Source organism: Mus musculus, chromosome 6 (genome assembly GCF_000001635.26).
Source record: "Mus musculus strain C57BL/6J chromosome 6, GRCm38.p6 C57BL/6J".
Lineage (NCBI taxonomy): Eukaryota > Metazoa > Chordata > Mammalia > Rodentia > Muridae > Mus > Mus musculus.
This window is the reverse complement of record NC_000072.6, coordinates 18,788,882-18,933,060: the sequence shown is the minus strand read 5'-3', so window position 1 is coordinate 18,933,060 and position 144,179 is coordinate 18,788,882. Positions and strand designations below refer to the sequence as shown.

At 39.0% G+C, this 144,179-nt stretch overlaps 2 protein-coding genes and 1 pseudogene across 6 annotated transcripts; all 3 read right to left on the bottom strand.

Moving 5' to 3' along the window:
* Positions 1-53,471: 53,471 nt before the first annotated feature.
* Ankrd7 (ankyrin repeat domain 7) lies at positions 53,472-77,219 on the bottom strand. 5 transcript variants are annotated; one of them, XM_006505191.4, is made up of 6 exons: positions 70,588-77,219; positions 64,965-65,079; positions 64,644-64,820; positions 63,722-63,828; positions 63,030-63,167; positions 53,472-53,720 (listed from the first exon to the last, which is right to left on the bottom strand). In XM_006505191.4, exons 1-6 carry the CDS (start codon positions 70,659-70,661, stop codon positions 53,660-53,662), a joined length of 672 nt encoding a protein of 223 aa, XP_006505254.1. In that variant the 5' UTR covers positions 70,662-77,219; the 3' UTR covers positions 53,472-53,659. The 5 variants fall into 5 exon arrangements, 4 of the variants coding, with proteins under 4 accessions (XP_006505254.1, NP_001161229.1, NP_083478.2 ...); NM_001167757.1 differs by lacking the exon at positions 70,588-77,219 and adding an exon at positions 66,334-66,743 and having other exon boundaries at positions 53,475-53,720; NM_029202.2 differs by lacking the exon at positions 70,588-77,219 and adding an exon at positions 66,334-66,743 and having other exon boundaries at positions 53,475-53,720; positions 64,644-64,817.
* A 1,789-nt stretch (positions 77,220-79,008) lies between these two features.
* Lsm8 (LSM8 homolog, U6 small nuclear RNA associated) lies at positions 79,009-84,426 on the bottom strand. The gene is made up of 4 exons (NM_133939.1): positions 84,298-84,426; positions 83,395-83,435; positions 81,298-81,425; positions 79,009-79,460 (listed from the first exon to the last, which is right to left on the bottom strand). Exons 1-4 carry the CDS (start codon positions 84,326-84,328, stop codon positions 79,370-79,372), a joined length of 291 nt encoding a protein of 96 aa, NP_598700.1. The 5' UTR covers positions 84,329-84,426; the 3' UTR covers positions 79,009-79,369.
* Positions 107,483-108,547, bottom strand: Gm5874 (predicted gene 5874; annotated as a pseudogene).

Below are 144,179 nucleotides of genomic sequence, written 5' to 3'. Positions count from 1 at the left end.
GACTACTTAGCAGAAACTCTAAGGGTCAAGAGTCCATGAGCTGAATTATTTATAGCCATGAAAGAAAGTATCTGTCAACCATCATTACTATTTGTACAACCCTTATCCTTTAAAATCAAGAAAGAAACAAAGTCAGTCCTTGACATTCAGAAACAAACAAACAAACAAACAAACAAAAACAAAAATCTATGACCACTTAGTCAGCTTTACAGAAGATAGAATAATAACACAGACATCAAAAGTAAAGAGATGTCAACAATCATGAGCACTTGAAAAAATAAATATTCATATATGTAAGCAAGTCACACAGTAAACCATTATTAATTCAGTAAACAAACAAAACTCTAAGCTGAAGAAAGACGAATCATATAAACCTTCTCATTCTCAGTATAATTAGTCTCGTTCTTCAATTAGAAGACACAGACCAGCTGGATGAATAAACTATTTTAATCCATCATGATCCAAATATTTGCTGTCTTTAAGAAACTCTTCTCCATGGCAAAAGTATACAGAGACTAATAGTAGGAGGGTGGGAAACAGAATCTCACTGCCAGCTGCAGCAGCTAGATTGATATGTGACAAAGCAGACTTAAAGCCAAAATTACTCAAAAGGTGTTAAGTGGGTCACTGCATATTAACAGTGAAACAATGAAACACAAAGTTACCATGACCATAAGTATTTGCATCCTGAATGCAAATGTGTCAAGAAATACCACTACAAATAAAGGGAAACAATACTCCCCAAATTAAATACTTCTAAAATATACCTAAGGACAAAAAGGAACTCTACAATTGAACTATGAAACATCCAGGAGAGAGTTTGAAAACAGTACTTTAAAATGAAAAGATATACTATGCATATAATTTGACAGAATTAATATTATGAAAGTTGACGTAAATTTTATACAATTAACATACACTAATAAATAGGGGAGATAGCCTATAATAATTCCAAGTAATCACTATATCATATTCAAAGTAAAATTTTCAAGTAGAATAATTTAATGGGTGTTTTTAAAAGTCTAGGAACTTCTCTGTCTAATAAAGTAGCTGCTAATAGTATGTGGCTTTTGCATGCAAATAAAAGGAAGACCGTTTGAAAATTAATTTCCCTGTTCATGCTAGCCACACCAATCCAAATGTAGAAAGAATATTTCTATCATCACAGGAAATTCTACTATAGTCCCGGAGCAGAAGTAGCCTGAGAATGTATTGACAAAAATATCCTATTCTTTCAAGTAAATCTATAAATTAATTTAAAAAATTGCTTAATTTTGGATATTTATTCAGAAATTAGAAAATGTTATATTTTATTTAGAAAAATATATAAATAAAAATTCAAATTCAAAAGTACTAAATTCAAAATTGACCTCTACATTTTTTTATCATTTATTGAAGAGCTCAGGATGAAAACTTTTTAAAGAAATTTGTTACTTTCCAGTAGTTGTATTTATTCCATCTATTGTGTTGTGCATGTGTATGTGGACGTGCATATGTGCATCCTGCAGCATAGAGATTAGAAAACCCATTACAGAGGTCAATCCTCTTCTTTACCAAGTGGGTTCCAGAGACTGAGGACAGGTCATCATTCTTTATGGAAAATGCCTTTATCCAGCAAGCCATCACTGGTCCCTAAAGTTCCCAGGACTTTCAAGACATTTTAACTGCAATTTTATTTATAAAAAATATCCTTCTAACCATGCATACCTGACAAGAGGTATTGTCCTGTTCAGAGTAAGTAAAACAAACTACAAGGGAAAATTTATAATTATTTTCAGGAATAACAACTCGTTTTCTGGGATTCTCTTTGTAACGTAAATCCTCCTTTATTTCTTTGTTTTTCAGTTTTAGGTGCGAGAATTTGAACCCAGGGAATGAACCAGCAGGAAAGTGCTCTATAACAGGGTTAATCCCTACCTTCATCCCTCTTTTATATGGCAATTTTCTCAAAAAACAAAGCCCCCCCAAAAAACTAATTAAGACAAACTATACATACATGCATAAACACACACACATGCACATACATATATGTATGTGTTTATATATCCATCCCTTGGAAAGCTTCATTGGGATATTCAATAATCATATATCATCTTGTACTTTCTGTTAATTCAAATAGGATTGAACGAAAATATTCATTTGAACTCTGTATAAAAATGCAACTATTAATCAGATTGATTTCCCCAACGAAAAGTAATTTTCCACGTTATTTTCAGCAAGTAGAGTTCTAAATCTAGTTCAATCTTCCCAAGATAATATATTTTATGAACTTTTAGAAGGTTTAAAGCATTTCCTAAACTAGATATAACTATTTACACATGTAGTCCATCTATCTATTGAAGGAAATCTTACCGATTTTCTACCAAGAATTGCATTAGAAATTAAAGAGTGCACATGTCTCCATTTTTTTTAATTAGGTATTTTCATCATTTCCGTTTCCAATGCTATCCCAAAAGTCCCCTATGCCCTCCCCCACCCCACTCACATTTTTATATTCTGTTTCATTTCAGTGCAAAAAAGGAAAAAAGAAAAGAAGAAGAAGCTTTTTAGGAACAACACAAACTAACGAGTTTTACTGTAGTAGCAGAAACTGGAGAGACATTATACCAGCTGACCATGGTGAAGAATGTAGGGTGTATCGTGCTAATGGAGAAATAAAGCCATTTTTTCAGGTATGAAAAGCCAGATATGGCATCCCACTTGACTGGTGGATATATTTTTCTTTCTTTTTAAACACTCTTCGGTTTTTGTTCATTTTGTTTTGTCTATTCCAGATGTGAGTTTTAACAAAGCTATACTATTTTTTTTCCAATTTAGGGTGATAGTTATAGCCAAAAAATATTATGAGGTTTTAGTGTGTGATTATAGAGCAAAGGCTGGCTGTTGCTGATCGCAAACATTAGGACAAACAATGTGTGTTATTCAAAGTCTGCAGGTGGATTCTAAAGTCTTTATATATATATATATAATTGCTCATATTTTCTAAATTCAATTATCTCAAACAACAAAAATTTTCATAGAAGTATTCATTATGCTACTTATTTTTATCTATTATTTGTTTCAATTATGAGTTCTCTCATGTGTGTGTCCATGTGTATGTGCATATGTGTGGGCACATACATGTATATGTGGAGAAGAGACACTGATGTCAGCTATTTTTCTCTAGCAGAGTTCACCTTGTGTTTTGAGACAGTCACTCACTGAATCTTCAGCTCATCAGTTTGGCTTATTTGACTGCCAGTGAACTCCAGGAACCTGCCTGTCTCTGCCTTCCCAGCACTGGTGTTAGAAAGCTCTTTATGTGGATTCCAGGGCTCTGATCTCTGCTTCTCATGTGTGTGTTTCAGGCACCTTAATGACTGACCAATCTCTCAGCTCCCTGAACAATAATAAAATGTATAACATAAACTATGGTACATCATCAAAAATAGTCAATTGTCTATTATGCATACACATTTAGAGAGGAGTTTCTTTGGTTTGTCTATTCCTTTTAGGCTTTTGTTAGTAATAATATTTCCAACTATAAAATCATTATAGTAGCATTTAATGTAGTTTTATATGAACTGTTTTCCAGTCTTATAAACAGTTCCTTATAGTCAGTAACCCTAATTAGGAAAGTTCAAATCCTAGTAGCATGGAACGCCATAGATCACCAGGGAACTCTTTCTTCTCAGGATCCTAATGATTCTCTGTACCTTATTATTTTTATAGGTTTTATAAACATATATCTCATTATAAGTACCTAGCCTCCTCAACATTTCTAAAACACACTGTTTTCATGTGGTCCAAATATGGCTTATAATTTAAAGACATTATATAGCTTCATGTAGAAATGCTTAACATCATACTTCTGGGGAATGCCTGACTAAACTATCGGGTTTTTTTCAAAGATTTATTTATTTATATCTTTATAATCAACCTTAAATTTATGAGATTTTTTTTTAAATGTTCACATTTAACAATGGTCACAATTTCTCTTGATTTTTTTATTGGCTATTTATTTCTTTTACATTTCCAATGCTATCCCAAAAGTCCCCCACATGCTCCCCCACCCACTCCCCCACCCACCCACCCACCCACTCCCACTTCGTGGCCCTGGCATTCCCCTGTACTAAGGCATATAAAGTTTGCACGACCAATGGGCCTCTCTTTCCACCGATGGCCTACTAGGCCATCTTCTGATTCATATGCAGCTAGAGACACGAGCTCCCGGGGGGATATTGGTTAGTTCATATTATTGTTCCACCTATAGGATTGCAGATCCCTTCAGCTCCTTGGGTACTTTCTCTAGCTCCTCGATTGGGGGCCCTGTGATCCATCCAATAGCTGACTGTGAGCATCCACTTCTCTGTTTGCCAGGCCCCAGCATAGTCTCAAAAGAGACAGCCATATCTGGGTCCTTTCAGCAAAATCTTGCTAGTGTATGCAATGGTGTCAGCATTTGGAAGCTGATTATGGGATGGATCCCCAGATATGGCAGTCTCTAGGTGGTCCATTCTTTCATCACAGCTCCAAACTTTGTCTCTGTAACTCCTTCCATGGGTGTTTTGTTCCCAATTCTAAGAAGGGGCAAAGTGTCCACACTATGGTCTTCGTTCTTCTTGAGTTTCATGCGTTTAGCAAATTGTATCTTATATCTTGGGTATTCTAAGTTTCTGGGCTAATATCCACTTATCGGTGAGTACATATTGTGAGAGTTATTTTGTGATTGAGTTACCTCACTCAGGATGATGCCCTCCAGGTCCATCCATTTGCCTAGGAATTTCATAAATTCATTCTTTTTGATAGCTAAGTAGTACTCCGTTGTGTAAATGTACCATATTGTCTGTATCCATTCCTCTGTTGAGGGGCATCTTGGTTCTTTCCAGCTTCTGGCTATTATAAATAAGGCTGCTATGAACATAGTGGAGCATATGTCCTTCTTACCAGTTGGAACATCTTCTGGATATATGCCCAGGAGAGGTATTGCGGGATCCTCCAGTAGTACTATGTCTAATTTTCTGAGGAACCGCCAGACTGATTTCCAGAGTGGTTGAACAAGCTTGCAATCCCACCAACAATGGTATTATTATAAATAAGTACACTGTGGCTGACTTCAAACGCACCAGAAGAGGGTGTCTGATCTCATTATGGATGGTTGTGAGCCACCATGTGGTTGCTGGGAATTGAACTCAGGACCTTCGTAAGAGCAGTCAGTGCTCTTACCTACTGAGTCATTTCTCCAGCCCCCTGACTAAACTATCTTAAACATTCAAATTGTTACACAGAACCAGTTAGAGCAAAGAAATATTAATTACTCAATTAATTAACTCACTAACAAATGAACAAACAAGATGCTATGAGTCTAATTTTCAGACTAACATAATCCTGAGTTCTAAATAGCTCTGGGTATACAGAGAAATATCTGTTGTCGGTCACTTGTGGAGTTCTTTTTTAAAGTCAAAATATATCACCCTCTAACCTGTTATCTGAAATGTATTCAATCACCTGAAAAATAGGGCTTCTTTTGACATTTCACTTTCTTCTATTTAAAATTAAATAAAGTTAAACTCTCTCTGTACTATGGAGATACATGAGCAATGATGCAAGTTCAGGATGGGGATGGGAGAAAGTAGTAGAATATATTCAAGGCCTTTCACCGTCTAGTCCCAATGTAACTCCTAATTACTTTCCATTAGTGCCCATTCTGTCCTATAATAGATGGTGATTTCTTCACTCAAAGAAGCCCATTGCTGTGTTTTAAATACCTTGTCCTCTAAGTACTTTTATATACCTGTCTCTTCATCTGTAAGACAATAAGCCTGACTGGTTTGTTGAGAGAATTGCTTGGCATAATAATACACACAAATATATGCAGTATATACAAATCGGTGGTGGGAATGAAGAAGTACCTCCTTAAGGCAAAGTATAATCTCTACCACTTTAGAGTTGTTGGTTTAATTTATATTGCTCTGTAGTGCCTTGAGTGTTCATAAAACTTTCACTATTACCATAATAGAAAAAAAAAATCTTCTTGGATATCTTGATTTTAATGGAGTAACTAGTCCCATTCCACAGGGCCAGATACTTCCTTGTTCTTGAGTTTAAAAATCATCAACACAGACTTTATGTGAATTATTACAAAATATAATCCTCTAGCACGAGCCCATAACATCAACACTTGAAAGTGGAGGCAGACTTGGTAAGGAGTTACAGCCTGCAGAAACTACAGAGTGAGCTCAGAGCCACCCTGGGATCCATGAGACTGTCTCAAACAGCAAAAGTTAAATTTAAATAATGGAAATTAATCCACACGAACTTCTATAATAGGCTTTGGCATCCTAGGGGGTTATAAATGATATTTCAGATATCTCATTAATATTCAAGGAAAGCATGCTGATTGGTTTCCTTCGTGGTATGTAAAAGCCAACTCATTTTGGTGTGAGAAGCATTAAGCATTGGAGACTGCAGGAGGCAAGTCAAAGTTTCCTCCAAGGGAGTCTCTCTGGGGAAACAAATTATTCTTTTAGGTGGCTGCTGTTGTTTGATTTTTTTTTTATATTCAATTTGTCCTCAAAGCAATTTCCCCTTGATTCACTCTTTCCAGTCCTTTCCTGCACTCCTCCCAGAGTCCCTACTACTACCACCACCATCCCTCTCTCCCAGACCCACTCCTCCTCCTTTTACCTTGAGAAAAGTACAGGCTTTCCAGAAATATCCACTAAACGTGGCACATCAAGATACAATAAGACTAGGCACAAACCATCATAGCAACCCAGTAGGAAGAAAAAAGTCATAAGAACAGATGAAAGAGTCAAATACATCCCACCCTTCCACTGTTAGGATTCCCACCAAATACCAAGATAACAACCATAACATGTGTGTACGCAGAGCACTTAGTGGAGACCCATGCATGCTTCATGCTCTGTGAACCCCAGTGAAACCATTAGTTTATACCTCCTGGTATCCTTGACCCCTTGGATTTCCACAATTCTTCCTCCTCTCTTCTGTGGAGTCCCCCAAGCTCCAAGGGGAGGAGCCTGATGGAGATCTCCAATATAGACAGTGTCTCCACCTGATATTTAACTGTGGATATCTACATCTGCTCCCATCAATTGGCAGAAGGCATTCTGATGATGATTGGGACAGGCACCAATCTATGACTATATAAGAATATCATTAAAAATCATTTTATTGATTTTTTTTCCTATCATAGGTCTGCAGTTCTTGGCCTTCCATGCTTGGGCTTCCTCTTGTAGCTTCGACTTCAAATTAGATTAACCTTGGCTTGCCACGCCCACAAGTTCTCCTAGACCATTGTCCCAGCACTTATTGAAGGCAGGGCAGATTGTAAGTAAAAGGTTTTATACCTGGGTTAGTGTCCCTGTCTCACCACTGGAAGCCTTTCCTAGTTGCAGAAAATGGCTAGCTCAGGCTCAAGTCCTCCATTATTAGCAGCCCTTGCTAGGGTCACCCTTGTAGAATTCTGGGAGTTTCTATTGCACTAGATTTCTACCTCTCCCCCTCTCTCTCTCTCCCCCTCTCCCTCCCTTCTCTCTCCCCCTCTCCTTCTCCCTCTCCTTTTCTCTCTCTCTCTCCCTTTCCCTCTCCCTCTCTCTCTCCCTCTCTCTCTCCCTATCTCTCTTTTTTCCTCTCTCTTTCTCACACACCAGCACCACCACCACCTCCTACCACCACCACCACCACCAATGCCCTCCAACTCTGGTCACCTCTCCACATACTCCCTTAGATGCATGACCAGCAAGGAATGGTCAACAGAAATCAAACTCAACATCTTTGAAAGTTCCTTTTCTCACAATTAATATTATGTCAGGACTTTTTTATTTTATCATATTATTTTTATTTATATATTTAATTCTCTTTTTATATTACCATAATGGTCCTTTGCATATATAGCTTCCAGTATAATGTTTGTATGAGATCCATGAATATACAAACAAATGGGTCTTTGTTTCTTTTGCCTTCTATTGAGCCCTTTTGTTTATTTGTTTGTTTTGCTCAATTCCAATGAAGTAGTTTTTTTTTTATAATACTATATTATTTTTATTATTATCCCTTAGATACAGGTTTGTTTTCCAGTAAGAAACAGAAAGGGTTATATCTGGATGGGAGATGAAATGTGGAGGAACTAGGAATAAAGAGTGGGAAAACCATACTCAAAATATATATTATATGAGAAAAAATCTATTTTGAATAAGAAGGGGGCAGAAAAGGTAGGGATCTGTGTTTATGAAATACAAAATACAATCTTATCATAAAACCACAGAGGAGAAGAAAATACATAAAAGGTGAAATTAATGGATACATATAGAAGTTTAAATGTCACATACACCCCAGGATATTTTTCCACCCAAATGCCCCACTTCTCTGTCACATGGCTTTATTATTAAACTAAAATCATTATAAACTTGACTTAGGATCTCAAGTGTCATCCCTCTGTATCATCAGAGCCTCACTGTGAAGAGGCTGAAGTGCCACATAGAGCTGTTAAAAAGAAATTCTCAGTGCATACATTCATTAAAATTGAACATAGTCTAATGAAATACTTATCAGCATGAATCATATCCCTTTTATTGTTTATTTTTAACATCTTATAATGAATAAGGATTCTACATCCAATGAATTACTAATCCACTCATAACACAGTGTTGAGCACTTAATAAACACAAGTAATGAAGTCAGTGGACAGTGTAAACTCTTTCCCTAAGGGATATCATAGTCAATGATAGGAGCTAATTAATTATTATTTGAATATTTTAGGAGAGAAGAGTACCTGTATTTGACCTCCAAAAATATTAGGTTGAGTATAACTTACTACATTTACTTTAAAGTTGAATGTTAATTGACATGAAATTAAAGGCAAAATGTAAAAGATGAAAGAAAATCGAATGCACAAGACATTGAGCTCATTGAGCTTTTTATATTTTACTTATTTTTTGGTAGACAATGTGGCAAGGGATTATGAGATGATTGAAACTATGAGTTATAGTATTGAAAAGGAATTGCTTAACTCATAACAAAGGGACCAACAAAACATGATAATTGAAAAACTTTCTTAATAAGTTGGGAATGGAACTTATTAAGTGGAACAATTATTCTTGAGTTTGGGTGAGTCTCTGTGCATGGAATTACAATCTGGTAATAATTTCCAGTCAACTGAGGTCAGCAGTTGACCGTGAGTAGAGGCAGGAGCTCTGTGCTGCCCCGACTTGTGACTTATTTTGATTGATGTGCTCTACTACACCTTTTGTAGTTTCAGCACAAGAAAGTCCAGTTTTACCGTTCAAAGATCTTTTCTAGACCAGGCTTGCCTTTCTAATCTCTTAGCCATGGCCTCCACAGTGACTATATATTGGTAGGTATTATAGGTCTTACTTATGGAAATCTGGACATGGGTGTCCTGGGATAGTTTTGAATATGACTGGACATATTTGGAGATGCCATAATGGCAGTTTGCATAGCTGTACAAGTGGGATCTTCTGTATGACTCTGCTGTCTGTATAGGTTTGGTTTGGTTTGGTTTGGTTTGGTTTGGTTTGGTTTGGTTTGGTTTGGTTTGGTTTGGTTTTTTGTCCACACTGCAGACATTTAGTTCCTACGAAAACATTTCAGGGAAAAAAATTCCAACCACAACTTTAGAGAGTCAGCTTTCAGTCCATCTAGAGGTACTGGTCTTATACACACTTGGTTGCTTCTCAACTTTCTAATATCCAGTTGCTCCAGAAGCAACCCATAAAATCCAACCATTCATCTGGCAACTCTAGATTCTGTCAGGCAACACGTGTTTCCTCTAGTAAATTTTGAATTCACCTACTCATTTTCCTTTATAATCTATGTCTTAGATTAAAAGTGAACCATTACTACCTGTAACTTTCCATATAACTCCTGTAAACTTGAAAATTAACAAACAAAATTTTGTTTTGTCTGAAAGGACACATCAAATGTTTAAGGAAAAACCTGACTTAGAAGAACAGAGTCTTGGTGCATGGGATTCAGTCCTGTGTGCACATACGTCCCTCCCTTGGCAAACAGGTGATGGAGAACTTGGAAAGAGTGAGAAACCAGTTAACCTCACTCAGTGGGGTTTTCAGCTTCCAACAGTATTTCTTGCTGGAGAATCTTCATTGGGGATGATCTATCAGCTTCTCTTCAAATTCAGGACTCATCTGTGTGGCCTTCTTTTGATCCAGAAAGTAAAGATAATTAGCATATCCTAATTTGACCAAAATAAGGTGATCAAAGAAATAAAAATTGCAATCCCTGCTTGTCAAAAAATGAAAGACTGTAATGATTGGTAATTAGAACAAAAGACACAATAATTATTTCCCTTCATTTGGAACCACGAACAAAAGATTCTAATGATGAGAGTCTGCAGGGGTTTTGTTTTGTTTTGTTTTGTTTTGTTTTGTTTTGTTTTGTTTTGTTTTGTTTTGTTTTGTTTTGTTTTTTCTTGACATGAAACTGCAGGTCAAGGAGCTTCTCATGGAGATGGTAAAGCATGGCTTTGTAACAGGGAAGAAGAAACGAGGCTTAACGGAGCAGTACTTAGCCAAGACATAAAGCAGTCACTCTCAGCCATTAATGTGAGAAAAATTAAACAAAACTCTGTTCTAAGAGTACAGGCAGAAATAACCTCAGATGCTTGTGTAACTAAAAAAAATTACATGCAAAGTAATTTTAATGTTCTTTTTATTCCTACCAGTACCAAAAACATGTGATTAAGGAATGAGTGCAGCTTGTTCTATGCCTAAAATGCTTGTTAAGCTGTAATTATGGCTGTTCACTAATTTGAGGAAAACCTTACTAATTCCTCCTTAGGTTAAAAAAATCTCTATTGGAAGATTATAAATTTAATTACTCCAATTACAAAATAATTTCTTATAAATTAATCTCTAAATGACAGAAATATATGAAAGAAGCATACTAATATATCTAACCTAAAAAATAAACAGAAAATTAAAAGGATTTGTAAACTTACACTGATGAACTGCAGAGAATAGTACAAGTTATGCTTTCGTTCAAATGACATAGTCTTTACCAATGTTTTTCTAGGTGTTGTGGACTGAAGCAGGTTTTTTTTTTCCCTAGACTACTGAAAAAATAAAACATAATTTTAACTCTGATTGTTACAACACTTCCTAATATTCTTTCCCCAACCAGGGATTTGCCAAATCTAAAAAGCTGACTATCAGACAGAAGAGAACATTAGCTTACATAAAAACCAACCTTCTGAAATTCAACATAGTAAAATTATACGTTAGAACGACACACTTTCCAAGATCCCATGTGTCCATTTCCACCTTCCTAGTCTTTCACTTTATATCTGAAAGTGAAGTCAATCTTCCTCTCATTTCCCAGTAGGAGAGTCTACATTCTACCAGGAGTGGAGGAGCCAGGCTTCAAAGTAGAAAAGGCTACACCATGCGTGGAAAGATGGTTCAGCTCACACAAGCCCCGCAATGCAAGCATGGGTACCTAAGTTCCAACCTCAGCACCCATGAAAGAAAGCCAGGTATTGAAGCACAGACCTGTAATCCCAGCCTGGAAGAAATAGAGACAGGAAGATCCCTGAAGATTGCTGGCCAATGAGTCTAGCTGAATTGTGAGCATCAAGTTCTGTGAGAGAGACCCTGTCTACCTTGAACCTACATGTGTATGTACTAGTACATCCACACACTCATGTATACATGTGTGAACACATGCATACACATATACAAAAGGCCACATCTATGTTTTTCAAAGTAATAATAAAAATAATTTACAGCATGTAGCAGGCCAAAGAAACCAATTTTTCTTAAAAGAGAAAAATTAAGTAAAACTACACAAGTAAGATCTAAAAATGTGAGAAAATTTTATTCACTTGGAACTCAGTAGGTTTTAAAATTGTACTTTGAAATCTTTTTCTTCTCCCTGCCTTCTATCTCATTACATTCATAAATTATATTATATAGATTCTTACTGTAGAAGCCTTTTAGCTGTTCCCCTTGTCTTTGATATTTCCTTCTATCCTCCACAGTGCAGACAAGATCAAAAATTCAAACAAAACTGGGCTTCATATTTCACTGCATTCCCACTTGAGTCTGCATTTGTGGTCTTCTTTGGCTTCTGCATTATATTATAGAGCCAAGCAATCAAATCCAAGACATCACAGCTGTGGCCCTGGATCTCTAGCCCAGCTGAAGTACCAAATCTGAGGGCATCCACATTCCACCATTCAATGTACCTTTCTCAGAAACATTGGGTTCTCTTGTGGATTCAGAACTCTAAGTTCTAGTCCTACAAAATGGGATTTTTTTAAACTCTTCAAGACTGCCTCACACAGTGGTGATAGTGTACCTAATTTTACCCTTTATAGGCATTCTTATGACAGCATTTTATCAAAATTAAAGTGGAAGTGGTATTCAATAAGATACCATTTGTGACCATTTGAGGGTCTTATCACCTTCCACCTGAACTACTTTCAATATTCATTTGGAAATGTTTGAAGGCAAATAGTTTCCTGTGTACTTTCTGTACTTTGTTTATTAGATCATTGACTTACTTAGCTGTTCACTTCTTGTAGAATATTTTTGCCATTAGCCAATAGGACAAACTATCCCCATACTTTCCAAAAGCATGTATCATTAATTTTCTCCTTCAGAAATCTCCAGTCTAAACCTTTAGGGGAAGGTGTCACTCCTAATCATATTTCCTCTTAGAAAAATTTAGATTTACCAAATTGTGATAATCTTAGAAAATAGTATGAAATCTGACATGCAAAATTGTGTCAAGACTTCAGGAAAAACACAATTAACTTTATCTTAGATAGAATCTGGATAGTAAGTTAAAGTTAAAATAAAACATTGAGATTCATCTAAGTATTGCTCGGGATAAATTATTGAACACAGAAAAGGGAATACTTTTGGCTAATGCACCATTTATGTTAAACTAAAAGAGAGAGAACAGGTACTAGAAAAGAGAGGCACATTGACTTACAGAGATGAGTGGGCCCCCGGCTGCTTCTCTTGCAACTGCTGACCAGCCAGTACATCAGTGATTTCTGTTGCTATGGTTATCTTTCCTATCTCTGCAAGGCAGAAGAACATACCTATGGGCCTATTTGTAGTCATCCACAATCCTAATACAGAATTCTCCATGAACACAGAAAGTAGATGTAGCCCTCATATTCCATACTCAGTAATAAGACAGATAGCCAAACACTGCTGCTGAAACCTTTCCTGATATGCAATCATTTAAAGTAGCTGGGAATGTTATTTTAGATTTCTACTGATGATTCCATGAGCCTCCCTTCTCAAGAACAATGTATACATTTTAACACATAGAGAAATCACTAATAGAATAGACCTAGCAAATTATTAGACAAAATATAATAATAAAAACATATGTACTAGGAAAGGCAGCAAAGAAGAGAAAAAAAGAAAGAATAGATTGCTACAAAAATAAGTACTGATAGACTTAAAGACAAATATTACTTTAATTTCACTGTAAAAAGGAATTGATGAAGTACTCTAAATAAAAAACAAGAAATTTCCTGAACAATGATTAAGAAAGAAATTAAGAAACAATTGTTTTTAATCATAGATTTAAGTAAAACTGAAAGATCTATAACCGAGGTGGCTGAGAGGAAAATTCTTGAGTATGAGTGTTTACCCTGAAAAATCAGAGCAGCCTCAAATAAATAATACAGGGAAGCACTCAAGGTCTTAGAGAACCAAGGACAAGACAACCAACAAGGAAGCAAATTACAAGACATAGTAAAGATCAAGACAGAAACTAAGGAAATGGAGCCCAAAAGAACAATAAGTACAAAATCAAGTTGGATCTTAAACAGAAAAGGGATAGCAAGGCCCTGCCCTGTGCAGTATAACCAAAAAGAATGAAGAGAAAGGACTCAAGTGAATAAAACCAGAGATGAGAGGGGAGAGGTTACAACAAATTCCAATGAAATTCAGAGAATCATTATTGATTACTTTGAAAACATATTACCAAACCTGCATAATTCATGAGAAATTGATACATTCCTATATACATATGACCTATACAGTTAAAAAAACAACAATTTAGCCAGACTCAAAATAATCAATGGCACAGAAATAGTAATGAAAATCTTCTAAGAAGTAATATTCTGAGGCCAGATTGATTTATCGCTGAATACCACCAAATCTTTAAAGAAGAATTCAAAGGTCAACAAAATTATCATAAACCAGAAAGGAAGACACGACCAAACTTACTATATAAAGCCACTGCAGCTTGATAGCAAAACTAGATTAGGATACACAAAAAAAGGAAAAACAAGTTGTAGAAAAACATAGATTAAACTAAACAGCAAAATTCTCAATAAAATAACTTTAAAACTAAAGTCAAGAACACATTGCTATCATCATCATGACCAAGATAGTTTTATTCCAGGGATGTAAAGGAGATAAATATGTATAAACATTTAAGTGTAATACAGTATAAAAACAGACTCAAGGGAGGGAAAATCTCTTAATCATCTTAATAGGAACAGAAAAAGCCTTTAATATGGTGCAACATCCCTTAACAATAAATAGGCACCTGAAGACACTTACCTGTGAGCAACAGAATTTCAAAGATACTTAAGCAGGACACAAGGTTTGCTCTTTGACAGCTGCCTTCTCATCAAGTAGCAGTCCCAAGGATACCATGCTTTGGAGAACTATCTCCGTAATTACATCAGACTATCTGAACTTAAAAGATACTAACATTCTCCTTAACATAACTCCTAGGACTTTGTATTTGGACAAGAAATACCTAATAACAAATAATTGAATTACCTATATTTTCTATAAAGCGTATCTATGATTAGATTTATCATTGAAGATTTGGGTTTCTCTCATGCAAAAATTTTATGGCAAAATAAAAATATTAAACTCATCAGTACTACAAGAGGTTTAAGTATCTGAGTATCTAAAGACTTTTTGCCAGGCCATTACATAGTTTAATCTTATATACCTACTCAGCTTACTGCATGATAACTTTAAAGGCCGCAGCAGACTTATAGTGACTTTCAGCAAAATAAAAGCTGTCTCTTGTGAGACTATGCCAGTGTCTGGCAAATACAGAAGTGGATGCTCACAGTCAGCTATTGGATGGAACACAGGGTTCCCAATGGAGGCTCTAGAGAAAGCACCCAAGGAGCTAAAGGGGTCTGCAACCGTATAGGTGGAAAAACAATATGAACTAGCAAGTACCCCGCAGAACTCGTGTCTCTAGCTGCATATGTAGCAGAAGATGGCCTAGTCGGCCATCATTGGGAAGAGAGAACCCTTGGTCTTGCAAACTTTATATGCATGGGGGAACGCCAGGGCCAAGAAGTGGGAGTGAGTGGGTAGGGGAGCAGGGCAGGGGGAGGGTATAGGGGACTTTCAGAATAGCATTTGAAATGTAAATGAAGAAAATATCTAATAAAAAATTTGAAAAAAAGTTGTTTACAGTTTATTTATTTTGTGTGAACTTGTATGTGAACACATGTATAAAGGTGAGAGGACATTGTTCACGAATCTCTTCTCTCTTTCCACATGTAGGTTTCAAGGGTGAAATTCAAGTCGTCATGCTTACTAGCCAATCACTCTTACCCAAAAAGCCATCTCATTGGCTCAAGGCTATTTTAAACTAAGTAGTGTGTAGACAATAACACTGATATAATGAAGAAATCTTCAACAGTTGATTGGAAAACTACTCTTTTAAAATTAAAATTTCAAGTTAGAATACAAAGTAATGGGATTCATCGTGAGAGTTTCATACATATTCATCATGTTTTGTTCTCATTTATTTCCACTTTTAAACTCCCAAAACAAACAAACAAACAAAAGCCACTCAGAACCAACATTTTAAAAAGAAAGCAACTAAACTATCAGATTCAGAATTGAGGAACTTTAAAAAAAAATATTTTGCTCATTTACTATAGAATCCATATGCCTTCCCAATGAGAAATCGCTCCATACACTTACAGGTTATTAAAAGAAAAGAAATAATGCATGTCCAGCTCTGGCTAGTGCTCGAAGTGAAGCCAATCACAAATGGAAGATTTTACTAACTTATAGGTATCATAGGCTTATGTATGTATTCCAACATATGTTCATCCTTGTCTCTTTTACGTCCAGCTTCCACTTTACACTTTGGAAAATTTAAATAGACAAAAACTGCAAATCTGGCCACCTGGGCAGATCTACACAGCAGACACGTTGTCAGAATTATGTATTAAGTACACCAGTATTTTCAATAGTTGTTACCCAGGGTCATCCTGACCACCAGGTAGAATTATACTTTTCCTAACAAGAGCACAGGGAGAGTTAATGGTGGACCAGGACTTGGTAATAGTCCCAACACTGTTCTATTCCCCTTGAGCTGCCTCTTCGCAGCATGTTCTTTGATATGAGGCCGAGCCAATTGGCTGATTGTAAATCAGGGATGTCTCCTTTTGTTATGAGAATGGAGCATAATCTTGATGGATAAACATTAGCAGAGATTTTCTCAGAAGCCCTAAACTCCAATTATGCTACAAAATTTTCTTTCTTATGGTTTCTAAAAACTCTGGTTAGCACGCACTTATCTTCCAGTCATATTAGAGGCAGCACTCATTAGCTGAATTCTACAGTGTGTAACTTAGATTTTCCTGAGCAAGTTTATTAGTAAATTCTTTGTAGCATCAATTTTATTGCTTCAAGTGCATCCCATTCATTGTAAGAATTTAAGACTGACACAGTGATTGCTCACAACTCTAGTGAATGAGATTACATGAAAACACTCGCTCCGAGTCTTGTCATCCCCATCACCACCATCAATTATAACTCATTACACGGACTCTAAAGGGAGAGCCCAGAGCTGTACGCCAACACAGCTGGGAAACATTGGGCTGATTTGGCATGCAGAACACAGATCTCATTTCTGCTGCCTTCCATGTGAAGGGCTTTTATAGCAAGATGTAATGTAATAGATGTACTTAACAGAGTCATAAAGAAGGCTTAGATTGGGAGTTTGCTTATCTTTTGGAATGAAGCCCCTTGGGAAATAAAAATGTGCTCTTTTATAGTATGCCTTTTAGAAATTTCTTTAGAATGAATAGGTTATTTTTATTAGCAAATTAAGTGTGTTAGATATAAAGTTTATTGTCTTTAAACACAGGAAAATCTGTTTGGGTACATCTTTTAAAATATTGGCTTTTGAAGAAATGTGACTTGCTGACATCTAAGCTCATTACTTCAAAATGCTGATATTTTAAATTTTAAAACTTTATTTTGATTTACATTAAAACTTTCAAATGTCCACCTTTCCAAACTAATTTTTAAAACCTATTAATTCATTTGAAATTGTTCCCTGATGCCATTTGAACAATAATTTTGCATATAAAAATGTATTCGCATAAAACACCTACATGAGCAACTAAGTGTGTAATAATTTCTATTTAACCTAACATATTCCCCCTTAAGAAATTCTACCTCAAGATCCATGGAACTAAAAAGAAATTGCTACATTATACTTCCTCATTGTATAGAATTCCACTAGTGCCTTTTCTCGCTATTGAATGAGTCTGTATAAACAGGAGAAAACAAAAACAGAATCTTTACTATGTGTTAACATGAGCATAGTAGCAGTACTTGTTTTACTATATTATCACATCATCTTATTTTTGAATACTTTTCTGCCAGAGTTGGTTTTCTACTCCCTTGGTACAACTGGTACCATGTAAAGACGGTGGTTTTTGATGACTGGAGAAAGACAATATTCACTGGAAGGCAGTGAGCCTTGGCTGAGAATGCCACTGGAGAAGACCAGTGCACAGGGCACTCTCCCAAAGGAAGGAATCAGCCATCCTGAGATACACATGGTGTTGCAGTTAAGAAACTTTGTTCTAGAGTGAGAAAAGTCTTTAGAAATAACCTCTTCTGTATTGTGTTGAAGTGTCACCTGTCAATAAAAAAAAAAAAAAAAAAAAAAGATGGGACATCCAGCTGGAAGAGAGGAACTCTGGGAGATAGTCAGGGGCAGTAAATATTCCCTCCAGGACTCTGAGGAAGTCAAGAATATGAAACTTATTAGAGGAAACTATCCATGCAGCAGACATGTTTAAATGTATAGCAGAATATATATATATAGGTAGGTTAATATAAGTTACAAACTAGTGGAGGAACAAACCTAGCTTATGATCCAAAGCACTGTTAATAAAATATAGCCTCTGGTCATAATTAAGGAACTGGGATACAGGTAAAAAAGTTCACTGTTTAAAAAGTCAAATGCCAAAGACCATCTAATTCATTATTTATAAGCAATGAGACAATTAATAAAGTGCTGATATAAACAACAAACAACACCCTTGGTGTTGGAAACTGAAATAAACCTTCCCAGAGCGTAGGATCTGTAGGCTTCCCAACAATACACAACAATAAGTTAAGCTTTATATTAAAAACAATGTTAGAATACTTCATTGAAAGACAGAATGTTCCAGCGAGAACACTAAAGAGGTTGCCACTGCTTAGGTCCAAATTAGACGTGCACTTTTCTCACAAAAGGAAATCAGAAGTTGCTTCGTGAGACTTTCAGAGTTTGGGCCCAAAAGCACTGAGGAGGTAGGTGTAGGTAACACAGACATAGGCCAGGTTTGACTTCTTCACTCATTGAAAACTAAAAGCCTTTCTCTGGCCCACAAACCTCTTATGGATCACGACTAAGTCTAAAAGGATGGAGAAAAGGAAACAGGTAAAGGGATGCTACTAAGATGCATTAGGATGCTAAGATGCATTGGGCTGGGTGTTTTGCTATGAAGGCTGTGACAGTTTCTATTATACTTTTAATTTCAGATAAACAATCTAATTTGCTTCCCAAATGCAAGTGAAGAATGAGAAAATCCAAAGAACATGCAAATGAAACATGCAAGGACCATACGTGAGGATCAGAGAGCAATGGAGAAGGGGAGTGACTGCAAGTTAAGAAGGGAGGAGCCTGAGCAAATTAAAAGATGAGTTAGAGGCTGCTGTGTGATTAACCAAATTCTGCACCCAGTCTACACAGCAGACAGTACAAAAACAGTTCAACATTTTAAATGCACTAATTTAATTACAATTTTTGGATCCTCGTTGTCCACACTGATAGAAAAAATTAAACCAATTCCTCTTGGAATCTCTCACTGCCTCATCAAGGTTGCCCATGAATATAGCTAACTCCTTGGTTAAACTCTGAATCCAGCCAATCACTCAATCTTTTCTTCTATCCTTTGTTCATTTGAGACACGAAAATATTTATGGAGATAACAGCCCTAGTTTAAGGAGCCGACTACCTTGCTGTAATACCAATTTAAAAACAAAACAAAAGAACCATTCCAACAGCCCAAACCCATCCACCGTCTTTCCAATCTCTGAGAGCTTTTCCTGTATCATAGCATTCAATAGCTTTATCCTTCTTATATATCCCCTTCAAATGGTTTGGGGTATTTTTTGTCAAAGAAAACAATATTTGAGTTCAGGCCCTTTTGCTTTCCACATTCCCCTAATGCCTGGGAAAGATGTGACCAAACCTAATAGCTTACTTATGCTGAGAGCAAAGGACATGTTAGAGAAGGCACGTACATAATATTTTCAGAGATTTTCATTTACATTTTGTTTGTTTATAAACATACTGAATATGTTTAACATGTGGCTATATCTCAGTGTGTGGGCTCCACCAGGTGGTAAGTACAGATATCATCACACTATCCAACTCTCAGTGCACAAGTTACTCATATGCTAAACTGTGGGATACCCAGATTCTATGACTTAGTCTCAAATTCTGTGTGTAATTTTGCTGTCTCTTAGTAGGAATGGTTGACCTCCAGAGAGACAAATTCGTGATTTACTGACGACTGTCGTCTTTGGTGTCACAGAAGGAACTCTTCCCAAATAACACTGGAAATTCGCTACTTCATTGTTGACAAAATCAGCACTACCTTTTAAATCACTAAAGTTATGGCTCCTAAATAGGAAACGTACAGGACTTCTTTGGAAAAAAGATTAGGGAAACAAGTCTTCTGTAGACTATCCAAGAGATGGAAAGGGGATTTCTTTGTTTCTGATAATAAAAATTACAGGTTTGTTTTTTTTTTAAACTGGTCACCCCAGTAACAAAGTTGGGATCTCAAAACCAGTGAAGAAGTATTTTCCTGACTGGGCCACCTACTTTCTCTGACTATGCAGTGGCCAGCAGCACTTTAACACTGTCCTACCAAGGTTTTCAAGGTATCAGGGTGAGTGGAAAGTAGAATTTCTCTGAATCTATTGTACAGCTTTATCTATTCTTCTCTGCTATATTATGCCCGGTTGCCACATTGACAGACCATTTCTCCTTATCCCTGTAAATTATCACTTCAAGTAGCAGGTCCATATCCATGAAACTGTTAGAGTCCCTCAGACCACAGAGGTCAAAGACCTTTTCGGCCAAGGCTTCCTGGCTACCATGGACTTTAAGAGATGCAAATGGGTGTTTTCAAATTGAAGAAGCCAAGTTAAGAGCATCTAGTATCTACTATAAATCTGTAACCCATAAACTGCTGAGCCATGGCTCACTACGTACTAGCTTAAAGAACCTCTTCAAATATTGCAAAATGGAAATGCCTTACAGCTAAGACTGTATTTGGAAACCGTACTAGAAAAAAAAAATCATGTAAAGATATTGCAGAAGTCTATTGTAATACAATTTTTTTTCTGAGTGTTCTGTTTCCTTTTGTTCATCCACCCTAACGAATCCATTTCAGCCCGGTTTTGCCCTGATTGATGTCCTACAAGTATGAGAACTGTGGGTTTCACTTTCCCAAACAGTTCTTATATGTATTGAGCCAGCCCAGGGCATCACCATATATCAATAACAGAGAAATGGGTGTGGACTACCCTCTTTGTCTTCGAGCATTCCTTGAGCGTCTTTTCCAATATGTTTGTATAGTTCTCATTCCACCCTTCATTTAAGGAATCCATCTATCACTGCACTGGTAAAGTATCTAGGTATGGCTAGTCCTTAGTTCTTCAGTCTCCTCATCTGTTTATTTTCTATAACTCTCTACATTCAGATCTTCATTGAATACTCTTCCATGATTTTTTTTTTCCTTTCCAGGACTCAGATGGTTATAAGGGGCATACTACATATTACATATCCCACATGTGCACTTAATTTCTGCACTCATAAAACAACTTAGGTTCTTCAAGCTGGAGTAATAGATGAAATTCACCTTAAAAGCCCCTATCAAAGAAGAGCCTACAGAAAAAGAAACAGCTCACTGCTACCCTCTGCCATTACAGTAGCTATAATTTAGCATTTAAAGGACCAGTTTCCACATTACTAAGATTAATAGGACACATGACTTACAAGATCTCTTAAAACTTTCCACAATATAAAACACTCAGCAATGCCAATACCATTAAACTAACCTTAGCTGTAGATCACTTAGCCTTAACAATCATTCCTTCAGCTGATGTGTCTGTCATATCGCTGTGTTATTTGTGATGTATTACAGGACTGAGATTCGTTAGACAGTTTATAGCGCGGACAAGTTATGCTGGGCTGGCAGTTTTGCCAAGCAAAAAGAAATATTACATGAAGACCGCATTTGTACTTTAAACAAAAAGCCATGCATATTTTCCTCTTACTTAAATTTGCTCACGGAACCATTTTCCACACATAAATGAGCAGTAAAAGTGTTTGGAATATGCTACTCTATTCTTATCCAGTGCAAACAAAATGAGAACCGTGTTTTCATAAATAAAATGCAGCAGACCATGCCCTGGCCCTCCTTTTCCCGTGAGTGCAATGTATGGTAGTATAAGTCAGCTAACACTGGGCAGGGAAATTGAATATTGATGGAATTTACTGTCACTTTAGAGATGGAGGGCTTTAGCATAGAATACAAAAGCCATGCCTGCTCAGTAGGTTTAATTTTATCTGATCATTTAATTATAAATATAGTAATCATAAGTATAGACCAAATGAAAGGAAATATAGGAGCCTATATGCTGAATATTTCTCAGCCATGTTCTCCCCAGCACATAGTTTATAATTAGTCACCAAGGAGTTATACAAGGCCCTTCATACAGAATTCAAATTTAAAATAATTTAATTTACCATATTTATTTAAAAATATGGGTAATTATTTGGCCAGTTTTAAATGTTTTGTTAACTTATGGAAGTCATTAAAGTGAGATAAAAAGAAAAAATGTTGAAGTAATTCTAAGGCTACTTAATAAATGATTATGTTAGCTCCACTGCTCTGAGGAATTCCGCCCTCAGTTACTCATTTCAAGTGTAAGACTTTAGCACAAACATCGTCTTCATCACTTGGAACTGGTATCTATAGACTTTTTTCACTTGTGTATGAGTATGTGTTGTATGCGTGTGAGTGATACATACACGTGTCAGATGTATATATTATGAAACATGCACAAGCAGAGAGCACCTCAAGTGTACTGCTCCACTTTATTCCCTTCAGACAATGTCTCTCCACCAACCTGGAGCTAGCTGGTATTATTTGTATATACAATCTGCTAAATTCACTGAGTACTGCTCTTATGGGCCCATGTCCAGGGCTGACCAATTGAGTTTAGATAGCCCATGCAGGGGCCCACTTGTCCCTAGAGGGAATAATTCTCCTTTTCTCAGCAGCTACCAACCACCTAATAATAATAATAATAATAATAATAATAATAATAATAATAATAATAAATAATGTTCCTTACCTAAGGGTAGGATCTCATAGTATCTCCTTGTTTACATTGGCACATCAACTGAGGGCAACATACTTATCTTGTTCAGGGAACCATATTATTAATACTTCACATGTGTATTTTTTCTGTTGTGTCTAGTGGAGACCATCTAGCAGCCAGCACCCTAGTCTTCTGGCTCTTAACAACATTTCTGACCCTCTTTCCAAGAGATTGCATTGTAGATGTAGCATTTGGAGTTGGGTGCCCCATGGTCTTTTAAGTTCTGCTTGTTTTTCTCTGTGACAGTTTCCATCTGTTGTACAAAGTAACTTCTCCCATGAAGGATGTGGACTGCATTTATCTGTGCACAGATGATTAATAAGGTTACATATTACATTAGTTTAGAATAATAGTAGTAGTGGCTTCTCCTCTGGTAACTATAACCTTTCCAGCCACTGTTTGTTGGCTGGGTTTTCAGTACCAAGTATGAATTGCACCCATCAAGTGGGCCACAAATCCAGTAGCTGTTGGTCACCCCCAAGGTTAAAGTAAACTATTGTGTGATTGGGGTATCTTGCCAAGCCAGTCATCATTGTTGCTTACAGGCTTGATATCTGAGTAGGATTACCAATTGTTCCCTCTGTTGACAGCTTGCATAGCACCTTCTGATCCTATGACAGCGATTTTTCAGGGACTTGGCTTCCGGAGTAGTTCCATCTGTAATCCTCCAAATTCTGTGCCTGAAGTATGTGGTCTCTTCATTGCTGCTGTCTTACCTTCAAGTTCTAGAAAAAAACCGAGGGCAATAGCAATAGCTTATACTATTGGGGAGACAGACATGAGGGGAGCTCCCCTTTGCCAAGCACTGGGATTCTTGTAAAATAGTGCAAAGGAGCCCCTTTACCCCAATAGCATAACTTTATATGTGTGTGTGAATGTATGTACATACATCTACAAATATATTCACATGCACACCCACATACTGGATCTTAAGTAACCTTCTAAAATAATGTTTTCTTGTGGATCTTTGAGACATCTTCAGTGATATTATCTCATCTCTTGGATTTACTTCGCTCCCCCATTTGCTAGTTATAGTCTCTTCCCAATTTTTCCACTACTCCTTTTTGGTCTCTCTTATTATTGCCCTCCCTAGAATTCCTTTCCCTTTCCACTTTTCTGGTTTCTGTAGTCTCTTAAGATTATGTGCTAAAATCTAAAGAATCAGAGCTAGGTGCACAAATAAGAGAGAAGATGCACTATAGCTCTTTCTGGGTCTGGGTTACTTCACCCAGTACAATAGTTTCCCGTTCCATTCTTTACCAGGAAATTTTATGGTTTCGTTTTTCTTGACACCTGAATAGTATTCAATAGTACATAGTGTACCCATTTTCATTATCCATTCTTCAGCTGAAGGACATTTAGGTCGTTTCCATTTTCTACCTGCTGTGGATAAAGCAGCAATCATCATGACTAAGTAAACGTGGAGTAGGATATATAGTCCTTTGGGCATATGCTCAGAAGTGATAAAGCTGGATTGTATAGTAGCTCTTTAGTGTTTTGAGATTTCTCCATTATTACTGGCTGTACCAGTTTGCAATGCCACATTCTTGCTAGTACTATTTTTTCAGATGTTTTCTTGATCTTAGTCATTGTGACAAAGGTCAGATAAAATCTCAGAGTAGTTTTAAATGGTTTTTCTCTAATTGCTAAAAGTATTGCATACTTTAAAATATATTTCTTATTTCTGTTTTATTTATTGAGATCAATATCAAAATTTTAAATTGGGTTGTTTCTTTGACTCTTTGGGATATTTTGTAAATTTTGTATATTTTGGATTTCTTGTCAGAATCTTTATGGAGTACGCACTCCAAGATCAATTAGAGTGGAAGAAACCAAACACATGACAGTTTCTGAAAGACCTTGGTATTAGGTCCAGTTTGCATTCTCATCTTAGGCTCTAAAACCACAAGGTTGGACAAGCCAGCAAGTGAGATTGATCAGGTTGCTAAGTGCATTGGCCTGTTGCTTCAGCTGTTTGTCTGGGTTATTATGTTCCAGTTAGCAGGAGAAGCCATGTAGGACAATAAGCAATGCAACCAGTGCTTGAAGTGAATCATTAAGTGAATCAACAAATCAGCATCTAATAATTGATCTTTCTTACCTATTGTATTTCATGTTATTAATCTATCAAATGTACAACTGGCCAAGTGTCTTGTGCTCTATGCGGGCTTCCTCTTTACTCTGATGTTTGTTTCTCCTACTGCACAAGAACACGTTAGTCTCATAGGAGACCTCCCTGAGAAAATGGAATTCTATATAGAAAATCCTTTCCTTTATAAGGTGAATGAATGAATTTAATTCACATAATTTTTCTTAGTAAACACTTTCTTTCACAATTTCATACATGTATACTATGTTTTCTGGTTCTTCTCTCCCAATTTTCTACCATGTCACTCCTTCATCTGCCATCCCACACACAATAAATCTTTCTCTTAATTGTAGGTTTTGGTTTTGATTAGTCTCCCACAGAGTCTAATCAGAGTCATCTGAGGGATCCAGAGGTTTTAACTATCAGAACCAGGCAGAAACACCACTGAATACTATGTTCAAGCCTCTCCAAGAATCTCTTCGCTTATCACAGTTATGTAGTGAGTGGTAGGGTGCAGTAAGCCCCTTGCCCTCCTCACCTGACTATTGGAAGCCCTGACTTTGGTGAGCCCAGTTTCAGGTAGCAGGATGTTGTATCTTATGTTGGTGCAGCTAAACAGCTTGTAAAGTGGCATTAATAAACTTACATTGTTATGTGTTTCAAAGCATAACAAGATCTTTGTGTTAAACTTCAGAAAATTGTATATTCCTTTAGATAATTAATACAGCAAGGTAAACTATAACAAATACTATTTAAATTAAATTTTTGATTAGTTTGAAACATTCATTTCCTAATACAGGCATATGAATCATCAGTTTATTTGTGAAACTTAGATGCCACCTACTGTCTACAGAAATAAATGCATGATTTTCCAGAGGTGCTTTACTAGCAACCTGCTTGTCTCCAGACAAAGATGCACAGTGTCTGCACAAATGAAGCTTAGCTTTCCAATGACAAAAAGTACTTAGCAATTTCAAGGCCATAAAACTCTAAGTGATAATATTTAAAGGTCATTAATTTATGACGGGGTAAACTATTCCTTGATACTCACACCCGCTCTAGTAGTTTTTGTAAGTGTGGGGCTGGGGAGATGTCTAAGAGGATCAAGCACTTGCTGCACAAGTGTGAAGGATGGAGGCCAAATCTGAAGATCCTACAGAAAGCCCAGCGTAGTAGTCCACGTTCCACGCCTGTTAACCCCAGTACATCTGTGGGGTCGTAAGAGACAGGCAGGAGATTCCCGAAGCTCACGTACCACCCTGTCTTATGATAAAAGGCTCAGACCAATATTCAGTGTTATTCTCCAACTTCCACAAGCACCCAGTGAGACAAATACACCCTCACTCACATACACACATACATATAAATAACGCATACACACTCATCCACACACAAGCAAATAAAGTGTTATAGGTTTTAGTTACATTTGTGTTCTGTCAGTTAACATACTCAGCAAAAAATCATAGAGATGTTTTTCTTCTTTTCCCTAATTCTATTAAAAATCCAGATATTGAAATTGACGTAATCAAGAAATAGAAATTTTTCATCATAAGAAATCCTTTAAAGTTCTTTTTTATAGACATTTTCAGTCTCTTCCATCTGCCAGATTTTTAATCTATCAACCACTAACCTGTTCTCTACTTCTGCATTTGTCTTTCCATGAGCAGAATGGGACATACAGTATTTGAGCTTTTGAGACTTGGTAGTTTTCACCAAGCCTAAATCTACAGAAATTCACCCAGATGATGGTTTATTTTTTTTTCTTTCCATTTTTTATTAGAAATTTAGCTCATTTACATTTCCAATGCTATACCAAAAGTCCCCCATACCCACCCACCCCCACTCCCCTACCCGCCCACTCCCCCTTTTTGGCCCTGGCGTTCCCCTGTTCTGGGGCATATAAAGTTTGTGTGTCCAATGGGCCTCTCTTTCCAGTGATGGCTGATTAGGCCATCTTTTGATACATATGCAGCTAGAGTCAAGAGCTCCGGGGTACTGGTTAGTTCATAATGTTAATCCACCTATAGGGTTGCAGATCCCTTTAGCTCCTTGGGTACTTTCTCTAGCTCCTCCATTGGGAGCCCTGTGATCCATCCATTAGCTGACTGTGGGCATCCACTTCTGTGTTTGCTAGGCCCCGGCATAGTCTCACAAGAGACAGCTACATCTGGGTCCTTTCGATAAAATCTTGCTAGTGTATGCAATGGTGTCAGCGTTTGGATGCTGATTATGGGGTGGATCCCTGGATAAGGCAGTCTCTACATGGTCCATCCTTTCATCTCAGCTCCAAACTTTGTCTCTGTAACTCCTTCCAAGGGTGTTTTGTTCCCACTTCAAAGGAGGGGCATAGTGTCCACACTTCAGTCTTCATTTTTCTTGAGTTTCATGTGTTTAGGAAATTGTATCTTATATCTTGGGTATCCTAGGTTTTGGGCTAATATCCACTTATCAGTAAGTACATATTGTGTGAGTTCCTTTGTGAATGTGTTACCTCACTCAGGATGATGCCCTCCAGGTCCATCCATTTGGCTAGGAATTTCATTAATTCATTCTTTTTAATAGCTGAGTAGTACTCCATTGTGTAGATGTACCATATTTTCTGTATCCATTCCTCTGTTGAGGGGCATCTGGGTTCTTTCCAGCTTCTGGCTATTATAAATAAGGCTGCTATGAACATAGTGGAGCATGTGTCCTTCTTACCAGTTGGGGCATCTTCTGGATATATGCCCAGGAGAGGTATTGCTGGATCCTCCAGTAGTACTATGTCCAATTTTCTGAGGAACCGCCAGACGGATTTCCAGAGTGGTTGTACAAGCCTGCAATCCCACCAACAATGGAGGAGTGTTCCTCTTTCTCCACATCCTCGCCAGCATCTGCTGTCACCTGAATTTTTGATCTTAGCCATTCTGACTGGTGTGAGGTGGAATCTCAGGGTTGTTTTGATTTGCATTTCCCTGATGATTAAGGATGTTGAACATTTTTTCAGGTGCTTCTCTGCCATTCGGTATTCCTCAGGTGAGAATTCTTTGTTCAGTTCTGAGCCCCATTTTTTAATGGGGTTATTTGATTTTCTGAAGTCCACCTTCTTGAGTTCTTTATATATGTTGGATATTAGTCCCCTATCTGATTTAGGATAGGTAAAGATCCTTTCCCAATCTGTTGGTGGTCTCTTTGTCTTATTGACGGTGTCTTTTGCCTTGCAGAAACTTTGGAGTTTCATTAGGTCCCATTTGTCAATTCTCGATCTTACAGCACAAGCCATTGCTGTTCTGTTCAGGAATTTTTCCCCTGTGCCCATATCTTCAAGGCTTTTCCCCACTTTCTCCTCTATAAGTTTCAGTGTCTCTGGTTTTATGTGAAGTTCCTTGATCCATTTAGATTTGACCTTAGTACATGGAGATAAGTATGGATCGATTCGCATTCTTCTACACGATAACAACCAGTTGTGCCAGCACCAATTGTTGAAAATGCTGTCTTTCTTCCACTGGATGGTTTTAGCTCCCTTGTCGAAGATCAAGTGACCATAGGTGTGTGGGTTCATCTCTGGGTCTTCAATTCTATTCCATTGGTCTACTTGTCTGTCTCTATACCAGTACCATGCAGTTTTTACCACAATTGCTCTGTAGTAAAGCTTTAGGTCAGGCATGGTGATTCCACCAGAGGTTCTTTTATCCTTGAGAAGAGGTTTTGCTATCCTAGGTTTTTTGTTATTCCAGATGAATTTGCAAATTGCTCCTTCTAATTCGTTGAAGAATTGAGTTGGAATTTTGATGGGGATTGCATTGAATCTGTAGATTGCTTTTGGCAAGATAGCCATTTTTACAATGTTGATCCTGCCAATCCATGAGCATGGGAGATCTTTCCATCTTCTGAGATCTTCTTTAATTTCTTTCTTCAGAGACTTGAAGTTTTTATCATACAGATCTTTCACTTCCTTAGTTAGAGTCACTCCGAGATATTTTATATTATTTGTGACTATTGAGAAGGGTGTTGTTTCCCTATTTCTTTCTCAGCCTGTTTATTCTTTGTGTAGAGAAAGGCCATTGACTTGTTTGAGTTAATTTTATATCCAGCTACTTCACCGAAGCTGTTTATCAGGTTTAGGAGTTCTCTGGTGGAATTTTTAGGGTCACTTATATATACTATCATATCATCTGCAAAAAGTGATATTTTGACTTCCTCCTTTCCAATTTGTATCCCCTTGATCTCCTTTTGTTGTCGAATTGCTCTGGCTAATACTTCAAGTACTATGTTGAAAAGGTAGGGAGAAAGTGGGCAGCCTTGTCTAGTCCCTGATTTTAGTGGGATTGCTTCCAGCTTCTCTCAATTTACTTTGATGTTGGCTACTGGTTTGCTGTAGATTGCTTTTATCATGTTTAGGTATGGGCCTTGAATTCCTGATCTTTCCAGAACTTTTATCATGAATGGGTGTTGGATCTTGTCAAATGCTTTTTCTGCATCTAACGAGATGATCATGTGGTTTTTGTCTTTGAGTTTGTTTATATAGTGGATTACGTTGATGGATGTTCGTATATTAAACCATCCCTGCATCCCTGGAATGAAACCTACTTGGTCAGGATGGATGATTGCTTTAATGTGTTCTTGGATTCGGTTAGCGAGAATTTTGAGGAATTTTGCATCGATATTCATAAGAGAAATTGGTCTGAAGTTCTCTATCTTTGTTGGATCTTTCTGTGGTTTAGGTATCAGAGTAATAGTGGCTTCATAAAATGAGTTGGGTAGAGTACTTTCTACTTCTATCTTGTGAAAAAGTTTGTGCAGAACTGGAATTAGATCTTCTTTGAAGGTCTGATAGAACTCTGCACTAAACCCGTCTGGTCCTGGGCTTTTTTTGGCTGGGAGACTATTTATAACTGCTTCTATTTCTTTAGGGGATATGGGACTGTTTAGAAGGTCAACTTGATCCTGATTCAACTTTGGTACCTGGTATCTGTCCAGAAATTTGTTCATTTCGTCCAGGTTTTCCAGTTTTGTTGAGTATAGCCTTTTGTAGAAGGATCTGATGGTGTTTTGGATTTCTTCAGGATCTGTTGTTATGTCTCCCTTTTCAGTTCTGATTTTGTTAATTAGGATTTTGTCTCTGTGCCCTCTAGTGAGTCTAGCTAAGGGTTTATCTATCTTGTTGATTTTCTCAAAAAACCAACTCCTCGTTTGGTTAATTCTTTGAATAGTTCTTCTTGTTTCCACTTGGTTGATTTCACCCCTGAGTTTGATTATTTCCTGCCGTCTACTCCTCTTGGGTGAATTTGCTTCCTTTTTTTCTAGAGCTTTTAGATGTGTTGTCAAGCTGCTAGTATGTGCTCTCTCCCGTTTCTTCATGGAGGCACTCAGAGCTATGAGTTTCCCTCTTAGAAATGCTTTCATTGTGTCCCAAAGGTTTGGGTACGTTGTGGCTTCATTTTCATTAAACTCTAAAAAGTCTTTAATTTCTTTCTTTATTCCTTCCTTGACCAAGGTATCATTGAGAAGAGTGTTGTTCAGTTTCCACGTGAGTGTTGGCTTTCTGTTATTTTTTTTGTTATTGAAGATCAGCCTTAGTGCATGGTGATCTGATAGGATACATGGGACAATTTCAATATTTTTGAATCTGTTGAGGCCTGTTTTGTGACCTATTATGTGGTCAATTTTGGAGAAGGTACCATGAGGTGCTGAGAAGAAGGTATATCCTTTTGTTTTAGGATAAAATGTTCTGTAGATATCTGTCAGATCCATGTGTTTCATCACTTCTGTTAGTTTCAGTGTGTCCCTGTTTAGTTTCTGTTTCCATGATCTGTCCATTGGTGAAAGTGGTGTGTTGAAGTCTCCCACTATTATTGTGTGAGGTGCAATGTGTGCTTTGAGCTTTACTAAAGTTTCTTTAATGAATGTGGCTGCCCTTGTATTTGGAGCATAGATATTCAGAATTGAGAGTTCCTCTTGGAGGATTTTACCTTTGATGAGAACGAAGTGCCCCTCCTTGTCTTTTTTGATGACTTTGGGTTGGAAGTCAATCTTATCAGATATTAGGATGGCTACTCCAGCTTGTTTCTTCATACCATTTGCTTGGAAAATTGTTTTCCAGCCTTTTATTCTGAAGTAGTGTCTATCTTTTTCTCTGAGATGTGTCTCCTGTAAACAGCAAAATGTTGGGTCTTGTTTGTGTAGCCAGTTTGTTAGTCTATGTCTTTTTATTGGGGAGTTGAGACCATTGATGTTAAGAGATATTAAGGAAAAGTAATTGTTGCTTCCTGTTATTTTTGTTGTTAAAGTTGGCATTCTGTTCTTGTGGCTGTCTTCTTTTATGTTTGTTGAGGGATTACCTTCTTGTTTTTTCTAGGGCATTGTTCCCGTTCTTGTATTGGTTTTTTTCTGTTATTAACCTTTGAAGGGCTGGATTCGTGGAGAGATAATATGTGAATTTGGTTTTGTCGTGGAATACTTTGGTTTCTCCATCTATGGTAATTGAGAGTTTGGCTGGGTATAGTAGCCTGGGCTGGAATTTGTGTTCTCTTAGTGTCTGTATAACATCTGTCCAGGCTCTTCTGGCTTTCATAGTCTCTGGTGAAAAATCTGGTGTAATTCTGATAGGCTTGCCTTTGTATGTTACTTGACCTTTTTCCCTTACTGCTTTTAGTATTCTATCTTTATTTAGTGCATTTGTTGTTCTGATTATTATGTGTCGGGAGGAATTTCTTTTCTGGTCCAGTCTATTTGGAGTTCTGTAGGCTTCTTGTATGTTCATAGGTATCTCTTTCTTTATATTTGGGAAGTTTTCTTCAATAATTTTGTTGAAGATGTTTGCTGGTCTTTTGAGTTGAAAATCTTCATTCTCATCCACTCCTATTATCCGTAGGTTTGGTCTTCTCATTGTGTCCTGGATTTCCTGGATATTTTGAGTTAGGATCTTTTTGCATTTTCCATTTTCTTTGATTGTTGTGCCGATGTTCTTTATGGAATCTTCTGCACCTGAGATTCTCTCTTCCATCTCTTGTATTCTGTTGCTGATGCTTAAATCTATGGTTCCAGATTTCTTTCCTAGGGTTTCTATCTCCAGTGTTGCCTCACTTTGAGTTTTCTTTATTGTTTCTACTTCCCTTTTTAGGTCTAGTATGGTTTTGTTCATTTCCATCACCTGTTTGTATGTTTTTTCCTCTTTTTCTGTAAGGACTTCTACCTGTTTGATTGTGTTTTCTTGTTTTTCTTTAAGGACTTGTAACTCTTTAGCAGTGTTCTCCTGTATTTCTTTAAGTGATTTATTAAAGTCCTTCTTGATGTCCTCTACCATCATCCTGAGATATGCTTTTAAATCTAGGTCTAGGTTTTCGGGTGTGTTGGGGTGCCCTGGACTGGGCAAAGTGGGTGTGCTGGGTTCTGATGATGGTGAGTGGTCTTGGTTCCTATTAGTAGAATTCCTACGTTTACCTTTCGCCATCTGGTAATCTCTGGAGTTCGTAGTTATAGTTGACTCTGTTTAGAGATTGTTCTTCTGGTGATTCTGTTACTGTCTCTCAGCAGACCTGGGAGACAGATTCTCTCCTCTGAGTTTCAGTGCTCAGAGCACTCTCTGCTGGCAAGCTCTCTTACAGGGAAGGTGCGCAGATATCTTGTTTTTGGACCTCCTCCTGGTCGAAGAAGAAGGCCCAAAACAGGGCCTCTCTCAGAAGCTGTGTTGCTTTGGCAGTTCCCAGAAGCTGTCAGCTTCTGTGGTGCAGACTCTCACCTGTGCAGACTAAATTCCTAAGTTCGAGGGAGTCCTGGAACCAAGATGGCGACCGCTGCTCCTGAGGCTGAGGCCGCCTCCCGAGCCAGGCGGACACCTGTCCTCTGGTCCGGACGGTGGCCAGCTGTCTGCGGCCCGCCAAGGGTGCTGCCTCAGCGGCTCTGTGCTTCTGCCTGTCCCAGAAGCTGTCCGGTTCTCTGGCGCACCCTCTAACCTGTTCAGACTAATTTCCTAGGTCCCGTGGAGTCCCGGAACCCAGATGGCGACCGCTGCTGCTGAGGCTGAGGCCGCCTCCCAAGCCAGGGGGACACCTGTCCTCTGGTCCGGATGGTGGCCGGTTGTCTGCGGCCCGCCCAGGCTGCTGCCTCAGCGGCTCTGTGCTTCCGCCCGTCCCAGAAGCTGTCCGGTTCTCTGGCGCACCCTCTAACCTGTTCAGACTAATTTCCTAAGTTCTGCTGAGTCCCGGAACCAAGATGGCGACCGCTGCTGCTGAGGCTGAGGCCGCCTCCCAAGCCAGGCGGACACCTGTCCTCTGGTCCGGATGGTGGCCGGTTGTCTGCGGCCCGCCCAGGCTGCTGCCTCAGCGGCTCTGTGCTTCCGCCCGTCCCAGAAGCTGTCCGGTTCTCTCAGATGATGGTTTATATGAGTCATTAATTCTGATTCATTACTGATCAATATTCTGCATTATGCATATACTTTATTTTATCAATTGAAGTCCATCTGGGCCGTTTCCATCATGGGGTTATTAGAAATGAAGCTTCTTGTACACAAGTATCCAGATTTCTCTGTGAACATTAAAGAGTCCATGGTTATAACAAGGTCAATGTTTATTAAGAAAGATTTCAGTAAAGATTGAAGCATGGGCATTAGGAGAGAGGTCAGATTACAGTAGAGTTGATGTCTTCCAACAGTTCTACCATGTCAGACCACATGTGGTGGTTTGATTATTAGTGGCCCCCATAGGCTCATAGATTTGAGTGCTTGGTCATTAGGGAGTGGAGCTACTTGACATGGATGAGGAGTTTTAGCCTAGTTGGAGGAAGTGTAACCCTGAAGATAGGATTTGAGGTTTCACATGGTCAAGAAAGACCCTGTGTCTCAGTCTTCCTGCTGCTTCCAATCCATATAGAGAACTCTCAGCAACTTCTCTGGCACCATATTTTTCTCTGTGCTACCTTACCTCCTGCCATAATGATAATGAACTAACCTCTTATCTGTAAGCCAGCCGCAATTAAATGTTTTCCTTTATAAGAGTTGCCGTGGTCATACATGGTCACGGTGTCTCTTCACAGCAATAGAAATCATAACAAAGACACCACCTTACTGAAAGGCAGACAATGATGGGTCAGTGGGGAGGGGGCATACTATGACCAGAACTGCTTAGATGTGCATTTCCTTAGCCCTCTATTTAAACTTTTCTCTGTTCTCAGGATATGGAAGATGGACTTGAAGCATTAGTTCAGAGCTCTTTGTCCCTCTTGCCTATATAACCACATTGAATAAATCTGTTACTGCTTCCTACAATCAGAAAAGAAATAGAGTTGCATTTTAAGTGTTATAACCACTGCAATAGATAAATGGCTATATTTATAGATACATAGGTAAATTACAGATAGATGTAGATCATATAGATATTATTGATTAGATACCGATATAGAAATATATGTGTTCTTTTCATCTTTGGAGTTTGGTGTTAAAGGTCAGCCTGTTTGAATTTCTCTAGAGTAAGTTCCCAGTGTAATTGTTCATTTGCTTGGTAGTTAGATTCCCAATTCAATAACAGTAATTAATTAATTTGGCTTCCTAAATTGTATAAATTCTTGTGAGATAATTCTAGCATATTGAATGTATAGCTATGGTATATTTGTTTTTCTTTAGAGTAAATTAGAGTAAATAAGAGATTGCCAATCAGAAAGTGAAAGGGGGTTGAATAATTATTCTGTGAATTATGTCGTTTTACATTGTCATCGGCAATACATGACAGAGCTTTAACATTGCATTCCACTAAGAGGATTATTTTATAGCCTTTTTTCTTTATTTCAAATGAGATTTTTGTCTTCTCCTTTTTGTTAAAAATAACTGTTTCACAAGTCACAGCTCATGCTGGTGAAGATGTGTAGCAAGAGGAACACTTCTCCATTGCTGATAGGATTGAAAATGTGTACAGTCACTATGGAAATCAATATGGCAGCTACTCAGAAAATTGGCACTCAATCTACTTCAAGTTCTATCTATACCAATTCTGGGCATATGCCTAAATGATGTTTCATCTTTCCACAAAGACAGTTGTTCAACCATGTACATAGCAGCTTTATTTATGATATCCAGAAACCGAAAACAACCTGCATGTCTTTCAACCAAAGAATGATAAGGAAGGTGTGGTACATTTAAACAATGGAGTATTATGAAGCTGTTAAAAATGACAGCATGAAATTTGCAGGAAAATAGAAAGAACTAGGAAAAAAATCATATTGAATGTGATAACCCAGACCCAGAGACAAACATGGTATGTACTCACTTATAAGTGAGTAAGAGCTATTAAATAAATGATAATCATACTACAATCCACAGACACAGAGAAGCTAAGTAGCAAGGAGGGCTCCAGAGAGCGTACATTAATCTCCCTCAGAACGGGAAGTAGAATAGACTCTTCAGGTACACTGGGGGCATGTGGAGATGGGAGCAGGAGGGGTCACATGGAGGGAGAGGGATGAAAGGAGATGATATGGGAAGAAACAACTGAATTGGAGGTTATTGATGGGGGGGGCTAATGTGAAAACCTAGAACAGTAGAAACTCCCTGGTATCTATGAGGGTGACCCTAGTGAGGGCTCCAAGTAATGGAGGATACAGGGCATGAACAGTTCATTTTCTTTAACTAGGCAAAGCTTCCAGTGGTGGGACTAAGACACCAACCCAGCAACAAAACCTTCAAGCTACAATCTGTCCTGCCTGCCAGATGGACTGTAGCAAGGATGCAAAAGAACTTGTAGGAGTTGCCAACCAATGACTGCTCTAGTTTGAGACCCATGCCAGGAAAGGCAGCCCATGCCTCAAAAGTGACCAGGAACCAGAGGCTGGATAGCCCAGAGATCTAGGGTATAACTAAGCACAACTGGCCAAAAACATAAGTAAATCATTGTTTTAAATGATTCCTAATGATTTCCTTATATACTCATAGATCAGTGCCTAGCCTAGCCATCATCAGAGAGTCTTTCTTCAGCAGATGATGGTAGCAGATGCAGAGACCCACAGCTAAATATTAGGAAGAGAGTGAGTCCAGGTTGGAGGTCCCTCCCCTCAAAGTTTAGGGAACCTCACAGAAAAGGGGAAGGAGAAATTGTGTGACATAGGGCGGTTGTGGACACCACAAGAGTACTGTCAGCTGAATCAACTAAGCAGGGATCATGGGGGTGCACATAGAAGCCTGCATGGGTCTGTGACAGGTTATCTGCACATGTGTTATAATTGCTGCCTTACCAATTTTTTATAATTCCTGGTAGTGAGAGTGAGGTTGTCTCTGACTCCTTTGCCTACCCTTGAGATTCCTCTGCTTCTACTGGGTTCCCTTGCTCAGCTTTTGTGTAAAATTTGTGCCTGATCTTACTGTATCTTGTGCTATGTTGTGTATGTCACTGGGAGGTCTGCTCTTTTCTGAGGGGGACAGGGAAGGTGGAGAGAACTGGGAGGAGTGGACGGAGGCAAAGTGGCAGTCAGAATGTACTGTATGAAAGAAAAAAAATTTTGAAGATAAAAATAAAAATGACTGCTTCGCATCCACATCCATCCTTGTATATAATTGTAGCTTGTTTTTTTTCTTTCAAAAGTTGCTTCACTCTCTAAAGTAACGTTCTTCATTCCCAGGATATCTTCTGCCTTAGGACACATAAAGACATAATACAAATAGTATTTATGATCTCTAAACTTGAACAGATGTCTATTTATGATATTATTTACAAGTGATTTTGGTGCCCATGGCTTTGGTGGTACACAAGTATGATTTTATCACAACAAATGTAGATAGAAAAATAACCACAAATACATATTTGCACTATATCTCTTCAGAAAATATATCTCTTATTATAATGATCTAATTAGCAATTCTAGATAATATCAAAAAGAAAGAATTATTGTAGGGCTGAAAAATAGCTGGTAGGTAAGCATGCTTTGCAAGCATAGGGGCCTGAGTTTTAATCCAAGCACCACATAGAAATACAAGCAGTGTTACACAGGTACCTGTAAGGCCCTAAAGTGCTCACAACGAAGACAGGGAGATAGGTAGAGCTTAGTATAGTCATCAGTCTGGCTTCACATTCAATAAGATTGCATTCCTGTTTCAAAGGAATAAGCTGAAAGGCTGCAGAGTGTTAACAGAACACCAGATGTGTGGCCTCTGAACACACAAACATATGCATGTGCACACATGTGAGTATATATACCACCACATCCATAAATACACATTCAATAAATTATTTCTTTTCTCTTTTATAAGGTATTCCTTAAACTATCAACATAATTAGTCAATTGAAAGTGATGGAAAATGTTGCCTTTCATGGTTTTAAATCTTATTTCTCATTCACTATGAGTATCTCTAGTGAAGGAGTAACCAAGAAAAATATCCTTAGCACACATACATATCTTTGATTCTATGCATACCAAGATGAGGGCAGTATATAAATTATTAAGATATACTATATTTTCTTTTATATTTTATTTTACAAGCTTCAGTGGTTAAAAGCAAGCATTTACTTATATACATCCTTTATATCCACCACATGTTGGTCTGATGTTTCATTCCACATCCTGCATACGAAGTCCAAAGTCAAAACCAATGACACGGCCAAGTCTAATATCAACTCTCTTGTTACTTAGTTGTTGAATCTTTGACAAAGAGACAGAAAGGATAAAAATCTTCCAGTTAATTAAAACTCAAATACTTTTTAAAAATCCTGTGAGGTAACAAAGAGGAAGGCTGACATGAATATAATTGAAATGAGAATTTATAAATATGTATGGGCTTCAATTATCTAAGACATCAAAGACATCCTTAATAATACTTTCTAAACTTTAGGTCATGGAATGCCAGGTGTGGTGTGGCATTCCTTGACTATAGTCCCAGAACGTCGAAGGGAAGAGAATAGAGGTTGAAGCCAGGCTAGACTATATGTCGAATTCCAAACCAACCTTAATTGCATAGCAAGATACTGTCTGGAAAAATAAAGTGAGTGAGAAAACATATAATCTTTGTTATTCAAAGTCAAGGCAGAAATTGTATGCAAGGAAACAATAATATATTTTACTTCTATAAAAATCTCAGCTGGAACTTTTTAAAAAATTATTTTTTTAAGTGTATGGTGTTTTCCTGCAAATACATTTTCACTCGCCTACCTGGTGCCTGGAAGAGGCCAGGATCCCCTTAAACTATAGCTGCAAACAGTTGAGAGCTGCCATGTGGATCCTGGAAATGGGTGCCCTTAACTGCTGAGCCATCTCTCTAGCCCTCATTTGTAACTTTCAAAATTGCATTATAAAAATATTTAAATACTTTATTTAAAAATCTAAGTAATTCAAAAACCATTTCTCTTAACTTCTTTTTTCAATGCTTGAGATAAACCCAGGCTTTATGGAAGCAAGACAAAAACTACACCTTAAGGAAGACATCTAGCTCTCCCCCAAAGTGCAAGCAAGGGTGAGACTAGCCACATTCTGCACCCTATTGTCTTGGAAAGCTAAATCATAGTGTTAAGGCACAGTTCCTGGGCAGCCAGGCGATCACAAGAAATAACAACTGCATGGCTAAACTTTGTTTGATGGCATAGATGTGTTAAATACATTTTGAAACCATGCTATTTGTAATCTATGGTTTTTGTTTTTGTCTTGTTTTGTTTTCAGGACATAGGTCCACTGTAAATAAAGGAGAAAACAAAGCCAGTTAGTTTTCAATCTCAGGTCTTAAATCATCACATGACTACGTATTTTATGGTTTATCTATGACAAAGTTTTGTGTCTCTAATGTCAGTCTATAAGGAATTATCAAAACAGAAATGGTTTTAATCCTACAAATCTGACTTTGCACACACTGGCACAGGATATCCCTGACTACTTTCAATCTCTATCACTATGTCTTCTGCAGAGACCACTGCTCTACACATGAAGCAGCATTTGGCTTGTCCACTAGATGGCAAACAGTTATTCAGGGAAGTATATTTTTAAACAAATTTCCTTTTCAATTATGTTATAAAGAAAATATAGATTTTTTAATAAATAAAACAAGATAAAAATAAAACACTCTAATGCACCTGAAATCTTTCCCCAGGAAGACAATTTACACATTACTGTCACCTTACAATGTTCATGAACCAGAAACTTGCTAAGAGAAAGCCAGGGGAAGAAAGAGTGGAAATAGGATGGGAGGAAAGGTGAAAGGTAAAAGAGATTTTTCTTGGATTGTCTCAGCAGAAATAAAGAACAAAAGCAAAGGTTTAACAGACAGTCTGAGTACAACTGCCCAAGCTAAGCATGAGAAGTGTGAACAACCACAGCAAACTACACTTCACTCCCCACAAATGAGCATAATGAATAAACAAAGATGTAAATTAGCATGCAAAAAATGATTACTGTAAACACAATTTAGAAAACACACAAGAAAGAGAGGCAGATGTTTCTCAAATTAATCCTACTACTGAATAAGCACACAAGATCAAGGGTCAAAGAATACAATTCCTCAAAACCAGAATTATAAACAAAATTAGAAAGACAAGACATGGTTAAACAACCTAGCCAGGAGCCAAAACTTATACAATTATAGAGTTTATAAAAGATAGAAATAGCAGGGTTTAGACAACACATTCCAGAACATTGACTCAACAGCACAGAGAAGGGGCTCTGCTGCATAGTAATAAACACAGAAGCAAAGAAAAAATAAGAATAAATTACAGAAAATATGCAAATACAAGAAAAAGTGTTCCAGAGACATGTGTCACTGAAGAAAGTAATCCAATAGCTACATGGAGAGCTTTCTTCTAGAATAACCCTATGTAATTGATGGAAGAGTTAAACCTGTGGGTTAAAGATGCCCACACTCTGTCCTTCAAAGTAAATGCTAATGGTACTTCGCAAAGAATGAAATCCGCAAAGACAACACTCTACCAAAAATACTACAAAATGCTATTTGACCTACTTAATTCATTATCTCAGAAGATATTAAATTATGGCAAATGAGTGCATGAGTGTAATTTCTGTGCTGTGCCCCATTTGTGGATTCAGAAAGACTGTAAGAAAAGCAGAGTACAGCACCAGAGACTACAACAAAGATCCAATCACAAGGCACAATCAAACTCAAGTTCAAAGACTTCCTACCAAACAAAGCCATCATTCATCAAAAGCATCCACTAGAAAGCAAAGACTGAAGACTCACAACAATAAAAGCTATCAAGGCCAGGATAAAACAGAATGCAATACATTAGTAAAGCATATCAAAGAACATAAAGGTCCTATTATTAATATTAGTGCTATAATTTATATGGCTATGTTGTAGATAAGCAGGAGAATATCACAAGGCAAAACCATATATAAGTGTCTCATGAGCAAGGTTAGATTTCACAGTTAATTCAGTAAAATATAATTATTTGTACTAACAACTTTTCTCTAAGTTTGGCATTACCTCAAAGTTGTAGTGCTTTAACTGGCAAATGGTTCTCCCTTGTGGACTCCTTTTGGTGGTTGTAACCTCCTTGCGGTGGTTTGAATGAGAATGATTCAATTTATTTGGATGCCTGGTCCTTGGTTGATTGAACTGTTTGGGAGGTGTGACTGGTGGAGGAGGTAAGTCACCTGAGTCTGGCTTAGAGATTTAAAAAGATTGAGACCATCCCCAGTGTTCTCACCTATGTATCTATCTAGCTATAAAGCTAGCTAGCTCTTGTCTATCTAGCTGTCTAGGTACCACTAGCTAGCTAGCTATCTTGCTCCTACTTTTGGATAATAATGTGAGCTCTCAACTGCTTCTGCTACTATAGTTTTAGTTAACCATCACAGGCTCTAGCTCTCTAAATCCATATAAACCCAATTAAATGTTTGCTGTAATAAATTGCCTTGATCATGGTATTTTTGTCATAGCAATATAAGCCCTACCTAATACCCTTGCATTGTAGACCAAATAATGCTTCCTCAAATATATCCACAAGCCTCGTGTTGTTTTTCCTGGTATAAGGGAATTAATGGTATGATTAAACAAAGAGTCATTGGACTCTGTGTAATCCACATGGATCTAATATTAGTACAGCCTCTTATAAGTGAAGGAGAGCCAGATTAGGTCAGTCCACAAAAGCTCAGGTTACAGTGATGCTAATTTTTAGGTCAAAAGCCAAGAACTATGGGAAGCATTAAACATTGTTCAGAGTTTTCCTAGGAAGACATGAACAAATGTCTGCCTACCAGTGAAAGATAAGGTACCTACCAAGGGAAAAAGAAAAAAGAAAAAATGATGACCTGAGTCCAGGCTGGTAAACAAATGGATTTACTGAACTTATTTGCTGGAGAGTTGACAAGTGGTCACTTAGGGAAGCATCAGAGACTCAAAGGCAATTGTACCACCACAAAGTCCATACCAGTGTGAGTGATGACTCATGGAAGCTGCATCCTTGTGGCAGCAAACCCAACTGCAAGCAGCTCCACCAGAGGGGCTGCAAGATTATTTGTGATGTTCAAAACCACTCTATTTGTGGTATTTTGTTACAGGAACCAGGCAAACTTCCTAGTAATGTGACTCTTTAAGAAAGGATTATCAGGACTGAAGAGATGGCTCAGAGATTAGGAAAACTGGCTGCTCTTCCAGAGGTTGTGAGTTCAATTTCCAGCCACCACATGATGTGCTACACCCACTCCAGTAGTGACTTTCGTGACAGGACTAGAAACCTGGATGTAGTCCTGAGGCGAAAAGTTCACAGAAATTAGTTCCCTGGAACCGTGGCATCCCGTATAATGAATGCTCCAAACTTGTCCTTGCAAGTGGATCTGTGTGGTTTCTTTCAGTATTGTTTTGTTATAGGTCCCTCCAAGCAATGACTTGCCAAATGCCTAAGCAAAATCGAACTTTTCTTCCTGGCCTTCACCAATACCCTAGGTAGTTCTTGAGCCGACTCTGGGCTTGGAATTCAGTAAGAATGTTACCTATTCAGTAACATTCAGAATTGCCACTAGTATTGCAAGAGAGATAGTGAAAGAAATCAGGTATTACTATCTACTACATAGAGTTAGAAATCTCAAGGCAAGCTTAGCAAAGTAATTTTAGAATTCTTATTATAGTTATGTATGGCAGACTACATTACTTATTAGTAGAAAGTCCCCCCACACAATCACTGAGAATAAAAGCCGAGCCAATCACATATACAGGAATTGACAATGGTTTAGGAAGTAGATTAGTAGAGGAGGAACTAGAATATTGCATTATTCATGAAAAGGTTAGCTAGAACAGAATTCCCTAATTAGAGCTATGGCTTGGGCATGAAAGCCCTTGCCCAAGGAGTGTAAGGACCTCACACATGGCTTCTAAAAATATGGCTAACCTTAGATAGAGCTGACTTTGTCTCAGTTGTTTTATTGCCCAGTTCCTGCCAGTCTTTATGTTTGCATTCCTCTGTTTTGTGGAAGAGTCATTAAGCATCAGGTAACCTCATTATACCTTGCCGATGTGTCACCTAACTTCCCTATTTTCATCTGTATTAAAAGTTTGATGCTCACCTTATTTATAATAGCCAGAAGCTGGAAAGAACCCAGATGCCCCTCAACAGAGGAATGGATACAGAAAATATGGTACATTTATGCAATGGAGTACTGCTCAGCTATTAAAAAGAATGAATTTATGAAATTTCTAGGCAAATGGATGGGCCTGGAGGGCATCATCCTGAGTGAGGTAACCCAATTACAAAGGAACTCACACAATATGTACTCACTGATAAGTGAATATTAGCCCAGAAACTTAGGATACCCAAGATATAAGATACAATTTGCTAAACACATGAAACTCAAGAAGAACAAAGACCATAGTTTGGACACTTTGCCTCTTCTTAGAATTGGGAAGAAAACACCCATGGAAGGAGTTACAGAAACAAAGTTTGGAGCTGTGTCAAAAGGATGGACCATCTAGAGCGTGCCATATCCAGGGTTCCATCCCATAATCAGCTTCCAAATGCTGACACCATTGCATATACTAGCAAGAATTTGCTGAAAGGACCCAGATAGAGCTGTCTCTTGTGAGACTATGCCGGGGCCTAGCAAACACTTAAGTGGATGCTCACAGTCAGCTATTGGATGGATCACAGGGCCCCCAATGGAGGAGCTAGAGAACGTACCCAAGGAGCTAAAGGGATCTGCAACCCTATAGGTGCAACAACATTATGAACTAACCAGTACCCTAGCTCTTGACTCTAGCTGCATATGTATCAAAAGATGGCCTAGTCGGCCATCAATGGAAAGAGAGGCCCATTGGACTTGCAAACTGTATATGCCCCAGTACAGGGGAACACCAGGGCCAAAAAGTGGGAGTGGGTGGGTAGGGGAGTGGGGGGAGGGTATGGGGGACTTTTGGGATAGCATTGGAAATGTAAATGAGGAAAATACCTAATAAAAATATTAAAATAATAATAATAATAAAAAAGTTTAATGCTCAATTTGAGAAAGTACATTCAGAATACACACTCTCTCTGTGTCCATGTCTGTTTGTCACCTGTGCCAACTCCTTGCTTGCCTGTAACCAGAACCCCTGATTTCTTCCAGGGGTTGAGGGAGGCAGACGGAGGGCAGTCTCCAGCAATGATGTTTCAAAACTGTCTATAATGCGAGCTGGTGCGCTTTTTTGCCATGCAGGCATACATGCAGGCAGAATGCTGTATACATAATAAATAAATCTTTTAAAAAGTAAAAGGTTATCAGTACTACTTTTTTTTTTAATTGACACATCGCATAAGAAGCATTTACTTCCCTGAAAGGACAGCAGAATAAAAGCTAGGATATAACACACATTGTAGATATTTATTACATAACGCATATGTTATATAACAGATTATGGAAGTTTCTTCCCCTGGTGCCTGTTAAAAGTATCTTTTATGAGGAAGAGCTATGTGGTAGAAATGACAAGCACTTGCAAGTTGTGTTGGCAAGGAAATAGCAGCTCTGTTTCATGGTAAAGTATATGGATGAGAAGGCAGGACTGGGCTCCTGTGGGACAGATGCATGAAGCGAAGTGCATGTCTGCAATCCAGGAGTGGAAGAAAATTTATCTCTCTGGGTATTGTGTGAATGATGTGCCACATGCTCTGACTCCTCCAGGTTCCTGAATTAGCCAGCTTGCTGTGACAGCAATAAACAATCCCAAAGTCTCAATGAGTAAAAAGCTTCCACTTCTTGCTTGTGAGTAACACACATGGTGCTGGCCATGGCACAGCTGCATTCCTGAACTGAGGTCTGAACCACGTGCATCTTTATGCTGAGCCCCATGCTGAAAAGTCCGAAGTGTGCTGTTCTTAGGAGATGATGAGCAAGGAAACCACGGGCTTCAGGAAACCTGCACGTCCACTCATACTACTTCAGGTTACAGCAAATCACAAGCAGAGAGAGAGCAAGTATTTGCTGAACCACATACAACATTTATTCACAAAACTTTATACTCGAGAAAGAGCAAACCTAGTACTGTGTGAATTTTGGAGAGAGCCAGTGAAGTGAGTTTTTGCTTTAAACCCACAGAGGACTTAAAATGATGAGCTCTGTAAATAAAACAGCAAAGGAAAAGAAAATGGGTTATAAGTTCATTTCAACTCAAAGAGAAGCCAAAACTTTTATGAGGAGTATTCCACTGGCAGGCCACACTGACAGGCCTTGTGGATAATTTGATTTTCATTTACTTTCATACATCTTTAAATGGGACAAGAATTTCAGGAAAGTTAAGTTTTTTCTCCCTAGACTCCTATATTTTGTATCCTAGGACATTAATTCTGAACTGTATCAATTGAGGAGGTGAAAGGAGGATTCTGAATAGATTATGCTGGTAGAACACATGACTAACAATGCAAATGAGGACAACCTACCTTCAAGTTATATGTCTCAACAAACTGAAGTGCCTTAGTTTGCATTTCTCTTGCTGTAACCACATGACCAAAAAGCAAGTAATGGAGGAAAAGGGTTTATTGGTCTTATACCTTCTTATCCATGTTCAGCATCAAAGAAGTCAGGACAGGAACCTGGTAGCAGGCACAGGCCATGAAAGAATTCTGCTAACTAGCTTGCTCAGTTCATAAGTATAGATGTCTCAGCTGGTCTTCAGTATACACTGGAATCCTAAAACAGTAGACTTTAATGTCAATTAAGGGACAGATGTGCTACCTGGGTGAAGGCAAGCAGGCAAAGGAGAAAAGCTTCCTTCTCCCACACCCTTATATAGGCTTACAACAGACAGTGTGGTCCAGATAGCCAGGCGTCGTGGCGCACACCTTTAATCCCAGCACTTGGGAGGCAGAGGCAGGCGGATTTCTGAGTTCCAGGCCAGCCTGGTCTACAGAGTGAGTTTCAGGACAGCCAAGACTACACAGAGAAACCCTGTCTCGAAGAAAAAAAAAGTGAGCCTTTTCCAATTTGAAGATCTGAATGAAAGGCATATCTCCTTAACTCAGAGATCCAAATTAGAAGGGGATCTTCTTATATATAAAATCAAGCAAAATAGCTATTATCCCCTTCTTACTTTGCTCCACTTTTGAGTTTTAGGTCAGATGTAGCCAAGTTAACAGCCAATAACACTCATCAGAGGAGGGACTAATTTATGCGTAGAGTTAAGACAACTTAGACAGGTTTCAGTGAGGTAAACAAAAGAAGCCAGTCTAGTAGCTGTAGTAGTGTGATCAAGCTGGACAGAGCTGCCACTAGCTCACAGAATACCTTTAAAATCAGAAAATTGGACCTTTCTTCCTTTCACAGACCTGAGCCAAGGCTTGTGTTTTGTCCAGCCCTAACTGATCTCTCCAAGAAAAGGCTATAAATGTGCACTAATTGTACATGCACTGGTTAGGGAGGGAAAGAGGGAGAGTGTGTTTAGGAAGTATATTCTGAAAGCTGTGCTATGCATGTGGGAGTGGAAAAGTAGACTATTCAAATCGTCTCTGATTATGGTTTCGTTAAATAGTCATTTTTAGGCTTTGGAGAGGAAACTGTGTTCCATTTTAGATACTACCAGTCACATCAAAATAACAAAAAAATTTACTCAATATTTAGCAGTGGTCTAAGAATTTTTTTTCTTTTTTTTTCCATTTCTTATTAGGTATTTAGCTCATTTACATTTCCAATACTATACCAAAAGTCCCCCATACCCACCCACCCCCACTCCCCTACCCACCCACTCCCCCTTTTTGGCACTGGCGTTCCCCTGTACTGGGGCATATAAAGTTTGCTTGTACAATGGGCCTCTCTTTCCAGTGATGGCCGACTAGGCCATCTTTTGATACATATGCAGCTAGAGTCAAGAGCTCTGGGGTACTGGTTAGTTCATAATGTTGTTCCACCTATAGGGTTGCAGATCCCTTTAGCTCCGTGGGTACTTTCTCTAGCTCCTCCATTGGGAGCCCTGTGATCCATCCATTAGCTGACTGTGAGCATCCACTTCTGTGTTTGCTAGGCCCCGGCATAGTCTCACAAGAGACAGCTACATCTGGGTCCTTTCAATAAAATCTTGCTAGTGTATGCAATGTTGTCAGCGTTTGGATGCTGATTATGGGGTGGATCCCTGCATATGACAGTCTCTACATGGTCCATCCTTTCATCTCAGCTCCAAACTTTGTCTCTGTAACTCCTTCCATGGGTGTTTTGTTCCCAATTCTAAGGAGGGGCATAGTGTCCACACTTCAGTCTTCATTCTTCTTGAGTTTCATGTGTTTAGCAAATTATATCTTATATCTTGGGTATCCTAGGTTTGGGGCTAATATCCAATTAGCAGTGAGTACATATTGTGTGAGTTCCTTTGTGAATGTGTTACCTCACTCAGGATGATGCCCTCCAGGTCCATCCATTTGGCTAGGAATTTCATAAATTCATTCTTTTTAATAGCTGAGTAGTACTCCATTGTGTAAATGTACCACATTTTCTGTATCCATTCCTCTGTTGAGGGGCATCTGGGTTCTTTCCAGCTTCTGGCTATTATAAATAAGGCTGCTATGAACATAGTGGAGCATGTGTCCTTCTTACCAGTTGGGGCATCTTCTGGATATATGCCCAGGAGAGGTAATGCTGGATCCTCCAGTAGTACTATGTCCAATTTTCTGAGCAACCGCCAGACGGATTTCCAGAGTGGTTGTACAAGCCTGCAATCCCACCAACAATGGAGGAGTGTTCCTCTTTCTCCACATCCACGCCAGCATCTGCTGTCACCTGAATTTTTGATCTTAGCCATTCTGACTGGTGTGAGGTGGAATCTCAGGGTTGTTTTGATTTCCATTTCCCTGATGATTAAGGATGTTGAACATTTTTTCAGGTGCTTCTCTGCCATTCGGTATTCCTCAGGTGAGAATTCTTTGTTCAGTTCTGAGCCCCATTTATTAATGGGGTTATTTGATTTTCTGAAGTCCACCTTCTTGAGTTCTTTATATATGTTGGATATTAGTCCCCTATCTGATTTAGGATAGGTAAAGATCCTTTCCCAATCTGTTGGTGGTCTTTTTGTCTTATTGACGGTGTCTTTTGCCTTGCAGAAACTTTGGAGTTTCATTAGGTCCCATTTGTCGATTCTCTACCTCACAGCACAGCCATTGCTGTTCTGTTCAGGAACTTTTCCCCTCTGCCCATATCTTCAAGGCTTTTCCCCACTTTCTCCTCTATAAGTTTCAGTGTCTCTGGTTTTATGTGAAGTTCCTTGATCCACTTAGATTTGACCTTAGTACATGGAGATAAGTATGGATCGATTCACATTCTTCTACAAGATAACAACCAGTTGTGCCAGCACCAATTGTTGAAAATGCTGTCTTTCTTCCACTGGATGGTTTTAGCTCCCTTGTCGAAGATCAAGTGACCATAGGTGTGTGGGTTCATCTCTGGGTCTTCAATTCTATTCCATTGGTCTACTTGTCTGTCTCTATACCAGTACCATGCAGTTTTTACCACAATTGCTCTGTAGTAAAGCTTTAGGTCAGGCATGGTGATTCCACCAGAGGTTCTTTTATCCTTGAGAAGAGGTTTTGCTATCCTAGGTTTTTTGTTATTCCAGATGAATTTGCAAATTGCTCCTTCTAATTCGTTGAAGAATTGAGTTGGAATTTTGATGGGGATTGCATTGAATCTGCAGATTGCTTTTGGCAAGAGAGCCATTTTTACAATGTTGATCCTGCCAATCCATGAGCATGGGAGATTTTTCCATCTTCTGAGATCTTCTTTAATTTCTTTCTTCAGAGATTTGAAGTTTTTATCATACAGATCTTTCACTTCCTTAGTTAGAGTCACGCCAAGATATTTTATATTATTTGTGGCTATTGAGAAGGGTGTTGTTTCCCTAATTTCTTTCTCAGCCTGTTTATTCTTTGTATAGAGAAAGGCCATTGACTTGTTTGAGTTTATTTTATATCCAGCTACTTCACCGAAGCTGTTTATCAGGTTTAGGAGTTCTCTGGTAGAATTTTTAGGGTCACTTATATATACTATCATATCATCTGCAAAAAGTGATATTTGACTTCCTGTTTTCCAATTTGTATCCCCTTTATCTCCTTTTGTTGTCGAATTGCTCTGGCTAATACTTCAAGTACTATGTTCAAAAGGTAGGGAGAATGTGGGCAGCCTTGTCTAGTCCCTGATTTTAGTGGGATTGCTTCCAGCTTCTCTCCATTTACTTTGATGTTGGCTACTGGTTTGCTGTAAATTGCTTTTATCATGTTTAGGTATGAGCCTTGAATTCCTGATCTTTCCAAAACTTTTATCATGAATGGGTGTTGGATCTTGTCAAATGCTTTTTCTGCATCTAACGAGATGATCATGTGGTTTTTGTCTTTGAGTTTGTTTATATAATGGATTACATTGATGGATTTTCGTATATTAAACCATCCCTGCATCCCTGGAATAAAACCTACTTGGTCAGGATGGATGATTGCTTTAATGTGTTCTTGGATTCGGTTAGCAAGAATTTTATTGAGGATTTTTGCATCGATATTCATAAGAGAAATTGGTCTGAAGTTCTCTATCTTTGTTGGGTCTTTCTGTGGTTTAGGTATCAGAGTAATAGTGGCTTCATAAAATGAGTTGGGTAGAGTACCTTCTACTTCTATTTTGTGAAATAGTTTGTGCAGAACTGGAATTAGATCTTCTTTGAAGGTCTGATAGAACTCTGCACTAAACCCGTCTGATCCTGGGCTTTTTTGGCTGGGAGACTATTAATAATTGCTTCTATTTCTTTAGGTGATATGGGACTGTTTAGAAGGTCAACTTGATCCTGATTCAACTTTGGTACCTGGTATCTGTCCAGAAATTTGTCCATTTCGTCCAGGTTTTCCAGTTTTGTTGAGTATAGCCTTTTGTAGAAGGATCTGATGGTGTTTTGGATTTCTTCAGGATTTGTTGTTATGTCTCCCTTTTCATTTCTGATTTTGTTAATTAGGATTTTGTCCCTGTGCCCTTTAGTGAGTCTAGCTAAGGGTTTATCTATCTTGTTGATTTTCTCAAAGAACCAACTCCTCCTTTGGTTAATTCTTTGAATAGTTCTTCTTGTTTCCACTTGGTTGATTTCACCCCTGAGTTTGATTATTTCCTGCCGTCTACTCCTCTTGGGTGAATTTGCTTCCTTTTTTTCTAGAGCTTTTAGATGTGTTGTCAAGCTGCTAGTATGTGCTCTCTCCCGTTTCTTCTTGGAGGCACTCAGAGCTATGAGTTTCCCTCTTAGAAATGCTTTCATTGTGTCCCATAGGTTTGGGTACATTGTGGCTTCATTTTCATTAAACTCAAAAAAGTCTTTAATTTCTTTCTTTATTCCTTCCTTGGCCAAGGTATCATTGAGAAGAGTGTTGTTCATTTTCCACGTGAATGTTGGCTTTCCATTATTTATGTTGTTATTGAAGATCAGTCTTAGGCCATGGTGGTCTGATAGGATACATGGGACAATTTCAATATTTTTGTATCTGTTGAGGCCTGTTTTGTGACCAATTATATGGTCAATTTTGGAGAAGGTACCATGAGGTGCTGAGAAGAAGGTATATCCTTTTGTTTTAGGATAAAATGTTCTGTAGATATCTATCAGGTCCATTTGTTTCATAACTTCTGTTAGTTTCACTGTGTCCCTGTTTAGTTTCTGTTTCCACGATCTGTCCATTGATGAAAGTGGTGTGTTGAAGTCTCCCACTATTATTGTGTGAGGTGCAATGTGTGCTTTGAGATTTACTAAAGTGTCTTTAATGAATGTGGCTGCCCTTGCATTTGGAGCGTAGATATTCAGAATTGAGAGTTCCTCTTGTAGGATTTTACCTTTGATGAGTATGAAGTGTCCCTCCTTGTCTTTTTTGATAACTTTGGGTTGGAAGTCGATTTTATCCGATATTAAAATGGCTACTCCAGCTTGTTTCTTCAGACCATTTGCTTGGAAAATTGTTTTCCAGCCTTTCACTCTGACGTAGTGTCTGTCTTTTTCCCTGAGATGGGTTTCCTGTAAGCAGCAGAATGTTGGGTCCTGTTTGTGTAGCCTGTTTGTTAGTCTATGTCTTTTTATTGGGGAATTGAGTCCATTGATATTAAGAGATATTAAGGAAAAGTAATTGTTGCTTCCTTTTATTTTTGTTGTTAGAGTTGGCATTCTGTTCTTGCGGCTGTCTTCTTCTTGGTTTGTTGAGGGATTACTTTCTTGCTTGTTCTAGGGCGTGATTTCCATCCTTATATTGCTTCTTTTTTTTTCCATTTTTTATTAGGTATTTAGCTCATTTACATTTCCAATGCTATACCAAAAGTCCCCCATACCCACCCACCCCCACTCCCCTACCCGCCCACTCCCCCTTTTTGGCCCTTGCCTTCCCCTGTACTGGGGCATATAAAGTTTGCGTGTCCAATGGGCCTCTCTTTCCAGTGATGGCCGACTACTATACCCGGCCAAACTCAAACTCTTTTGAGTTTGGCCGGGTATAGTAGCCTGGGCTGGCATTTGTGTTCTCTTAGTGTCTGTATAACATCTGTCCAGGCTCTTCTGGCTTTCATAGTCTCTGGTGAAAAGTCTGGTGTAATTCTGATAGGCCTTCCTTTATATGTTACTTGACCTTTCTCCCTTACTGCATTTAATATTCTATCTTTATTTAGTGCATTTGTTGTTCTGATTATTATGTGTCGGGATGAATTTCTTTTCTGGTCCAGTCTATTTGGAGTTCTGTAGGCTTCTTGTATGATCATGGGCATCTCTTTCTTTATGTTTGGGAAGTTTTCTTCTATTATTTTGTTGAAGATATTAGCTGGCCCTTTAAGTTGAAAATCTTCATTCTCATCAATTCCTATTATTCGTAGGTTTGGTCTTCTCATTGTGTCCTGGATTTCCTGGATGTTTTGAGTTAGGATCCTTTTGCATTTTGTATTTTCTTTGAGTGTTGTGTCGATGTTCTCTATGGAATCTTCTGCACCTGAGATTCTCTCTTCCATTTCTTGTATTCTGTTGCTGATGCTCACATCTATCGTTCCAGATCTCTTTCCTAGGGTTTCTATCTCCAGCGTTGCCTTGCTTTGGGTTTTCTTTATTGTGTCTACTTCCCTTTTTAGTTCTAGTATGGTTTTGTTCATTTCCATTACCTGTTTGGATGTGTTTTTCTGTTTTTCTTTAATAACTTCTACCTGTTTGGTTGTGTTTTCCTGCTTTTCTTTAAGGGCCTGTAACTCTTTAGCAGTGCTCTCCTGTAATTCTTTAAGTGACTTATGAAAGTCCTTCTTGATGTCCTCTATCATCATCATGAGAAATGTTTTTAAATCTGGGTCTAGATTTTCAGTTGTGTTGGGGTGCCCAGGACTAGGTGGGGTGGGAGTGCTGCGTTCTGATGATGGTGAGTGGTCTTGATTTCTGTTAGTAGGATTCTTACGTTTGCCTTTCGCCATCTGGTAATCTCTGAAGCTAGCTGTTATAGTTGTCTCTGTTAAGAGCTTGTTCTTCAGGTGACTCTGTTAGCCTCTATAAGCAGACCTGGGAGGGTAGCACTCTCCTTAGTTTCAGTGGGCAGAGTATTCTCTGCAGGCAAGCTCTCTTCTTGCAGGGAAGGTACCCAGATATCTGGTGTTCAAACCAGACTCCTGGCAGAAGTTGTGTCCCACTCACCAGAGGTCTTAGGATCCCGTGTGGAATCCTGTGTGGGCCCTCGGGTGTCGGGCAACTCTGCTGGCAAGGTAGCCCGGGGCTCGAGTGTGGTCTAAGAATTTAAACACACAGAGGATTCATAAAATGTGCAGAGAAGTGTTAAAACAATGCAGACGCTGAACAGATAATTAAATTCAGGCCAGGTGTCCTAGCATCCTACCTGCACATTTTGCATTCCCCAGAAGCAAAAATTCAATGATTCTTTTCTATCACACATAACTGTTATGTCCCGTGTCAAAATTCCACATCTTCAGGATGCAACTCAAATCTCTTCTTACAAGCTAATGACAACCTAACAGCAATGCACACTAAGGACTTCTCCATGCTGGCCCTTCCATCATGAATTAATCTTTATAATTGAGACTGTTTAGGCTGCAAGAGCCAGAGAAGCTCCTCCTCCTCCTTCAAAGCTCATCAGAATTTTCCTTTCAGCTTCCTTTAGCTGCTGTGCCTTCCGAGCTTTTGTTAATGAGTTTATCACTCTTTCTTCTTTCGATGGCAGAGGCACAGCACACATACACAATTGGTAAAGACTCTAGAAGACACTGACACATTGGACACAAAGAATACCAGGAACCTCCTGCTTTTCTCTTTTTTCACCGCCGATGGTAGAAAATATAGAATGGTGATCTCAGTCCCAACAACACTGTTGCTTTGCATCAGCCTAGTGTTTGTCAGGACGCCGTTTTATGTGTTGGCTATTTAGCATAATTCTTCTCTGGTCTTGACATCCAAGAACATCTCCCAACATTGATTAATATCTTCTGGGCAGGGGCTGGGTTGGAGGAGGGCCAAGATGTGCTTTCAGTTAGGAACCACAGACTGAAACCACACTGAAAATTAAATATCAATTACCTTAAAGCCGAGATCTGTCAGGTGGTCTTTCTCCCTTCTGGTATATCGGTGACACCCAGAACAACGTATTGAGTTAGTGATCTAAATGCAAATAGTAAAAACTCTTCTTTTGAATGTAGCTTTACTCTCTCATTCTGCTTCACTATAGGCCCAGAAACAGTGCAGCCAATTAGCATGACTGAACTCACTGACCCAGAGGTTGGGGAGGAAGAATAAGCCATTTCCCCTTTCAGTTGTTTCTATGGGGTATTTTGTCACATCAGTCAAAAACAGAGTAGAGCAGTCACCTGTTAGCAGCATGATTTCTCTATGCACTTTTTATTTTCTATACTGTAGATGAAGTGGGGGCACAAAACATGATTAATGGCAAAGACAGAATATTTCTGGGACTTATTCCTTTATCTAACTAATAAGTCTATATATACATATATACACAGAGAGAGACATTTGTATGTGTGTGTATGTGTGTGTTCTATGTTTATAGGCCTAAATATCTGTATGTGGTTTTGAAAATAAATACCAAAATCACTTTTGCACATACAGGTAAATTCAGTTCCTCAATTGTTCCTTAATTTTTAATTTCACATGATGACTTGTTTATATTAATTACCAACAGTATTTATCCAAGGTATCTATCTAATAAACTTAATATTTTATGGTATTTTATATCTACCCAACCTTCTATATAAATGCAAAAGTTTGCTGCTTATAACAATTCAAGAGACCAGAGACCATAGAATTTTACCATAGAATTTTTAATTTTTAGTACATAAGTTGTCAGAAAATGTTAATGAAGATCTTTAAAATGATTTACAATTTCAAAGCAGAGGTAAATTTTAATTCCATATTTAAATATTGCTTTGGAAGAAAAAGGATGTATGCTTTGTAGGAAGAAAATATAAAATAACAAGAAAAACTGCTCAGTCAGTAAGCTGTTTGCTCTGTTTTCTTCTTGTTCTCATTATTGGCAGTTATATGGTGATACCTATAAAAGAGAGTACACATAAACTATTACATTCGTACAAATTCTATTCATATCATTGAATGTAACCTCTGTCCAGTATTTCCCTTTACTTTTCCCTTTCAAGACTCCCTGTTAACAGGCACCATTTTATTTCATGTGGTCCCACTCTCTGCCACCCCTGTGGAAAATATGTTTCTAAAAGTCACTCGGAGCCTCCCATCACCGTATCCTAGCATACAGCTCCTGTGGGCATTCCTGCTCTACTAGAAGCCATATCAATTCCCAGAACTCCAGAAACCCATAGGTCAGGTAGATAGCCAGAACCCCAATAGGCCCCATACTGGACCAGAGGACTCACTGGCCATCAGAAATGTAGCCCACTAAAATCAGAAGACCAGGGAAGAAACAAAAACCAAGGAAGGGGGGAGACACATATCTAACAAAGACAAACTCAGAAATCAACACCAAAACCTATAATTACTCCAAACCTAGATACTAGAGACCAGCATAAGAACTCAATAAAAAACTTCCTAGACAATATGGTAACACCAGAGTCCAGCTACCCTACTATAGCAAGCCCTGGATATTACAACAGAGCAGAAGTACAGGAAAAAATGACCTTAAACCCAATTTCAAGAAGATGAGAGATGTCCTTAAAGAGGAAATAAATAAATCCCTAATAGGAAGCCAAGAAAAAAAAACTAGCAAGCAGGCAAAGGGATTAAATAAAACTGTTAAAACCTTGAAAATGGAAATGAAATCATTAAGGAAAACACAAACTGGGGGAACCTGGCAAATGGAAAATCTAGGTAAACAAATAGGAACTACATATGCAGGCATCACCAAAAGAATACAAGAAATGAAAGTGACATGTCTTTCTGAAACAAAACATCAAAGAAATCTGGGACACTATGAAAAGAACAAACCTAAAAATAATAGGAAGAGAAGAAGAAGAGAAGAAGGAAGAAGAGGAGAGGAGGAAGGAGGAGGATAAGGGGAGGATAAGGAGGAGGAGTAGGAAGAGGAGGAGGAGGAAGAGCTCAAAGACTCAGAAAATATTTTCAATAAAAATATTTCTAACCTATAGAAGGACATGCCTACACAGGTACAAGAAGCCTACTGAATACCAAATAGATTGGATCAGAAAAGAAAGTTCCCTATCACATAAAAATTAAAACACTAATTATACAGAAAAAAGAAAGAATATTAAACACTTCAAAAGAAATTATAGAATTATGCCCAGCTTCTCAACAGTGACTCTAAAAGCTAGAAGGAACTGGACAGATATCCTATAGACTCAAAAACATGAAATAAACTCACATCAGCAAAAACAAAAGAAGGAAAATATACAAACACACACAAGATACACACACACATACATATTGCCAACAGCAACAAGAACAAAATAAGAGGAATTAGCAATCATTGGTTACTGATATCTCTAAATGTCAGGGGGTTCAATTTTCCAATAAAAGGACAGAGACTATCAGAATTGATGTGAAAATAGGATCCATCTTTCTACTGCATACAAGAAACAAACCTCAAAGGTAGACATTACCACAGAGTAAAGATTTTTCCAAGCAAATTGACATAAGAAGCAGTCTGATGTAGCCATTTTCATTTCTAACAAAATAGACATCAAATCAAAAGAGAAATACTAGGGATAACAGACATTATGAATCAAATAGATCTAACAGATATCTACAGAATACTTCACTCAAACAGAAAAGAATATGCCTTCTTCTCAGTACCTCACAGAACTTTCTCCAAAATTGACTACATATTCAATTGCAAAGCAAGTCTGAATATATAAGATAAAATTGAGATAATCTCTGAAGTATCAGAATACCATGGATTAAAGCTGGCTTTCAACTACAGAAACAACAGAAAGCCTACAAACTCATGGAAACTGAACAACTTTTTACTGAATGGAAATAATTGGGTACAGAAAGAAATGAAGGGGAAAAAAAGGATTCCTAGAATTCAATAAAAATTAGTGTACAACATACTCAAACTTATGGGACACGATAAAGGGGCTGCTGAGAGAAAAGTTTATAGCACCAATTACAAACCTAAAAAAGTGGAGAGATCTTAATAGCACACCTAAAATCTCTAGAACCAAAAGAAACAGTGTCATTCAAGAGGAGTTCATTGCAGGAAATAATCAAATTGTGACTAAGACCAATAAATTAGAAACAAAGAGAACACTCCAAAGAATCAATGAAACAAAGTTTTGTTCTCTGGGGAAATCAGCAATATAGACAAACTCTTTTTTTTTTTCTTCTTCTTCTTCTTTCTTAGGATGATGACTTCTTTTTTTTTTTTCTTTTTTTTTTTATTACGTATTTTCAATTACATTTCCAATGCTATCCCAAAAGTCCCCCACACACACTCCCCTACCCACCCAAACTGTGTTTGCTAGGCCCCGGCCTAGTCTCACAAGGGACAGCTATATCACCTTCCTTGCAACAAAGGCTTGCTAGTGTATGCAATGGTGTCATCGCTTGGAGGCTAATTATGGGATGGAACCCTGGATATGGCAGTCTCTAGATGGTCCATCCTTTCGTCTCAGCTCCAAATTTTGTCTCTGTAACTCCTTCCATGGGTGATTATTTCCAATTCTAAGAATGAGCAAAGTGTCCACACTTTGGTCTTCGTTCTTCTTCAGTTTCATATGTTTTACATATTGTACCTTATATCTCGCTATACTAAGTTTCTGGGTTAATATCCACTTATCAGTGATTACATTTCATTTGAGTTCTTTTGTGATTGGGTTACCTCACTCAGGATGATGCCCTCCAGGTCCAACCATTTGCCTAGGAATTTCGTGAATTCATTTTTAATAGCTGAGTAGTACTCCATTGTGTAAATGTACCACATTTTTTGTATCCATTCCTCTGTTGAGGGACATCTTGGTTCTTTCCAGCTTCTGCCTATTATAAATAAGGCTGCTATGAACATAGTGGAGCATGTGTCCTTCTTACCGGTTGGGACATCTTCTAGATATATGCCCAGGAGAGGTATTGCGGGATCCTCCGGTAGTACTATGTCCAATTTTCTGAGGAACCTCCAGACTGATTTCCAGAGTGGTTGTACAAGCTTGCAATCCCACCAACAATGGAGGAGTGTTCCTCTTTCTCCACATCCTCGCCAGCATCTGCTGTCACCTGAATTTTTGATCTTAGCCATTCTGACTGGTGGAGATGGAATCTCAGGGTTGTTTTGATTTGCATTTCTCTGATGATTAAGGATGTTGAACATTTTTTCAGGTGTTTCTCAGCCTTTCGGTATTCCTCGGGTGAGAATTCTTTGTTCAGCTCTGAGCCCCATCTTTTAAGGGGGCTATTTGATTTTCTGGAGTCCACCCTCTTGAGTTCTTTATATATATTGGATATTAGTCCCCTATCTGATTTAAGATAGGTAAAGATCCTTTCCCAATCTGTTGGTGGTCTTTTTGTCTTATTGACGGTTATAGACAAACTCTTATCCAAACTAAAAGACAGAGAGGCAATATCCAAAATAACAAAATCAGAAAAGGGGTGGGGGGAGGTGGAACATAACAAAAGACACTGAGGAAATTTTTTTAAAAAGAAAAATCACTAAGTCTTACTTCAAAAAACTATACTCCATAAAATTAGAAAACTCTGAAAGAAATGAAGAATTTTCTTGATAGATACCATTTACCAAAGTTAGATCAAGATCAGATAAACAATATAAATAGACCTATAACCTCTAAGAAAATAGAATCAGCCACTAAAAATCTCACATCCCAAAAAATCTGAGGAACATCATGGTTTTAGTGCAGAGTTCTGCCAAATTTAAAAGAAGACTAAATGTCAATCCTCCTCAAATTATTCCACAAAATTAGAAACAGGGGGAACATTGCAAAATTCATTTTCTAAGGCCACAGTCACCCACCCAGATACCCAAACCACACTAAGAGTTAACAACAAAAAAGAGAATTACAATTTTTCCTCATGAATATTGATGCAAAAATACTCAATAAAATACTTGCAAACTAAATCCAAGAGCACAACAATATCATCTACCATGATTAAGTAGACTTCCTTCCAGAAATTTAGGTATGGTTCAACAGATAAAACTCAGCCAATATAATCCACAATATAAACAAACAGGAAGAAATAACCAAATGATCATTGCAGAAGATGGTGAAAAAGCCTTTGATAAAAATCCAACACACCTTCATGGTGAAAATCTTGGAGAGATAAGACATAAAAGTAACACATTTAAGCATAATAAAGGCAACTTACAGCAAGCCTTTAGCTAACATCAAATTAATGGAGAGAAACCCAAAACAATTCCATTAAAATTAGGAATAAGAAGAGGTTATCTACTCTCTGTATATTTATTCAATCTAGATATAGCAACAAGACAACTAAAGGTGATCAACGAGATACAAATTGGAAAGGAAGAAGTCAAGTATCATTTACAGATGATATGACTGTACAAATAAGTGACCCCAAGAATTCTACCAGGGAAATCCTACAACTGATAAACACTTTTAGTGAAGTGGATAGATACAACATTAACTCAAAAAAAAATCAGTAGCGCTCCTACATACAAATGATAAACCAGATGAGAAAGAAATGAGGAAAACATCACCCTTCACAGTAGCCACAAATAATATAAAGTATTTTGGGGGAGCTCTAAACAAGCAAATAAAAGACTTGTATGATAATAAATATCAAGACTTTGAAGAAAGAAATTGAAGAATATATCAGAAGATGGAAAGATCTTCTATGCTCCTGGATTGGTAGGGTTAACATATTAAAATTGGCCATCCTACCAAAAGCAATTTACAGAGTGTGTAATTCCCATCAAAATTTCAACGCAATTTTTATAGACATTGCAAAGACAAATCTCAACTTCATAAGGAAAAAAAAAAACGCAGGAAAACTAATACAATCCTGTACAATGAAGTATCACCATCCTTGATTTCAAACTATACCACAGATCTATAGTTATCAGCATAAAAACAGACAGGTTGGCCAACTGAATAAAATCAAAGACCCAGACATAAATATATATACCTATGGATACCTGACTTTAGATTAACAAACCAGGAATACACAATGGAAAAAAGAAAGAAAGCATCTTTACCAAATGGTGCTGATCTAACTGGATGACTGAATTTAGATTATTGCAAATAGATTCATATCTATCACCCTACATAAAATTCACATTCAAATAGATCAAAGACCTCAACATAAAGCCAGATACATTGACCCTGATAGAAGAGAAGATAGGGAACAACCTTGAATTAATTGGTACAAGAGACAAGTTCCCAAACAAATCACTGATAGCATGGACCATAAGAACATCAATCTATAAATGGAACCTCATGAACCTGAGAATCTTCTGTAAGGCAAAAGGACAAACTGGTAGATTAAAGAATTAGAAGAGATTTTCATCAATCTCGCAGACCAATAGAGAGCTTATATCTAAAGCATATAAAGAATTCAAGAAACTAGACACCAACAAACCAAATAATCCAATTTATAAAATGGGGTGCAGATTTCAACACAGGACTCACAAATAGCTATGAAATATTATCACTTAAAAGAAATACTCAGCATCTTTATTCATCAGGAAACTGCACATCAAAACAACTCTGAGATTCTATTTTACATATGTCAAAATGGTTAAGATATAAACACAAGAGACAGCTCATGCTGGCTAGAATGGGGAGCAAGGGGTACACTCCTCCATTGATGGTGAGAGTGTGATTTTGTACAGCCACTATGGAAATCAATATGGCGGCTAATCATCCACTCTTTGGCATGTACCCAAAGGACACTCCATCCTACTGCAAGGACACTTGCTCAGCTATGTTCTTTACAACATTATTCATAGTATCCAGAAACTGTAAACAACCTAGAAGTCCCGCAACTGTAGAATCGACAAAGAAAATGTGGTATATTTACACAATTTTTTATATTTACACAATTTACATATTTTAACTAAGATGTTAAAAAACAATGACATCATCAAATTTGCAGGCAAATTTGCAGGAAATGGGAAACATCATCCTGAGTGAGGGAACGCAGATCCAGAAAGACAAACATGGTATGTACTCATTTATTGGGCAGTAGCTGTTAATTAAAGGACAATCATCATACAGACCCAGAGAAACTTAGGGATGGGGAAATGACACATTGATCTCCCTGGGAAAGAGAAATAGAGTAGATTTTGTGGGTGGGTGGAGATGGGAACAGAAGGGATCAGGTAGGAATGGGAGAGATAAAGAGAGATAGTACTAGCAGAGGTGACTGTAATGGTAAAAACCTAATGAAGTTAGAACTCTCTGGCATATACGAAAATGATTCTAGGGAAGTCCCCTAGCAATAGGGGGTGTAAAGCCTGAACCAGCCATCTTGTATAACAAGGCAAGTCTCCTAGCAGTGGGACTGAGATATGAACCTAGCCACAAAACCTTCGACCTCAAATCTGTCCTGCCTATAAAATATGCTGGAGGATCCTTTGGGTATATGCCCAAGAGTTTATAGCTGGGCCTTGAGATAGATTGATTCCCAGTTTTCTGAGGAACTGTCATATTGACTTTGAGGGATTGAATGCCTGAGACTGCATAGATGGCCAGGAACCAGAGGCATAACAGCCCAGATACCAAGGATAGAAGCAAACATGTACTGTTTAAAAAGCAAGTCAATGATGCTTTCTAATGATGTTCTGCTATACTCGTGGATCCACTGCCATAGCACCAGTGCCCATTTATCATCAGACTGGTATCATCCAACAACTGAAGGGAACAAAGCATATCAAAAAACTAAGCCACGCCTGGGGTTCAGAATATCAGAATGACAGATCTAGGAGCCAGAGGAGTCAAGCACACCATGAGAACGTGGCCCACAGAATCAACTAAGCAGACCTCACAGGGGCTCACAGAAATTGAATCAACAAACATGGATAACATCTTTGTTTGGGTCTGAGATAGGTTCTCTACATATACCTTATGGTAGTGTGTTCTTCTGGGATTCCTAATGGTGGGAGCTGTGACTGTCTCTGATTCTTTTCCCTGATTTTGGTACCCCCTTTTTCCTACTGGGTGGCCACACCCAGCTCTGCTATGAGGGTTTACACCCAGTTTTATTGTGCCTTTCTAGGCCGTGTTCGGTTAATATCTTTGGGAGGGCTAGGCTGCTTTTTGGGGGATTGTTTTGTTTTGTTTTGTTTAAAGGGAAACAGAGAAGCTGATATGAAGGAGAGAAGAAGTAGGAGGAATGACTGGACGGAGTGAAGAAGGGGTTAACTCTGGTCCAGTAGTAATCTGTGAGAAGAATAAAAGTTAAAAATGTAAGTCATTCAGAATGTAGAGGGGAAGGGTGCCTGTGTGTGGTTGGTGGGTTCCTTTGCTTGGACTGCCATAACAAAGCATCAGCCATGTGGCTTAAACAGGAGGTTTTGCTTTGGTTTGTTTGTTCTGGTTTGTTTGTCTGTTCTAGTTGAAAGCTAGAAGGTCAAGATTAAACTATCCTGCTGAGAGGCAAGAAAAATTCTGTCCTCTGACTTCCCTTGTGTATGTTTGTCCTATTGTTGAGTCTTCTTTTTTTTTAATTTTCTTTTAATTTATTTTTTTTATTACATATTTTCCTCAATTACATTTCCAATGCTTTCCCAAAAGTCCCCCATACCCTCCCCCCCACTTCCCTACCCATTCATTCCCATTTTTTTTTGGCCCTGGCGTTCCCCTGTACTGGGGCATATACAGTTTGTGTGTCCAATGGGCCTCTCTTTCCAGTGATGGCCGACTAGGCCATCTTTTGATACATATGCAGCTAGAGTCAAGAGCTCTGGGGTACTGGTTAGTTCATAATGTTGTTCCACCTATAGGGTTGCAGATCCCTTTAGTTCCTTGGGTACTTTCTCTAGCTCCTCCATTGGGAGCCCTGTGATCCATCCATTAGCTGACTGTGAGCATCCACTTCTGTGTTTGCTAGGCCCCGGCATAGTCTCACAAGAGACAGCTACATCTGGGTCCTTTCGATAAAATCTTGCTAGTGGATGCAATGGTGTCAGCATTTGGAAGCTGATTATGGGGTGAATCCCTGGATATGGCAGTCTCTACATGGTCCATCCTTTCGTCTCAGCTCCAAACTTTGTCTCTGTAACTCCTTCCATGGGTGTTTTGTTCCCAATTCTAAGGAGGGGCATAGTGTCCACACTTCAGTCTTCATTCTTCTTGAGTTTCATGTGTTTAGTAAATTGTATCATATATCTTTCAAATAGCTTGTTTCCTGGGTACCATCTTCCTTTGTATTGCACTTTGTATCTTAGCCTCTTTTTTTATGTAAAGACTCGAGATTGGATTAAGGCCTGGTCTAGTGGCTTTATTTTACCATAATCACCCATTTAAAGGCCTGAGTTCCAAATAATTATACATTAACATGAGGAAAAAATGAGATTGAGGCTTTAATGTACAGAACAACCTATAGTCTAGCACTGGGAAAGATGTGCAGGGAGGATCACAAACCCAAAAGCAGCTTGGACTATGCAGAGAGTTTGTGATTATCCTGAACTACAGAGGGAGAGGTAGAGAGAGGTGGGGAAGGGAGAAGGAGAAAGAAAGGGAGAGAGGAGAGGGAGAGAGGAGAGAGGGGATGAAGGAAAGAAAAGGATAGAAAAAAGGAACACAGAAAATAGGAGAAGAAGGATAGGAAAGTAGAGATCAAGAATAGTGAAAAAAGCATGTATAATTTAAAATTTCCTCTAAAACAAATAACAATTAAAATATTGTGTATTAGTTTATAGCTATAGCTAATGAATTAGCTATACATTAAATTTCAGTGTATTGTATCTTATTTTATAATTAGCTACTAGAAATCAGAATGCATGTTTATACATGGAAATCTTTGTCTTATAAGTATAATGAGAATATTTTTCAAAATTCTGAAATATCTAATCGAGATATGTAGTAAATAGTAAAATGGTAATGATAAATACTCATAACATACATTCTGTAAATTATTAAAGATCATAATAATGAAAGAGATGAGAAGATCCATCATCTGTTCTTCTGCTCTACCAATTAAATATGAATGGTCACCAGGAAATTGTCCTGGCATACATGACATTACCACACGCCACTGCAGTGCCTAATGTCACTCGTCTAACAGAGAACTCTGAAACTGACTCTATAACCAAAGATGATGAAGGATCTCTGGGAATTCCAGTGTTTATGCTTATATACGCCCCCCTTTTTATTTGCCTATAAAAGTTGTTTTGGAGAACTCACTCTGTGTATCTCAAAATCATATTTCATATAGTTATTAAAAGTCCTAAAGTCTCACTTACATAGTAAAGCCATTAAATGAAGCATATTCCTCAGCTGTAAATCCATAAATATCTTTGTGGGCTAGGTCCGTATCTTGCTGAAGAAGAAGTTTTACAGAACTTGTTGGTTCAACAATCAGAGCAATCATGATGGCTGTTCTGGAGCAAGACATTCACAAATTTATTCTTCTCAACTTATTATTCAAATATAGGTCCTCCTCTATCCCTAAGAAGGAAGTCATCGAGAAAATGGAAAACATTGTGCTGGCTGCTCAAAACTGCACAGCAATGACAGACCAAAGGAAGACACCTAAACACACAAAGTCACTTGGAAGCAGATGATTCAGTGCTTTTCAAACCCTGCCTCCTGGAAGCCTCCTGCTTTCAAGAGGTCTCAAAATTCCATAGGCGGGACTGTTGGGCACCCTAGTTCTTCTCTCCCATTAACTACAACACTGGCTCCTATGCAAGATTTGAAAGTTATTATAAATGATGATAATAACTTACAGCTACCCAAATAATTAAGCAGTTTGATTTTATAGATCGAAAAAAAAAAGGAACATTTGAGAAGTATAGGTAATTTGCCCTAAATCATACCAGGTGGTTAAAATATCACAGATGTATAATTAATGAATATATTCATATTTATATATTATTATTAATAAGCTGTAATTACATGACATCCTATTTAGTATTATTTATTATACCTATACCTGTGGTTTTTATCTGATGCATTTACATCTGCTCCTTTCTTCAGAAGGAATTTTACCATATTTTCATTATTTTCAGCAACAGCAAGTAAAAGCGGAGTGTGACCGTCCTGTAAATAGTATTTCAAAATAATTACTTAAATAATTTTTAATTGTGGATTTTAGATTTAAGTACAATTTTTAAGTATGTTTATAAGAAACTCTTGAATGCATACTTTAATTTTTAAAGGATTTTAATACCTAAAAATATCTGACTTTAAATACCAACAAACAAATTAAGGTCGGGCTGCTAGATTTTTAAGAGATAATTTGTATTCAAAGCTTAATGCAAATCATAGGTATAAAGTGATCCAGTTATGAATATCATTTATATGTTTTGTATCCCATTATCTCAAATACATATACAATTATGTATAATTGTTTCTATAGTTTTATTTAATGATCTCCAAAAATATCATATACACAAAGATCACTGAAATGAAGTGACAAAGTGCTTTTCTAAAAATTATTTTTCAGTTACATCCACTAAAGTTCAAAGGGAGAATTAGGCTACTTTTAGCATAATGACTGATTTTCAATTCAACTTTATCACTATTATGCAGTAATAACCATTTAACAGATGAGGTTTATTATTTTATGTTAATACTAATTTGTAAAGAACCCAAACATTCTTATGTAATATGGCTATAAAATTATCACGATAGAAACATTTCTTTGTACATCAGGATTAAGGTCTACAATGAAAGGTCTAAAATGAAGTGCAAAGACTTTTAAAAGAAGGAAATTATCGGATTTTGATAACCTATTCTTTCAATTCAGTTTGGCAAATTCATTACATTAAAGTATATGCTTCTGCTATCTGAATTATCTGCAATTAATACTCTACAAATTTCTGAAATGAATATTTCCTTTCATAGATACTTACCTTATTTTTGGCTTCAAGATTGGCTTTATATTGAAGCAATTTATTGGCTAATGAAATATTTTGGCCACAAACAGCATAATGGAGAGCCGTATTACTATAAACATCTACCAGATTTGGATCTGCACCATGAAGAAGAAGAACCGTAGCACAACTCTCCTGTTGACACTCTACTGCCTGCTAGTGGAACAAGAATAAATGAGTGGACAACTTCCTATTTCAGGTACATGAATGAACATTTATTGTTACAACTTAAAACATGAAATTTCACTAGAATAAGTGTTCAAATACACTCCACTTAAAAAGAAGAAAAATGGAACACACCTTAATCAATGGGGTTCTGTTTTCACTATCCTGGACATTAATTTTGCATTGATTCTCAATTAAGAGAGAGACAATATTTGTATATCCATTAGCACAGGCCAAATGCAAAGGTGTTCTATATTGATACAATAAAACATGAAGTTAGAGATACATCTCAATTATTTATTATACCCATGAACAATAAGATTAAATATCAATATATCTGTTTTATGTCTTCGCTTATATTTAATAAAAATTATGCTACCTATAATTGATTTTAATGAATTTTAAAAGCTAAACAAATGTCTTGAAAATTAAATATCATTTTAAAGAAAATTAGCTCTATTAAATTAAAAGATTTTTTTTCTTCCTGATTTAAAAGAAAGAAAGAAAGAAAGAAAGAAAGAAAGAAAGAAAGAAAGAAAGAAAGAAAGAAAGAAAGAAAGAAAGAAAAACAAATGGTATCTGGACTTCAGAATAGATGATAAAATAAGATACCCTAACACAATTCAGATTGCTCTCCAAAACTTAAGAAACATCCCTAACTAATACAAAGGGCAATGTCAAAGGCATCTTTCTCCCTGTTGTGTATTTCTCTGCCCATCAAGTGGTATTGTCATTTCCAATGTTGCAAATATATGTAACAACTATGTAAACCAGGCAGTATGTGAAATGTGTGATAAAATAAATAAGCTTGCTACATTATTCACGAACTCCAGGACCAGGGGATCTAGTGCCCGCTTCTGGTCTCAGCCAAATCACGAATGTGTGCCGGGTGATGGTGGCGGCGCACTCCTTTAATCCCAGCCCTTGGGAGGCAGAGGCAGGTGGATTTCTGAGTTCGAGGCCAGCCTGGTCTACAGAGTGAGTTCCAGGACGGCCAGGGCTACACAGAAAAACTCTGTCTCAGAGAAAAGAAAAAAAAAAAAAAAAAAAAAAAAAGAAAAAAAAAAAAAAACCCGAATGTGTAACACAAAAGAAGAAAGGCAACCATTGTCTGCCCAAGGAAGTTTGTTACATTATGTAAAGTTATCAAATTTCTTTAAACAAAACGATGTTATTTATTTTGGTATTTCCAGGTCTTAGAGACTTTGTAATTTCCTTCTTGATGATAGCCTTTCCTCACACACATACACCCTCCCGTGGGGCACAACGCATACCAAGAAGCAAAAGAGCCAATGTAAGAGAAAACAGTGAGCCAAGCAAACATGCGCAAGTTAAGGAGCCAAAACCTATGTGTGACCCTATGCCAAAGACAGTGATGCTGTTCAGGAAACCACAGAATGACACCCAGGTTCTACAGCCCTGACATGCTTTCTCTATAGTTGGAACAGCCAGCTGCCCCAGCTTGTCCTCCCCAGTTCCTCTCTAGACCCTAGGTTCCGGTCACCTGCTTCTTTTGTCCCGCCCATTCACATTGTATTTCTTGCGTTCAAGGTAATCCTTCAGCTTCTGCTCATTGCCAATGGTAGCAGCTTTATGAAGTTTCTTTAAGTGCTTATCTCGAAGGTGATATCCTCCACCTATGGACAGGCTGGGCGGTGCGGTTTTGGCCAGGCTAATGGGCACTTCTGAGGAGTGGCTGTGGGAATCATCTGTCTTCCTCTTTCCCCTGAAGGGGAAGAACTTCTTCATGGTAAGATCTCTAAGTAAGATGTTCCTGGGAATCCTAACCAACAGCCCGGGTCCTCTGCCGCAACCACCTTGTTCACAATTGCCTCTCGATCTGACCAAATCTAGACTTGTGTGCTGACAAGAATCTTTGCCTGGCTATAGCCAGGGACCAAAGCAGCTATATCTGTTGCCTAGAAACTGTGCAGAGCTTCTACTGCGCAGCTGCAGCCTTGATTGTGATCCAGTTAGCGGAACTGGATTTTCATATTTGATTGATTTTGGTATTATGGCCACATACACAATCTTGCCGTTAAATCCTGAGCCTTGGATAGAAACCTATTAGTGTATAGCCCATTTTCCTTCAAGGATGGATGAAATCGCTTGTTAATTTAACCAAATCAATGTGGGTTGAAGAAGGTGGATTTCTGCCCGTGGTGTTGTCTCCGCTTGCATGGTCACGTGCTATAGCTTGTTATACCTATCATCTCTGGATGATCTCAATTTTAAGCACACTTTGTAAACATGCCCCTCATGTTCCACCTTAACTTGTCTACTTAAAAAATTAAAAGTCCGTTGACGACTGAGCTCAATGTATCTAAGGCTCATTAACTCTATTGCTTTTCCCTGCCCTTGTCCACCTTTCCCTGTATGCTCTGTGTTCTACTTAACCAGACTGAATTCCACTCATTAAAATCCCTTCCATGTAAATGTAGTCAGTAAATGTGCCTGTTCTGCTTATGTCCTTTAAACCTAAGCCCTAGTAAACTCTAACCTGTTTTATCTACTCTGAGACTCTGAATAGGACTAAAGGGAACCACCATGCCGTCGGTTTTCCTTTTCAGTTCAAGAACATGACCTTTAAGAAGACTGCTACTCTGTCCATCAACACTTAACTAGTTTCCTACCCCAACTGTTGTCCCTTTCCTCTCCCCTGTTACATCATTTCTCTTCAATGCCCCTTGGCTAATGACTTTGCTTCATAATTGTTTGAGAATCACAGTAGAGAAATTCTACACGAGTCAAATAAACCTACCTAATTACCTGCATCTTATCCAAAGCAATAACAAACAAACAAAAAACCCATCTTGCCATTTTTTTCATGTAGGTTATATGTCCACATTACTATCAAAAGCCAGTATCATTCTATGTGCCCTAGACACTGTAGCCTACCTGATAACATTGCTTAAGTAAAATCTCCCCTGACTTCCTTATGTCTTACAAGTTTACTTCTCTGATCACTAATTCTGATTAGGATAAATATGTGTTAGGATATGTCACATAAAAAAACAAAAGACTTTTGGCTACTTTATAGATTCCCCCTTTCTACCACCCTAATCCATATCCCTTTCCAACCCCACAACACTAGGCAGGAGAGAAAGAATACTAGACTGGAAATGGGGTGTTGGCATCATGAGACTACTTCCTGGTGATTAGGGTATCAAGTTCCTTGAGGCAAATAAATTCCTTCTATGAAATAAGCAGCAATCAACAGCACCCAAACAGCAGCAACAGCAACAGCAAGGGCATCAGCAGCTGCCACCTCTCTTGGGACACTTGATATACCCTCTCAAGGGTTCCCAGAATTCCAAATATAAACTATCTTCACCTTTCAAAATCAGACCCCTGTCAGAGATGAATCATGCATGCTGTGGACAATCTGAGGCAGCCTCATATTAAGATAAAAACAACATTTGTGTGTTTTTAAAGAAACCAAAATCCCCACTACACCTAGATTTGAGTTTCTTTCTTTCTTTTTTTTAATTTAATTAACTAAGTAATTTTTTAAATTTTTAAAAATTTCTTATTAAATATTTTCTTCAATTACATTTCAAACGCTATCCCAAAAGTCCCCTATACCCTCCGCCCGTCCGCCTCCCCTACACACTCACTCACATTTCATGGCCCTGGTGTTCCCCTGTACTGGGGCATATAAAGTTTGCTAGACCAAGGGGCCTCTCTTCCCAATGATGGCCAACTAGGCCATCTTCTGATACATATGCAGCTAGAGACATGAGCTCTGGAGGTACTGATTAGTTCATATTGTTGATCCATCTATAGAGTTGCAGACTCCTTCAGCTCTTGGGTACTTTCTCTAGCTCCTACATTGGGGGCCCTGTGTTCCATCTTATAGATGACTGTGAGCATCCACTTCTGTATTTGCCAGGCACTGGCATAGCCTCACAGGAGACAGCTATATCAGGGTCCTTTCAGCAAAATCTTGCTGACATATGCAATAGTGTCTGCGTTTGGTGCCTGATTATGGGATGGACCCCCGTGTGGGGCAGTCTCTGGATGGGCCATCCTTTTATCTTAGCTCCAAACTTTGTCTCTACAACTCCTTCCATGGATATTTTATTCGCTATTCTAGGGAGGAATAAAGTATCCAGGAGTTGGTCTTCCTTCTTGATTTTCTTGTGTTTTGGAAGTTGTATCTTGGGTATTCTAAGTTTCTGGGCTAATATCCACTTATCAGTGAGTGCATATCAAGTGACTTCTTTTGTGACAGAGTTACCTCACTCAGGATGATATCCTCCAGATACATCCATTTGTCCAAGAATTTCATAAATCCATTGTTTCTAATAGCTGAGTAGTACTCCATTGTGTAAATGTACCACATTTTCTGTATCCATTCCTCTGTTGAGGGCATCTGGGTTCTTTACAGCTTCTGGCTATTATAAATAGGGCTGCTATGAACATAGTGGAACATGTGTCTTTACTGCCAGTTGGAACATCTTCTGGGTATATATATGCCCAGGAAAGGTATTGCTGGATCTATGTCCAGTTTTCTGAGGAACCGCCAGACTGATTTCCAGAGTGGTTGTACAAGCTTGCAATCCCACTAGCAATGGAGGAGTGTTCCTCTTTCTCCACATCCTCACCAGCATCTGATGTCACCTGAATTTTTGATCCTAGCCATTCTGACTGCTGTGAGGTGGAATCTCAGGGTTGTTTTGATTTGCATTTCCCTGATGATTAAGGATGTTCAACATTTTTTCAAGTGCTTCTCAGCCCTTTGGTATTCCTCAGTTGAGAATTCTGTTTAGCACTGTATCCCATTTTTAATAGGGTTATTTGAATTTCTGGAGTTCTCCTTCTTGAGCTCTTTGTATATATTGGATATTAGTCCCCTATCTGATTTAGGATTGGTAGAAATTCTTTCCCAATCTGTTGGTGGCCTTTTTGTCTTATTGACAGTATCCTTTGCCCTATAGAAGCTTTGCAATTTTATGAGGTCCCATTTGTCAATTCTTGATTTAACAGCACAGGCCATTGCTGTTCTGTTTAGGAATTTTTCCCCTGTGCCCATATCTTCGAGGGTTTTCCCCACTTTCTCCTCTATAAATTTCAGTCTCTGGATTTATGTGGAGTTCTTTGATCCACTTAGACTTGAGCTTTGTACAAGGAGATAGGAATGGATCAATTTGCACTATTCTACATGATAACCACCAGTTGTGCCAGCACCATTTGTTGAAAATGCTGTCTTTTTTCCACTGTAGATTTGAGTTTCTTAAGTAACACTACAGGAAACACCATATTTGCACTGTAAATGTGAAGCTACAGAGTAGAATCTAGCTGGACATGGTGGCATAAGCTCATAATTCTAAGATTCAAGAAACAGGCAGGAGGGCTTTGCAAGCTCAGAAAACAGCCTGGACTAGAGAATGAGACCTTGTCGACATTCCTCCCCATCACCAGCAAAACAACAAAACCAAAGTCAGGACCAAACAATCTTCACTACAATAACCTAAGTTCTTTGCTTGTTTTGAGAGAATTGAGAGATGAGGTGAACTGGGATCTCTAGTTCATGTCTCTTTTCCAATCATTCCCCTAATCTTTATGTACTCATTCCCTAACCTAGGCTTTTTGCTTATGTTTTAAGATCCATTTTTCTCATGTGATGTTATTTGTAAGGCTACTCCTCTCATATTCATATGAAAATGCATTATTTATCAAACTATAAAAGCATGGGCTCTGTGCCAGGCCAGAGATGCAGATACATTTCAATTTTGTTTTTCTAGGTATGACTCACAAGAGACCCCACGCAGGCCAGGAACTTCTTGTCACCTTGCACTGTAACCCCTTGGTCCCATAAGCAGTTTGCATTCCCCAAGCCTTGCAAGATGGTTTGAGGCAGTGAGGTCTCCTTTATTTTCCTTGGAACAGGGAGGGCTTGCATTCACTGGTATCCTTCCCCTAATTCCCATCTTCCAGGTTTTCAGGAGAGCAGCTAAAAGTATAGACCTCAGATTCCAGTTAGAAATTACACAAGCTTTTGTTTTGATAAGATACTAGCTCTCAGCTTCATAGCTATATAGAGCTCAGTTTCTTGTTGTCTAGCAACGAGTGCCTCTTGTTCCTAAACACATTACTACAAGCAAACACTTACCCTTCTTTCACAGCTTCAGAGGATAGACCCATGATTCCAAAATGTAATCCATATTCTCTAGGTTTACATACATATTTTTAAATCTGTGCTTCCAGCTTCTGTTGAAAGACCCACAACATGAGGACCCCCCCAACACACACACATTCTGACTGAGGAGAGGCGACACCGCAAATCACTCATGAGAAATGATCTTGATGCAAACTGCAAGAAGACTTTTATTTCAAGAGCACTCTCGTGCCTATAGTTATACACCAGGCAGGGGTAGAGGACCATGGAGACCCAAGTAGCTGGGTATGGGGGTATTTAAAGGAAGAAACCACAACTCAAGGAGGGGGGGCATTGTTGGAAAATACCAAAAATACCAGTTAAGAGTCACTGAGGACGTGGAAAGTCAAGTCAATTTTCTAAGAGCCTCTAACAATAGCACTATTGCATAGCAGGTTCCAGCAATGGTCAGGGTGGGTCAGGGTGACTTTCTTTCAAAGAACACTCCCTGAACCCAGGAAGCAGGAGGGTGGAGGAATGTTCCTGTTTTATGATTAGCATGCTTTGGAGCATTGAGTCACAAAGGTCACATTCTCAAGCCTGGGCCTAAAGGCCTAGAATTTTGTTTTTACATTATACTTTTTCACTGTCATGTCTGAAGATACATCAGCAAACAGTTTAACTCCTGCCAAAGTTTTGTAAAACCATCTGCCTCTGGTTGTGAAAGAAAGATGAAAGTTTAAGACCTGTAAGTCATATAAAGTACTCAGAAATTGCTGGTTGTTTGTGAGCCAAGAGGCTGCCTGGGGCTGAGAACAAAGAAGAACAAACCCGGGCATGCCCTGCCGTTAAAGAATTCCTGGGAACAGCTTGCCCGTAAAGATAGAGAGGAATGTGAGGACTTAATAGGGCTATCTGAGCTGAATCAACAACTCACAGAACCCTGACCTGCACGTATTCTTTTGCTAACATGTAATCTTTCTGCTGATATTTGAATAAGCCAATAGTGTGTTGCTATGCTGAATTCCCCACCCCTAAGCCCTTTACCCCATAAAAACCCCTAGCTTTTGAGCCTCGGGGTCGAATCCACTGTCTCCTGTGTGAGATGTTTCGACCCGCCATTAAACTGCCTCATGTGTTTGCAGCAAGAAGGATTCTCATGTTTCTTTGGGTGCTCTCTCTCTCTCTCCCGAGACTAGAGTGGGGGGGGGGGGTCCCTGAAAGGGGGTCTTACAGTTGCAGGCTTTACTCCATGCCACTAAGCTGGTGTCTTGCCCACACAGTTAATCTTTTGAATCTTCCAAACAAAACCAACTCTTTTTCTCTAAGGATGAAGCACAAATTTTGTCCTAGTACATTTCCCTTCTTCCTTCAGTTTCCAACATAGTTTTATTTAGACAGTGAGCTGGCATGTTCAGGACAACCATGAGGTTCAGTGATACATGAGAATTCAGAGGACTCAGCAACATGACTGTTGCAGTTAGAGTCTATTAGAGTGAAAAAGTATATACGATGCAATTAAAGAGAAACCAGCTTTGCTTCCTGTGTGGCTGCACATACCACTTCTGTTGTCTCTGGACAACAATGTCTGACATTATGTACTAATAATATCCACTGGAGCAACTCAGTTGAGCCTTGCTATTTGGGGTTATCTGGCATAGACCCATAAATATATGCAGCTCTTATTTTGCTAGCTTTGGCCACTGAAGCTCATTGCATTCAGCATGTCCATGGCTGTATGCATATGTACACTTACCTGTAAGTTTTTAAAAAACTGACAAGCTTTCTGTTCTATATATTGCTATATAACCACATCTTGCCCATTTCTGCCTTCCTGTGTACCAACTTGAAAATTCTTATTAAACATCTATGCTAGTCACTATCTTTAAGGGGCCACCTAAGTCCACTGATTTACATGCAGAATCCTTCATGGCTTTGTACATCTTTACACATAGAAGGATTTACATATGTGTCCTGAATTTTGTGTATTGTCTGTAATTTGTTGGGAGCCGCCCCCACATTCGCCGTCACAAGATGGCGCTGACATCCTGTGTTCTAAGTGGTAAACAAATAATCTGCGCATGTGCCAAGAGTAATTTTCCACTACATGTACTCTGCCTTTACTCGGCCATGGGCTGCAGCCAATCAGGGAGTGATGCGTCCTAGGCGAAGGATAATTCTCCTTAAAAGGGGACGGGGTTTCCGCCATTCTCTCTCTTACTCTGCGCTCTTACTTGCGCTCTCTTACTTGCGCTCTCTTACTTGCGCTTTTGCGCTCTGCGCTCTGGCGCTCTGGCGCGCTGGCGCGCTGGCGCGCTGGCTCCTAAAGATGTAAGCAATAAAGTTTTGCCGCAGAAGATTCTGGTTTGTTGTGTTCTTCCTGGCCGGTCGTGAGAACGCGTTTAAGAGTAATTCCCTCCTGACTAGGCCTGCCACCATTCTGGCAGTGATCATATAAACTCAGGAAATAAAATTTCCTGACAAAATGCTTAGTTTTACCTATAATCTTTAATATAAATCTTCATTTGCCCTTAGATACTGCCACACCCACTCCAGTATTGACTGAAGTGACAGGCCCAAAAGCCTGGACGCAGTCCCCAGGTGAAAATTTCACAGAAACTTAGTCTCCTGGAACCGTGGCATCCTGTAAAAAATGAACGCTCCAAATATGTCCTTGCTTTAGTTGGTGAACGGATCTGTGTGCTTTCCTTCAATATTGCTTTATTATAAATGCCTCTAAGGCTTGATTTTCACATACAGTTAAGTTTGATTAGCCTCCACCAGTGTTCCAATGTCCTAGGCAGTCCTTGAGCAGACCCTGAGCTTGGAATTCAGTAAGAATGTTACCTATTCAGTAACATTCAGAATTACCTCTAGTATTGAAAGGGAGACAGTGAAAGTAATCAGGCATTACAATTTTCTTGAATAGAGATAGAAATCTCAGGGCCAGTCTATATAGTAAATACTTAGAACAATAGCTGAGTCACTCTCATGCACAGGAATTTACAGTGGCCTAGGATCCCCTGGTGTGTGTTTTTCACTAGGCCCTGAGGAATAGCATAATCAGGTATTTACTAAGGGACCCCTGGTAGTGAGTTTAACAATAGATTAGCATTGCATCTGACCATTCACCTGGCTCCTGTGTGTAGCTGACCTTTGGTGGGGCTGCTTTTGATACAGTTACCATTGATTTTATTCCAGTTAGTTCCTGTTAGCATTTAGTACACATTCCTCTGTTTTGTTGTAAAAGTAATGTTGCATCAGATAACTTCAATGTACCTTGGATGGCCTTAATGGATCACTTCTTCGTTTTCTGTAATATATAAGACTGATGCTCACTTTGAGAAATTACATTCAGATACAGCAGTCCCTTGTGTCCATATTTGTTACTTTTCTCTGACTCCTGCCCACCTGTGCCTGATTTTCCTGCAGGTGAAAGGACCAAAAGAGTCCAGTCCACAGCAAGATACATTTCAATATCCATAGGTAGTTTCAGGATACAAAATCAATGATGCAAGTGTTTTTCCACTCTTCTGCTCAGACTGGCACATTCACATCTCCACACTAACAAAATCTTACCATTCTAACCATTTGGCTTCATGTGTTTTTCTCCATACTTGCTCTTCCAGTTTGGTTTTCATTTTGGTAAACAAAGCAACATATTATAGTGCACAAGAGTATACTTCAAGCCCCCCCCCCCACACACACACCCCGAAAAGAGTATACTTCATTTCACAAAGCCCTGTCATCTTACCAGAATTTCTTCCTTGAAATTTTCATAGTTTTGAATTTGTGTGGGTCAAATTAAATTAAATGGTATAGCACTATTAGGATAAAGCTATTATTAGTATTGATTTTAAGCATTTGTGGATCTTCACAACCTAAAGAGGGCAGGTGGTTCTCTTATGCTCACTGGTACAAGGCATGAGATGATTGACAGGCTGGCATTACAAACTGTGCCACATCTGGCACATGCCTTTTATGGCATGCAACCTGGCCTGACACACCAAATAAGAATTCCTTTAGAAAAATTATCCCTCTTATTTGTCCCAAGTTAAGTGTCTCTGGACCTTTTCTTCATTACCCAGAACTGGATGAGATAGTTTCGTGCTTTTTAAAATAAAATTTAAAAACATTTAACATTTTATTAGTAATTATATTTCACAACAATTGCATACAGGTATGCAGTGCTCTGACTACTGTAATGCCTACTTTCTCTTATCCCCTCCTACTCCCTAACCAATCTACATCCCTTCCCTCTTCCTACAGGTCCCTTTCCTAAGCTTACCTCTTTGGTTTGGTTTTGAGATGAAGTTTATCCTACAGGTTGGATTCAAATTTGTAATCTTCCTGTTTTAGCCACTCAGGTGACAGAATAACAGGCATGCTAAGCCATCATAAATGGCTTGGAAATTCTTGTTTGTTTGTTTGTTTGTTTGTTTTTCAAGACAGGGTTTCTCTGTATAGCTCTGGCTGTCCTGGAACTCACTCTGTAGACCAGGCTGGCCCCGAACTAGGAAATCTGCCTGCCTCTGCCTTCCGAGTGCTGGAATTAAAGGCATGTGCCACCATACCCGGCTGGCTTAGAAATTCTTAATTCTTGTCAACAAATGAAACTTTTAATACTGGGACTAGGTTTCATCCAAATGAGTTTTTGTCCAAAGGGTCCCATGGAAATTCCCACACAATCCAGGCTGTTGCCAAGATAGTAGGTTGCTCTCTACAAAGTGACAGCAAGTTCCTCATTGCTAAAACATACTATCACAACTCACTGAACTGGGAGTGGCTAAGCTAGTGCCTAGATAGAATCTTCACATACACACACACACACACACACACACACACACACACACACACACAAAATGTTATAGTATCTTCAACAATATACCCTGCAGGCTACCAAAGAGTAATGTAAATACCAACCCAAACACAAAACCTCTGATCTATAATCTGTCCTGCCTGCAATGTATGCCAGGGTAGCAATGCCACAGACCTTGTCAGAGTAACCAACCAAAGTCTGATTTGACAGAAGACCCACTCCATGAGACAAAACCCATACCCAATACTCCTTGAGTAACCAAGAACCAGACAAGATATGATAGCTCAGAGCAGAGCCCTAGGGTAAACACAAGTACTACTGTTCCAACAGACAAAGTAACAATGACGCAATTCCTAGTGATATTCTGCTATAGTACTAGCTTATGCCATCCTTACTCACCCATCCACAGAAATGCTGCTTTTTGCAGCAGATGGGAACAAATGCATAAACATACAGCCTGATATTATTTAGAGAGAGGGGTGGGAGGGAGAAGGAGGAAGAGACAGAGAAGGGAGGGTGAAAGAGGGAGGCACATAGCTTTAAACAAGATGTTCCTATCTGTGATGGTTTGTATATTCTTGGACCAGGGAGTGGCACCATTTGGAGGTGTGGCCTTGTAGGAATAGGTGTGACCTAGATGGAGTAGATGTTAGTGCGGGCATAAGATCCTCACCCTAGTTGTCTGGAAGTCAGTCTCCCACAAGCAGCCTTTGGATAAACATGTAGAACTCTCAGCGCCATGCCTGCCTGGATACTGCCATGCTCCCACCTTGATAATGAACTGAACCCCTGAACCTGTAAGCCAGCCCCAATTAAATGTTTTTGTAAGACTTACCTTGGTCATGGTGTCTGTTCACAGCAGTAAAACCCTAACTAAGACACCATCAAACCACTCCCCTTAGAGCTCAGTGAACCCCATGGAAGGGGAAGCAGGAGTGGAGACAGCAGGGGTGGTCCATACCAGAACAAAGCCCTTTAAAACAACTGAGCAAAGCTCACATGAATTTAGGGAAACTGAAGCAGCAAGCACAGGGCCGGCATATCTACACCAGGTCCTCTGCGCGCACATAAGACTTTTCAGTTTTCTATTTTTATGGGACTCCTGACTGTGTGAAGCGGCGGGTCTCTGATTCTTGTGCCTTCTCCTGGGGCTCTTTTATTTTCCTGTTGGCTTGCTTTGTCCAACCTGGATGTGGTGGTTCTTGTTTCATCTTATTAATTTTTTGATATGTTTTGTTGGTATCTCTTTGAAATCTGTTCCTCTCTAATGAGAAACAGAAAGAATAGATCTGAATGGAAGAGGTAGCTGGCAGGACCTGGGAGGAGTGGAGGGGAACTGTAATCACATTATACTGTATGAGAAAAAGATCTGCTTCATAAAAGGGGGGAAGAACCACTTGGAAGAGAGGACTTCTTTTCCAGGAGGCATGCTATTAGTGCCATTTCTGAAAGAGAACAAACAGATTAAAAAAAAAAAGGTTTATAGTTTACTTTACTACTATCCTAATGAGAACAGAGAAATTATATCACATAAAGAATACTGAAGTAGGACAATAGAGTGGAATTTTTTATAACAAATCTTTATCCATGCTACAAAAAGATAAAGAACAATTTAAATATATGAAAAATACACAAAATACAAAAAGACCTAAAATGCTAGATTTTTAAAATGTTTTAACATGAAACCCTTCCATCTTTGGAAGATGTCTTGAAGACAACTTATATCCTTGAATTCTCAACTCCTCCATCTCCCAAATGCCACTGGTTGGTAGCAGATGGTTACTTAGCTAATGTAGGAAATGCAGCTGGTGAGTTCTATTTTGCCCCCATCCTTACCATTATGCAACCTACAGACAGAAATTTTACTGAATAACAGAAATGGAAAAAAAAAATCAAACTAAATTATATATCTATTTTAAAAGATGATTGTAGTAGCTTTAAATGAATGCAGCCTCATACATTATATCCTGATACTAAAAGAGTTTAGTGTACTTACTAAATCTTTGCATCAAGATGATGTGGAGGAGGTACACAAGTGTGGTACATATCTACATGTCTATTTTGTCCCTGGCTTAGAAGTTGTCATCACGATCATTTTATTACTGCTTACAGGTTGGACAGTGCTGAGGCCAAGCCTGAAACCTTACATTACTTTCCACCCCCTCCCCCCACTGCTTTTTATTTTACTTAATTAACCAAAATAACTACATCAGAGTTCTAAATATTAAAGTGTTCAACAAACTTGGGTCTAAACCCTGAAGACAGCCTTTTCCATAAGCCTTTCTCAGAACTCACAAACTGCGCATCATCGTTTCCTTTTGAACTGACTTTGGGTTAATTGATAAAATTACGGCATTCAGAGCAAATAGAGCCCGCCTGCTTTGTAAACAAAGTTCTATTGGGAAGACAGCCAAGACTACACACTTATGAATTATCTGTGGCTGTTTATGTTTTAACACGAGAGGCAACCAACTGTTATGGAGAGCGCATCACCTTTAAAACCTAAAATTTTTACTAATTGCATCTTCATAGAAAACTGTATACTTCCACTTAAAAACTGAAAAATCCTAGAAAGACAAATTTTATTTGAATTAAAAGGATGTCTACATCTCTCTGACACTAAGATACCCATCCATTTTGGTCCACACGTTAAACTGATGAGTTCCTTGAATGCTTAAAATGTTTAAATAGACCTTACAGCACTGTTTCTATGAATATTTTTAAAAAGTTTATCAAAGTAGCCTCACGGAGCCGGGAGGTGATGGTGCATGCCTTTAATCCTAGCACTTGGGAGGCAGAGGCAGGCGGATTTCTGAGTTCAAGGCCAGCCTGGTGTACAAAGTGAGTTCCAGGACAGCTAGGGCTACACAGAAAAACCCTGTCTTGAGAAAACAAACAAAACAAAAAAACAAAAAACAAAACAACAAAAGTTGCCTCATGGACTAAGTAATGAGAGACAGCAGAGAGCACTGCTCTTGATTTAACTAATTTCCCACATTAAACAAAAGCTCTTTGAATAGAGATATTCCTCACTCTAGTTTAAAAAAATTCAGTAGTACAATGGCATTTAACATTCACAAAATCTTCTTTCAGAAACCAAATCTTGTGACCTTAACAGGCATCTAAAAATTTAGACACAATTTTTCCAACTACTGGAGAACTGTACCACATTGGGATAAACTCTATGACAGTTACCTGTAGACGGCCATTTACTATCTGGTATTTCTAAAAAAAAAAAAAGGAAAGAAAAGAAAACCACAAAAAGAAATGTGTCTTTTATTACTATTATTTGCATTAGTATAAGTTACAATAATAGTCTAAGTTCTCTTTACAGCCAATTTCCCATAAATATTAAATTACCAAAAGTAATGGTATTTTCTAAGTTTTCAAATGATCCTTAGATTTTTGTATCATTTGGTAGAAAAATAAACCAGCCAACCACATTTATTAATTTAGGCAATGTTTCCCAATAAAAAATGTAGAAATATTTAAATTACATATTACAGTGTACCAACATGAAGTCAAACTGCACAATTACACACTCATAAAAACCCTAAACATCACTCTCAGGACAGACGCTTCTGTACAGGATTTACACACATCTCACTACACACTGAGGTCTCAGTGTGCTACGGAGTTCAGAGGCTCTGCTCGGATGTTCCCCAAGTCGAGTGCAGAATCCGTCTCTTCATCTATTTCCCCAATGACTGCTCTGTTATTAATATGAGAAAAAAGAGTCAAAACATTTCTAAAATAAATTGACATACATTTCTAAAGTCTCATTAACTACAGCATCTTGTTTCATGCTTCTTAAACATGTGGAACTGAGAAGGTGCAGCAAAAATACAAGGTAGGAAACAAAAGCCATTTCATCTCATCACTAAGTGAACTGAATTACCCATGTCATGGGACTCAAGAAGTAATGTGAAGGTAGGACAGGAACATATGTAAAGAGATACTGTGAAGAGTCTGAACATCAGCTCTTTGGAAAACTGACATCTGATCTGCAGCATTTATATGAGGCAAACAAAAGTCTCCATGGGGTAGTGGGGCTAATTGCAAGCTACTAACAAGACCCTAATCCATTTATTAGCAAAAATTCTTAAAACTGTTTTCATGGGTTCCTGAAAGCAGGCTCTAGTCCCAGCAGGTTTAGGGTAAATGTTTAATTCTGAATTATTTTTTGTACATAGACCCAGGAGGCACCGTAATCATCAGTCCACACACCCCCAGTGTTTCATCAGTACTGCTGTGGTCAGAGGACCTGGCCCTCTGCTCTGGATCACTCTTTATAACTCACGTTATAATCTAAGCCAAAAGTCATCTCCAGAGACTATTTTATAGATTGTAAACACAATTTTAATTAAGGATCAGTTGATCATATTTACCAAAATACAGTTTTCAGATAAAGTTAAGTGCCTAGAGCATGTGTTCATTTTAAAATAAGTGTACAGTATTAATAAATTAATCTTAAGCATATCCACAAAGTAAGTTCAGTGTCTCTTCCCTACATCTTACGGAGCCCTTCAAACCACCTAGTTACTAACGTCTTTTGCTGTCCTCTAGTCATATTTTGACTATTCATAGTATTTAAACTTAAATGTTAGCCACAGGAGGTAGATTACATGTATAATGCTAACACCTGGGAAGCTAAAGGAAAATGAAGTAAATCTGGGTTGGTAACAAGTTCCAGGTCAGCCTGGTTATCCTCAGAAACCAAAACCAAACAAACAAACTACATAACCCCAAAATCAATTTTTAAATTAGTTCTTTGGTCACCAGCCGCTTTTCAAACACACCACAGCTATACAAAGCAAGTAGCTGTAACAGTGGAAAATGCTGAGGCGTGAGGCTTCCCATCATTAGAAAAAGTGACTGTGAAGAGCACTGCTCGAAATGGTTACAGCCTTTCTCAAACTACACTGTCAGGGTCCTAATTCAACAAAACAATAGGTGCATCGTGGCACACATTAAGTACATCCACTACACTAAAAATAGTAACAGTTAAATGAGCGTGGACCATTTAAAATAATTCAAATGGGAGATTTTTTAAAAGATATTTTCCAAATCGTTAAGAAGCCTCTTTAAGAAATGTGATGAAAAAGCAGGGCCCTTTGTGGACATATCTGGGCACACACAATGATGGTTTAGGCTACTAGGAGGCTGCGGTTGTAGGGGAACCTAAAGTTGAAAGTCAGTCTGAGCAACTTAGGAAGGTCTGGTCTCAAGATGTAAAAAGAGAGACCGCAGCTCAGTAGTAGACTGCCTGTTCCCATGTACAAGATTCTAGGTTCAAACCCCGATTCTCAAATAAGTAAAGACACAGGAAATCTCAGTAGGCAACTGTTTGTGAGATCACTTTAGTTGACCCCTGAGGCATCTAAACATACAGCATTTAGAATTATATATAAGATAAGCTCTACCTACAAAACAAGTTAAGTGCACAATTCTATGATACATATGGCATCATGTATGTTGGAGAAACTCTCTCTTCCATAAAGCAAACATACCAGTAGCACAAATGTACTCAAAATGACTTATGTACTTACACATTGTCGCCCCTCACAATGTATAACCCCAACACCACTTGTTCTACTCCCTGTGAAGAGCTGAACACCCGCTCATGGCTTTCATCCAAAATCAAGTTAATGGTCTGGTCAAAACCTTTTAGTGTTCCCTGAAAAGAAAAAAAAAAAGAAAAAGAAAACAAAAAATAATGTGGTCCTGAATATATAAATCAAACCATTTCAGTTGTCAGCCAAGTACTTATGTCTTCCTTTCTGTCCAAAAGAAGATAAACTATCTTCTGTAGTCCAGAAGTATTCCACGACACAGAGCTTATCCTCCTACTTGTTTTATGATGGGGAAAACCTGTACCATCAATCTCACTGTTGTAGAGTTGTTGGGAGTTGCAAGGGACAGGCAGGCACCAGTATTCTTAAAGTAAGTGACCTCACACGGTCTAGGAACTAGCACTTAAGAATGAACCAAAACAGGACAGATTTAAGGGGAAATGATTTTTTTTTTAAGTTAATAAGGTGAACCACAAACCATCAGTGCAAAAGATCACTGTATATTGCTTCTTCCAGAAAGGTCCTGGACTGAAGAAATACACTCCATGAATCACCTCTACTTTCCTTCATCTTTCCAGTCAGCATTTGTTTTGCCCACTTCAAATAAAGCAGCTGATGCTCCAGGAAAAAATGGCTCAAGATTGATTTCATGGATGGTAAACAGCTCCAGAGCCAGATTACAAAGTAACTACACTCCTTTGTTGTAAACAGTGTTACTGTAAACTAGGTGATACTTACAGTTAATATTTCATATCTCCTTGCTGCCAACACTGTGTCTTGTGTGTATGTCAAACTGAATTCTCTCAATATTACAGTAGACATATTAGAACTGAAATAATCAGAAACTTAAGCTGAAGGAAATACGCAGGAAAAACTGTATGGTTCTAGGAAAATATAGTATTACAGATGCTATTCAAGTTTCTGAAGAAATTGCTTATTTTGGATTTGACTGGGTAATCTCTTGGGTCAGCCATTAAACTTATGATCCAAATAACTATATAGAATCAGAATAAATAGAAACTTGGAGTCTAGAAACTGGAAAGAAAAACTTAGACTATTTACTATAGTAGTTGGTAAACAGTAGTTATCATAAAACCCCAGAAAAGTCCTCTCACCTTCATTTTATACACAAATATTTTATCAGGCGACTTTGTGATAAGATAGAACTAATCAATGTCAATACTTTTGTTCCGCTTTCCCTCTGTAAACCTTTTGTAACAGAAACAAGATATTTAAACATGAGGCTTAGTGGTAATTCTTCACAAGGCTGTATGTCAGACTAAATAACACACAAGATACTTAGCACATGATATGCATTTAGTCTTTGTCACTTTGACTGGTATGGCCTATGAAAAACAATAAAAGGATTAATAAAATTAAGGAGCTCTGATGGCTCAGTGGTTAAGAGTACATACTGATCTCCAAAGCACCCATACATTGTGGCTCACAAAGACCTGCAACTCTAGTTCTTCTGGCCTTCTTGTGTAGTGTACCCCCACACATACAGCAGATATTCACACAAACATACATGAACAAACATGAGCAAAAATAAATCTTAAAAAAAAAATCACAGAATGGGATAACATGGGATTAAATTTCATACAGGAAATATTTCAATCAAAGATGATAGACAAGGCAATGGTCCCAAAGATTGTACCACCAGTGAAGTCATAGCTAACTTGAAGTTTCCAAAACCATTTATTATTTTTGGAAGAACAATGAAATCACTGAAGACACACTTCTCAGATTAAATCACCTCGTCGATAAGCAATTTATTGGGGCATACACATAATATGTAAATCGTTTAAGGTCTCTAATGGCATAAGGAAGAGACACAAGAAGAAAACCAATCAGCTATTGCACAGCTCTCCATTTCAGATCAGAGGCCTTCAAGGTTGATTAGAGAATCTGTACAGGTAGCCAAGAGACTAAGGTTAAATGGATGAATCAATGGGTGAATCATAAGAGCAGTGAACTAGGTGTGCTGTGGTGCCTGAACACTAGGCCAGAAATGTTACCTCAAATTTGCAATCAATAAGCCTAAGGAAAGAGAAAAACGGAAATGTCACTCACCACAATCATTCTGCCATCAGAAGTAATAACAGCCACAGTCCCTGAGAACCGAGTCAAGGAACGTATTTCTTAAAGAATACAACCTGAAAACTTTCAGCCTGGAAAGAGTTCCAATTACTTAAAAAGGAAAGAAGAGACAGAATCAAGATTCCACACTGCCACTGCTCTTGAGGGAGAAAACTGAAGTTTTTAAACTTGTTTCAATTGTACCTCGAAAACAGTTCATCACATGGGAGAAGGGTATGTGACCGCTTGACTCTGGTTTAAACAGCAGTGTTTCCAACCTATGACACTGAGTCAGGCAGACTCATTTCTTAAGCTTTAAAATAAAAACTAGGTGAGTGCTAATTAATGTTGAATTACTTTATGCAAGTAAAGGACCTTCTCATCCAAGACTCTGTCATAATTAATGCCATCAAGTACCAATAATTCTTGTATCATTAAAAGCTCTCTGTATTTAACTATGTGTCTTAGGTTTTGCCCCGACTTTAGAACAGCAATTCTAACTTAAAAAATTCAACCGGGCTTTTAAAAGCTACTCGCCACTCTCTAAACACCATGACAAGATTTCAAGCAGAGGTATGGGACCTGAAGCCCAAATCTGAGAAGCATCTATCTGTTGTATGCTATCTCTGCTTGGGGGACCTGCAAACGCAGAGTTCTTAGGAAAACAGTGCATCTTATTCCGGATGTTGGGACACACGATCAAAGGCCGTGTGCAGAGAAGTTCGAACTACACCGAGATCTGTGCTGTGGGTGCAAAAAGCCCCGAGGCCGGCCGGGAGCTCCCTCCACGAACCCCGACCCCGGGTCCTCCGCCCACCGCCCACCACTCCGGGCCTCCCGTGCTCCCTCCCGCCCCCGCCGCCGCCTGAGCGGTCGCAGCAGCCCGCCGGAGGATACGGTTGATGTAGTTCTCCAAAGCAGACGTCATGCTGCTGGGCCCGGAGGTCCCGGGAATCTGCGAGGGCTCGGCAACGAGGAGACAAAACACCGCCCGACAGAAACCCGGACAGCTTCGCGCCCGCTGGCGAACGCAAAGACCGCGAGACTCTGAGGCCTCAGCGGCGACGAATCAGGGACGGAAAGGAGCCGGCCAAACAGGAAGCCGGGCGGGGCTGACTAGTGGGCATGCGCAGTGTGTTTCCGCCGGGCTTCTGGGCGGCGCTCGCACGCCGAGACCAAGGCGGGGACAGGCAGTTTATGGAGAGGTCACTGAAGGTGGGCTGGAAGGAGAGCCTGGAAGGAGGCTCTAGCGGACGGGAAGACACTGTGGTAGTTACTAAAGGTAGTGTGGGAAGACACTTTCTGCCGGAAGACACACGACATGAAGATGGTAGCATTGGCTACTGAAGGAGAGAGATTCTTTGTTCTCATAGGCGACATAGATGCAGGGTGGAGGGAGTTCTAGCTTTCTCACGCGTGAGCCAGAAAAGTTTAAAAAGCCAAATAGCCCAGTACAAAGGGAGCATATTGTAGCTCCATGATGTGCATTTTCGGAGAATCCAACTGTATACAGAATGTTAGTGTTGAAGAATGAAAAATTACTGGCCTCTTGTAAGAACATGAACTTTTTACCTCGGAGCCCACCCCCTCCCATCTAGAAAACATTTTTGAGATAAAGGCTTCCTGGAACAACCTCAAAATGAACCAGGTACTCCTTAGTTACGTAGGTTCCTTGATAGGACATGACTCCTTAGTTACATAGATTCCTTTGGCAGAACTCCCTAGTGATGTAAACTTGTACTTTCCCTGCCCAGTTCTCCCCCTTTGAGTTTTACTATATAAGCCTGTGAAAAATTTTGGCTGACCGTCGAGACTCCTCTACCCTGTGCAAAGGTGTATGAGTTTCGACCCCAGAGCTCTGTGTGCTTTCTGTTGCTGCTTTATTTCGACCCCAGAGCTCTGGTCTGTGTGCTTTCATGTTGTTGCTACTTTATTAAATCTTACCTTCTACATTTTATGTATGGTCTCAGTGTCTTCTTGGGTACGCGGCTGTCCCGGGACTTAAGTGTCTGAGGGAGGGTCTCCCTTCGAGGGTCTTTCATTTGGTGCATTGGCCGGGAAACAGCGCGACCACCCAGAGGTCCTAGACCCACTTAGAGGTAAGATTCTTTGTTCTGCTTTGGTCTGATGTCTGTGTTCTGATGTCTGTGTTCTGTTTCTAAGTTTGGTGCGATCGCAGTTTCAGTTTTGCGGATGCTCAGTGAGACCGCACTCCGAGAGGGAGTGCGGGGTGGATAAGGATAGACGTGTCCAGGTGTCCACCGTCCGTTCACCCTGGGAGACGTCCTAGGAGGAACAGGGGAGGATCAGGGACGCCTGGTGGACCCCTCTGAAGGCCAAGAGACCATTTGGGGTTGCGAGATCGTGGGTTCGAGTCCCACCTCGTGCCCAGTTGCGAGATCGTGGGTTCGAGTCCCACCTCGTGTTTTGTTGCGAGATCGTGGGTTTGAGTCCCACCTCGCACCTTGTTGCGAGACCGTGGGTTCGAGTCCCACCTCGCGTCTGGTCACGGGATCGTGGGTTCGAGTCCCACCTCGTGCAGAGGGTCTCAATTGGCCGGCCTTGGAGAGGCCATCTGATTCTTCTGGTTTCTTTTTTTTTGTCTTAGTCTCGTGTCCGCTCTTGTTGTGACTACTGTTTTTCTAGAAATGGGACAATCTGTGTTCACTCCCCTTTCTCTGACTCTGGAGCATTGGAAGGAGGTGCGGGTCAGAGCCCACAACCAGTCGGTGGAGGTCAGAAAGGGTCAGTGGCAGACCTTTTGCGCCTCCGAGTGGCCAACGTTTGGAGTAGGCTGGCCACCTAAGGGTGCTTTTGACTTGTCACTAATCGCCGCCGTCAGGCAAATTGTTTTTCAGGAGGAAGGGAGTCGATGTGGAATCCGACCCCGTCAGGAAATAGCGTTTGGCTTGGCTGGTTGTACAAGTCCAGGCGTGGACGAGTGTGCTTAGAGATACTGGTGTCTTCTTTTTCTCTGTTGCTATCTTGTTTTTGTTTGTGGTTTTTGTCATGAGACACAGACACTGTACGTCAGAGGTAAAGTGAGATCCCTCCCTGTCTGTATGTCTGTGTGTCTGTGTGTCTTGTTCACTTGTGTGTCCTCCATTGGACCACCTTCTGATTCTGTTTTGTTTTTGGTTTGTCTGGTTTCAGGTCTGGTCTTGGTCCCAAGGAGTTGACTGATTATCTTGGTTTGGTTTTAGGCCGGTCTCAGGTTCTGGGGCCTTCCCATGGAGACAGGTCCATTTGGATTGGTCATAGTGACAGTAAGCTTCTCTGGAAATCGCATGTAAGATGCCCTGTATTGGTCTTGCTTGTGTTTGTCATTTCTGTGGTACTGTGATTCTATAGTGGTTGCCTGAAAAACGGTTTCTGTGTGTGTCTTGTGTGTCTCTTTGTGTTCGGACTTGGACTGATGACTGACGACTGTTTTTTAGTTATGCCTTCTGAAATAAGCCTAAAAATCCTGTCAGATCCCTATGCTGACCACTTCCTTTCAGATCAACAGCTGCCCTGCCTCCCACTCCAACTCCAGAGAGCAGCCAGCGGGTCACAGTGGTCCCGCCCATGGACCTGGAGCCTAGGGAAAAATGAGCTCGGAAATCCGGAGCAAATGAGGAGTGGTCCCTGAGAAGTCAGTGGCCCTGGATGTTGTGGCTGCTGAAAAAAAAAAAAAAAGAAGAGGAGGCTGTTCGAGTAGCGGCCAAGAGCGCTGCAGGTTCCCAGGCAGCTTCTCATTCCCCTGTCCCTCCCATCCCGTCTCTTGTTAACAGAAAAACTGCTTTCACTTTAAGATAAGTGCCGGTTGCAGCCAGCTGTGAGAGCTGCACTCCCGTCTCTGCTCTAAAGTTCCCTCTTCTCAGAGGGTGGCACCACCCTGAGTTGCTGGCAGTGAGTCTGTTCCAAGTTCCAGTGAGGGAGGCATCCACCCACTTGGGGCTTCTGTCCAAGGTAAGGAGCACCTGTGAATCTAACTGCCAGGCTCTGATGGGGGTCTCGTCTCTGTGGGACTAGAAAGTGTCCCAACAATCTGACCAAGGTAACAGGAAGTTAAGACAAAGACAGAGATCAGAGTCAGAATCAGAGCTGTGCTGTGAGACAGATAGATAAGAGAAGTAAAATGCTGGTCACAAAAGTCAGGAAAATTAGAAAACTTAGATAGTACCTGGCAACAAAAGAAAGCTTTTGGCTAAAGATCAACGTGTATACTGTAAAGAAAATGAGCACTGGGTGAGAGACTGCCCCAACAAAAAGAAGAGGAGCCCCCCTCATGACCAAACCCTTCACCTGTTCGTGGCTAAAAATAAAGAGATAACAAAAGGGGTGCTAACACAGAAGCTGAGTCCTTAAAAGAGTCCGGTGGCCTACCTGTTGAAGCAGCTAAAAAAGAGACTGTGTTTCATACTCCTCCACCGACCAGTGCAAAACAAGCTAAAAAGTTCCTGGGCACTGCGGGCTTTTGCAGATTGTGGATTCCAGGTTTTGCTGAGTTAAAGAGATAAACAGCCCTTCGTATAGAAAAATAAAGAACAATCTTAGATGGCCTTGGATGCTCTTGAGACTGCCCTAATGTTGTCCCCAACTTTGGGACTCCTAGATGTGACTGAGAACAAAGGTATTGCCAAAGAAGTTCTTACTCAGAGATTGGGACCCTGAAAAAGACCTGTGGCATACTTGTAAGAAATTAGACCTGGTGGCTGTAAGATGGCCTGCTTGTCTGCACATAGTGGCTTCTGGTCAAGGACGCAGATAAATTGACTCTGAGACAAAACTTGGCACATGTCCTAGAAAGTGTGGTTCAGCCCCCATGACCGATGGCTGACTAACGCTCTTGAAAGCATTATCCAACTGTTCCCCTGACGGATGGACACATTGTCAGAGCTTTTTGTTGACTGAACGAGTGACCTTCGCTCCCCCTGCTATCCTCGATCTCACTACTGCCTGAGACTTCACCTACTCATCATTGTGCTGACATTCTGGCAGAAGGAACTCATACTCGAAATGATCTGAAGGATCAGATCAGCCTTGGCCTGAGAGTTTGAGCTGGTACACGGATGGCAGTAGCCTGGAGGTTGAGGGTAAGCGGAAGGCGGGGACAGCAGTGCAGTGATGGACAGAAAGCAAGTGATCTAGGCCAGCAGCCTCCCTAAAGGGACTTCAGCCCACAAAGCCAAACTTGTGGCTTTAATACAAGCTCTGTAAATGGTAAAAAAAAAAAGTCTACACGGACAGCAGGTATGCTCTTGCCACTGTACAGAGCAATATACAGACAAAGAGAACTGTTGACATCTGCAGAGAAAGACCTAAGATGCTGTGGCTAAAAAAATCAGGTGGCAAATCTAACCGCCCAGGCATCCTAAAGAGCAATGATCCTGACAGTCTGAAGACTATCAAGTTATAGACAAATTAAGACTGGTAAAAGAAACCCTGTATGACATAGTAGAAACTGAAAAAAGAAAACTAGTCCTCTCATGAAAAGACAGACCTGACATCTACTGAAAAATAGACTTTACTGGAAAAAATATGTGTATGAATACCTTCTGGTTTTTGTGAACGTTCTCAAGATAGATAAAAGCTTTTCCTTGTAAAAAACTGAGACTACTCAGATAGTCATCAAGAAGATTATTAAAAATTTTCCAAGGTTCGGAGTGCCAAAAGCAATAGTGTCAGATAATGGTCCTGCCTTTGTTGCCCAGGTAAGTCAGGGTGTGGCCAAGTATTTAGAGGTCAAATGAAAATTCCATTGTGTGTACAGACCTCAGAGCTCAGGAAAGATAAAAAAGAATAAATAAAACTCTAAACAGACCTTGACAAAATTAATCCTAGAGACTGGCACAGACTTACTTGGTGCCCCTTCCCCTTGCCCTATTTAAAACTGAGAATACTCCCTCTTGATTCAGTTTTACTCTTTTTGAGATCCTTTATGGGGCTCCTGTGCCCATCACTGTCTTAAATGATGTGTTTAAACCTATGTTGTTATAATAATGATCTATATGTTAAGTTAAAAGGCTTGCAGGTGGTGCAGAAAGAAGTCTGGTCACAACTGGCTACAGCGAACGAGCCAGGTACCCCAAGGACAACTCACCAGTTCCAGCCAGAGATCTGATCTACATACACCTGCGTCATGCTGAGACCCTCAAGCCTCACTAGAAGGGTCCCTGCCTAGTTCTGTTTACTAATCTGCCTTATTCTGTTTTTGCTCCCATGTTAAAGATAGAGTAAATGCAGTATTCTCCACATAGAGATATAGACTTCTGAAATTCTAAGATTAGAATTACTTACAAGAAGAAGTGGGGAATGAAGAATGAAAAATTACTGGCCTCTTGTAAGAACATGAACTTTTTACCTCGGAGCCCACCCCCTCCCATCTAGAAAACATTTTTGAGATAAAGGCTTCCTGGAACAACCTCAAAATGAACCAGGTACTCCTTAGTTACGTAGGTTCCTTGATAGGACATGACTCCTTAGTTACATAGATTCCTTTGGCAGAACTCCCTAGTGATGTAAACTTGTACTTTCCCTGCCCAGTTCTCCCCCTTTGAGTTTTACTATATAAGCCTGTGAAAAATTTTGGCTGACCGTCGAGACTCCTCTACCCTGTGCTAAGGTGTATGAGTTTCGACCCCAGAGCTCTGTGTGCTTCCATGTTGCTGCTTTATTTCGACCCCAGAGCTCTGGTCTGTGTGCTTTCATGTTGCTGCCTTATTAAATCTTGCCTTCTACATTTTATGTATGGTCTCAGTGTCTTCTTGGGTACGCGGCTGTCCCGGGACTTGAGTGTCTGAGTGAGGGTCTTCCCTCGAGGGTCTTTCAGTGTATTCTAAATTTGGCTCTTCAAGTGTCCCAAAAGAGCTTTTATAAACGAAAGCCAAAAAAGCTGCCGATGCATGAGCCTCCCTTAAGAAATAGGCGGCCACCTTTCGTCGATTTCTCAAGACTTAGCTTTCCGTGGGGTGGAATTCAAAAAATAAAGGCTATAGTACCACTGTGAAGGAACTCATTGGAGAAAAGTGTAACTAAGCACCAGGTTTGGCTCTAATTATTGATGTCCCTGATCATTGATGTCGCTCAGTCACGTCAACTCTTCTGGACCCGAGTTTACTTAGATCCTGCCACAGTTCTATTATTCATTCTCTGTCTCTCTGTCGTGTGTGTGTGTGTGTGTGTGTGTGTGTGTGTGTGTGTGTGCGTGCGCGCGTGCAACAGGAGGAACTGTCACTCTATGCAAGTCTTCAAAAGTCCTGTACCAATGACTTATATCCCCACCCTCTATAATGTTTTATTTATTTACTTAGTGGTACTTTCACTCAAAACTGGATGTTAGGAATCTGCACACATAATAATGGAAAAGGCAGTATTTCTTTTGTTGTGGGTGGGTTTTAAAGTCTTTCTTAGCTGAAGAATTACAGCTTTGGGATGATTGAACTTTCTGTGCCTTGGTTTAAATTAGAGAAAGTGACAGTAATGACACCATCAACCTGTTGGGGAACTAAGAGAATTCCTTTAAAGCTATATCTATAATTATTCAAGAAAATAGACTGCATTGTAAAAAAAAAAAATGTTTTGTCACCCCAAAGCTTATTCTAACATTTTGTGTATTGTCATATTTTCTAATGGGGCGAGAAGAGTGGCACACATTTTAAGTGCTTTAAGGAAGAGTGAGTACTTGTATTGGGAAGCTTTTAAAAAAGATTCTTAACTTAGGACTTGAGGAAAAAGTAAATTCACTTCAGGGAAATGGGCTGGAACTGAAGCTAAGCTAGCATGAGTCTCAGTATGAGTCCTTGATTCATTGCCATAATAGGAAGGATAGAAAACAAGTGTGACCAGGAGACAGGATAAGAAAGGAAATGGTATATATGACAATTTATGGGTACTATGGTAATAGCAGTTGGTGAAGCAGAAGGATAGAAACAGTAAGAGATAGGACTGTTAAAGTAACCTAACCTGTTGAACTGTAGAAATGTGTTAATCAACAATATATATCCAATAGCTTTAAATTGTATTATTATGTATATGTAGTGTGTGTGTGTGCGCGCGCACCTATATGATTAGGCCATGGTACAGGTCTGGAAGTCATAAGTCAACTTTCAGAATTCAGTTCTCCCTTTTCACCCAAGGACCCTAGGCATCAAACTCATTATCAGATTGCACAGGAAACAGTTTTACCTGGGGAAACTATGCTGGAGCCTGTTGGCATGAAGGCGAACAGTTCCTGAGTGCAGAGTGAGGATGATTATAGGAAAGGTAGAGAAAAGACACAGAGACAGAGATAAGATTTGGGGAGGACTGCCAGTGAGTACTTGCAGCAACCTCAAGTTTATTATTCGTAGCCGTTTTAAACCCCACAGTACCGTGGGAAACAGAACCAACAAGCTAACAAACAACTGCTGCAATATACACAGGACATATGTTCTCATCCAGAGGCCTCCCTGTTCCTTCTACCAAGGTCAATAGAACATTCAGCCCCTTGCCTTGAGCCTCAAGTGTACCTCCTCCTATCCTAGCAGGCCTCAGCAAGCCAGGAAATCTGCCAGCAGATCCTGACATGCCTCACCTCCACTCTGCCCGGCGGGCAGACACTCTCTCTCTCTCTCTCTCTCTCTCTCTCTCTCTCTCTCTCTCTCTCTCTCTCTCTCTCTCCCCCCCCCCTCCTTTTCTTTTTCTTTCTTTTTTTCTCTCTCTGCTTCAAAGAAGCAGGCCAATGGCTCCCACCAGGGAACCATCTCCTCAGCTTCTACCATGTGTTTTTGGCTGCTTTCTTTTGTGAGTTTTGTCTTCATGAGACATTTTGTTACTGTCAGAGTTGTTCTCTCTCTGCCAACAACTGAGCACCATTGGACTACACTGCCATTGCCATTGTTGCCCATGAATGGTGCTCAGTAATGTGATTTAGATAAAGAGTGCTTTATGACCAAGCATGTTTAAACAAGTACACTTCAGCCCTCTCCTCAGACTCCAGGTTAAGACAGTTACAAAGTGAGAGAGGCAGACTTAACACTCACCTCTCTCTGCTGCATTTTGTCAGTTTCTTCTTCAGAATTAGTTATTGTTATATGAGAGTTGGCAAACTACAGTGCATAGCCAGATTTTTTTGGTAGACACATTTTGCTGCTACAACAGCCACAACAGAGTATTTGAACTATATGTGGCTGCTTTAGGGCTTCAGGAGCACAGCTGAGTAATTTCAAGAGGCACAGGAAACGTAAAATATGTGCTAAATAGCACTAGGCAGAAAATTAGAAGATCTCACTTCTGACCAACAAATGAAATTTATCAAGCTTTTATGGCAGTATTGCTAAATCCATTGCTTTGATCTACCTCGTTGCCATAGTGTTCACTTCTCAACATTTGATATAGAATTCCCCCATTCTTTTGAACCTAACATCTTGTATCAAGTGTAAACAAAACATCAAGCTAGACCTTGCAACAATGGCTATGTTAATTCCTCTGTTATGGACTGAAGCAAAGTCTTAGCAGAATTTTAAAAGACACATAAATAATTCCAATTAAATACAGCTATTTGTAGATATTAGCTCATCCTGTGTTTCTCCAGAACTCTACAAGTTTGGGGTGGAAAACTCAATATATCAAGTATCCATTTTTTGTGGGTTTTCTGGCAATGACAGTCTTAGGCTGTGCTTAAGACTACTCTAGACTTTTAGTTGGGTACTAGTCTTACAAAACCATAGGACCTACAAACAATCTGCTCTACTTTGTATACCAATCTAGCAACAGTAAGTTCCTAAAGTGACTTTAGGCTACAGAGGAGAATCCATTCAAATGTTCTTGATGCTATCAGAGTCACAGCTTTTATCCTTGTAGATTTGTCTTTCTCTAGGAAATGGACTTGTTTTCAAGCTAAAGAGTTTGTTTTACCATGTGACATTAACAGACCACACTGTCCCTAGAGGTTTTGGAGCATCAACAGAACAAAGACACTTCATTCATGGGAGTCCTTAGCATATTGCTCTTGTTTCTTTGTCTGAGAAAAGGCAAATGCTCATTTCTAAACCAGTCCCTTTGCTTAGGTTCAAGAATCTCTATAGAGTTTACACGACACATTACTGCTTTAAACAGAAGAATGAGTGAGTTTTAAAGAAAATCAAGCTCTTTTCAGTTGAAAATAAAAGAAAACATGCTGAAGAAACAAACAGGAAGGATCTACTATTCTCTAAGCTATATTTGAAATTAATGCAATACAGATCTCTGCTGGCTAGTTTTATGTCACCTTGACACAAGCTTAAAGTGATCTGAGGTAATCCAGTATATAAACAAACTCAAAGACAAAAACCACATGATCATCTCGTTAGATGCTGAGAAAGCATTTGACAAAATCCAACACCCATTCATGATAAAAGTCTTGGAAAAATAAGGAATTCAAGGCCCATACCTAAACATGATAAAAGCAATCTACAGCAAACCAATAGCCAACATCAAAGTAAATGGTGAGAAGCTGGAAGCAATCCCACTAAAATCAGGGACTAGACAAGGCTGTCCACTCTCGCCCTACCTATTCAACATTGTACTTGAATTCCTAGCCAGAGCAATTAGACAACAAAAGGAGATCAAGGGGATACAAATTGGAAAGGAAGAAGTCGAAATATCACTTTTTGCAGATGATATGATAGTATATATAAGTGACCCTAAAAATTCCACCAGAGAACTCCTAAGCCTGATAAACAGCTTCAATGAAGTAGCTGGATATAAAATTAACTCAAACAAGACAATGGTCTTTCTGTACACAAAGGATAAACAGGCTGAGAAAGAAATTAGGGAAACAACACCCTTCTCAATAGTCACAAATAATAGAAAATACCTTGGCATGACTCTAACTAAGGAAGTGAAAGACCTGTATGATAAGAACTTCAAGTCTCTAAAGAAAGAAATTAAAGAAGATCTCAGAAGATGGAAAGATCTCCCATGCTCATGGATTGGCAGGATCAACATTGTAAAAATGGCTATCTTGCCAAAAGCAATCTACAGATTCAATGCAATCCCCATCAAAATTCCAACTCAATTCTTCAACGAATTAGAAAGGGCAATCGGCAGATTCATGTGGAATAACAAAAAACCGAGGATAGCGAAAACTCTTCTCAAGGATAAAAGAACCTCTGGTGGAATCACCATGCCGGACCTAAAACTGTACTACAGAGCAATTGTGATAAAAACTGCATGGTACTGGTATAGTGACAGAGAAGTAGACCAATGGAACAGAATTGAAGACCCAGAGATGAATCCACGAACCTATGGTCACTTGATCTTTGACAAGGGAGCTTAAACCATCCAGTGGAAAAAAGACAGCATTTTCAACAAATGGTGCTGGCACAACTGGCAGTTATCATGTAGAAGAATGCGAATTGATCCATTTCTATCTCCTTGTACTAAGGTCAAATCTAAGTGGATTAAGGAACTCCACATAAAACCAGAGACACTGAAACTTATAGAGGAGAAAGTAGGGAAAAGCCTTGAAGATATGGGTACAGGGGGAAAATTCCTGAATAGAACAGCAATGACTTGTGCTGTAAGATCAAGAATCGATAAATGGGACCTCATAAAATTGCAAAGCTTCTGCAAAGCAAAAGACACCATCAATAAGACAAAAAGGCCACTAACAGATTGGGAAAGGATCTTTACCTATCCCAAATCAGATAGGGGACTAATATCCAATATATATAAAGAACACAAGAAGGTGGACTCCAGAAAATCAAATAACCCCATTAAAAAATGGGGCTCAGAGCTGAACAAAGAATTCTCACCTGAGGAATACCGAATGGCAGAGAAGCACCTGAAAAAATGTTCAACATCCTTAATCATTAGGGAAATGCAAATCAAAACAACCCTGAGATTCCACTTCACTCCAGTCAGAATGGCTAAGATCAAAAACTCAGGTGACAGCGGATGCTGGCGAGGATGTGGAGAAAGGGGAACACTCCTCCATTGTTGGTGGGATTGCAGCTTGTACAACCACTCTGGAAATCAGTCTGGCGGTTCCTCAGAAAATTGGACATAGTACTACCAGAGGATCCTGAAATACATCTCCTGGGCATATATCCAGAAGATGTCCCAACCGGTAAGAAGAACACATGCTCCACTATGTTCATAGCAGCCTTATTTATAATAGCCAGAAGCTGGAAAGAACCCAGATGCCCCTCAACAGAGGAATGGATACAGAAAATGTGGGACATTTACACAATGGAATACTACTCAGCTATTTAAAAAAATGAATTTATGAAATTCCTAGGCAAATGGATGGACCTGGAGGGTATCATCCTGAGTGAGGTAACCCAATCACAAAGGAACTCGCACAATATGTACTCACTGATAAGTGGATATTAGCCCAGAAACTTAGGATACCCAAGATATAAGATACAACTTGCCAAATGCATGAAATTCAAGAAGAAGACCAAAGTGTGGACACTTTACCCTTTCTTAGAAATGGGAACAAAACACCCGTGGAAGGAGTTACAGAGACAAAATTTGGAGCTGTGACGAAAGGATGGACCATCTAGTGATTGCCATATGCAGGGATCCATCCCATAATCAGCTTCCAAATGCTGACACCATTGCATACACTAGCAAGATTTTGCTCAAAGGACCCAGATATAGCTCTCTCTTGTGAGACTATGCCGGGGCCTAGCAAACACAGAAGTGGATGCTCATAGTCAGCTATTGGATGGATCACAGGGCTCCCAATGGAGGAGCTAGAGAAAGTAGCCAAGGAGCTAAAGGGATCTGCAACCCTATAGGTGGAACAACATTATGAACTAACCAGTACCCCGGAGCTCTTGTCTCTAGCTGCATATGTATCAAAAGATGGCCTAGTCGGCCATCACTGGAAAGAGAGGCCCATTGGACTTGCAAACTTATATGCCCCAGTACAGGGGAACACCAGGGCCAAATAGGGGGAGTGGGCGGGTAGGGGAGTGGGGGTGGGTGGGTATGGGGGACTTTTGGTATAGCATTGGAAATGTAAATGAGCTAAATACCTAATAAAAAATGGAAAAAAAAAAAAAGAAAGCAGGCTGAGCAAGCAAGGAAGAAGCACTGCTCAGTGCCTTCTACATCAGCTCTTACTTGCAGGTTCCTGCTCTGTTTGAGTTCCTTCTCTGACATCCTTTGATGATGAAAACTGGTATGGAAGTATAAGCCAGATTAAACCCTTTAACCCTCCAAGTTGTTTTTGGTCATACTGTTTCATCACAGCAGTCGTACCCTTAACTAGGACAAGGTCTAAGATAAAGACAGTTAAGGAGCTGGTCAATTTAGCTGTCGTAGGTTGAATCATATTCTCTGTACGTGTGCATATACATGTCTCCATAGTACCTACATACTAAATATTCTTCCATTTAACACACAAACCTAGCTTTAGTCTGGAAATAAAGACTGTATGTTGTATATCATACAATTTCTAGCCTTTTAGTGGGAAGCACTAAGGTCTTGTCATTGGGGATATAGTGTCTACCCACAGAGACTCAATCCCACAAACTTTCTGGATGTGAGAATTAGGCAGAGTCACAGCTGACTGGGTGCACAGAAAAGCTTTCCTTCGGTACCTAGTGTAACTCATCAGCTCACCATACTTCCAAACAGCTTCTGAAAGAAGAGCCTTTATCCCATTCTTTGAGAACACGTTAATTCCCATCCATTTGCCTTTGAGCTTACTTTCAACCAATCTCTTGTCTTACAGTGCTATAGATTGCATTGAATGAGCTAGACAAAATAAACACTGATTTAGGTACCAAAAAAAAAAACCCCAAAACCATATACCCTTTTATATATGAAAAATATTATAAAACTTACCACCTTCACAATAAGTATGTGCTTTAATGATAGTCTTTATGTGCGTCCTCCGAACTCTTTGACATGCAAGACAGGTTATTTACATGTAAATTGGTCTCATTAAAAAGATATTATTCTAAGGAGCATTGTGTATGAATTATTGGTATATTCTATAGCCTTTTTTTTAAAAGGTTGAGCTGTCACTCATCTCAGGCTTTGTTAAATCAGAGCAGTGCTGATAATATAAGCTAGTATTTTTACAGTTTCTTAGTATGAGAGTAAGATTACAGAGCTGTGTTAAAATTTTCATGAGCTGAAATAGAAATAGTATGTTGTATTTTACTGCTCATGATAATAAATGATGATGTGTATTTACATTCAGTGATACTGAAACAAATCATAAAAATACAACTTCAGCCAGGCATGATGGTAAATTTCTGAGTTTGAAGCTAACCTGCTCTACGTAGTGAGTGTCAGCCCACTTGGCTACACAGTAAGGCCTTGTCTCAAAAATAAAAATGTTTCACTTGTTATCCTTGTGGTTTTGTAGACCTGTTTTCTTGACAAACTGATGACTTTATTGGACAAGATCATGAAGGAGAAGTTACATATAGGGGTGTGAGTGGCCTTCAAAAATAGCCTTATCACCAGGCTATGAGTTATGTCTGTCACTGAAGATGAGCCAAAGGTTTTCTTGTGATTACTTCTGAGGAAAACCTATTTAGAATAGTACTTAATGGCCAAAGTATCTTTCAAAACTTAACTTAAGTAAACAAACTTTATTTAGAGAAAAAATGTAATAAGCAATGAAATTGTTTTTATTTTCAGAAATAGTAAAAATAATGAACATTGCTTGCTTATGATTAACTTAAAGGCCATTAACTTCATCCTTTAGCATGTACGTATGATCTTATAATGCAAATGAAAACTTATCATCTACATAAAAGGGATCACAGAAGTCCTTACAGTTGAACATTGGCATTGGTACAACATGTAGTGCAGAGAAACGGCATCATTTTCACATTTCTGTTTGTTCCTCTGGCAGAAATAATTGGCATTTGAAAGGCATGGCAATACATTTCAACACCATGCTCAGAAATGAAAATATAGGAGAAATTTTGTAAGAAAGTGCCTTGGTCTAAGAAGAAATGCCCTGCTAGGCAGACTCAAGAAGCTACTTGATCTGAATATCACACATTCAAAGTTTATCATGTCAAGGTCAGCCGGTGTCTTAGGGTTTCACTGCTGTGAACAGACACTATCACCAAGGCAACTCTTATAAAGGACAACATTTAACTGGGTCTGGCTTAGAGGTTCAGAGGTTTAGTCCATTATTATCAATGTGCAAGCATGGCAGCATCCAGGCAGATGTGTGGCTGGAGGAGCTCAGAGTTCTACATCTTTATCCAAAGGTCGACAGGAGAAGACTGGCTTCCAGGCAGCTAGGGCCAGGGTCTTAAAGCCCAGGCCTACAGTGACACACCTACCCCAACAAGGCACACCTACTCCAACAAGGCCACACTTCCAAATAGTGCCATTTCCTGGACCAAACATACTCAAACCATCACAGATGGCATGACATTAAACATTTCTATGAATGTAAGTTTGTGTTCATCTTTGATCATCAAGTGCCATTGCAATAATTGGGCTCACTCTTCATGCTGACGAGTTGGTTTGACAATCAAACACTTTCTCAAAGTAAATACCTTACATACCAACATGACTAATGAGACAGCTTCCTAACCTTCTTGATTTTGTTCACACTGATAAGCTTATTTCTAACTGGAACAAGTTGGACAGACCATGGACCTGATAGCTTCATGGAGGTGCACACCACTTCTCTTGAATCAATTCCAGGCCATACACCAGAAAAATCTGTGTCTTGTCACTTACATCTCTCAATTTTGATAACACTATCACTAATATTACTTATTGTGCTTTAATGCAAACTTGTAAATATTGCTTTATGTCATATTAAAATACTTTCTGGTTTGGAGCTTTTCCCTTCAGGAAAAAGATTTTTGCATAAGTCATGTAGTTTTGCTAAAATGAAGATTCAATATTTCTTTCAAGACAGATCTCACAGTATAGTCTAGGCTTGCCTTTAATTCAACATCAATAACCCTGCATTAGGCTCCCAGATATAGGAATTATAGGTGTAAGCCATCATAGCCGGCTGAAAACTCAGTTTTGAAGAAGAAAAACAGTGCAGTTATTTGAGGACCTACCTAGATTGAAATTAAAGTAACAAACATTTCTTATTTAGACTTGCTGAGTGTGTATCTATTTTAGGCAGCTTTATTTCAATGTAACAAAATATTTAAGATAAACAACTAGAAAAAGAATAGACGTCTTTTGACTGTCAATTTCAGCTTGTCACTTGGCCATGTTGCTTTATGCCTGAGGCAGCATAATCCTTAAAGATAGAAACACCTTTTAATATGGCTGCTCAGCATGTTGGGACCAGGAAACAGAAAGAGAGTGAGACTATCTCCTTCATAAGCCACTTCCCTGACCCAACATCCTTTCCACTGGGCCTCACTCCCTATAAGCTGATCATCACCAATTGCTCCACATGATTCTTTGGGGGACATTCAACACTCAAAATCTAACATTGTCCTCATTTTCATCCACTGTCAACATTTTTGAATGAGCCATTTGCTGTCACTGCCTCACTTCTTTGATGCCAAGTTCTTTCTCCCCACTCCACCCCCAACCTTCTGCTTCCCATTAATATGCTGAAACTTTCCCCAAGTTTCTTACTGATGACAGACAGTTGCTGAATTCTCATTCTGACTTGTGATGCTGGATGGAGCGTTTTGTGCTCTGCCTTAAAAGATACAGTCTATCAGCTCTAGTGACAAGGACCAGTGTGCCTTCATTCTTTTTCTGACAGTTTATGCACTTCTTTTAGACTTGTTTTAGTATCATCTACCTATAGCAGCTTTTCCACCACTACCACCACCAACATCACCAACATCAACAACAAAGCTAACCCCTTCTTTTCTTCCACTACTGCTGCTCTGAAGTTGGATTGCCATGTCTACATTACTATACCTATGCATGATACAGATTCCCTTCATTTTAAGTATTCCATAGACACATATCATCGCAGCTTGCTTTTTACATCCACTGTTGTGTGTTTGGAGAAATAGTTGATGTATCTAGATCAACTAATGAAACACACACATGTGTCTCACAATTACTCACAATTACTCACAAATAAGTACATAACATCCAGGAATTTTTTTTCACTTTATTCTCACAGTTTACACTTGAGAACATTATTTTCCTCATCACTAAAAATATGAAATATGGTTAATTCATTAGTTTCTGTTTACTCATATTTTTTCACATCTAACGCTGCTAATTGTTTATGTATCTGACTTCTCCCTATTATCATTATTCTTCACCTGCTAAACTTTTCTCCTTTAATCAGCAAGCAAGTCTATCAACACAGAGATAGTAGATGTCTGACTCTCTGAGCCAGGTGACCTCCATGGCAACCCTTTAATTTTGCCATTGAATTGGGTTACTTTATACCAGTGGCGCAGGAAGGAATGGATGTGTTATACGTTCTCATAAAACTTTACAAATCAGTGAGACAGGTCTGTCTCAAGGATCCTTGTCTGTTGCCCTCTATTCAACAACATACAGTGCATCAGGTGTCTTCCTACCAAGGCCTCTATATTTTCTATACACCGTAGTATTTATGTACCATTCATCAGAATCATACATCAGTCTTAATTTACCACTTGTTTTTCAAATATGGAGATTGTCATCTGCACTTTGAGTTGTTCTGTCTAGCGCTTATCATCATGTAGTTGATACAAACCACAACTTACTTTATATTTTATAAGCAGTTTGACTAATATATGGGTAAAAGAGATGAAAACCTTTTCAGATACAAACAAAGCATTCTAGAAGTATTTGTAAAAAGGTTTACATTTACTGAAAAAGGGGTGTAAATTAAATGACAAATCTTGCTGTATAGAATTGGCAAATTACATCTTAATAATATGCGGACCTGGCCACTGTCTTAATTAATGCTACTTACGCACTTTGCATAACATATGGTTCTTTTATTTTTCCACAGTAATTGAGAACAAGCCCATAGTCTTGCAAACAGTAGTCAAGTGCTCTGTAGAGGAAAATTTGGTTACAGATATTAAAACCTATGATCTACAAGTTATTTTTCTAGGAACAAATTATAAGCATAAGGAAAATGCTATGAAAAATGCAATGATTTCTATATGGAACATTAATTTCTGAATATTGATTATTGGGTTTAATATACTAAATGGCTCTAACAATAATAACAGACTGTTTCCAAGGTACAAGTTGGGTTTTTATTTGTTGTTGTTGTTTTAAAGATTTATTTATTTATGTATATGAGTACTCTATGCATGTATGCCTGCATGACAGAAGAGGGCATCAGATCTCATTATAGATAGTTGTGAGCCACCATGTAGTTGCTGGGAATTGAACTCAGGACCACTGGAAGAGCAACCAATGCTGTCAACTTCTGAGGTATCTCTCTAGCCCCAAAGTATAAGTATCGCTAATTGTATAGAAAACTATTACTCATTCCAGACTTTCAGGGTGACTTTAGTATTCAATTATCAATGTAATTCGATGAATAAATGAATAAAAAATATTTTACCTTAAGATTGGTAATAAGAGATTCTGTTGACACCACAGTATTAACATTGTGGTTGAGTTCCTAGTTAGCTAACTGAGGTGGAGGAAAGCATAGAAAAGATAATTAATAGACGTGAAGAATTACAAATGTGCTGGCTAGTTTTATGTTGACATGACACTTGCTGGAGTCAGTGGAAAGGAGGGAACCTCATTTGAGAAAAAACTCCATAGTATTTGTTTGTAAGGCATTTTTTTTTAATTAATGATTGATGTAGGAGGGCCCAGCCCATTGTGCGTTGTGCTATCCCTGGGCTAGTGGTCCTGGGTTCTATAAGAAAGCAGGCTGAACAAGCCATGAGAAGCAAGCCAGTAAGCAGCACTTTTCCATGGCCTCTGCATCAACTCCTACTTCTAGGTTCATGCCCTGTTTGAGTTCCTATACTGATTTTCTTCAGTGATGAAAAGTGATATTGAAGTGTGAGCAAAATAAACACTTCCTCCCCAAGTTGCCTTTGGTCATGATGTTTCATCACAGTAATAGTAACCCTAAAACATACAAGTATCCTGATAATGTAGTGACTGTGATTATAAAGAACCCAAAGAAAATCATAGACTAGTGGAGTTAAGTTGAATTAGCAAATTCAACATATGAAAATTAATTTGGTTTCTATACGTTATCAACAAAAATTACAAAATGTGCAGAGATTTGTTTGTGTTATTAGTAATAAACTGGAAGAGTTTATCACTTAATTTAACATAAAGGACACTGGTAATACATTATGAACAACAGGAGCCACAGAATGAATAATATATTAGAATTTTCTGTGATGTTTCCAATAATTTGTACCTCTAAAATGTTTTCAAACTAAAAACTTTATCAAAGTGAGACCTTCAAAATAATAATAATAATAAAAGCAATACCACTAATAACAATAAAAAACACCACAAATAGCTTGGGGTTTTAATAATGGATGTAAGATCTGTACAAATGTTCATTTGTTGACTATTTACGATTTGTTAGTTTCTTTAGTCGTAATGAAGATAGAACTTAGGGTCTCATGCATGCTAAGCATGGCTTCTATGACTGAAATATATCCTCTACCATATAATTCAGAATATAAGAAAAACTGCCAAAGGAGTTGTGATGATTTAAATAGGTATAGCCCACAGAGACTCATGTGTTTGAATGCTTGGCTTATAGGGAGTGACACTATTAGGAGGTATGGCCTTGTTGGAGGAAGTGTGTCACTGTGAAGGCAGGCTTTGAGGTTCTATATATGCTCAAGCTATGACTAGTGACACAATTCCATTCTGCTGCCTAAGGATCCAGATGAAGAATTCTAAGCTCCTTCTCCAGCACCATGTCTATCACAACACTGCCATGCTTCCTGCCATGATGATAATATACTAATCCTCTGAAATGGCTCTTATATGCTCATGTGTTTGAGTTGTCTTGGTTGTGGTGTCTCTTCCCAGAAATAAAACTCTAAGACATAAATTGGTACCCAGAGTGGGGTTTTGCTGTTATAGACCTGACCATGCTTTGGTTTGGAAGATTGTGGAATTGAAGTTGTTGGATTAGGGTAGTGGAATGTTTTAACCAGGCTTAATCAACCATCCTAGTAGGAACATGGAAGACAGTGGTACTGAGCGTGATTTGAACTGTGGGGACCTGGCTCAAGACTTTCAAAGGAGAAGAATTTTAGTATTAGAGATTGTTGTTGTGATATTTTGGTGAAGAATGTGGCTGCCTTTTTCCCTTATCCAAAGAGTCAACCTGAGGGAAAGGTAAACAGATTTAGATTATTTGCATTGGCAAAGTTAATCTCAAAACAACCTAGCGTAAACTCAGTTGTGTGCTTTACTTTTATGAGAATAATTTTGATTAAACATAGCAAGCTGAGAAAGGAAATTTACAGAATTTATGGTTCAATGGTTAGAGGGTATACCAGGAAGTAGAGGGAGTGAAATCCTGTGTTCAAGAAGATAAATGATTTTAAAGATATTAACTGGAATTAAGGGAGTGGTGATCTTAGGGCAAGATATCACCTAGCTAAATTTCCATTTTGTGTAAAGGGATTAAAGAAAAGCTTCAGTCCCGGTGTGGTAGTACATGGGAGAAAGAGGTTTGCAGATCTCTGAGTTTAAGCTATCCTTGTCTGCATAGCAAGTTCCATGACAGCCAAGCTTAAGCAGTGAAAGAAACCACTGAAATCTGGTGAAGACATAATTAAACAAGGGTGCAATGTTACAACCTCAGCAAGCAGCAGAACTTGGAAGCTTCAGCTATATGGTTCTGGCTTTGGAGTCAAGGATAGAACAAAGAAATTATGGAATCCTCCTCTATGTCACTGAGGCCAGATGTGTAGCAGTGGCCTTCATGCTTTCCCAGAGAAGCTATCATGTACATCTGTGAAAGGCTTTTGTGTAAAACTGTGAAGGTGAGGCCTAGATTTCTATGGAAGCACCCAAGATGTTGGAGATGCCAGAGCATTGGATACCTGCCAAAGAAAGCTGCTAACAGGGAGTGGAACCAGCCAAAGAGAAAGAAGAGAAAGAATAAAAGAGTTGGATATCTAAAGAGAATTTTAACATTATACATGGAAATGCAGTTTGGGGTTTGCCCAGCTGGGTTTCAGGCTTGCTTTGATCCAGTATTTCCTCACTATGATCCCTTTTAGAACAGTAATATATCTCCTGTGCTATAATATATTAGAATTTTGTTTTTGTTTTTGTTTTTGATTTTATAAGGTATTTCAAGTTAGTATATTGCATGAATTTCAGAAGACACTTTGAACCTTGGACTTTTAAACATTGTTGAGATTATGATAGACTATGGGGAGTATTGAAGTTGAACTGAATACATTTTGCATTATGCTATGGATACAAGCCCATGGGGGGCAGGGAGTAGAATATGGTGGTTTGAATAGCTATACCCACCCCCATAGACTTATGTGCTTTGGCCCATAGGGAATGGCACTATCAGGAGGTATGGCCTTACTAGAGTAAGTCTTGCCTTATTGGAGAAAGTGTGTCACTGTGGAGACAGGCTCCAGCATCTTATATATGCTCAAGGTATGCCTAGTAACACAGTCTCCTTCTATTGCCTGGAGATCAAGATGTAGAACTCTAGGCTCCTCCAGCACTGTGGCTGCCTGGATAATGCCATGCTTCATACTATGATGATAATGGACTAAACCTCTGAAACTGTAAGCCAGCCCTAATTCAACATTCCCCTTTATAAAAATTGCCTTGGTCATGGTGTGATTTCATAGCAGTGACATCCCAACTAAGACAGGAGTTAAAGAACTAAATAAATAGAGTAAGGTGATATAGTCATGGACTGGACGTTTCAAAACTGTAAAGGTATCAGTTTTCCTTATATTGCATTATAGATTCAAAGCAATCCTCTCTCTCTTTCTCTTTCTCTCTCCCTCCCTCTCTATCTCTCTATCTCACGTGTGTATGAAATCTGACAAAGTAATAAAAGCATTATTCAATATTCTTTACCATAAGCAATATTTTGTACAGCAAAATGTTTTCCCTTCAGTCACTTTTGGGTGTTTGTTCAGAGAACATGCACTAAAAATAAAAACTGTCTGAAAGAAGTTATATAAAAACACATGCTTGGGGATGATTAAAATATTTTCTGTGAATGTTTTTAAGAGCATAATATAATTACAGCAATTTCCTCTTTGCTCTCCTCCCTCCAAACCCTGCTATCTAACCCTTCTCACTCTCCTTTAAAGACATGGAATTTTTTTAAATTGTTATTTCATACATACATGTAAATGTATATGTGCATGATATATATGTATATGATGTATGTGTGTATATATACATATATTCTTGATTTTGGTCCTTAATGTTCTTTGTATTGATGTTTTTATGGTTGGCCATTTGGTACTGGACAGCCAATTGGTTTGCTCTTCTCTCAGGAAGACTACTTCTTTTGCTCCTAGCTTTCTTCAGTTCTTTGTTTAGGGCTGAGGCCTAGTAGACTTTTTCATTTCCACTTAGGTAGGTCCATTAGCTTCATCCACGTTTAGGTAGTCATTGTGGTGAGACTGAATGAGTGTAGCTTCCGACGTTACTAGGCAACACAATCTCACAGCAAATTCTTTAATTCTCTAAGTCTTCCACTATTTCTACCCCCTCTTTCAAAATGTTCTCTGCAACCTTAGCAAACATTTTAAAATATATCCTTGTATAACTGACAGTATTTACTCTGGACAAATCTCCTAGCCCATGCCATCTAAAATTATTGACTCAATTTCCTTCTTATTGCTCTAATAAGATTTTCTGTTCCTTCTTGTTCATAGTAGGAAGATTAGTTTTAGAATATCTTTTTTCTTAGGTTCTTCAACTTTTTGATATATAATCTATAATAGTCCACAATAATTACTTATCTTTTTTACTTCTGTATTATCTTGTTCTGTGAGTTTTCCTGCTTTTCATACTTTATACTGATGGCCTAACATGCCAGGAAAGAGTGAATCTCAATTAATGAGTTGACTCCATAAGATTGGCTTGTAGGCATGAATGAGGGGACATTTTCCTTATTGCTAATTGATATTGAGGACCCAGTCTCTTGTATCAGTACCATCTTTAATCAGGTGTCTGCTGTATAAAAAAGGTAACTAGTAGATGACTTCAAGGAAGTATCTAATCAAGACACACCAGGACTAACTCACATGTGAACCCACAGAAACATGTACAAGACTTATACATGTTCAGACCAGACAAAGTCCCAGCATTGTGAAGGTGAGTGTTAACACAAAGTTACATTCCTAATCAAGAATCTATTTGCACTTGACATCTGCTGGGAAAGGGAAAATCAGGTTTCTCCAAGAGAGTGTCACTGGGTATATAAACCATACTCGAGTGCAGGCTCTATGACCAGGAGTAGCTGAACAACACAAAACTGAATTCATGGGTTTGTTTGTTTGTTTGTTTGTTTGTTTGTTTTGGTATTTTAGTCTTATTAGTTTGGTTGAGTTTTGGTTGTTTTGTTTAATGGGGTTGAAGAGAGTAAACAGAGAAAACAGAAGAATGTGTGGTTAGGGAGGTAGGGAATATCTGGGAGGAGTTGTTGGAGTGGAAAGGGTATGATCAAATGTCAGGAGCCATCTAGGAAAAGCTAAAAGCATGCAAGGAAGTTTTCAGGAGATTGTCCACTGGCTTGCATGGCTGTGAAGGGTAAACTCTGAACTGTAGGGCCTTCAGAGGTTTCATCCCAGGATGGGTCTTGCTACTCATTTGCCCTTCCAGTTACTATTCCATAAGCTAACGATTCCTGGGTATTAGTTGGCCCTATTGGGCAGATTCTCTGCAGCTCAGTGAGAATGTACGCTAATGTAGCAATGCTGGGTAGACAAATTGATAATTTCATAATTCCTAATAATAATTTTACAGAATTCCTAAATTTATGTAATTTCCAGCCCTTTAAAAAGGTGTAAATAGGGTTCTGGAAACCTTCATGTGTTATGGGCTAATTGTACTAAGATAAGAAAACAGGCTTGGAACAAATTAACAATGAGGGAAACCATCCCTTCTAGGTTAGCTGGGACACTACTATCTGGTAACTAAAAGTCATAAACTGGGAGTGGGCAATTTATTGTGGGTGCAAGGACAAAAAAGAAAAATATTGACTTGTTTTTTTTTTAATTTAAACCGTTTTATTATAAAAGTAATACAAATGACAAATAAAATGTGGAGAAGGACAAAGGCATCCACTTGCTGCCTGCCATCCTACTGAAACCACTATCAGTATCTATTGTCACTTTCATAGCCTGGCGTGTCATTCACACCCATGACCACGCTAGTGCTCTTGTGTCCGTTTTCTTGCTGTAGCGTTTTCTCCGTACCACTCACTGATACCTGTCTATCGACTACGGGTGTGGGATGGCAGAGGCACCGCCAGGCTCCACAACTCTGCACGTATCCTTGGTGTAAACCCGCATGCAACTGTACTGTCTCTGATAAGAAAGTTCTAGGCTAACTATATTTGCAAGCAATATAGTGCTTCCATCGGAGAAGGCTTTATTCTGAAAGGAAGTTTATGGGTTGGGACTAGCTAAGTCAACCCTGACTACCTCTGAGATAAAAGACGAGCAGCTCGCTGAGGAGCCTCACATCCAATCTTTCAGAACTGAAGTCAGCACCAAGAAGGGCAGATGTCATCTTCTAAGAGAAATATTCTGAGGGTCTGGCAGCATAAATCCATCGGTAAGTTTATAATAGACTATTGTGGAATCTGACTCCACTATGGCCAAAGTAAAAGACATTGGCAGTTCTGGATCGCCTTGCAACTTTCTAGACGCCTTCAAGATTTCCCTTATCCTATTATGGCTGAGGGAAGCAGAAATGGGTGTAGGCACCACTGTCTGCAGCCCTTCCCCTTCGATCTCAGTGCCAAGGAGGCAGATGAGTTGTAGTTCTGGTATTCCTACACAGTTTACTTCATGCCAACTTTTACTCTCCATGAGATCCAGGTAAACCAAGAATGCTATATAAACTTGGGTGGCATCTCCTATATCTAATTCCATCATTTCTAAGTACTTAGGGTGTGTGCCCATCCAGGCGTCCTCCGGAGCCCATGTGTGGGCGCCGCCGCCATCGCGAACGGGAGCCAGGCCAGGCCCGCTACATCCCGGGGTAGGTTCGGAATCGCTGTGCTCCTCCATGCCGCCCGCGCAGAAAGCCGTGGTGCACCGCAAACCCCTGACTTGTTTATCAATACAAAACTTCAAAACTAATTAGACAATTGGCAGATAATTTGCCTCTTGACAAAACCATTCTAACTTAATAACATAAGAATTATTGTTTTAAACTTTTAATGAACTTCTGGAGCTAGTAACAGAAAATGAATGTTTAGTCAGGTACTAGTCTAAATGGAAACACATGTAAACATTTCTTTTGTGACTCCTTATCAATTTATGACTTGAATTGGTGTCTTTTTTTTTTTTTTGGTTTTTCGAGACAGGGTTTCTCTGTGTAGCCCTGGCTGTCCTGGAACCCACTCTGTAGATCAGGCTGGCCTCGAACTCAGAAATCCACCTGCCTCTGCCTCTGCCTCTGCTGGGATTAAAGGTGTGGGACACCACACCTGGCTTTTGAATTGGTGTCTTAAACTTGCTATGAACTTATGGAATATAAAGATGGCCATATTATCAACTCTCTGGAGAAAGTATAAGAACTAAAAAAGACAATAAGGGAAGGGCATTTTCTTACTTTCAGAAATGAAAAGGTAGAAGCTCTTTTGGTTGGAGATTCTTTTTCACGCAGAATGAATGAGTTTTTTTCTGCATTGACACTTGATCATTGGACTGTGCTCATGGGTACTTTCGTTCCATCCACCAAATGTACATATGCATATATAAGTATATGTATATGTATGTAAGTATGTATGAACACTAGTGAAGTTGCTGAGACGAGTGGTCGGGTCCAGCCAGTATGTGTGTGTGTGTGTGTGTGTGTGTGTGTGTGTGTGTACATGTTGCCTGTGTAAAAGATTTTAATTATTATCCTTCCTAATCTCTCTCCTTCGTGCAGTTGATGAGTTCCAAGCCTCTCACCTGGCCAGCAAAGAGGTCCTTGAGTGAAAGAGAAAAGAAACCAGTGCTATTATCACAAAATAGCAAGAGAGAATTACAGAGAAAGAGACCTGCACTATTTTTGTGCTCAGATTAAAGCAGAAAATAGTAAGAGAATGGAAACCAGTGCTTATTAAAGCACAGATAGTAAGATTATAAGGCCAGAGATCATCAGTCTTTGCCTTCATCCAATGCTGTGCTCCATTTCAACCCGTTTGGAGCAGGACTCTTGCATTCAAATACAGTATATGAAAAGAATTTAAGTTAAAAAAATTATTATTTTTTAGAAAGGAATTAAAACATGGTCCTGTAAGTCAGTAAGGAGTGTTTCCTAATGGTTTCTGCTCCAAGCTTCTGCCTTGATTTCCTACTGTCATATCTGTAAATGATGAACTTCGACCTAGAAGTATAAACTAAATAAGAATCCTTTCCTGCTCAAGTTGGTTTTAAAATAGCAGTTGCTTTTGTTTGTTCTTCAACTCCTTTCTTAAAGCTGGTTCTGTCTTGTGATTATAGCAGTAGGAATGTGACTAAGCATGTTGTCTTTGTACACAAGACATAGTGAGAAGGCTGGGCTGATCCCGTGACAGGCTATAAATTGGCAGTGAAGGAGACCAGGCCCAAATCTGTTCACAAGAACTGGGCAGTTCCAGGCAAGTCCAGGCCTCAGAAGTTGCCCTGCTACCTGGCCTCAGGCAAGGACAATGGGTCAGCAGCAATTTCCACAGCTCCTTAGCTACTTCCTTAGCAACAGTTTCCAGCCTCCATGCCCCAGTAATGGAATGTCCTAGAGACAAGTAAAATAAAGGTCACCTACCCTAGAATTCCCTAATTTGCTTTTAATCAGGCCTACAAGCTCATGTGATTGTCTCTCTATCTTGGTAACGGGAGTGACCCCAGCATGCTGGACTTCTGCAGAATCAAACACTCTTTGCATTTACATACTATTTGAGACTAGGGTATCATTCTTCAGCAAATCATGGACCCTTAGACTATCTCATTCTCTGATTTGCTTGCAAATGAAGGTGGATCCACTGAAGCCTGTACTTGCAGTTTTATATACAGTTCGCATAAAGTTCTATGCTTCTGAGTAAGGCTATGCTCTTTGTTTTGTTTGTTATTATATTCACTTGTTTGTTAGGTTGTATGTATGTGTGTTTGTGTGTGTGTGTTTGTCATTTTGCTTGGCTTATAAATCTAGGAATTTTAAAGTGTAGAGTTTTTTTGACTAAATGTCTGTTCTATTAGTTCTTGTCCTAACTCCCATTACTGACGGCCAAGTAAGGAAATACATTTGTGTAAAAAGCAGTTAAAAATACACAGGTAAATGATGGATTCACCATAAAAATATCTCAGAGATGTATAAATTACTGGCGCCAGCTGTGCTTTAAACCTATTTCTTTCCTTTGTTATTTTGTTTGTTGCAGATGTTTCCTATAGACATGTTATTGTACACTGTGTAGAATTATCCTTGTGTTATTCAAATGCCGATTTCTCTGCATCTATATCTAGATATATCTATATCTGTGACCTATATCTAGTCACAGTCTGGGGGCATTGCAGTGATTATTCACAGTACTCCTGTTTCAAGTTTGTATAAACATTGCTCCTCATTTATGTTCTGACTTTCCAACAGAAGCTTTTCAGTCAGTGTCTGGGCAGATGACAGAATAGGACAGGACTTCTGACAGGCAGTGGAAGGAAAAGAGTGAGGAGGAGGAAGAGAAGGAAGAGGTATTCGCCATGAGGAAGGGGTCCTGGAGACACCATGGGAGAACATAGCTGAAGACCAGTGAGCCAGAAAGTTGGGTGGAATGGAAGACGTGATGCCAAAAGCAGACTTTAGTGAAAGTTACAGACGTGGATAGAGGTTAGCAGACAAGAGTAGAATGAATCAAGCTGTGGTGGTCCACGTGGCATAAACATCATCAGAACAGTAATTATTTTTTTTTCAGAAGAGAAAATGATAATTTGGAAGTAGCATTAAAATAGAGCAAGACACGCCCTTAACCTCAGTTCTTACACTGATATCCTTTCAAGGACAGATAGGTCTCAGTAAGGCAAGAAGGTAAGTGTGATATTTGAAGGAAAAGATGCTGAAATAACTGACTGAATACAGGATACTAAATGGGTTTGCGTGGGAAAAGGGGGGTGTAGTATAAGGGTCTGAAAGCCGCTGAAGGAAGACTCCAGACTCAGATAGTATGCACAGAGAAAGAGTGCTTATTCTGTAGAAACAACCAGCATCTAGAGGCCAACCATTCTTTGAAATGGTAACCCCAGACAAAGGCATGTGGGCCTTTTTATAGGGAACCAGGAGAACCCTCAGAAAGATTAGGTAATCTAAAATTTCACTGGTAAGTGCTAGGGAGTCACAGGCGGTCAGTGGTCTGCATTCCTATTTCATGAATGTTTAACCATACGATGAAATGGGATTGTCCAGCACAGATTGCCATTTTGAGATAAGTTTTTTTCATAGTTATCCCCAGGCTATACTTTGGGAAGGAGTTTTATGATTGCTTTCTGGATTTTATGGTCTTTCCCTGGAGCTGGTGTCTTATGGCCTAGTTTCTAGGACTTATGGTCTGTCCCTGGAGCTGGTGCCTTACAGACTTTCTTTGAAATCAGTTCTGGTCCTTAAATGGAGACAAATGGGGTTTTATGTTGTCCTCTCAGTAGGAAACATGACAATGCATGGATTCAAAGTGACTTGGTGAAGTTGGAACTCCTAATGCTTACGGAAGTGTCCAGGGACATAAAGCACCATGAGCTTGGCTCTCACATCTCTTGTGCTTGGGTGGTATATGCACTCTCAGGTGTGAAGCTACAGAGCAGCCTCAAGGCTGATCCTCTGAGAGTTACTCTTTCAGCAGATGTGAGTTCTGGAACCATCTATAACCACTAGTTTCATTTATCTTGGATTTTTTTGCCAAGTTTTTCCAAAATCTCAATTTCTGCATGTATGTAAGTAGGACCTGATTTAAATAATCTCTTTTGCTTTCTTCAGATGTCTTAAATAGCAGAGAGGAAAAGAAAAATGGGGTCATTCCTGTCATCAGGAAAGTGTGAAGTATCAGAAACAAGTAAGCCTCTTTCACATAACCGATGCATCCAGAGCTAATATTAGGAAGATCGATGTGTGAGTTCATACATCTGTTATATTTGGCATCAAAGTATATTAATACCCTCCAAAAACCACAGACAAGTGACAGAACAATGCACCATGTTTTAGAGACACTTGGTTATGCCTTCCTGCTAAGGCAAAATACATTTTGTAACTCATAAATATGGATTAGTAACAGATTTATGATGTATCAAATCCTAACTCCTGAAGTTAAAATTAAAATGTACTCTTACTTCTCAGCTCCCTGTCATTCATTTCCCCTATCCTGCGCGTGATAGTCACTGCATTATTATTAATTTTTATATTAGTATTTTAGCATTGTAAGTAATAAATGAGTCACTTGAGCATATATAATTCCAAGTGATGAAAACATTGAGTTTTCGTTACTGAGTTTCATTTAATCAACAATGAAAGTGAAAGTGCTTCCTCACAGCTTATATTTTTGTTATTACAGCATTTCTATTAACCTACTTAGTTGAACTGATGGATTAATTCAGTCATTGCTACAAGCACACTAATCGATCAAAACTGATAATTTCACTCCAAACAGTCAATCAACTTTGGTCCAGTCAATTTTTTATGCTACATGAACAATGTATCTTCCTATTTCACAGAGTTCTATATCTTGGAAGGACTTTATTGAAGATGAGGGAAAAGCAACAATGCTTGATCTTAATGAGCAAAGACACTGCTTGGAATAAAGATGCATATGTCACATACTGAGAACACATTGGAATGACGAACGTCTTATCTATAGGCATTCATTTCAATCAGCTTAGCGAAACATTAAAAGTTTGAACATTCTCATTGTTGTAAAATGTTTTCTATGTATGGCTTAGAATCTCCTTACCTAATGAAGCTGAATATACTTTTACACTTCAGTTCTTTGATAAACAAGTCAGTATTCGCACCTTTCATCCGAGGTATTGTAGTTAAATCTGGGTAATTGGCCACTAGGTGGCAGGGCTGTGATGTGAATAGAGGCCACAGTTAAAAGCCAATTTCAGAAATTCCTCCAGGAAGAGTTTTAAAGCCACACACTGAGCACGTAGTATGTATTTTTTCCCACATGCTGAAGTTCCAAAGAGGACTATTTCATGGTCTCTGTCACCAATGATAAGACACTGTAATAGAATGTAATAGCCACCACAGGTCACTTCTTCATTTTAAAGCATACTGACAGAGTTTTGATTATCTGAAACTATGCTGGTGATGCTAAGAGGCTCTCAGAAGAGTTTGTCCTTTTCCTTAAACATATTATAAAACAGAGGCTATAATCCCGCGGTAGAGCCTGTTAGAATGTGTGGGACCTTAAGTTCAATCTTTTGCACCCACAAGCAGCAGAATTTTAGTATTACAGATGAAGTGAGAATCTGAAATGTAAAGCATTAAAATACAACTAACACAAAGTCTTGTCTAATGTTATTCCCAATCTATAGTTTCTCAAATATGAACAACTTTACCTCCAAAAGTACACTTGGCAAGTACATTTATCTTTATCAGAGCTGGATGAAAAGTGCTATTAGAGTCTGTAGGTAGAAGTCTGAAATGCTGCAAAATAGCCTAGAATACATGGGCTGGAGAATATTACTAAAAGGTCAGCATTTGGAACAAGTTAGGACTGGACTGTGATAGATAAAGCTTCTATCTCAAGATTTCAAGGTAAGACCTGTTGTTTGAAAGGAGACAGACAGAAAAGATGCTTTGGATGAAGGTTTGGGGCAAGCTTACACAACACTTGAATATATGTGACAGTTGGGATGAGAACGAGAAAAACTTGATTTAGCCTTAACAAAGGCAAGAAAGCTGGGCATGGTAGTAAACACCTGTAATCACAGCAGTTGAAAGCTTGATGCAGGAGGATTGAGAGTTTGGAGCAGCCTAGATCACATAAAGAACCCTCTACCACCCAAGACACACACACAGAGAGAGAGAGAGAGAGAGAGAGAGAGAGAGAGAGAGAGAGAGAGAGAGAGAGAGGGAGGGAGAGAGAGAGAGAGAGAGAGAGAGAGAGAGAGAGAGAGAGAGAGAGAGAGAGAGAGAAGTGGAGGTTGCAATAAGTAGGGCACCATTGTATAGCACACAGAGATGAGGTTGGGTTCATCTTTCACATTTATTGGGCTTGCAATTTGGTTTACCTTCTATTTTCATTCCTTTAAAGTGGGGAAACAGAGCTGGAGAGGCAGTTCAGCAGGTTAAGAGCACAGGCTGCTCTTCTGGGTGTCCTAACTACTTCTCTGTTGCTGTGAAGAGACACCAAGGCCAAGGCAGCTTATAAAAGAAAATGTTTGCTGGAGCTCATGATTCCAGCAGGCTCCAGTTTATGCCCACCATGGTGTGGAGCATGGCAGCAGGCAGGCAGGTAGGTATGGCACTGGCACATTAGCTGAGAGCTTACCTCCTAATCCACAAGCATCAGATGGACAGACAGACAGAGCACTACCTGAGAATGCCCACCACCAGCACCACTCCTCCAATTCTTCCCAAACAGTTCCAGCAACTGATGATGATTATTCCAATTATTCAAACATAACAGTCTCATTAAAGCAATCTCTACTCCCCACGCCCTGTTCACCCACTCATGGAAAAATCAGCTATCTCTTTCTTAGCATACAGGAAGAGATACCATTGTCATTAAAACCACAACATCAGAGGACTCACGTTTGGTTGCTGGCTCCCACACTGGGTGACTCTCAACCTCCTTTAACTCCAGCTCTAGGGATTCCAATGCTTTCTTATGGCCTCAAAGGACACCGCACTTAGATGGCATATACAGACACACACATATAGGAAAGAGAAAAATTTGAAAATTAAACTTTTAAAAGAGAAATTGTTGAAAAGATTCAGTATATATTAAATGTCCCAAACATAAATGTGTCAATAATGATACTTAACATCGTTAAGATATTGTGAGGATGCTAATTATATCACTATCCATGGTTGTCATTATGTTTACTTGGAAAATTGCAGTCAGGGCACAATAGTACTGTGTAATGATGAAAATGAACAACCAAGAGAAGAGGGAATAACACACAACAAAACTTTTGCAGGAGTTATGGAAAGCCAAGTCAGATTCATCAACATCTCCACCTTCCTGTATACTAGGAAAGAGATAGCTGATTTTTCCATGAGTGGGTGAATAGGGTGTGGGGAGTAGAGATTGCTTCTGTGATTAGTCAGATACAACCTAGTTAAATCAACTCCCTGCTGGTCCTGCACCCACACAGCTGAAGAGAATTCGGCTCAAAGTGATGACAATGATGACTGCTGTCTGCTGTCTCCTGCCCTGATGACCATTTTGTCCTTCTGTAGTTACTCAGGTGTAATGATGCTGATACCCTTCATCCGAAGGGTCTGACCTGATTGGCTCCATACTTTCTTAACTACCTGCTTTCTAATCCGTACCTCCTTCAGCCATAAATCACTCTTAGAGCAAGTTGTCTTCTTTGCCTGTTCCTTGACAAAACAAAAGTATTTAGAGGAGAACTTCAGCACACTAACTGCTATTATTTCTCTCGTGTTTTTTTTTTTTCTTTTTAAGTTTTACTCCTTTTGCTTCATCCTGCTTCAGCTCTTTGAAGTAAAACCTCTCAAAAGAATTCCCTGTACTAATTGTCTTACTTTCTCCACTACCTTTTCAATGGATTTGGCATTTTATAGCCACTGTTCCACAGATCACTCTTACTAAGACCATCAGATCATCGATGCAATCTGTTTTTAATCCAGTAGTAAGCTTTCAAGTCTCACTAGTGGACTATCAGTGGCATTTGACGTAGTCAATGACATTTTTTTCTCTAAAATTTTCCACGTGGATGCCACACTTTTCCCTTCCCCTCCTCTCCCTCCCCCTTGGCTGCTCCTTCTTAACCTCATTTGCTTTGCCCTCCAAAACTGTCCTTTCTATTTATATTGTCCCTGAGTGATATATCCAATTTCATAATTTTAAACACCATATGTTTATGTCTACTAAGTTTATATGTTCAGCTTGATTCCAGAGTAGTGGAAAAATACTCCTCATTGTCTTGAGCTAAATATTTATAGCTATCTCAAAATTAATATGTGTAACAGATAATGAATTTCTTCAGATTTCCTTACCTCTACTAATTGATGTGCCACTCTTATGGTTGACCATGCCCAAATTGTGTAATAATGCTTAAGACTTGTGTCAGAGAAACATCCTGCTTGGAGCACTACTCTTCTCAGAACTGGATTTGGTCTGCAAAAAGAGGGCCATGTATTGAGACTGAGGTATGATTGAAGATCTGTTGGGGACAGAGGTTGGCAAGCCAGCTTCAAAACTCACATAGGTGAAGCTCTCTCAAAAGTATCTTGAATTGATAGAACTGCTCCTAGAACACATTAGTAGCGATGGAAATAAGGCTTATATAGACCTGCTGTAAGATCAAAGGGTAGCATTTATAATTAGATGGCACTGGTACACAAGATTCTGAGTAGTGCTGCATGTGGGCTCAGCTATGGTACATCCCAACTTCCTCCGAAGACTAGAGCTGACACTCAGGGCCTTCTTGGCAAAGTTGAGTATGACTGACAACACTCCATTGAGCCACTGGGATTGCTCCCTGGTTTTACCCTTGATGGTCGGAGACTTTATGTGGTCTTCTCTTGGGTGAAAGCTGGCAAGCTTTGATGTTGCATAGACAGATGAGTATTCCAGCTATTTCCCACACAAGTTGATATAATTCTCACGCTTGAGCAAAGAGAGGCAGGGGCTAAGACAAAGCTCCTTTCATAAACTGTTGTGGAGTAAAGTCTGTCATGCTAGCTGCAATGACTCAACTGAGTGAGGCTCTGTCTGTGCCCTGTCACAAGCAATGCAAACAGGAAACACAGCTGAAAGAGCTAGAGATGCATTACCAAGGAACTCTCAGGTCCTCTGCTGAGATCCACCTTCTAGAAAGACACATCTGCCTACTGAACCACCCTTAAGTAGTACCAGCATGTTTCCTGGGCCCTTTGCTATATAGTTTTGGTTGTAGGACTCAATGTCAAATGTAATTAGACTCCTGTTTTAGGGAAACAAAGTCTCCAGAGGTGAACTACAGTTGAACCATTCCATCAGTGAGTTTGCTACCTGGATATGACTAAGCTCTCAAAATAGACTTCTTCAATCTTGATCCCCACTAGAGTTTCAACTTTTTTTGGTATCTGTAATGAAGAGACTGATCTGTGGATAGATGTAATACTATTGTTGGGACAAGATAGAATTTACTATTCTGCCTCTTTACCGATCCCCCTGCCCCTTTCTGTTTCTCTCCTCTCATTCTCTCTCTTTAAAAATACATTTCACACATCCTCTTCAGTTAATCTTATTGTTTGGCTCTGCTTTGAATCCTATACCAAATCTGGCTAATCTGTCTATTTTCATTACTATTTTATTAGCTTTATGAAGTAAGTTCTTTTCTGCTGGCCTGGAATTTTGCCACCATCTCTTGGCTGACTTTCCTATATCTTTCTCTCTTTCATTTAGTCCATTTTTAAACATGGAAGCCAGAATAACTAGGCAGATCACATTAAGGCTCTGCTCAAACTCTCCAATCTCTTTATTCTTAATCAGAATAAACGTCCTATAATCAAAAGATCTTATACGACCTAGAACTCCTTCAAATCTCATACCTCATCAGTAACTACTGTGCTGGCTAGTTTTATTTCAACTTGACTCAAACTGATGCCACCAGAGAGAAGGAAACCTCAATTGAGAAATCTTATGCCTGCATATGATCTGGCTGTAGGCTACCCTGTAGGGCAATGGTTCTCAACCATCCTAATGCTGTGACCCTTTAATACAGTTCCTCATGTTGTGGTAGCCACTAACCATAAAATTATTACATTGCTATTTTGCTATGGTTAAGAGTCAGAATATAAATATCTAGTACACAGTCCCTGCGGATGTCATGACGGGTTGAGAACCATACTGCTGTGGGTCATTTTCTTAATTAGATATTGATTTGGAAGGTCCCAGTTATTGTGGCTGGGGCCACTATTGGGCTACAGGTCCTGGTTTCTATAAGAAAGCAGGATGAGTAAGGCATAGGAAGCAAGCCAGTAAGCAGCACTCCTCCATGGTCTCTGCATCAGCTCCTGGGTCCAAGTTCCTGCCTTGCTTGGGTTCCTGGCCTCACTGCTAAATAAGCCCATTCCTCCACAAGTTAGTTTTGGTCATTGTTTTTCATCATGGGGATAGGAACCCTAACTAGTACAAATTCCTACCCAAAGTGGCTATTGCTCTGACATAACCCTGTTGCTTTGGGGAGGATTGAAAAAGGACTTTGTAACTTTGAAAGGCCATTGAGTGTTCAAAGCTCGATGAGCTTTTCTGTGGGAGATTGGATGGTAATGTTGAGAACAATTCAGATGATGGATGCCTGGCTTGTGAAGTTCCAGAGGGAGATCTGAGACTCAAAGGTTCTATTTGCTATTTTGGGTTGAGAATTGTGGTTCTGGTCAGCTGGGGCTGAAGAATCAAGTGTGATTAACAAGAAACCAGAGCCAATAAACTGAAACCTTTGTTTTCCTGATATACTCGATGCTATTCTGCTGCAGCTGAGGGATTAGTGGTGACTAGGAAGAGACCAGCATCGCTGAGCTCAAATCTCAGCAGTGTTTCCTCAGAATCAACACATAGTAGCTGTGTTCTAGAAGCAGTGAAGGTAACTCAAAGGACAGCTGAATGTGTTAGTGAGAGTCACCAAGTGGCACTGGTTTTGAAAGCAGGAAGGGCTCCTGACAAGCAGCAAAGGCTGCTTGATAGTGCAAGGGTCCAGGGAAGGTCATTGGTGATGGGGTAATCTCAGTAGCAGTTGAAGCCCCATGATCGAAATGGTCATGGACAGAATTTGAGGCTTGGAAGGCAGCCCGGTTGCTCAAAGACCTGAGGGTTTGCAAGTATCATAAATGACTACCAAGAACAGCAGTGGAGTGGAGCCTGCTGTTGCTGCTGGATCCTGGAAGACAAGCTGTGTGGGCTTCAGGAGACAGAGCCGGAGAAGTGACCCAAGTCTTTTGGAGGAGCCCCCAAAATTGTGAGTGAATCCGAGGTATTTGACATTGGGCTTTTTATACCATTGGAGTTTGGTTTTGCTTTGTTCAGATTGTGACTGTGTCCTGGTTTTTGCCTCCTAGAAAGTATTTAACTTTATTTTGACTTTTGTAGGATCCCCCAGCTGAAAAACCTTTGAACTTTCAAGAGAGATTTTCTATTTTTAAAGAGATTCAATATTTTAAAGATACTGAGCTTTTAAAATGTGTTTGAATTTGTAAAGACTGGGGCACTCTTAACTTTATTTATGTTTTATATTATGATATTAATAGCAATGTGCCAGCTTGCAGATAAACCAGAAAGGAAAGGTTCTCATTGAAAGGTGGTGTGTTTACGTGTAAAGTTTAAAATGGGTCAGTTGTGCTTGCTAGCTTTATGTCAACTTTACACAAGCTTGAGGCATTAGAAAGGAGGAAACCACAATTAACAAAATGCCTCCATAAGATTGGGCCGTAGGCAATTCTGTAGGGCATTTTCCTATTTCATTTATTTTTCTTAATTAGTGATTAAATTGGGAGGGCCCAGCCCACTGTGGGTGGAGTCACCTGGGGCCTATTGTCCTGAGTTCTATATGAAAGCAGACTGAGCAAACCATGTGAAGCAAATGAGTAATCAACACTGTGCTGTGGTCTCTGCATCATCTGCTCCTGCCTCCAGCATCCTGCCATACTCCACTTCCTGCCCCCACTGCTGTTGATGATGAACTGTGACAGGAACCATGACTAAAATAAAGTCTTTCACAAGTCACTTTTTTTTCTTTTTATTAGATATTTTCTTTATATACATTTCAAATGTTATCCTCTTTCCTAGTTTCCCCTCCAAAAACCTCTATTCTCTCCCCCTGCTCCCCAATCCACCCACTTCCTGGCCCTGACACTCCCCTATTCTGGGGCATAGAGCCTTCACAAGACCAAGGGCCTTTCCTACCATTGATGACCCAGGCCATCCTCTGCTACATATGCAGCTAGAGCCATGAGTCCCACTATGTGTTTTCTTTGATTGGTGCTTTAGTCCCAGGGAACTGTGGGGGTACTGGTTAGTTCATATTGTTGTTCCTCCTATGGGTCTTCAAATCTTTTTAGCTCCTTGGCTACTTTCTCTAGCTCCTTCACTGGGGACCCTGTGCTCCATCCAATGGATGGCTATGAGCATCCACTTCTGTATTTGTCAGGCACTGGCAGAGCTTCTCAGGAGACAGCTATAGCAGGCTCCTGTCAGCAAGCTTTTGTTGGCATCTGAAATAGTGTCTGGCTTTGGTGGTTGTGTGTCCTGGATTTCCTAGCTGTTTTGAGTTAGGATCATTTTGGATTTTGCATTTTCTTTGATTGTTATGTCAATGTTTTCTATGGAATCTTCTACACCTGAAATCTTCCATCTTTTGTATTCTGTTGGTGATGATTGCATCTATGGCTCCTGATATCTTTCTTAGGATTTCTATCTCTAGTGTTGTCTCCCTTTGTGATTTCTTTATTGTTCCTATTTCCATTTTTAGATCCTGAATGGATTTTTCAATTCCTTCATCTGTTTAGTTGTTTTTTTGTTTGTCTGTTTGGTTTTGTTTTTTGGTTTTTTGTTTGTTTGTTTGTTTGTTTGTTTTGTAATTCTTTAAGGGATTTTTGTGTTTCTTTTTTAAGGGCTTCTACCTGTTTAGCTGAGTTCTCCTGTATTTCTTTAGAGGAGTTATTAATGTCCTTCTTAAAATCCTCTACCAGCATCATGAGATATGATTTTAAATCTGAATCTTGTTTTTCCGGTGTGTTGGAGTATCCAGGACTTGCTGTAGTGGGAATACTGGGTTCTGATGTTGCCAAGTAGTCTTGGTTTCTGTTGGTAAGATTTTTGCATTTGCCTTTTGCTACCTGGTAATCTCTGGTGTTAGATGTTCTTGTCTCTGGCTGGAGTTTGTTCCTCCTGTGAGTCTGTAAGCCTGTGTCAGCACTCCTGGGAGACCAGCTCTCTCCTGGCAAGACCAGTGAGTGCACAGAGGGCCACAAAACAGCCCCACCTCTTGGGTATAGATGTAGGCCCTAGGACCATGTCCCAGCTGCTCTGCCGCTTCTGCAGCCTGTGAGCTCCTGAATGTACTAGCCTTAGAGAGTCACTGGAAAGAAAATGGTGACCTCACCTGAGTCCCAGGGTCAGACACTTCCTATAAGCAAGCTCTCCTCTGGCAGGGAAGATGCACCAAGGGCTGAGGGGACCCTGTCCCATCTGCTCTGTTGCTTCTGTGGCCTGTATGCTCCTGAGTGGAGCCGCATAGTCAACTACAGTCCTTTGCTCACCTCAGCTCCACCCATGATGGTGTCAACTCTGAATACTTTAGAAATTTTTCCTGTAAGATGTCTAACCATACTGTTCTCTCCACTTTGCCTGTCTGTATCTTTCCTGTGGTCTTTTCCATATTTTCCTCAAATAGCATCTTTTCAATGATGTCATCTTTACCCACTCAATCTAAAGCATGGAATTTTATACATTATAGCTCCCACACCCCACAAAAGCCCTTTACACCCTGGCAGCCACCCCTAGAGGTGAATCCAAAACTCTCCATTATTTTCTTCAGGAATGTTTCTTCAGTGTTCTTATCTTTCACTAATTTCTGTCTCCTTGTTTGTCTAGAATGCAGCTACCAGGTGAGCCTTAGATTCTCATAACCATAGGATCTACACGATGACTGAAAGTTTGACATTAAATTGCCATCTTGCAGTTTCAGTAGAAGAGTGTACTTACAGTTAGAGGATTGGATACATGCCTCTGTGTACAAATTTCATGGGAGTTAAGTCTTTTGTTATTTGGAAAACAGGCTGAAGGGCATGAGTCATTCTGTGTGGACTATTCTTGCAATGAAGGCCATCAATCTTTCAATAGATAGAGGAGATTGAGAATGCAATATTTTTCTTTAAGATAGCTAAAATCGAGCTTTGGCAGAACATTATTCTCTTATGAAAGTAGATAGTTGTATTTGTGTGTGTGTGTTTGGGCTTTAAATATACTTGATAATCTGAGGTCTGACATCTGACACCTACCCTGCAAATATTTCCATTGTTCAACTGGTAGAACAAGTTCCTATGCAAATTTTTTGGAGGACTTTCAGTTGATGTGCAGTCAGGCTTGGTTTCATATCTGAAATCACTTAAATGTATTTGAAGAACTATATCAAAATATTTAGTCCCTTTCACAATTTATACGTCTTTTTTTTTCCCCAAAAAGTGAATAATAGTTCCCTGGAGTAAATCACAAAGGCTGAAATGTGGTAGAATTGGAACCAAAGGCAATGGGAAGCTCGACAATACAGATAGGTTCACAGCTACAGGAGTCTGCTCTGCTGCTCTTTCCCACAAGGTACTTTAGGAAAATATCTACAAGAGACCAAAGTTCCCCACTAAATATTCTGCACTAGTTCTAGCATGCAGATAGATATAAGCCCAGAAGTTTGCTGTGTAGCTCAGCAACAACTTAGTTAGCTGGTAAACAAGTTAAAGCACTTAGAACCAGATACTCTGCTCAGAAAAATATCCCCAAAGTCAATATTGTGGAAAAGTTCCCTTTTACACATGTGCATCATATAACCCAGAGTTGTTCTAGTTTGTTGCACACTTCCCAAGAAGATGTCCTACTTTCATATGTTCACCTAGCTAGCAAATTGAGATAACTTGTTGTCTTGGCTTGTTGTTTATAAGCAAGTAGAAGTTCTGGGACAGCCTCCAAGAATAAGTATTACCACACTCAAGATGCTGATAAAGACACTTGGCTTGGATGCCTTACAGAGTCTGCAGTTGCCATTGGCTTATCAAACAATATTTGTCTTCTCTATTTGTGCCTTTGCCCAACTCACTTGAAAGTGGCATCTAAGCATTAAGATTCAACTCATGAAGAAGATAGGGATAATTGTATTAATCACGTCTGCAAGATTTTATTCTCCAGGAATCTTTTAAAAATAAATTTAAAGTTCTAGATAACTGTTATAGTTGAAAAAAGTACAGAATACCCGAGATATAGTTCACAGAACACAAAAAAGTCAACAACATGAAGCACCCAAGTGAGGACACCTTAGTCCCACTTGGGGGAGAGAAGAAAGCAATCACAAGTGAAGTGGGGAGGGAGGGAGAGAGGGAAGGAGGGAGAGGGAGGGAGGGAGAGGGAGGGAGGGAAGGGAACTAGATGGGAAGGGAGAGTGTGGGGGGGGGAGGGAAGGGGAACCTGATCTGGTATTGGGTAAGGGAAAAGTACTGAAGCCCTGAGGGCCAGCAGAAAGAATGGAAACAGGCAACCTCAGGAGATAGGAGGTTGGAGGAACCCTCCATAATGCACCAGAGACCTGGTCCATGAGAGACTCTCAGGAATCAAAGGGAGGGACCTTAGATGAAATGCCTGCCGGTAGGGAGAGGGAACTTATAGAGCCCACCTCCAGCAGGAAAACAGTATATCAATTGAGGTATGTATGGGGTTGCCATCCCACAGACACATCTCTGACTCATAATTGTTCCTGACTGAAAGAATTAAAGGGATGGAAATGGAGAGAAGCCTGAGGAAAAGAAGGTCCAGCAACAGGCCCAGAGTGGGATCCAGATCAAGGGGAGGTCCCAAGGTCTGACACTATTACTGAGGCTATGGAGCACTTACAAAAAGGGACCTGTCATGACTACCCTCCAAAAGACCCAACAAGAAGCTGAGTCATTTGCAGATATTTGCACTCAACCAATTGACAGAAGCAGCTGACCAATGTTGTTGAATTAGGTAAGGGTGAAAGAAGCTGAGGAAAAGGATGACCCTGTAGAAGAACTAGCAATCTCAGTTAATCTGGATCCTTGGGATCTCTCAAACCCCGGACCACCAAACAGACAGCATACACCAGCGGATATGAGGCCCCCAACACACATATAGCCAAGGACTTCCAGGTCTGTGTTCATTCAGAGATGATGCACCTAACCCTCAAGAGACTGGAGACCCCAGGGAGTCAGGTGGTATGGGGGGTGGGGGGCATCCACATAAAGACAGGGAGTGGGGAGGAGGTATGGGATATGGAGCAGTCGAAGGGTGGATGTGGGAGGAATGGAATATGGAGTGTAAAAAACAAATTAATTAAAAATAAAGAAAAATATCTTTCATTCATCTTGTTGGCTTCATATTTTAGAAAGGAGAATAATGTATTTAGTATGCTGTAAATTTCCTAGAAGTTCTGGGATGACGTGTAAAGCTCCAAAGGACTCCTTCACATTCAAATTTGTCTAGATCGATCTGAGAATGTTTCTTTGACATGAAGTCAAATCACATTAGCTTGTTCTTTCTTCCTCCTTTGACTACTAACCCTCACCACCCTGCTATTTCACCATGTCTTCTCCCGGTTGTGCTACTTTAGTGACAATGACTTTAGTGAAATCATGCAATGTGTCCTAAGCTGCAAGCACCTTCCTCATACTGTGTTGAAGATAAAATGTGTTTAACTTAATATATACTCATAGAAGAGAATGTAGCAAATGTAAGCACTATCACAGCATCCATGATGGTTAGGTTGACAATTGCTATGTAGGGTTCTACACGAGCATCCTTTACTAGAGGTTTGAATTGAATTTTGCCTCAGTCATATCCCACATCTGCAAGTCTAAGGGGCAACTTCATTTCTCACTTCTCTTTAAGATTCAGAATCAGAAGAGACAACAGCCCAGGATAGTGCTGAGACAACATGGATAGGAATCAAAGCTCTTGGACTCCACTTCAAGGTGAACACTTGAAACAGTGTAGCCTGCATTGGCCAAGAGCTATTCAAGGATCCCCTTTAAACTGTCCAAGTGATAGTTTTACATTTAAAACATTAAAGACAAGAACAAGTGAGATGGCTCAGTGGGTAAAAGTGTTTGATCCCAAGTCTGATATCCTGTGTTCCATCCCTGGAAAACCAGTGGTAGAAGAAGAAAATCAACTTCTACAAGCTACGCTCTAATTTTTACACACACACACACACACACACACACACACACACACACACACTGAGAGAAAGAGAGAGAGGAACACACAATAAATTAATTTTAAAATGCAATGATTTTTTAAATTATGTACAAAAATGTATTTCTGCCACCACTGTATAAGCTGAGATTTTTTTCTTTCCTGAAGATGTATAATTCTTCTATTTTCTTCTTTGACTAAGAAAAATCTAAGTATGAACCACTTTGACACCTATGCCAGTCTAAAATCACTCCCTTATTTACTAATTTCATATGAAGCAAATCAAGAGATGGACTTAATATAAACAAAACATCATTAGAAAAGAGTGTTCACATTTGTTCTTCCATGCTGCCCTTAATATGAGTGGCAGTTGTTTATTTCTGTTTGTGTAGAACCAGAAGCAGCCTCCAGCATCTTCAATGAGGTCTAGCATTAATCCCCAGAATGTGAGGCAGCTGCCACACAAGTGAGTGCTGCACCAGGAGATCATGGTCAAAGTCAAACACACATGCAGAGTAAACCACATGTCCAGCATCTTGGCCTGGGTGCCCATTTTCTTATGTGTATTTTTAATTATCTGCCATGGCAACATCTAGCTGCCAAATTGATTAGTTTTGTCTGGGTGGTTTCTTCTGAGATACTAGTGTCTGTTCTTTTATTTGATAGCTTGTTTTTAGGGTATTAGCACATAGACCTTTGAGATATCCTCCATTACTCAGTTATTATTACATGCTGTGGTGATTTTACTGTGGACTTCTTCTGAACAGCATATTTTTTTGGTTATATAGTGAAAAACACAGACATATTTTACTTGATGAAAAATGCTACAGGATAAGAGAATAAATCAGGAAAATTGGACCTTGTTCTAAGTTTTTCCTGCTTTATCTTTGGGCCAAGCTAACTTCCATGTAGAAGCCAGAAGTAACAAATAATTTTAGTGATTGTTTGTTTTGCTTTTATTTTGTTACTTTACAAAGAAATAAAGGATAGTGAAAGGTCTAGGTGCAAAGTCACCTGAGAATTAGAATCGGTGATATCATATTAGGGATGTGAGCTTTGTGTTCCAGTCCGCAGAGATCAAATGTGGGTTTCTATGCTGATTAGCTCAGTGGCCCATGAAAATAAGCCTCACTTTCCAACCAGAAAAAAAGGAATGGTAATATGATGTCTGCCCATCTTCTAGACTTATGTTTCAAGTAATTTCAAGAGATCACCTATATATAGTTGGTTGAAAGATGGTCTTTACAAAGCTGTTGATGTCATAATCTCCAAACCTGTGAATATTTCTGTGTTTGTACAAACATCTTTGCAGATGAAACTAAAGAGATAGAAATATTATCCTCAATTACTTTGTAGGTCCTAAATCCATGACAATTCCTTTATAATTAAGGAAGATTAAACAAAAGAAAAATAATGTGGCCACAGGGGGGAAAATGTAGTCATAAGTGAAAGGAGTCCACAGTCACCCAAATTGGGTAGAGGCAAAGAAAAGGTTCTCCATCCTCTCTGTTGCAGACTCGGCAGATACCCCAACTTCACATTCCAGCATTCAAAAGCTTAAGAGAATATAGTTATGTGGTTTCAAAGCATTAAATTAACACAGTAAGTTATACTCAGAAAGCTAACCCACTAACAAGATCATATAAACTTGGTGGAATATAGCAGACATCTATATGTGTTACTATTACGACAAACAAAGAAATATAACCTGTTAATAGTGGATTTTCACTGTTCTGCCCAATCATATAGGTCACAACTCTGCATATTTGTAACTGGGTTGCTAAGAGTGGAGGATACATCCCTGGCACTTCTGGGAGTGGGTAGGGATGTTTGTGAAAAGTCTTCAATAGATTTCTCAGGAAAAGAAAATTGGATTGAAGTTTCTACACTTAAGCTAAGACAGGAACAACATGCCCAGACCATGAAGCTTCCATTTTAAACATAAACTCACAGATTTATCTAACAGAAGAATGTAGAAAGATAAAAATGCCACATGTGTGCAAATATTGTATAACTTAGCCAATTTCAAGGCTTATGTTGAAAGCTTCTGGAAGATTCTTTGAGAGAGAGAATGTACCACATTATGGTGACAATGGTCATGGATTCTTTTTTTGTGTTGACTGTTCTGGTCCTCACAATCATTTGACATTTACAACTTTAAAAATGTCTTAGTTTAAGTGACAAAATATATAATGGTATCACATTGTATTGACCTTGCCTGGTAGGAAAACATGAATAAAATAAAAGAGGTTAGAAATATAGCTCGGAGGTAGAACAGTTGAGTAACATGTAGAACACTTGCAAAAGATTTGAATTCAACTTTCATAACCATAGGGTGGATAGGAGAAGGTGTGATCTTGTTCTGGGAAAATTATTGATCTATCTACAGGTAGAAGAATAGAATTAAATCTCAGTCTCATTGTATTAAAATCAATGCAAAAATAGGTTAATATCCTGTATTATGTATAGCCTGTATATAAGCAGACTCAGAATTTTATATGTATATATATATATATATATATATATATATATATATATATATATATATACTCAGAACCAGGTCTCTTTTTTTTCCCCCAGAATAAAATAGCATTAGGGTTTAGTGGATAAACTCTTCACCCAATTAGTGATCTATATGCAGAGCTACATTATGATTCTGGGAAGGTTCATACTGAGCATGGAGGGGGGTATACTAGGGAGATATTTTTTTATTTTTAAGAAGAAGAACAACAAATCCTTTGAATTAGAAATGAACTATAGTACATAGAAAAGAGTTCTCCTAATTTGCAATAAAACGTGCTTCCTTGTTGACAGTACATCAACCCAGGGCCTCTTCAAATATGGTCACTAGCCAATAAAATCAGCATCAGCTTAGAGCCTATTAGAGATGGGTACCTGGATCAGGAACTTGGATATGGTACCATAAATCTGCCTGAACAGCCCTGTAGGTGACTACCATCTCCACAAAAGCCTGGCAATCACTTCTCTAGACCTAGTTCTTATCAACTTCAATCCAGGCAAATCATTAGATTCATGACCACTGTAGAAACAGTCTTCATGACCTGCTTCACCACCACCAATCCAGTATCCAAAAGAAGAGGGAATTGGGGACCAGTAAAACCCAAGTAAGGCTAGACACACTTCTGGCGACTGCAATAAGTTATCAGAAAATTCTAATAGTTAGGAGAGACTTAAAATGACAAGAAATGTCAAAATATGGGGTGGGGAGATGTAGAAATGAAGAAGATAGGCTAAAAGCATCAAATGGAATAAGAGAAAAATAGTGATAGCTTCTAGTCAATATACTGCAGCACAATAAGAAAAACACTCTTCTAATTTGTTTAATCCTCTTATTAAATTGTGGGAACATTACCATTTGCACTTTGTATCTAGGAAGGGAAATAGGAAAAAGAGAGGAAGTTTTGCCAAAAGTCTCCATGCAGGTAAAATGAAGAGCAGAAATTCAGCTAGAAGAGCAATAAATACCTATTAAGATAAGTCATGTTAAAAAACAAAAACAAAGCAAACTGAAAACCCTGGGGTTAATGAGTTGTAACTGAAAAATAGGACTCAGGAAAAGTATTTGGGAAGGGTAGGAAATAGAGGAAAAACAAAGAGGAATGCAGTCCCTGGTGGGATCTGGGCGTGGCTGGGCATTTCCAAGGTCCAAAGCACAGCACCTTTCATTCCTTTTGGAAAGAAAAGAGTGGGGGGCATGCACACACTCCTTCATCTGACCACACAGAAGCCAATATGCAAGGCTGTGCCCTAGCAGAGCCTTTTGGCAGAGATACCATCTCAAGCTACTCCACTATTGCATTCACACTCCTTCCTAATTTCTCAACTTTGTTTATTTACCATGTTAGGGCCAGCACATGCAACTGGCACCACCCTTGTTACTAATCCTCATGGCCAGGGATTGCTTTTTCAAAGTATCTTATGTCATCTTCATTTTGGTGTTTAATAACTTCTTTTTGAGTCCACTTTGAATCAACTCATAGTTTACCCTGCGTTTTCTCACTGGGGTAGTATTGTTCCAATTATAAAACTGTTTTTCTAGGGAAGGATATCAATTTGGATGTTTACATTGGTATACACACATATACACACACACACACACACACACACACACACACACACACACACACACTTTGAGATCAGCCATCCCTGCATTGTCAATAGCATGCCTGTTATATTGATCAGGTCTTGCAATCTTCTTTTCTACCAAAAGCATAAAACATTCCATTTGTCTGAATTAAGAGTTAATTGGCTTTGACTCAGTGCAATATTTATCTTCTTTTAGTTTCTAACTTCTGATAACTTCAAACATTCGAGGAAACATATTTGACTAATACTGATAAGCAGCATAACTCCTTTGAGACAGCTGCTACTATTGCTTAGACTTTTCTATTTTCAAAGACTATTAAAAGAATTTTTTATTAATCATATATGACTCTTACATACAAAGGCAATATTAAGATGCTCTATAAAAAGAGACAGAGTATAGAGCAGATCATCAGACAGGAATCTATCCTTGCTGGAGGTAAAGAGAAACTTATGTATTCTGCTAGTTCCATGCAGATGTGTATTGGGTTCCCAGCACGGGGAAAGTACTTCAAGCTGCGGCAAATTATCAATACTTGGCTTGAAAAATGGTGGGAGGATTTGCAGCTTTTTCTTTTTTCTGTCCTTGGGGAGAAGACCAGAGAGATAGCCAAAAGAGAAATAAATTCCTCCTAACCACAAATGACCGGAACTGAGTGAAAAGACTAACCACTAAGCATTTCGGAGTGGCTCCCTTTTCAGGGTGAAAATTGTATTTCTACCACATTTGAAAAGAAAACTAATATATCCAACCACTAAAAGGGTAAAAAGAAACGTTGAGTATAAACTGAGGGAAATATTAATTGGACAATGCACAGTTTTGTAACTAGTAGCATTTTACATAAGTAATATAAATGTACCACACAAAAATATCAACAAATATTAATATCAACAAATATATTTTTTAGCATTTGCTTATATTTCATTTGTTTCCTCAGTGTGTGTGTGTGTGTGTGTGTGTGTGTGTATGTGTGTGTATGTGTGTGTGTGTGTGTGTGTGAGTGTGTGTGTGAGTGTGTGTGTGAGTGTGTGTGTGAGTGTATGTGTGTGTGTGTGTGTGTGTGTGTGTGTGAGTGTGTGTGTGTGTGTGTGTGTGTGTGTGTGTGTGTGAGTGTGTGTGTGTGTGTGTGTGTGTGTGTGTGTGGTCATCTTGCAGATATCATTATTTGCCTTCTACCACGTGTGTTCCATGGATTGAACTCAGGTTACCAGGCTCATAGCAAATGTGCTCACTCACAGGCTTTATTGCTAGAACCTAACAACCAACCTCCTGGATGAAGTATCCTCCTGTTTTCTGATGCTCTAATTTTTTTCTACTCTGAAAAACACCTAATATATTGTTAGCTTTAGAAAAAAAGATTTACGGATGTTTTGTCAATATATATTTATATTTTCAGATAGTGAGCTCATTATGATTTGTTTCATAGTAAAAATCCCTGGATTTTACTTGACCTCTGCTTCATAATGGCAACAGACTCAACCCCTCCTTCTCTTATGCATCCAGAAGGAACTGAAGAAGCAGTATTCCTACACTGAAGACATGTGCTTTGAGCACTTTTAAAATGAAAAAATGATTTTCTAAATCCCAAAATAGACAACTAAGGAAAATACTGAATGTCTTCTGCCTGCTATAAAAGAACTAAGGAAAGGGAGTTTTAGTAGAATATGTTGGAGGCTAGTCCTAGCCTTGAGAAAAACAAAAACAAGATGGTGAGCCATAATGTAAATCATCCTTGTTTATATCTACTCTGGGTTATTTTTCAATGTATCATGTCAAGATTTAAACAAAGCTACACAAAGTGATTTGCTGTGGAAACCTATGTCTTTGTCAGGGTTCTGTTGTGACAAGACACCATGGCCAAAGCAAATCTTACAGAAGAAAAAAGTTAATTGGGGCTGGCTTACAGTTTCAGAGGTTTAACCCATTATCATCATGGCAGGAAGCATGGCAGCAGGTAGGTGAAGAAGGTTCTGGAAAAATAGTTGAGAGTCCTACATCTGGATCTATTGTCAGCGGGAAGACAAAGACTCTTGCCATGAGCTTTTGAAACCCCATAGCCACCTCCTCTGTGACCCATTTCCTCCAACAAGGCCACACCTCCCAATCCATTTTTAGAGTTCCTCTCCTTGATGACCAAGCATTCAAATCTCTGAGCTTATGGGACAGTTATTATTCAAACCACTACAGTGTGTGTGTGTGTGTGTAAATATACAGGCCAATCCGACACTCTGAAGTTAGCATTGCTACTTGCTTTGTTACATGGTTGTGATCTAGTACATAAGAAGAAATGCAAGAAGGGAAGACTCAGCTTGCTCTTCAGAATGCACAGTCACTGTGGCTAAGGGCCACAGCAGGCAAGCAGCTCTTGTCAGCAGCAGTGGTGTGCTGCTGGCATATCAGAGAGTAGAGAAAGAACAAAGTTGGTGTGAAGCTCTGTTTATCTTTTTTTTTCTTTTAACTTATGCTGATACCTTAGCCCCAGAGGTAGTGTCCATTTTCACAGCACACATTTCCCTTTAGTTAACAGTCTCTGGAAATGTCCTCATAGACATACCCAAAGTGCTTCCTTAACATAACCATGAAAACAACAACAACAACAACAACAACAACAACAACAACAACAACAAACCCACTGTGAGAGCCAGAATTAACAAAAGCCTTTCCAGTTTCAAAGTCAGTGGGGTTTCTCTCCCACTACATTGCTCTTCACTGGTCTTTTTTGAGGAGGAGATAGAATAGAGCAATAAAACTTATATGTACTTATTCGTAATATGTTATCCTGAAACATATATACATTGTGGAATGGTTAACATGAGATAATTAACAGAAGAATTACATACCGAATTGCATACTTGTGTGTGTGTGTATTGGTTGAGAAGAGATAAAATCTACTTTCTTAGTGGTTTGGGGTTGTTTCCTAGAGGTAGAGAGCAGACAGATAGGAAGACTACCGAGAATAAGCAGGAAGAGGGTAGACATGTTTATCAGACTAAACCACTGTGATTGATAGGGAATGTACAAGGTAGCCTACACTTTCAATCCCAGGAACATTTGAGAGGTGGAGACAAAATGATCAGGACTTCAAGGCCAGCCCTGGCTACATAGTACATCTGAAAACAGTTTAGGTCATAGGAGACCCTATCTCAACAAGACAAAAAAGTGAAGAATTCAAGTGTGCTCACTGTAAAAAAAGTGATTATAAAGATAGACTTCTATCTTAAATAGACCCATTGTACACATGAATCAAAACATACTTTCCCTCATCAATATGCACAAATATTATCGTCAATTCAAAATATTTTAGAATATAATATATATTTTTTTAAAATAGACACCATACATGAAAAGCCTCCCGAAGGCTCCATCCTTTGTATCTGAATTATTGTATTGGTTGATTAACATTTTCCTGTAGCCCCATCCAAGTAACCTGGTAATGGCCATTCTATTGACTACTCCTAAGGGTTTGTCTGCTTTAGATCCCACTTTCAAGCAATGTTCTGTGACATCTGTCTTTTTGTGCCTGTCTTATTTCACTTGTCATAATGATCTTCTGCGCTATCTGCCCTGCAAAAGTGTCCTCATTGTTATCCCACTGGTATCTTGTCTGCGCTATCTGCCCTGCAAAAGTGTCCTCATTGTTATCCCACTGGTATTCTGTCTGTCCATTTCTTGTATTTTTGTGCATGGTGTTTTAGTAAACATGCGTGTGGACATCTCTTCAACAACTGAATTTCTTTCCTTTGAAAATGCACCTTGTAGAAAGACTGTTAGGTTGTATAATATTTTGAGTTTTACTTTTCGAATACCCTCCACTTTGCTGTACTAATTTACATTCTTGTCAACAGTGCTTCAATGTTTTCATTGCTCCACCTTCTCTATACTTGCTCTCTTTAGTCTTAAGTATTCTAATTGGCATTAGGTAATATGGCATAGTTTCTTTCTAATTTCTATTTCCTTGACAATTAATGATGTTGACTGTTTTCTGAACATCTATATGCTTTTTGACAGTTTGTTGCTCTTATCTTTGAAGTAATGTTTGTTTGGTACCTGTGCCAAACAGGTTATTTGTTTACTCAGTATCGAGGTGTTGCTTATATGCATTGGATAATAGCCAGTTTCTCATACATGGTTTATTCATATTTTTCCTTGTCACTCAGTGTCTTATCTCTTTACTCTGTTGGTTGTCCCCTTGCTTTGTGGAAAATCCTAATGTGTGCGCGTGCATGTTTGTGTGTGTGTGTGTGTTGGGGGGTGTATTGTATACATATTTATGCATGTGAGTGTGTAGGTATCCTCCCCCATTCATTTGTATGCAAAGGACAGAGGAAGACATTGAGTAACTTTGTTTACTGTGCCCTGCCTTATTTCCTTGAGATAGGGTCTCTCATTGAACCCTAAGTTCACAGTTATCTGGTATATTGGCACACAGGTCAGCTTCTGGAACCCTCTTTCTCTGTAAACCAATGCTGATGTTCTAGATATGCACGCAAGCCATTGAGCCCTATACCCAGACCTCTGGAAACATTTTAGTCCATAAAAATCTTGTTTCCTATATTTTTAATTGTTTGAACTTATTTCCCCAAAAGACAGTGCCACACTTGGTAGAGCTTTCTCATTCTAGCTTTTAAAATGGCATGGGTATGAAATTGCTGAGATTAGAGAAAAAAGAAAAAAGAAATCTAGTATAAAAAAACTTGAAAAAAATACCGTGGGATTCAGAGGCTGGGGTATTCAGCCAATCTCAGGTCATGCTAATAAGAATGGTTTCAAGCGAAGTTTTCCTTTTGCTAATTTCATTGTCTTCAGTACTGAAAAGGGTTGCTCTGTCTCAGCAGAGACCGTTTCTCCTGTGTGAGAAGACTGTTTCATTCATTCTTCTCAATGTTTGTGCTGTTCAGTCAGCTTGTTTCCAGTCTGGTTCACTTATATCTGAATACCCTGAAACTGACTCCTAGTCAACTGAGCTGGACATTAGTAGTAATAGATGTAAGATTTCCATATTATCCTTAAGCTTTGTGGGTACTTTCAGGATATATTTTAAAGGTTTCCCAGGAAAAATGTAATATTTACTCATTGTTTTATAACTAGATACCTTAAAAGTTAATGACTTAAAATGGCATGTATTTGCAAGTTTGTCTCTGGCTCAGAGTTTCTCATAAGTATGTGATTGATAGATTGTCTGGATCCCTAGTCACTCCAATATTTGTCTTCTAAATTCATTCATCTTTAGTTATTAGCCACATTGGGCTCTCTGTTTAACACCTTGCATTGAACCTGGCTTCCTTCAGAATAAGCAAGAGGACAAAAATATACTCAGTATTGAATTTATAAATTGCATTTTCAAATTTTGGAAGTAATTTCTCTTCCCTTCTCACCTCTTTTTTTCTTTCTCTATACACAAGTGAAAAACAAAAACAAACAAACAAAAAACCCCTAGCCCACACTTAAGAAGAAGTGATGACACCGAATGCTAATGCTTGTAATGAAATCTTTGAAGACCCTGGCATTGGATGTAATATCTAGTCAGTACATTTAAAACCAATGAACCCTTCTGGGAATATATTTTAAAGTGTTTCAGATAAGTGAGGACTTGTTGCATTTTTCATTTAACTCATTAATTAATGAGAGAAGAAGTAAGACATCATGAATCTCTCACATGAAAACTCTCGAGACCAAACATTTACTACCAGGTAAGGAATGTAAATGAGTAAGTGTGAAGCCAGAGAAGCTGGTCAGTACCCATAGAGCAGTGATTAACTAAATTATGCTGAACACAGTTTGTGTGTTGATGCATAGAAACTATTGCTATTACTATCAATTATTGACCACTGAAGTTCATTTCTATACTGCTTACACCATTATTGAATTGCATATATATGTAGAACTAACCCAGATTGTGAGCTAGGGAGGATGCCAATTACCTTTCAAAATCTTGAAAATCTGACAATTTTTCCTTAAAAATGAATTCTATACATTAGAAGGAGATGCTTTCCAGGAAAGGCTAGACAATAAATAATCTTTGTTCTCATTTTTCCAAATGTATACAAGCTATTTGGAGTCTTTAATGGGGACTTATCTTTAATTATTGATGTTTAATATTTTCTATATATATTAGGATGTCTAGATATATTCCCATATTTTCATAACATACTGATGTTCTAATACCTATCATCCTTTTTTAAAGCATACTTTCTTGTTATAAAGCATTACTTTTTTTTTAATTAGGTATTTTCCTCATTTACATTTTCAATGCTATCCCAAAGGTCCCCCATACCCACCCCCCCAATCCCCTACCCACCCACTCCCCCTTTTTGGCCCTGGCGTTCCCCTGTACTGGGGCATATAGAGTTTGCAAGTCCAACGGGCCTCTCTTTGCAGTGATGGCCGACTAGGCTATCTTTTGATACATGTGCAGCTAAAGACAAGAGCTCCCGGGTACTGGTTAGTTTTTTAATGTGGGGTAGAGCATATGATGTATGTAAGAGTGCCCATGTCCATTGGTGCATGCATGCAGGTCAAAGGAACACTTTAGTGAGTTGGTTTTCTCTATATATCATTGGTTCAGGGCATAAACATTAGGTTCTCATTTTTGTGCAGTAACTGCCTCTCCCCACTGAAGTGCCTCTCCAGCCCTTGCCTATCCATCTGGCTCTGTAAAGTGCAGAATGTCTCTAGCAATTAACCTCAAAACCACCCTAAGCTGATTATAGACTCATTAAGTAGATCCCTTTGTCCCAAGACCTTCTATCAGCAGATACTAACTGTGGGTAGTATTTGCTCCATCAAAGCCATCAATGCCAAGAACTGAATTAAGGAATTTTTTTTAAATTTTTTTCTCCTTGACTCAATCCTAGATATACTGAATAATATTCTGGCATGACGTCCCTATAATCTTATATTTGTAACATATTCCTTACATAGTTCTATGTGGATAATTCTATTGTCCATTACTTTGTCTTATTTCTCACTTCAAGCCTTCACTGTGCTAAGACTTTGACCAAAATTTATATAAAAAGTATATAGAAAACTTTGAACCTATCACAGAGAGCTTTTAGGTGATTTTGCCCCTGAGTTTCCCTAGATAAATATGAAGACATTGGTTTCCTTATTGCCCATTAATGCAGAAAGCTAAACATACACCATGCTACATATTTATCTATAAAAACACTGCAGAAAAATAGAAAACATATTCAGAAGAAATATTGATGACTTCCTATGTCTTCAATCACTGGCTAAGTTAGGTATTACAGTATTTTCTGATTTGTGTAGCCTCAATAAGAAGCCCTCTGTTTTTAGCATTCATTAGTGGACATGTTAACAAGTATTTATAATATCCTGCTGAGTCCTATTGGACTAGGAGAAAAATAATTATGTATATTTTTTCTGCTATGCAAATTTTGTTGAATTGGTTCACTACCTCTGAAAAGCTGCAAGTATTTGAAATTCAAATGAACATTACCATCTGTGGTCTTCATTAACATTATAATGGCATCGTGATTTTAGGCATTTTTTGTTGATAAATATTAGTTTCCTTCAGCTTTGTACTGCTACTTTTAATTTTTCAGCTCATGAAGTTTAATAGGTAATCTATAATGTATTGTAAATCACAAAGCTAAGAGAGATTTTAGTAATGATAGATTCCAATGCTCTATTTTTAAAAAGAAGAAACAACAAAAGGAAATTTTATTTACTTTTCTGATTACTGTGACCAAATACTTGATAAGAAATGACTTAAGGGAGGCAGGCTCTCTCTTCACTCACTGTTTGAGCAGTCAGGAGTCCATTATGACAAAGAAGGCACAAAAGCAGGAGTAGCCCAAGCTATGCTGACAGAAGCTCACTCACATTTCGACAGACTTGGAGACAGAGTGACTATGACACTAGTATCTTGCTGGTTGCCTTCCCTTTACCCTGTTTATTCAGTCCGAGATACCAGTATGAGGGATTTAAAAGGGTGTGTTTTTCAGGTGGCCAGGCCGGTTCAGTGGATAACGATGTCTGTTGCCAAGGCTGATGTCCTGAGTTGGTAAGAAAGAGAGAAGTGAGTCCGCAAATGTCCGTGCCTTCCTCCCCAAGAAGGAAACGCATTTAAAAGAGAGAGAGAGAGAAAGAAGAGATTGAGTGTCAAATAGAGAAGGAATGGACTTTGATAGTTAATCTTCAATGTCAGACTGATTAGATTAATGCTTGTAGAATAAGTGAAGCATCCATCTCAGTGAGTCTATGGAGGCATTTACAGAGAGGACCAACAGAGGATATCTGTCCTGAATGCAGGCAGGAGCATCCCTTGTGTTTCACAGTCTTGGGTAATGCTACTTCTTCAGCTCTGTTATCTGGGATATGTGTGTCCCCTTTTAGGGACCAGTTCTACTCAGTACCTATAGATTTCCTAGGCAAATGTGTCACGTTTCTACTGTTCTAAATATTCTGTGTTCTTTATTATAAGGAAATTAGACTCCACCTTCATGGTTTCACATAATGGCCACAAAAGGCTTCCTTGCAGGAAATAGAAACCTGCCAGCTTTCCAGAAAGCTGACCACTGCAGCTTTCTGAAAATCCGATGCAGCTCTCTGAGATCTCAGATTTCATGTATCTCAGTTTTCTAGAAAACTGAAACCATGAGGTTGAGTACAGTTTCTGATGCCAGCTTCAGATGTAGCTTGGTACCTTCATGCCACAGCTGCGGCAGCCTCTGTGGGACTTTGCAGCTTAAACCTGGAAAAACACTTCCCTAGATGACTGTTTCCAGCCTAGTGTCCTTAAGGATCTATAGTTTTAGGCACTTTCCTTTCATTAAGCAAAAATTACTATATCCTAGACTTCAATGGTTAGCATCTTGGCCCAGGACAGGTTCTCTATTGTCCCCATGTAAATCGATACTAACCTTGTCTTCAACTTTACATTCTCTTATGCTGCTGTCTTTTCCATGGTTCTGTTCTCCTTACTGCACTCCTTCACTGTCCACAAGGATAGAAGCAGTAACAAGTAACCATGATTGCTGTACTGTATTATAATTTCTTACACTAAATAATTACGTTCATTACTATTGAATTCAGGTTGACTCAAGTTATCAGGACAGGGCAGAAAATGCAGCCAGGTGTTATGCTAGAATATAATATGAATGGCCATCAGTCAAATTCACTGTGAACCCTTGTTCTCCTCTGAAATGACATTAACTGACTTCATTTCCCAGATTGCTATCTGGTATTCTCCCACCATAATGGCTCATAAAGTTCTGCTTACAGAATTCTGGGGCTTCTACTTTCAGAATTCCAGGCTGCAGCATTAAACCCTTCTAAGTTGATTGCTCATACCTTCCAAATATCTTTTAAAAAAAATCACATGTCAAATTTATAAGAACAATGATTACCATATCAAATAGCAATTTCTTATATTGGTTATTTTCTTATCACTGTTACCAAATAATACTTGAAAAGAAGCAACTTAAGGGAGGGTTGATAGTCTCTTCTCTTGGGGGGGGGTACAGTCCATCATAGCAAGGAATAGACTGGTGGAAATGGCTTGCACCTGTCATAATAGGAGCTTACTTACAGCTGGGTACATCAAGAAACCGAGAAAAGTCATCTAAAAGTAGAACTGGCCTACAATCCTCAGGCCATGGCCCTACAATTGTGTACCTGCCACAAAGACAACACATCCAAAAGGTGTCTCAATCTTGAAAAATGGCACTTCCCACTGAGTTCCACAGATTCAAACATAAGCCTGTAGAGGGGCATGCCACAAAATGGGAGCTGCTATTTACTGAATTGTGTCATCACATCCCTCCCCCAATTCTCCTGTTAAAGTTATAACACACAGTAACTCAAAAGGTGAACATATTTGGACATACAATCTTGAGAACAGCAAGGATATCAAAATGAAATAGGGTTGGCCCGAATCTATTGCATCCTGACTTTGATTTCTTTGGGAACATAGTCAGGCATGCTATATCTGCATCTCATGCTAGTTACAGTTTCACTTCCCTACTTGTTAGACTAATTTATATTCCAAGCAAGCATTCTTTGCTCCCACAGCCTTGAAAGCATGCATAGCATATTGCTTGATGATAGCCATTCGGAGTGTAGTGAGCTGGAATCTCAATATACTTTTGGTTTACATTCTCTTTATAAAGATGAATATTTTGTCTTGCACTTATTGGTAATATATTTGTAATTCTTCTTTTGAGATTAATTTGTCTACTTGTGGATTCAATCATTTGAGGTTTTCAGCTGCTTTTCTGTTGTCATTGTTTGTTTGTTTTGATTGGAACCCAAACATTTATTTTATGACTGACTGAAACCCTCAAGATGAACTGGATACTGCAACAGCTGCCCTCTTGGGTTGAGGTGTGGTTCCTTCAAAGAATCCATGTCTGAATCTGCAATAGACAATTTTTAGTACCTTGTTTGTCCAGCCTTGACACTTATAATTTCTCTTGCACTTGGCAAGATAGCCATATTTTCCACAGATCAACTTCTAAAGTTGGTAGGCCTTAGATTCACAGCTGCAGTACAACACATGTGTCTTATTGCGACAATTTCCAAAGTAATAACATTCCTTTCCTCATATTGCTTCTGCCATGAAGGCCAAAGAAATTTAGAGAGTTTGAGTATTTTGTATATTCTGTATTAATCGACTGACAGATGAATAACTGGAATAAATTTTCCCCACGATTTCAGGTTGTTTCTTTACTGTCTATGTTTCCTTTGTTGTGTAGAATCTCTTTAATTTCAAAAACTTTTACTTGCCATTGTTATTCTTCATAAGCTATATAGAAAGTCATTGCTTATGCCAGTGTCTTGAAATATGTTTCCTCTCTCTTCTTTTCCTAGTAGATCCTATTGGTTTCAAAATTTCAATATTTTATTAAAGTTATTGGTACTTTTTTAAAGTTAAATTTCATACAGAGTGAGAGGTAAGAATCAATTCTATTCTTATACATCTGGATATCCTTTCATCCCTGAACAAGTTATTGAACAGGCTGACTTTCCCACACTTTTCTGGCATATTTGTTAGCCATCATGTGTCTTATTGGGACACTTTCCAAAGTAATAATATTACTTTCATCCTCATCTTGCTTCTGCTATGAAGGCCAAAGAGCCTGGAAGACACATGGGGTTTTTTTTGTTTATTTAGTTTTGTTTATTTTTTTGTTTGTCTGTTTGTTTCTTTAAATAAGGTGGTTGTTTTATGTAGGTTAATATCTGGGTCCTCTATGTATTCAGTGCTATTACTGTCTCTTCTGTGATTTACTATACTGTTCTTGGTACTAGGCTCTGAAGTGTGAGATGAAACCAGATAATACCTCTATCATTGCTTTCTTTTTTTTTCCCCTTCAATTTTTCATTAGGCATTTACTTCATTTACATTTCAAATGCTATCCTGAAAGTCCTCTATACCCCCCCCCCCACACACACACACTCCCCTACCCACCCACTCCCACTTCTTGGCCCTGGTGTTTCCCCTGTACTGGGGCAAAAAAGTTTGCAAGACCAAGGGGCCTCTCTTCCCAATGATGGCCGACTAGGCCATCTTCTGCTAAAAATGCAGCTACAGACACTTGCTCTGGGGGTACTGATTAGTTCATACTGTTGTTCCACCTATAGGGTTGCAGAAGCCTTCAGCTCCCTGGGTGCTTTCTCTAGCTCCTCCACTGGGGGCCCTGTGTTCCATCCAATAGCTGACTGTGAGCATCCACTTCTGTGTTTGCCAGGCACTGGCTTAACCTCACAAGAGACAGCTATATCATGGTCCTTTCAGCTAAATCTTGCCTGCATATGCGATGGTGTCTGCATTTGGTGGCTGATTATGGGATGGACCCCCGGGTGAGGCAGTGAATAGATGATCCATCCTTTCGTCTCAGCTCCAAACTTTGTATCTGTAACTCCTTCCATGGGTGTTTTGTTCCCAATTCTAAGAAGGGGCGAATTGTCCACACTTTGCTCTTCCTTCTTCTTGAGTTTCGTGTGTTTTACAAATTGTATCTTGGGTATTCTAACTTTCTGGGCTAAAATCCACTTATCAGTGAGTGCATATCATGTGAGTTCTTCTGTGATTGGGTTACCTCACTCAGGATGATACCCTTCAGATCCATCCATTTGCCTAGGAATTTCATAAATTCATTCTTTTTAATAGCTGAGTAGTACTCCATTGTGTAAATGTACCACATTTTCTGTATCCATTCCTCTGTTGAGGGACATCTGGGTTCTTTCCAGCTTCTGGCTATTATAAATAAGGCTGTTATGAACATAGTGGAGCATGTGTTCTTATTACCACTTGGAACTTCTACTGGATATATGCCCAGGAGAGGTATTGCTGGATCCTCCAGTAGTACTATGTCCAATTTTCTGAGGAACTGCCAGACTGATTTCCAGAGTGGTTGTACCAGCTTGCAATCCCACCAGCAATGGAGGAGTGTTCCTCTTTCTCCACATCCTCGCCAGCATCTGCTGTCACATGAATTTTTGAACTTAGCCATTCTGAGTGGTGTGAGATGGAATCTCAGGGTTGTTTTGATTTGCATTACCCTGATGATTAAGGATGTTGAACATTTTTTCAGGTGCTTCTCAGCTATTCTGTATTCCTCAGTTGAGAATTCTTTGTTTAGCTCTGTGCCCCATTTTTTTAATGTGGTTATTTGGTTTTATGGAGTCCATCTTCTTGAGTTCTTTATATATATTGAATACTAGTCTCCTATGTGATTTAGGATTGGTAAAGATCCTTTCCAAATCTGTTGGGGGCCTTTTTGTCTTATTGACAATGTCTTTTGCCTTACAGAAGCTTTGCAATTTTATGAGGTCCCATTTGTCCGTTCTTGATCTTACAACACAAGCCATTGCTGTTCTATTCAGAAATTTTCCCCCTGTACCCATATCTTCGAGGCTTTTCCCCCCTTTTTACTCTATAAGTTTCAGTGTCTCTGGTTTTATGTGGACTTCCTTGATCCACTTAGACTTGACCTTAGTATAAGGAGATAAGAATGGATGGATTTGCATTCTTCTACATGATAACCACCACTTGTGCCAGCACCATTTGTTGAAAATGTTGTCTTTTTTCCACTGGATGGTTTTAGCTCCCTTGTCAAAGATCAAGTGACCATAGGTGTGTGGGTTCATTTCTGGGTCTTCAATTCTATTCCATTGGTCTACTTGTCTGTCATTATACCAGTACCATGCAGTTTTTATCACAATTGCTCTGTAGTACAGCTTTAGGACAGGCATGGTGATTCCACCAGAGGTTCTTTTATCCTTGAGAAGAGTTTTTGCAATCCTAGGTTTTTTTGTTATTCCAGATGAATTTGCAAATTGCCCTTTCTAACTCAGTGGAGAATTGAGTTGGAGTTTTGATGGGGATTGCATTGAATCTGAAGATTGCTTTAGGCAAGATAGTTATTTTCACTATATTGATCCTGCCAATCCATGAGCATGAGGGAATCTTTCCATCTTCTAAGATCTTCTTTCATTTATTTCTTCAGAGACTTGAAGTTCTTATCATACAGATCTTTCACTTCCTTAGTTAGAGCCACACCAGGGTATTTTATATATTATTTGTGACTATTGTGAAAGGTGTTGTTTCCCTAATTTCTTTCTCAGCCTGTTTATCCTTTGTGTAAAGAAAGGCCACTGATTTGTTTGAGTTAATTTTATGTCCAGCTAGTGCACTGAAGCTGTTTATCAGGTTTAGCTGTTCTCTGATAGAATTTTTAGGGTCACTTATATATACTATCATATCATCTGCAAATACTGATATTTTCACTTTTTCCTTTCCAGTTTGTATCCCCTTGACCTCCTTTTGTTGTCGAATTGCTCTGTCTAGGACTTCAAGTACTATATTGAATAGGTAGGAAGAAAGTGAGCAGCCTTGTCTCGTCCCTGGTTTTAGTGGGATTGCTTCCAGCTTCTCTCCATTTACTTTGATGTTGGCTACTGGTTTGCTGTAGTTTGCTTTTATTGTGTTTAGGTATGGGCCTTGAATTCCTGATCTTTTCAATACTTTTATCATGAATGGGTGTTGGATCTTGTCAAATGCTTTCTCTGCATCTAACGAGATGATTATGTGGTTTTTGCCTTTGAGTTTGTTTATATAGTGGATTACATTGATGGATTTCCATATATTAAACCATCCCTGCATCCCTAGGAGGAAGCCTACTTGGTCCTGATGAATGATCATTTTGATGTGTTCTTGGATTCGGTTTGTAAGGATTTTATTGATTATTTTTGAATTGATATTCATAAGGAAAATTGGTCTGAAGTTCTCTATCTCTGTTGGGTCTTTTAGTGGTTTAGGTTTCAGAGTAATTGTGGCTTCATAGAATGAATTGGGTAGAGTACCTTCTGTTTCTATTTTGTGGAATAGTTTGAGAAGAACTGGAATTAGGTCTTCTTTGAAGGTCTGATAGAACTCTGCACTAAACCCATCTGGTCCTGGCCTTTTTTTGGTTGGGAGACTATTAATGACTGCTTCTATTTCTTTAGGGGATATAGGACTCTTTAGGTGGTTAATCTGATTCCGATTTAACTTTGGTACTTGTTATC

Excerpts from the sequence above, each read along its gene's own strand:
- Lsm8 (NM_133939.1), bottom strand. The coding sequence starts at position 84,328 with ATGACGTCTGCTTTGGAGAACTACATCAACC. Across the intron at positions 83,436-84,297 it reads TTTGGAGAACTACATCAACC|GGACTGTGGCTGTTATTACT; the intron begins GTATCCTCCGGC and ends CTCGGTTCTCAG. Across the intron at positions 79,461-81,297 it reads ATTGTGAGGGGCGACAATGT|AGCAGTCATTGGGGAAATAG; the intron begins GTAAGTACATAA and ends TATTAATAACAG.
- Ankrd7 (NM_001167757.1), bottom strand. The coding sequence starts at position 66,578 with ATGAAGAAGTTCTTCCCCTTCAGGGGAAAGAGGAAGACAGATGATTCC. Across the intron at positions 64,821-64,964 it reads ACAGAACCCCATTGATTAAG|CAGGCAGTAGAGTGTCAACA; the intron begins GTGTGTTCCATT and ends TTGTTCCACTAG. Across the intron at positions 63,168-63,721 it reads GCATCAGATAAAAACCACAG|AACAGCCATCATGATTGCTC; the intron begins GTATAGGTATAA and ends GTCTTGCTCCAG.